At 43.6% G+C, this 144,179-nt stretch overlaps 5 protein-coding genes, 2 long non-coding RNA genes, 2 other non-coding genes and 1 pseudogene across 13 annotated transcripts; 5 read left to right on the top strand and 5 right to left on the bottom strand.

Moving 5' to 3' along the window:
* Nucleotides 1-224: 224 nt before the first annotated feature.
* Nucleotides 225-11,357, bottom strand: LOC121270483 (annotated as a pseudogene).
* An 11,324-nt stretch (nt 11,358-22,681) lies between these two features.
* LOC121270332 (zinc finger protein 271-like) lies at nt 22,682-37,076 on the bottom strand. The gene is made up of 7 exons (XM_041175625.1): nt 36,687-37,076; nt 34,120-35,405; nt 33,437-33,591; nt 32,514-32,688; nt 32,157-32,417; nt 26,891-26,925; nt 22,682-25,744 (listed from the first exon to the last, which is right to left on the bottom strand). The coding sequence occupies exons 2-7, from the start codon at nt 35,065-35,067 to the stop codon at nt 24,946-24,948; spliced, it is 2,373 nt and encodes a 790-aa protein (XP_041031559.1). The 5' UTR covers nt 35,068-35,405; nt 36,687-37,076; the 3' UTR covers nt 22,682-24,945.
* Nucleotides 37,077-41,411: 4,335 nt separating this feature from the next.
* LOC121270484 lies at nt 41,412-45,332 on the bottom strand. 2 transcript variants are annotated; one of them, XR_005941554.1, is made up of 2 exons: nt 44,110-45,332; nt 41,412-44,022 (listed from the first exon to the last, which is right to left on the bottom strand). It is a non-coding gene; the product is annotated as an uncharacterized LOC121270484 (long non-coding RNA). The 2 variants fall into 2 exon arrangements; XR_005941553.1 differs by having other exon boundaries at nt 41,645-44,022; nt 44,922-45,332.
* A 267-nt stretch (nt 45,333-45,599) lies between these two features.
* Nucleotides 45,600-50,513, top strand: LOC121270477 (gastrula zinc finger protein XlCGF7.1-like). The gene is made up of 2 exons (XM_041175800.1): nt 45,600-45,846; nt 46,808-50,513. Exon 2 carries the CDS (start codon nt 47,110-47,112, stop codon nt 47,881-47,883), a length of 774 nt encoding a protein of 257 aa, XP_041031734.1. The 5' UTR covers nt 45,600-45,846; nt 46,808-47,109; the 3' UTR covers nt 47,884-50,513.
* A 3,087-nt stretch (nt 50,514-53,600) lies between these two features.
* Nucleotides 53,601-56,006, top strand: LOC121270478 (zinc finger protein 391-like). Of its 3 annotated transcripts, none has more exons than XM_041175802.1 (2): nt 53,601-53,671; nt 54,841-56,006. In XM_041175802.1, the coding sequence occupies exon 2, from the start codon at nt 55,159-55,161 to the stop codon at nt 55,915-55,917; it is 759 nt and encodes a 252-aa protein (XP_041031736.1). In that variant the 5' UTR covers nt 53,601-53,671; nt 54,841-55,158; the 3' UTR covers nt 55,918-56,006. The 3 variants fall into 3 exon arrangements, with proteins under 3 accessions (XP_041031736.1, XP_041031735.1, XP_041031737.1); XM_041175801.1 differs by having other exon boundaries at nt 53,628-54,284; XM_041175803.1 differs by having other exon boundaries at nt 53,633-53,720.
* A 10,286-nt stretch (nt 56,007-66,292) lies between these two features.
* Nucleotides 66,293-71,422, top strand: LOC121270485. Its single transcript, XR_005941555.1, has 3 exons — nt 66,293-66,354; nt 68,698-68,813; nt 71,202-71,422. It is a non-coding gene; the product is annotated as an uncharacterized LOC121270485 (long non-coding RNA).
* Nucleotides 71,423-76,092: 4,670 nt separating this feature from the next.
* trnav-cac lies at nt 76,093-76,165 on the top strand. The gene has a single exon. It is a non-coding gene; the product is annotated as a tRNA-Val (tRNA).
* A 35,358-nt stretch (nt 76,166-111,523) lies between these two features.
* On the bottom strand, nt 111,524-111,606 carry trnal-uaa. The gene has a single exon. It is a non-coding gene; the product is annotated as a tRNA-Leu (tRNA).
* Nucleotides 111,607-126,915: 15,309 nt separating this feature from the next.
* On the top strand, nt 126,916-129,461 carry LOC121270474 (zinc finger protein 501-like). Of its 2 annotated transcripts, none has more exons than XM_041175793.1 (2): nt 126,916-126,972; nt 128,124-129,461. In XM_041175793.1, the coding sequence occupies exon 2, from the start codon at nt 128,221-128,223 to the stop codon at nt 129,307-129,309; it is 1,089 nt and encodes a 362-aa protein (XP_041031727.1). In that variant the 5' UTR covers nt 126,916-126,972; nt 128,124-128,220; the 3' UTR covers nt 129,310-129,461. The 2 variants fall into 2 exon arrangements, with proteins under 2 accessions (XP_041031727.1, XP_041031728.1); XM_041175794.1 differs by lacking the exon at nt 126,916-126,972 and adding an exon at nt 127,077-127,172.
* Nucleotides 129,462-142,938: 13,477 nt separating this feature from the next.
* On the bottom strand, nt 142,939-144,006 carry LOC121270333 (zinc finger protein 239-like). Its single transcript, XM_041175626.1, has 2 exons — nt 143,754-144,006; nt 142,939-143,609 (listed from the first exon to the last, which is right to left on the bottom strand). The coding sequence occupies exons 1-2, from the start codon at nt 144,004-144,006 to the stop codon at nt 142,939-142,941; spliced, it is 924 nt and encodes a 307-aa protein (XP_041031560.1).
* Nucleotides 144,007-144,179: the final 173 nt, after the last annotated feature.

Here is a 144,179-nt window from a genome sequence, read left to right on the forward strand (position 1 = left end):
AGGAGGATGGAGTTGTCAGTGGTAGTCAATGGTCAGTCTGCTGCCGTTGTCCTTCTAGATGGTAGTGACCATGGGTTTGGAAGGTGCTGCCTAAGGAGCCTCGGTGAGTATGGAAATGGGAAAGGGAGAGCACTTCAAAGGAATTAACTTGTGTTACGTATCTTAAAAAGACTCGGCACACTGTGTGTTCAACACAAAGCTAATTTATTTTTATTATATCCAGAATATCAACAACTATAACTGGCCTGGAGTTTATTAACATCAGTAGAAACAGACCCCAATGAACATGGTTCAATCCTAGATGTGATTAACAGAAAAATCCAATCACTGTCGTAACTTGTAAACTCGCTGGTGACTCAGCAGAGTGGATGACCGAGTGAATCTCTTCCCACACTCGGAACAGGTGAACGGCCTCTCTGCAGTCTGAACTCTCTCGTGTCTCAGCATGTGGGATAACTAAGTGAATCCCTTCCCACACAAGTGGCAGGTGAATGGCCTCACCCAGTGTGAACTCGCAGGTGCACAGTGAGTTGAGATGATCGCTTGAACCCAGTCCCACAGTGAGAGCACCTGAATGGTCTCTCATCAGTGTGAAAACGTTTATGGGACATCAGTCCCCCGGAACTTTTATAGCACTTCCCACAGTCTGAGCATTTAAAAGGTTTCTCCCTGGTGTGAACTCGCTGGTGTCTCAGCAGGTTGGCTGACCAAGTAAATCCCTTCCCGCACTCGGAGCAGGTGAACAGTTTCTCCCCAGTATGAACTCGCCGGTGTACAGTAAGTTGAGATGATGCTTTGAAACCAGTCCCACAGTGAGAGCACCTGAACGGTCTCTCCTCAGTGTGGTAACGTTGATGGGACATCAGTTCTCCAGAACTTTTATAGCACTTCCCACAGACTGGGCATTTAAAAGGTCTCTCCCCAGTGTGAACTCGCTGGTGTCTCAGCAGGTGGGATGACTGAATGAATCCCTTGCCACACTCAGAGCAGGTGAATGGTTTCTCCCCTGTGTGAACTCGCTGGTGTGTAACCAGCTGGGATGATCGAGAGAATCCCTTTCCACACATGGAGCAGGTGACTGGCCTCTCCCCAGTGTGAATTCGCTGGTGTACATTGAGTTGAGATGATCGCTTGAACCCAGTCCCACAGTGAGAGCACCTGAATGGTCTCTCGTCAGTATGAACACGTTGATGGAGCAGCAGTTCCCATGAACTTTTATAGCACTTCCCACAGTCTGCGCATTTAAAAGGTCTCTCCCCAGTGTGAACTCGCTGGTGTCTCAGCAGGTTGGAAGACTGAGTGAATCCCTTCCCACACTCAGAGCAGGTGAATGGTTTCTCCCCGGTGTGAACACGCTGGTGTGTAATCAGCTGAGATAATCGAGAGAATCCCTTCCCACACACGGGACAGGTGAACGGCCTCTCCCCCGTGTGAGTGCGCCGATGAGTTTCCAACTCACATGGGTAACTGAATCTCTCTTCGCAGTCCCCACATTTCCATGGTTTTGCTCCAATTTGAACAGTGCTTTTTCCTTCCATTTTCAAAATGCTATGTTATTCAGATTAGGATGTATTGAGCGACTCCTTCAGAAGCTGTTTTCTGACTGCAAATCCTCTATATCTAGCCCCCTGTGAAATGATTTAAAACAGAAAAAGGGAGTGAGAGCGAACCCACAAAAACACAAAGGCAGGTTGTGAAATTGAGCTAAATGAAGAGAGAGAGAAAAAAACAGAGGGTAGAGAGAGATTTTATACGTTTTATATACCTACAGCTTGACCAGAACTGTGAGGGAATCCCCAAAACCCTCAACCTCCACCACCTAGGCCCAAGGTAGCATGACTTCCAAATTCCCCTCCAAGTCACACAACGTCCTGACTTGTATGAAATCCAGTCCTGGATGAGAAGAAATTTCCTCTATTTAAATATTGGGAAGACTGAAGCCGTTCTTTTCAATCCCCACTACAAACTCCACTGCCAGCCACCGACTCCATCCCTCTCCCTGGTAACTGTCTGAGACTGAACCAGGCTGTTCACAACCATGGAAAAATATTTCACCCAAAGATGAGCTTCCAAACACATATCCACATCATCACCAGGACTGCCAATTTCCACCCCAGTAACGTCACCGACTCCACTCTCATCTCAGCTCAGCCCCTGCTGTAACCATCATCCATTCCTTTGTTACCTCTTGACTTAACTATTCTAACACACTCCCAGCCGGCCTCCCACATTCAATATCCTTGTAATATTGAGGTCATCCAAAACTTGGCTGCTCATATATTTACTCACACTCAGTCTTATTCACCCATCACCCCTGTGCTCACTGACATACAAAGGTTCCTGTTTAAGAAGCACCAAAATTTTAAATTGCTCAACTTTGTTTTCAAGTCCATCCATGGTCTCATCCCTCCCTGTCTCTGTAATCTCCTCCAGCCTCACAACCCTCTAAGGTCTCTGCACTCTGCTCATTCCGGCTTCCTGAGCATTCCCAATTTTAATCGCTCCATCCTTGGTGCCCACACCCTGAGCTCAAAGGCCATAAGCACTGGAATTTCCTCCCTAAACCTCTTCACTCTCTTTCTTCCTTTCCTACTTCAACATTCTCCTTAAAACCTACATCTTCAACCAAACCTTTAGCCATCTGCCTTGTGTCAAATGTTGATTTTTAACACGCCTGTGAAACACCCTGGGAAGGTCCATTACATGAAACATGCTATATAAATACACATCGTTGTTGTTGATTTGGACAAAGATCGCTGTTCCTTCTTAATCGCTGTAACTCTTTATCTAACAGCATTGTGGGAGCACCTTCACCACACGGACTGCAGCGGTTCAAGAAGGTCAAACATCATCTTTTCCACAGGGAACTGGGGATGGGAAATATCTGCTGCTGGTCTTGTTAGTGAAAGGGCAGGGGAGTGGGACCAGCTGATTTGCTCTTGCAGAGAACCAGCACAGGCAGGGCGGGCTGAACAGCCTCCATCTGCATTGTAACCATTCAATGATTCAATGATAAAGAACCGACACGAGACCAGGGACCAGCCTCTGGAACCAATGTCCAGCCTGATACAAACCGGCTCTTCATTGATCTGGGAGCTGCGGTCCCGCTCGGTGCAAACGGGGGAGGGGAACCGGTCAGTTTATTTCCGGGGTTTGCGGTTTACACAACATGTTTCCGGAGCCTCTCCGTCCACCCGCCGGATCTATCGCTCCCTTCGCCCCGCCATCCCGCCCTTTACCCATTGTGCACCCGTCTCTCCATCGCCATTACCCGCGCCGCGCATGCTTCAGTCACAGCCAGGCCCCGCCCCTTCATTCACTCCGATTGGCTGGAGGACCAGCCGATCCCCGCGTTCCTCCAGTCCCGCCCCCTCTGCCGTATTGGTCCGGAGCTGCCGTCAATCACCCGGGCATTGTGACGGTTTCAAACGCTGAGAGCGGCCACAGACTGAGCCTGACTTGCTGATTCTTGGCAGCATTTTCTGTTTGAGAATTAGAGCTAGAGATGGATGGTCAGTTCCCCTCTGTCCAAGGAGGATTCACACTCATTTCCCCAGTGCAGTGATTATCACGTTTACTGTACATGAGAAAGTCCTCGGTTCAATCCCGGCTGGAAACTTTGTGTTTAACATTGTTACTGATGAGGTATTAACAGTGAATTTAGTTTCATGTCAAACAGGGTGTAGTTACTGCTGTCTCATTCCAGAGAAAACTGATCCTCTCTGACCCAAAAACAAAATACTATAATACTCTTGATGAAAATCCGGCCTAGAACGGGGTGGGGGTTGGTGGTAGCGGTGGGGAGGTCACTGTTTAAAAATAAGGGATGGCCAATTTAAGACAGAATTGAAGAGAATATTTTTCTCTCAGAGGGTCATGAGCCTTTGGAATTGTCTTCCTCAAAGGCAGTGGAAGCAGAGTCTTTGAATATTTTTAAGGCAGAGCTCGATAGATTCTTAACAAAAACAAAAATACCTGGAAAAACTCAGCAGGTCTGGCAGCGTCTGTGGAGAGGAACACAGTTAACGTTTCGAGTCCGTATGACTCTTCAACAGAGCTAAGTACAAATAGAAAAGAGGTGAAATATAAGCTGGTTTAAGGAGGGGGGGTTGCTGGTGGGACAAGTAGAGCTGGATAGAGGGCCAGTGATAGGTGAAGATAACAAAAATATGTCATAGACAAAAGGACAAAGAGGTGTTGAAGATGGTGATATTATCTAAGGAATGTGCTAATTAAGCGTAGAAAGCAGGACAAGCAAGGTACAGATAGCCTGAGTGGGGGTGGGGCGGGGTGAAGGAATCAAAAAAGGCTAAAAGGTAGAGATAAAACAATGGATGGAAATACATTTAAAAATTATGGAAATAGGTGGGAAAAGAAAAACCTAAATAAATTATTAGGACAAAAATTGGGGGGGGGGGGGAATTGGAAAGGGGGTGGGGATGGAGGAAAGAGTTCATGATCTAAAATTGTTGAACTCAATATTCAGTCCGGAAGGCTGTAAAGTGCCTAGTCAGAAGATGAGGTGCTGTTCCTCCAGTTTGCATTGAGCTTCACTGGAACAATGCAGCAAGCCAAGGACGGACATGTGGGCAAGAGAGCAGGGTGGCGTGTTGAAATGGCAAGTGACAGGGAGATCTGGGTAATGCTTGCAAACAGACCGAAGGTGTTCTGCAAAGCAGTCACCCAGTCTGCGTTTGGTCTCTCCAATATTTAGAAACACTTGGTCTGTAAGAAACAGTTAATGTGAGATTGATAATAGAACATTTTTATCTCAAAGCTCAGTGACACCTGACACAAACGCAGAGTCAGTTTGTAAAAATATGCAAAGTGGTCAACCAGTCTGCGTTTGGTCTCTCCAATGTAGAGGAAACCACATTGGGAGCAATGAATGCAGTAGACTAAATTGAGGGAAGTGCAAGTGAAATGCTGCTTCACTTGCAAGCAGTGTTTGGGCCCTTGGACGATGAGAGGGGAAGTAAAGGGGCAGGTATTGCACCTTCTGCGGTTGCATCGGGAGGTGCCATGGGAGGGGATTGAGGTGTGATGGAGGAGTGGACCAGGGTGTCCTGGAGGGAACGACCTCTGTGGAATGCCGCCGGGGGGGTGAAGGGAAGATGTGTTTGGTGGTGGCATCATGCTGGAGTTGGCGGAAATGACGGAGGATGATCCTTTGAATGTGGAGGCTGGTGGGGTGATAAGTGAGGACAAGGGGAACCCTATCATGTTTCTGGGAGGGAGAGGAAGGTGTGAGGGTGGATGCGTGGGAGATGGGCAGGACACGGTTGAGGGCCCTGTCAACCACCATGGGTGGAAAACCTCAATTAAGGAAGAATGAAGACATGTCAGAGGAACTGTTTTTGAAAGTGGCATCATCAGAACAGATGCGACGGAGGCGAAAGAACTGAGAGAATGGGATGGAGTCCTTACAGAAAGCGGGGTGTGAGGTGCTGTTGGAGTCGGTAGGCTTGGAATGGATATTGGTGGACAGTCTATCACCAGAAATTGAGACAGAGAGGTCAAGGAAGAGAAGGGAAGTGTCAGAGATGGACCATGTGAAAATGATGGAGGGGTGGAGATTGGAAGCAAAATTAATAAATTTTTCCAGGTCCAGATGAGTGCATGAAGCAGCACCAAAGTAATCATCGATGTACCAGAAAAAGAGTTGTGGGGGGGGGGCGCTGGAGTAGGACTGGAACGAGGAATGTTCCACATACCCCATAAAGAGACAGGCATAGCTGGGGCCCATGCGGGTACTCATAGCCACACCATTTATTTGGAGGAAATGAGAGTTTGAGGAGAAATTGTTCAGTGTGAGAACAAGTTCAGCCAGACGAGGAGAGTACTGGTGGATGGGGATTGTTCGGGCCTCTGTTCGAGGATGAAGCGGAGAGCCATCAGACCATCCTGATGGGGGATGGAGGTGTAGAGGGATTGGACTCAATGGTGAAGAGGAGGCAGTTGGGGCCAGGGGACTGGAAATTGTTGATATGATGTAGGGTGTCAGAGGAATTACGGATGTAGGTGGGAAGGGACTGGACAAGGGGAGAAAGAAGGGAGTCAAGATAGCGAGAAATGAGTTCCGTGGGGCAGGAACAGGCTGACATGATCGGTCTGCCGGGACAGTCCTGTTTGTGGATTTTGGGTAGGAGGTAGAAGCGGGCCGTCCGAGGTTGGGAGACTATCAGGTTGGAAGCCGTGGAAGGAAGATCTCCAGAGGAGATGAGGTCAGTAACAGTCCTGGAAACAATGGCTTGATGTTCAGTGGTGGTGTCATAGTCCAGGGGGAGGTAGGAGGAAATGTCTGCGAGTTGACGCTCAGCCTCTGCGAGGTAGAGGTCAGTGCACCAGATAACAACAGCACCACCCTTGTCAGCGGGTTTGATGACAATGTCAGGGTTGGACCTGAGAGAACGGAGTGCAGCAAGTTCAGAGAGATACAGGTTAGAGTGGGTGAGAGGAGCAGAGAAATTGAGACGACTAATGTCACGCCGACGGTTCTCAATGAAAAGATCAAGAGAAGGTAAGAATCCAGAGGGAGGGATCCAGGTGGAGGGAGAATATTGGAGGTGGGTAAAAGGATCTGTTGAACGGGGAGAGGACTCCTGCCTAAAGAAATGAGCATGGAGACGAAGGCAGCAGAAGAAGAGTTCAGCATTGTGCCGAGCCCGAAATTCATTGAGATGAGGGTGTAAGGGTATGAAACTAGGTCCTTTCCTGAGCACTGAACATTCAGCGATGGAGAGGGGAAGGTCAGGGGTATGGTGAATACACGGGGCCGAGACTGGGATTGGAAGACGGGATGGGGACAGAGGGACAGGCAAGGGTGGAGGGTCCTGGATGGGTGTTGGTGTCGATGAGTGGTTGGAGCTTGCGTTCCTTTGCACCTGAAAGAAAGAGACAAAGTTTCTTGTTGAGGCGTCGGATGAGACGAAGAATAAAATGAAACTGGCTATGGGTACCTACATGGGCCCCAGCTATGCCTGTCTCTTTATGGGGTATGTGGAATATCCCTTCTTCCAGTCCTACTCCGGCCCCCTCCCACAACCCTTTCTCTGGTACAACGATGATTACTTCAGTGCTGCTTCATGCTCTCGTCTGGACCTGGAAAAATTATTAATTTTGCTTCCAATTTCCACCCCTCCATCATTTTCACATGGTCCATCTCTGACACTTTCCTTCCCTTCCTTGACCTCTCTGTCTCAATTTCTGGTGATAGACTGTCCACCAATATCCATTACAAGCCTACCGACTCCCACAGCTACCTTGACTACAGCTCCTCACATCCCGCTTTCTGTGAGGACTCCATCCCATTCTCTCAGTTCCTTCCTCTCTGTCGCATCTGTTCTGATGATGCCACTTTCAAAAACAGTTCCTCTGACATGTCTTTCTTCTTCCTTAATCGAGTTTTCCACCCATGGTTGTTGTCAGGGCCCTCAACTGTGTCCGGCCCATTTCCCACGTATCCACCCTCACACCTTCCTCTCCCTCCCAGAAACATGATAGGATCCCCCTTGTCCTCACTTATCACCCCACCAGCCTCCGCATTCAAAGGATCAACCTCCGCCATTTCCACCACCAAACACATCTTCCCTTCACCCCCTCAGCGGCATTCCACAGGGATCATTCCCTCTGGGACACCCTGGTCCACTCCTCCATCACTCCCTGCACCTCAACTCCCTCCCACGGCACCTTCACATGCAACCGCAGAAGGTGCAATACCTGCCTCTTTACTTCCCCTCTCCTCACCGTCCAAGGGCCCAAACACTCCTTTCAAGTGAAGCAGCATTTCACTTGCACTTCCCTCAATTTAGTCTACTCCATTTGTTGCTCCCAATACAGTTTCCTCTATATTGGAGAGACCAGATGCAGACTGGGTGACCACTCTGCAGAACACCTTCAGTCTGTCTGCAAGTATTACCCAAACCTCCCTGTCACTTGCCATTTCAACACTCCACCCTGCTCTCTTGCCCACATGTCCGTCCTTGGCCTGCTGCAATGTTCCAGTGAAGCTCAACGCAAACTGGAGGAACAGCACCTCATCTTCCGACTAGGCACTTTACAGCCTTCCAGACTGAATATTGAGTTCAACAATTTTAGATCATGAACTCTCTCCTCCATCCCCACCCCCTTTCCGATCCCCCCCCCTTTTTTTCCAATAATTTATATAGATTTTTCTTTTCCCACCTATTTCCATTATTTTTAAATGTATTTCCATGCATTGTTTTATCTCTCCCTTTTAGCCTTTTTTGATTCCTTCACCCCACCCCACCCTCACTAGGGCTATCTGTACCTTGCTTGTCCTGCTTTCCACGCTTAATCAGCACATTCCTTAGATAATATCATCACCTCCAACACCTCTTTGTCCTTTTGTCTGTGACATCTTTTGGTTATCTCCACCAATCACTGGCCCTCTATCCAGCTCTACTTGTCCCCCCCCCCCTTCCCCCTTAAATCAGCTTATATTTCATCTCTCTTCTATTTTTACTTAGTTCTGTTGAAGGGTCATTCGGACTCGAAACGTTAACTGTGTTCCTCTCCACAGATGCTGCCAGACCTGCTGGGTTTTTCCAGGTATTTTTGTTTTTCTTTTGGATTTCCAGCATCCGCAGTTTTTTGCTTTTATCTAGATAGATTCTTGATAAGCAAGGAGGTGACGGGTTATCAGGGGTGGGGAGAAATATGGATTTAAGGTTATAATTAGATCAGCTCAATTAGATGAGGCTCAAGGGGCCGTGTGGTCTACTCCTCCTCCTAAATCGTATATTCGTTTGACCTCAAAACAGAAAATATTGGAAACTCTGAGCAGGTCAAACTGCAGCTATGGAGAGGGGAACAGAGTAAATGCTCAGGTCAGGAACCTTTGATCCAAACTGGAAAATAATTAGAGATCTAACAGTTTATCAGCAAGTACAAAGTCAGAGAAAAGAGATTGGGGGAGGACGAAGGATTTTCTTATGATGAGAGATAACAGTGGATTTAAAGGTGAGAGGAACAGTATGAAAAGAGAGAGAACAGTTAAGGATATTGCTTAAAATGTGGAAGTTGGATGGTCAGCAGTTTAGTGAGAATAGTGTCAAGGAAGCCGAGGGCTGGTCTCAGAGACAAGGAGGGAGATAGCTGAGGGAGATAGAAAATAAGAGAGAAACTGGAGAAAGATGCAGGTGCAGAGCTTGGACAAGAAGGCGCTTCAGATACAACTTTTCCAGGTAGGTTAGTGGAAGGGAGGGAAGCAGCAGAGGCAGCTGATCAGATTGTCTCAATCTTAGAGACAAAGAAGTTCCATGAGCTCCTCACACTTGTTGTTCGAGGTGAGGAAGAGGATACGGGGAAAGGGAGAGCACTTCAAAAGGAACTAACTCCTGTTAGAGATATTAGAAGTTTCGCCACACTGTGCGTTTAGAACAAAACTGATTTATTTGACTTTTATCCAAACTATTAACCATTATAACTGGGCTGGAGTTTATTAACATCAGCAGAAACAGACCCCAATGAACATGGTTCAGTCCTGGGCATGATTAACAGCAAAATCCAATCACTGTAATTATTTGTGAACTCGCTGGTGACTCATCAGGGTGGATGACCGAGTGAATCTCTTCCCACACACGAAACAGCTGAATGGTCTCTCCACACTGTGAACCCGTTGGTGTGTCTGCAGGTGGGATGACTGAGTAAATCCCTTCCCACACTCGGAGCAGCTGAACGGCCTCTCTCCAGTGTGAATTCGCTGGTGTTCAGTGAGCTGAGACGATTGCCTGAACCCAATCTCACAGTGCGAGCATCTGAACGGTCTCTCGTCAGTGTGAACACGTTGATGGGACATCAGATCCCCAGACCTTTTATAGCACTTCCCACAGTCTGGGCATTTAAAAGGTCTCTCATCAGTGTGGACTCGTTGATGGCGCATCAGTTCCCCAGAACTTTTAAAGCATTTCCTGCAGTCTATGCATTTAAAAGGTCTCTCGTCAGTGTGAACTCGCTGGTGTGACAGCAGATTGGCTGATTGAGTGAATCCCATCCCACACTCAGAGCAGAGGAATGGTCTCTCCCCAGTGTGAATTCATTGGTGTACAGTGAGTTCAGATGATCGCCTGAACCCACTTCCGCAGTGAGAGCAGCTGAACAGTCTCTCATCAGTGTGAATATGTTGATGGGACATAAGTTTATCTGAAGTTTTATAGCACTTCTCACAGTCTGGGCATTTAAAAGGTCTCTTGTCAGTGTGAACTCCTTGGTGTCTCATCAAGTTGGATGAACAAGTGAACCCCTTCCCACACTCGAAGCAGGTGAATGGTCTCTCCCCAGTGTGACCTCGCTGGTGTATCAGCAGGGTGGATGACTGAGCGAATCCTTTCCCACACTTGTTGCAGATGAACGGCCTCTCCCCAGTGTGAACTCTTCGGTGTGTCAGCAGGTCGGATGAATTAATGAATCCCTTCCCACACTCGGAGCAGGTGAATGGTCTCTCCTCAGTGTGGACTCGCTGATGTTTCAGCAGGTGGTTTGACTTTGTGAATCCCTTCCCACACTCGGAGCAGGTAAACGGCCTCTCCTCAGTGTGAACTCGCTGGTGTGTTAGCAGGTTGGTTGAATCAACAAATTCTTTCCCACAGTCAGAGTGGGGGAATGTCCTCTCCCCAGTGTGACAGCGCTGATGAATTTCTAGCTCAGATGGGTAATTGAATCCCTTCCCATAGTCCCCACATTTCCCTGGTTTCTCCTCAGTGTGAATGGTGCTTTTTACTTCCATGTTCAAAGGCTGATAATATTCAGGTCCTGATGAATCGAGAGACTCTGTCAGATCCTGATGTGATGTTTGATTTCAATTTCCTGACTGCAATTCCTCTCCTTCTAATATCCTATGAAACTGATTTAAAATAGAAAAGAGGGAGTGAGAGAGAAACCACAAAAAGACAAACATAGGTTGTGAAATTGAGCTGAATGAATCTGGTAATTTGTGGAGCCGAACCCAACTACATCACTAATATCCTTCAGGGAAGGGACTCAGGCTCCAGGTCTGTTTGACTTTCCTGTCTGTAAATCCTCCTCTTCTAACCTCCAGTAAAGGGAGTTTCCAAAATCCATCAGTCAGTCCAGGATAGAAATTCACACCATTCTCTCCTCCTGCTCCAGGATCAGTAAAGTGAGTTAAAGATAATTTCTCATTAACAAACCCATTGCTGCATTTCCTTCATTAACCCACATTTGTCCACTCGGGCCTGGCACCGGGAGAAAGCCTGCAGCTGTCGTTCGGTGCAAAGGCAGGCCCGACACTTTCTTATTTGGGGTGTTGAGGCCTCCACTGGGTGTTTGTGAAGCCTCCCCTCCCACCCACCGCCCCTAACGCTGCCTCCGCTTATCCGCCTCCTTCCCGCCTGAAGATGAGACAAACAAGCGTCGGTCCATGAACATCACCCGCACTGCGCATGCTCCAGATCACAATGCCCGGCGAGTGATTGTCGGCAGATCCGGACCAATAGGAAGACGGAGCGGAGCGAGAGCTGCTGGTCCTCCAACCAATCGGAGTGAATGAGGGGCGGGGCTGAGCCCAGATCTCCCTCATTGGCTGAAACGCTGCATCATTTTGGAAGCTGATTTGTCTCAAACTCCAGGAGAAAACAGGACCTTTCTGTTTGCGGCTTTAAACAGATGAAACTCTGTGGGTGTGGAGCAAACATTTCAACATTTGTTACTGAAATGGATTCATTCAGGACAGACAGCAGGGATTATTTCAGGAAATTACAGTGTAGTGATTGTTTCTCTTTGAACTCATCCCTTGGAGGACAGTGTGAATTAGTGGAAGAATTCACAGACTGTTTAATGCTCCTTCCATGTCTGGGACTATTTAATTCCAGCCGATCTGTTGGTCCAGCTTCAACTGGGAGAGTTTGATGACCTCACTACTCACATAATGGACACCCACACCACCGGACACACCTATCCTGCATGATATCAACCCAGAATGAGCTGGAGAGCTGTCTCCACTCATCAGAACTGTTTGCAGTGCGCTTTCTGACTCAGAGGCAGGAATACGAAGTTATTATTTACTAATAACCTTAAAAGTTACAACCGCCACCAAACTGACAGGTCTTCTCCTCTGTATATCCACTTCATTATCCAAACAGAGTCTTGATTTTACTTATACAGCTTAATGGTGACACTGACATCATCTAACCATCCCTTTCCATGTGAGAGTGCAGAGCTACAGTTGCTGCAGCAACCATATCCTTGTCTATCCTCTACCAATCCTCTCAGAATCAAACCATTCCTATCTTTCTCCAGTATTTTCCATTATCCTTAAATGAATTGTCTCAGTTTATTATTGATTCTGCATTATGATTCTAATCCAGCTGCTCCAATGTTCACTCCACTTCTGTTTATATTGTGGTTGATTGTGAACTATCACATTTGCTTCTGTTTCTGCTTTAGCTTCATGTTCAGTCTGGTTTTGTTCAAGTGAACTTTCTGTGGTCAGAATTCAGTTCAGTGATTTGTCCAGCTGCATGTATTCTCTCAGGGTAATTGGATTTCTGTTCCTGGTGTCTGTTTTAGACATTGAGTCATTGTTTAATACACATTTCACCTGTCCAGTGAAATCAGAAACAACTTGTTCATGTAACGGCACTGTGGGTGTACTTGCACCACATGGACTACAGCAGTTCAGGAAGGCAAGTCATCTCAAAGTTAATTAGGGATCAGTAATAAATGCTGGCCTAGCCAGTGACACCCAAATTGCACGAATGAATTTTAAAAATCTGGAACAATCTCTCCAAAAGGCTGTGGTTGAAATTTTCAAGATGGGAATCAATAGATTCTTAAATAGAGCTATCAAAGGAAATGGATCAAAGGTGGGAAAATGGAGTTGAAGTGCAGGTTAACCATGATCTCACTGAATGGCGGAGCAGGCTTGAGGGGCTGAATGGCCTTCTCCTGTTCCCATGTTCTGGCTGCAGTTGCTCCAGCAATGATTGCCTCAGAAAGGGGACAATTTGTGATGTCACTGTTGGGTGCAGTATAATCAGCGTATGACCCTGATCTGCCCTCACTCATCTGCTTTAGGGGGCAGCACTCATCTCTCAGAAGGGGTTTCAAGGAGGATCTGTCCCATCTGACAGAGACGATACTATAGACCCATCGTGTCTGTGCCACCAATTTCACACAGTAATCCAAACACAAAGTCTAGATACAAACATTACATTTATTTTCAAATTATTTTACAGGGATTCACCACATTCATGGTAGTCACATTACTGGAAGTCATCCTTTTAGAGAATACACCTTCACTCTACTTTATTTGGCATGTATCCAGAATATTAAACTCCATCCCACGTACAGAGGTTATGAACATCAGCAGGAAAAAATCTCCAACTTTCAGAATGAACATGGTTCAGTCCTGAATGTGATTAACAACGGCAATAACAGCAGAATCCAAACCCCAGAAGTCACATGTGAACTAGCTGATGTTTCAGTAGGGTGGCTGAATGATTAAATCCCTTCTCACACATGGAGCAGGTGAATGGCTTCTCCCCGGTGTGAACTCGCTGATGCACCATCAAGCGGTAGGAATGAGTGAAACCCTTCCCACACTCAGTACATTTAACTGGTTTCTCTTGCCTGTGAACTGACTGGTGTTCCACCAGGTTAGTGAACTGACTGAATCCCTTTCCGCATTCGGAGCAGGTGAATGGCTTCTCCCCAGTGTGAATGCATTGGTGTGTTTGTAGGTGGAACAAGTCCCTAAACCTCTGACCACAGTCAGAGCACTGGAATGGTCTCTCGTCAGTGTGAATTATCTCGTATTTCTGCAGACCAGGTGAATTTTGAATCCCTTCGCACACATGGAGCAGAATGGCCTCACTCCAGTGTAAATTCGCTGATGTGTAAGCAGGCTGAATGACCAAGTGAATCCCTTCCCACGCACGGAGCAGGTGAATAGTCTTTCCCCAGTGTGACGGTATTGATGAGTTTCCAGCTGCGATGGAGAATCAAATCCCTCCCCATACTCCACACATTCATGTTTCTGCATGAAATGACTGAGTTTGTGCTTTGAAAAAGCAAATGATTGACTGAAGCCTCGTCCACACAGCGAGCATGTGTACTATCTCTCCACATTGCGATTGGTGTTTTCTTTTTCCATATTTAAAGGCCGATGTTATTCAGATCCTGATGAATCAGATCTTGAGGTGAAATTTGGTTTGAGTTTCCCATCTGTAAACCCACCCTTTCTAATCCTCTGTGAAAGGGGTTTACAAAAATCATCACTGTAAGAACACGATAGAAACTCAGGAAAACATTCTAGTTTCTATGGAGCATTTTGCTCTTTCTTTCCTCTCTTTAGGGTAATAAGGTTATTTAAGACCTCCAGGGGCCATTTTGCGAGTTACTCCAGGCCCAGGTAAGGGTCTCATGCTCAGGGTTACGACCAGTGGCCAATGGAGGATCCAATGAACTTTCAGTGCTGATGGTGAAAGAACTAGAACCTTGAGGGACAAAACTGCTTACAGGAGGAGGGAGGATACTTCAGGAAGGGAACTTGTGTTTCCTCTAAACACATATGAGGAAGGCAATGGGAAGCCACCTCGTGGATTCTTGCCCCTAGCCATGGAGCTGATTGAAGTTGAATTTGGGAGGGTCTTATGAGCAACCGATGAGGAAAGCGCAAGACCGTGAGGCACAGAGAAATGAGCAGAGAACCTGCCCATGTGCAGATCACCACAACTCTCTTTTCTCTTCGCCAAAACTATAAATCCCCATTCCACCCACCCTCTCTTTTCCCTGTGCTCAATTCCAAACTCATTACACCATCTCCGACATATTTCCTTCCAGGCAACTTTTCCCTGGACCCTGGAGTCCATCAAGGTATGGACTCTGACTGGGTTCAGTTTTACACTGGCTGGTTCCCCTCTCTCTCCTCCCTGAAGATGCTGACTCTGTCTGGGTTCAGTTCTACACTGCCTGCTTCTCTCTCTGTCCTCTCCTGAAGATGCTGACTCTGTCTGGGTTCAGTTCTACACTGCCTGCTTCCCTCTCTGTCCTCTCCTGAAGGTGCTGACTCTGTCTGGGTTCAGTTCTACACTGCCTGCTTCCCTCTCTGTCCTCTCCTGAAGGTGCTGACTCTGTCTGGGTTCAGTTCTACACTGCCTGCTTCCCTCTCTGTCCTCTCCTGAAGGTGCTGACTCTGTCTGGGTTCAGTTTTACACTGGCTGGTTCCCTCTCTGTCCTCTCCTGAAGGTGCTGACTCTGTCTGGGTTCAGTTCTACACTGACTGTTTCCCTCTCTGTCCTCTCCTGAAGGTGCTGACTCTGTCTGGGTTCAGTTCTGCGATGACTGGATTCTTTTCCAGAAGGGATGAGGCCAGTGACAGTCTGAAAATTGATGGTGAGGTATTCAGTGCTGGGGTCATTGTCTGGAGGTATTAGGAGGGCCAGTCTAGGGGCTGTTTTGTTCTTTAAGGAAAGGGTTAATCTTACTAGCAACAGTTTTTATAACTGAGTTTAAATGACCTGATGCTGATCCAACAATACTAATGATTTTCTTTACATCATTGTTCATTTAACTTCTAACCTCTCTTAAAGAGGGAAGTGTGATTTTAGAATTATAATATTGTAATATCTGCAAGTAATTCTAACTGATGAGCTCCACAATCAGACCAAGATGGTGATCCTGAATGTTTGAACACAGACTGACGCTCACAGCTCCAGCAACTTCTAACATGACATTACAACCTGGTTAATTGGAAAATTAATTAGAAACTTTTCAGTGAGTGATTATAAAGTAATTATAAAGGGAGGATAATTGTGCAAAACGCTATACTTCCAGTTAGAATTTACAACAAGGGTAGTGAATGTCTTTGACTCTGCAACAGACTCAGGGTTAAATGTTTCACTTGTAGAATAGCAATTAAATGACAATAGAGGAACATGCAATAGGGTAATGAAATAGGAAGTTACAATGATTCCATTAGTCCAAGGGTGATAATAATGTATTTCTGAAGAACTCAGTTTAATTAGCCAAGTTATTCTAAAATTAGAGAGTCTCAGTAGTTTCTCCCTTGTAGGCGAGTTGTTACCTTTTGCTATCACAATATAGTGTGAAAACAAACTGAAGATCACACATCGAGGTAGGAGGAGGGTACGTGGACAGCATCAAGAGTTTGGGTTTGATTGATCTTAACACTGAGCTTGGAACTTTATTGTAGCCAAGTCCCCAGCTACCATTGCCCAGTGTGTGGGTTTAAATAATATATACACTGAATAAATCTGTGACATCTGACCCTAACAGTTCTGGGACATTCCTGAATGAGTAGATGGAACATTGAATCATCAATAAATCATTATATCCTCTAACAATCTCCAAATAAGTTCATCCGCTGTAACTGTTCTCACATCCTCTGAGATTTGTATGTCTTTTATTTCTCTTGATTGTCTCTATTGTAATTATCACTTTTCTCATTGACCCATCTTGTGATCACCACTCAAATCATTTATTTCCTTTTTTTTCTGTATGTTCATTCTCTCTCTCTTTGTCCTATTACTCTATTCCTCCCTGTAAGCTGTCCATCTGCAATGGCTCCCACAACTAACCAAGGGCTTTGTGTGACCACTTCTCCTTCCTGTACAGACATACTCCATCCACTCACCAGTTCTTGTTCAGTCACAGACACTACCTGAAAAGTCACAATTACCATCCCTTTGTCAGCATTCCCTAAACAGTCTTCCTTTCTCAATTTACAGACACTCCCTGACCAGTTTCCATTTACAGATGCTCTCTGCCCAGTTTCAATTCCCTTCCTTCTACAGATGATCCCTGACCAGCATCCATTTCTCCTCCATTTACAGACACTCCCTGACCAGTCTCCATTTACAGACGCTCCCTGGCCAGCCTCCATTTCTCCTCCATTTACAGATAGTCTCTGACCAGTCTCCATTTCTCCTCCATTTACAGACACTCCTGACCAGTCTCTATTTACAGACGCTCCCTGGCCAGCCTCTATTTCTCCTCCATTTACAGATGCTCCCTGACCAATCTCCATTTACAGATGCTCTCTGACCAGTCTCCATTTCTCCTCCATTTACAGATGCTCCCTGACCAGTCTCCATTTCTCCTCCATTTACAGACACTACCTGACCAGTCTCCATTTCTCCTCCATTTACAGACACTCCCTGACCAGTCTCCATTTACAAACGCTCAATGGCCAGCCTCCATTTCTCCTCTATTTACAGATGCTCCCTGACCAGTCTCCATTTCTCTTTCATTTACAGACACTCCCTGACCAGTCTCCATTTCTCCTCCATTTACAGACACTCCCTGACCAGTCTCCATTTCTCCTACATTTATGGACATTCTTTAACCATCAAAATTATCCTAGATGCTTGTGAATGGTAATAGTTTAAAAAGAGTAGAAGATCAGAACAGTAAAGAGGTGGAAGATTCAAGTTAGCACCTTGTCTTAATAATCAGTGGATTTGAAAGTCCAATGTCAGCAACTTCAATACTTTATTAATACAAGCTGAGCAGATTCTCTGTCCTCTGCCGTATCTTATATTGATCCATCAATCAGAGTAAACATCCAAGTCCCATGTGTCCACAGTCACTTACACGAGGTCAGCCTGCTGAATGGAGCCTCGGGCACCCTTAGCTTGATCTCTGGTCTCTCCAGTCCTGACTGCCCTCTTTCATCAGAACCCCATCACTTTTATACCCTGTGGTGACCCAGCTCTGGCCCCTGACTCTTCTTTGTCTTCTCTGCTGGGTTTTGGTAGAAAGTGAGGAAACAACATGTGGAATTTCTCTATTCTGTGATTTACAAGGACACATTCCCTGGATCCCAGCAGTTATTTTTCATCAGTAATTTTCTCATTCTCCCTTAGCTCCCCTGCCTACTCTTAATTCTGTTATTTCTTATAGCTTTACAATTAAAGGTATAAACATCACACCTTATAATGTGATCTATCCTATTCTTCACTTTGGTTTAAGTTTCTATCCTGGTTAATAACAGACAAACTCTGTCCTTTCCCCTGATCAGATTACAGTTTCCAATGAGTTGATTCTGTGGAATGAAATGTCTTCCCAGTGTTTCCATGGTGACCTGTCTGCAGTGAAGAACCTGTTTTTTGAGCTTCTAACTCAGACTAAACTTCCTTATCCCATAATACACATTGTATTACAGCCCTTACCTCAGTATATCATAGCCATGTTACAAGGGGTTTAGATACAGAAATCTTTAAAGCTGGTGGATGTTTTCACGCTGTTTGAAAACATTACCGTACATTTTATAAAATAATCTTCTCAATCATTGACCAATTATCAGTTAGCAAATTGAGCCAAGTTTTGGAGATCTGATACTAGGAAGTATGTCAAGGCCATGGAACGGGTGTAGCAGAGATGCACCGCCACAGATGAAAGGCTACACCACAAAGAAGCCCTTGGTGGCTTTGCCAGCTCTTTGGTCGACCAATCTAATTAGTCCCACTCCTCTGCTGTTTCCCCATGGCCCTGTCAATGTTTTCCTTCAAGCATTTCTCCAATTGTCTTTTGAAAGTTACTATTGAATCTGCTCCCATCAAACTTTCAGGCAGTGTATTCCAGATTAGAAAAAGTCATTGTGAAATGAAATGTTTCCTCACGGTGACCTGTCTGCTGTGAAGCTCCTGTTTGAGATTCTAACTTAGTCCTAACTTCTCTTTCCCGTGAGCAGGAACTAGAGAAACTGGGAATCTTTTCATCAAAATGAAACAGGGTGAGAGGAGACGTGAGCAAAGTGTTCAAAGCTTGATCAAAGACATGATCCAAAATGTTACAGACACACCTTGACTTTCAGGATCCCTTTGACATCTGTCATTGGGAAATGTTAGAATCCATTATTGAGGAGGTAGTATCAGGGCACTTAGAAAATCCGAATACAATCAGGCAGAGTCAACATCGTTTTATAATCGTGTTTGACAAATTTATTAGTGTTCTTTCAGGATGTAACATATAGGGTGGATAAAATGGCACCAGTAGATGTAGCGCATTTGAATTTCCAAACAACATTCGATAAGGTGTGACTTAAAAGGTTGCTTGCTGCACAAGACAAGAGCTCATGGTGTTGAAGGTGATTTATTAGCCTGGTTAGAGCATTAGTTAACTAACAGGGACCAGATAAATGGGTCATTTTCAGTTTGGCAAACTGTAACTTGTGGACTGCCACAGGGATCAGTGCTGGGGTCTCAACTATTTACAATTTATATCAATGACTGGGATGAAGGGACTGACTGTACTGTAGTCACATTTGCTAATGGTACAAAGATAAGCAGGAAAGTAAATTGTGAGGATGATACAAAGTGTATTTTGTAGTGTTCCCTCCCCACTCTCTGTACTATTATTTTACAGAAGCTGGACAGATTCCCCGCCTGCCATGAGGCATTTTAAAATCAGATTCATTCATCCCGCCTTTCTTTGGGTCTTTTTCTCTTCGTTCCAGGCTCTGTGATGGTTCCTGTGTGTTCAGCTCTCAGCTGCAGGCAGTACCTGGTTCAGTTTTGTCCAGCACAGCTATGTCTGTGATGTCGCATTCATCTCACGTTTATAAAGCTACTTTCATGCAGTGAGAAACAGCCCGAGGGACTTCACAGAGTGATGACCCTGAACCACAGAAGGAGATATGAGGATGTTAAACCAAGGGCCCCATCTGCCCTCTTAGGCAGATGTGAAAGATCCCACAGTCAGTATTTTGAAGGGGAGCAGGGAAGTTCTCCCCGGTGAGGCCGATGCTCCACCCTCAACCAATCTCACCAAAAACAGATCACCTCTCTGGTCACGATCACCTTGCTGTTTGTGGAGGCTTACTGTGCACCGAGATGTCCAGAGGCTGTGAAAAGAGCTACAGAAATGCAAATTCTGTCAACTCCAGCCCAGTTATTGAGGTTATCAGCAATAACATCAACATTCCCCAATATCAATATTAATAAGGTTCACTCCTGAATCTGATTAAGAGGAGCAGAATCAGAGTAGTGCAGTCACATGTGAACTCGCTGGTGTTTCACCAGGTTGGATGATCAATGAAATCTCTTCCCACACTCAGAACAGGTGAAGGGTCTCTCCCTGTTGTGAATTTGCTGCTTTTCACCAGGTTGGATGATCAATTAAATCCCTTCCAATACATGGAGCTGGTGAAGGGTCTCTTCCCAGTGTGAACTCCCTGGCGTACCCACAGGAGGGAAGATCGAGTGAATTCTTATCCACACACAGAGCAGATGAACAGTCTCTCCCTATTAGGGCTGCATCAATGAGTTTCCAGTGCAGAGGGGTAATTTAATCCCTTCCTGTAATCCGCACATTTACACAGCCTCTCCCTGTCTTGGTTGCACATGTGGTTCCGCAGGTCAATTGGTTGAATCCACATCCACACATGGAACACGTGTACAGTTTGTCCACGTTGTGAATGCTGCTCTCCCCTTCCACATTGCACACTCTGCTTTCACACAAACCCTGGTCACCTCAGGCGTGGACCTGAGAGAATGGAGAATGACCAGTTCAGAGGGAGATAGGTCAGAATGAGTGAAGGGAACAGAGAAATTTAGCTGGCCAATATCACGCTGGCAGATCTGAATGAAAAGCCAGAGAGATCCAGAAAGTAAAAGGAAATTTGTCTATTCTGAACCTTCCTCCTCCATTTACAGCAATTACTTGTAAAGTTACACAACCCTATCGTCCATCATGAAAGACAGGATGGTGGTGAGGGGGAGTCTGGTCTAATGGGGAACTGCCTGGCAACAATGTTTTAATTGGCTCCTGAACAGGGTTTGTGTGAGAGCAGTGCAGCAGAAAAGCTCCTAGCCTGAAAGGAAAAAGACCTAAAACCTCTTTCTCCCGTGTAAGATTCCAGTAATTCTACAATGATAGCCAGCTGGCTTTTCTCCTCAGATCTCTATAACCTGCTCTCTCTCTGAAAACTCCTGTCAAGAGGCAAAGGGAAAAATCACAGTTAGAGATGTTGAAAGGCAAGTGCTCAATCAGTGAACTAAAGACTGAAAGTGCTGGAAGACCACGTTGTGTCATCAACAAGGAACTGAAAGGAATTTGGAAAACATTGATCAAAATCAACCCAACAAATCCTGTACTCTGGAATTGGAGCTATTGAACCAGCCTATCCCACCCTTAAAATCCATGTTTCTGTCTGTCTTGTGTGTCCTGTAAGTGTGTGTAAAGGGATTTAAGGAGGGGTAGAGTTTAGGTTATAGAGTTAGAAACGGGCAGTTCATATTTCTTTCTTTTGTCACTGGTTAAGACAATTTGTTCAATAAACAGTTATTTACTTATTCAGTTTACAAATCTGATGCTTATATTCTGTTAACCTAATTTACACAATTAGGTGCGTTGATCAAACTTTTTCACATTTGTCACGGCTCAGGGTGTAGTGGGGCTTGATATTGCAGTGCACTATCCCCAGTGAGTCTGTGACAGTGTCACTGTCCCTTAAATGACAAGTAAACAGAAAGGTCAAGTCCCTCTAAATATGCAGATCACCTGCCGGGCATCACGCATGCTCAGTTGCCACAAAACATTCACCCTGACACTGCATCTGAGCGCTGGGATTCTGGGGCAGGCAGCCGCTGAGGGGCCGAATCACCGACAGAAAGTGAGGTTTCCCAAACCGAGTGAGCTTGAAGATGGGGTAGGGGTGGAGAGGCAGGTGGAGAGAGAGAGAGAATCAAATAAAATAAAATACAAAACTGAGAGTCAGATCGGGGCTAACGGGGCAGCAAGTGGAGGGTATGCAGCGTGAGCAGGGAACACCACGTGATCATCACGGGGTGATGACTGATGTTTGCTCAGACCAATAAAGGGAGTGGGGCGGGTGGGGTGGGAGGACCGAGAGGGTGGCAGGTCCTCCAACCAATTGCGGCCCGGTAATGGGGCGGGGCCTAGTGCATGGTGTGCAGCTCAGGTGCACTGATGTGGATTGTGAGGCGCTGTCCCCAGGTGAGAGCAACTGAGGCAGCACAGAGCTTGGACTGGAAGCTAAGGCTGTTCTGGGACAGGGGGCACAGGGGGACCCCACTGGATCATGGCTGATCATCTACCTCAACATCGTTTTCCTGCACTATGCCCACGTGCCTTGGTATCATTAGTATTGAGAAATCTATCGATCTCTGTCTTGAACATATTCAATGATTCAGCCTTCACTGCCCTCTGGGGTAGAGAATTCCAAAGATTCACCACCCTCTGAGTGAAGAAATTCCTCCTCCTCTCAGTACTAAATGACCTATCCCTTATTCTGAGACTGTATCCCCTAGTTCTAGATCCCCAGCCAGGGTAAACATCCTTTCTGCATCTACTTTGTCCAGCCCCTTAAGAATATTGCAAGTTCAATGTGATCACCACTCATTCTCCTAAACTCTAGAGAATACAGGTCCAGTCTCAATCGCTCCTCATCAGACAATCCTGCCACCCCAGGAATCAGTCTGGTGAACCTCCACTGAACCCCCTCTATGGCAAGTATATCCTTCCTTAGGTAAGGAGACCAGAACTGTACACAATACTCCAGGTGTGCTCTAACCAAGGTCCCCTACAGCTGCAGCAAGACCTCTTTACTCCTGTACTCAAATCTCCTTGTGATAAGGGCCATTTGCCTTCCTCACTGCTTCCTGCACTTGCATGTTAGCTTCCAGTGACTTATGAACAAGGACAAGGACACCCAGGGCCCTTTGGCCATCAGCACTTCCCAATCTCTCACCATTTCAGAAATACTCTGCACGTTCCTCCTACCAAAGTGGATAACCTCACACTCCCACATTATATTCTAGCTGCCATGTTCTTACCCACTATGGGAAGGGAGGCTGAGGATTTCCTGGAGCACATGCTCCAGGGGACAGTAGCTACCCCCACCCACAGGGAAGGAGAGATCACTGGAAATAGTAAGCGGGAGGCCAGGGTAAGCGGAGGCAGGGTGGGATCCTCCAGGAGCGGTAGTAGGTAATGAGGCACCACTGTCAGAGCAGCTTTCAGGTGACACTGAGGGTGTGGACACTTGTGGAGGGGGTGGGGGATAGATTCTAGAGTGAATCCACAGCCCTGGGAAAGGGTGCAATGAAGTCTAACAATTGTAGACGGATGGGCTGCGCCTCATCTGAGCTGGGGCCATGGTCCGTGCAGGTAGGTTAGATAGCACAATCGGGGAAGGGTTCAAATTAATTTTACAGGGTGTTGCAAAAATTATTGCTCCTTCCACTGGGGTCACTTAAAGAAACATTTCCCTGATTATTCAGTTTACTTGTTGCTGCATTGAAGTCGGGTTTTAATAACACTGGGAGATGGGAATGATACACAGCATATCACCCTTTGGTCAAGGTCAGCCTGACAGTGCTCCCTCCCCACTCCCTGTATTATTATTTTACAGAAGTTGGACAGATTCCCACATATGCCATTAGGCATTTTACAAGCAGATTAATTCATCCTGGTTTTTGTTTTACCTCTTGCTCTTTGCTCTAGGCTCTGTGGCAGTTCCCATGTATTCATACTCTCAGCAGCAGCTGGGTCAGCTTTACCCTCTCCTCTTCTTATGTAGTCCCTTGGGAACTCCGTTCAATGAGTTCAGAGATGGGTGATAAACCCAAAGTGCAATCGTGAGACTCTGCCAGATGTGGGGTAGGTGGTGCTTGAAATGTTGGATGGGGGGGCGTCTGGCAGTTTGTGCGCTCCCTCCAATGCCTTGACTTCGTCTCCACATGTTCCCAATATGTTCAGTGCCTTCCCCAATGAGTTTCCTCCATTTTGGTCAGTCATAAGCCAGGGTCTCCCATGAGACTGCAAGAATGTTTGATCTCTCCAGGGATGCTTTGAGGACATCTCTAAGTGTTTTCGCCATCCTCCCAAGTGTCTCCTGCTGTGGCAAAGTTCTGAATAGAGCAGTTGCTTTGGGAGTCTGGTATCAGGCATACGAACGACACGTCCTGCACAGCGGAGCTGGTTTAGAGTGATTAGTGCCTTGATGCTGGGCAGGTTGACCTAGGAGAGAACGCTGCTGTTGGACCACCTTCCCCACCACTGGATTTGGAGGATCTTGCACTGGCACTGCTGGTGGTACATCTCCAGAGTCTTGAGGTGCTTGTTCTAGGTTGTCCAAGTCTCTGATGCGTATGGCAGTGCAGGGATCACTGTAAACCATGACCTTAGTCTCAGATTTGTGATCCTGGTCCTCAAATGCTCTTTCCCTCAGTCGGGCGATGGCTGAGTGGGCACATTGTCTTTGCCCATCTTTGCCAAGAGATGGCTCCCAAGAAATGGAAAATGGTCCACACTTTCCACGATTTCTCCGTTGATCCTAATAGCGGGAGGGAGGTACTCTGCTGTGGGAGCCGCTTGTAACAGTTTTCCGAGTGTTAAGTTAAAGGCCCATTTTCTGACCTATTTTGGAGAAGACTAAATGACCTGCAGCTCAGTTTCTGAGTGAGCGCAGACACACACACAAGCATCATCTGCTCCAGTGCATCTATGTCTGTGATGTCACATTCATAAAGCTCCTTTCATGCAGTGAGAAACATCCCAAAAGGACTTCATAGGAGCAATGACCCTGACCCACATAAGGAGATATAAGGATGTTAAACCGAGGGCCCTGTCTGCCCTCTCAGGAAGATGTAAAAGACCCCACGGCCATTAATTTGAAGGAGCGCAGGGGGTTCTACCCAGTAAGGCCAATAGTTCACCCTCAACCAATTTCACTAAAAATAGATCGTCTCTGCTCATTATCACATTGCTGTTTGTGGAGGCTTACTGTGCACAAAGACATCCTGAGATTGTGAGAGGCGTTATAGAAATGCAAAGTCTGTCAACACCAGCCCAGTTACTGTCATTAGGGGCAACATCAATAACACTTCCCCAATATCATAATTAACAAGATTCACTCCTGAATCTGATAAACAGCAGCATAATCAGAGCAGTGCACCCACGTGTGAACTCATTGGTGTCTCACCAGGTTGGATGATCGAGTGATTCCCTTCCCATACATGGGGCAGGTGAATGATCTCTTCCCGTGTGCACTCGCTGGTGTCTCAGCAGGGTTGAGGACTCAGCAAATCCCTTTTCACACAGAGAGCAGATGAACGGCCTCTCCCCAGTGTGAACTCGCTGGTGTCGCAGCAGGTTGGACGCTTGAGTGAATCTTTTCTCACAAATGGAGCAGCTGAAGGGCCTCTCCCTGGTATGAGTTCGCTGGTGTCTCAGTAGGTGAGAGATTTGAGTGAATCTCTCCCCACACGTGGGGCAGGTGAATGGTCTCTCCCCTGTGTGAACTCGCTGGTGTTTCAGCAGGTCAGATGAATCAGAAAATCCCCTCCCACACACAGAGCAAGTGAAGGGTCTCTCCCCAGTGTGAACTTTATGGTGTCTCAGCAGGTGGGAAAATCGAGTGAATCCCTTCCCACACATAGTGCAGATGAACAGTCTCTCTCCACTGTGAACTTGCTGGTGTGACCGCAGATTGCAAGATCGAACGAATCCCTTCCCACACACAGAGCAGGTAAACGGCCTCTCCCCAGTGTGAATGCGTCGATGAGTTTCCAGCTCAGAGGGGTAACTGAACACCTTCCCGCAGTCCCCACATTTACATGGCTTCTCCTTATTTTGGATACATTTGTGCCTCCCCAGGTCATACGCTCGGTTGAATCCACGTCCACACACAGAACATGTGTAAGGTTTGTCTACATGGTATATGCTGCTCTCCCCTTCCATATTGCCAATGCCCTTCACGTCCTGATGAATCACATGACTCGGTCACATTGACTCAATGTTTGATCTGAGCTTCCCATCTGTAAACCCTCTGCCTGTAAAACAAGTTTATATTGGTAATAACTGTATAAAAGAAATGCAGGAAAAATTCAGAATTTCAAATGTTCTTACTTTACTCCTTTCTTATTTTGATTGCTCGAAAATCCACGCTTCCTCCCTCTCCCCTGAAATCAGTCTCTTTCTCACACTATCACTGTCCCTTTTAATCACAAGTGAACACAGGGACAGGGTCCCTTTAATTGTCCCACCCCCACCCCTTAAACCAGCTTATATTTCACCTCTTTTCTATTTTTCCTTAGTTCTGTTGAACAGTCAGACGGACTCGAAACGTTAACTGTGCTCCTCTCCGCAGATGCTGTCAGACCTGCTGAGTTTTTCCAGCTATTTTTGTTTTTGTTTTGGATTTCCAGCATCCGCAGTTTTTCGCTTTTATCTGTTTTTTCTCTTTAATTATGCAGAGCACCAGCCGGGTGCCGCGCATGCTCAGTTGGCTCAAACCAACCCTGGGCGGCACTGCGCCTGCGCGCTGGACTCCTGAGGCAGGCGTCCGTTGAGGCCTAATCACCGATGGAAAGTGAGTTTTACCAAACCAAGTGAGTGAGCAACAGGATGCCATAGGGGTGGGGAGAGAGAGAGAGGGGGTGATCAAATAAAATACAAACCTCAGAGTCCGACTGAGGCTAACGGGGCATCGAATGGAGCGAGTTGGTGCAGCGGTGACGCCTCTGATCGACCATATGATTCCATGGATGGGGGTGGGGCCTGAACGATGACTGACGTGCGTTCCGACCAATAGTGAGCGAGCGAGGCTGGAAGACCAATGGGGCAGCGGGTCGTCCAACCAATGTCGGCACGGCAAGGGGGCGGGGTCTCGTGTTGAGCTCAGGTGCGCTGGAGGCTGATTGTGACGTTGACACGAGGCGGTCCGTCGGCTCGGGAAGCAAACTCCTGCAGATGCTGCAAAAGCTGAGATAAAACCCAAGCATCGAACTTTGTCCTAGATGATCACCCTCCTTTTTTTAACAATCATGTGACATTTGTAATTATCCAGTCTTCTGACACCACTCCACGTGTCTAAGGAGGATTGATAAGATAATGCCAAGTGCCTCTGCAATTTTAGCCCTACCTTCCCTCAGCATCCTTGGATACCTGTTTACTCACCTGAAGAGAGAACAGGAAGAAAACAGAGAATGCTGGAAAAAAATCAGCAGGTCTGACAGCATCTGAGGAGAGAGAAACAGAATCAACATTTCGAGCCCGTATGACCCTCCTTTGAAGAACAAGAAGATCCCATCAAACAAATCATCTTTACCCAGTTTTGTTCTGGCTTTGGGATTCCTTGTGTGGTCGGAGGCTGGGATCGGTCAACACAATCTCAGCCTCTGGGGTTGTATGTTTTACATTGAGGGGGTAAAAGGGGCTGTTTCTGGCAGCCAAAGGCGAGGAAGCAATGCGGTGACTCTTTTTTTAAATTTTAAATTATTTATACAATCTCCCCCCCATTACAGCAAGCCTCCTATTTCAATATAAAAGAGAAAAAAAGAATTGGGATGTCGGCAATGCCATTGGAGGATGAAGAGGAGAGAGGGAGCCCAAGATGGTGGCAGATGCATTGCAGGTAAAGAGGCTCCAACTGCGTATGTGAGAGAGAGGGAATGTGAGAGGGGGGAAAGAAAGAGAGAGAGATTGACGGAGGAGAAGCTGGATTGGCGGTGGGGAAAGGAGGCCTCGCAGGGCGAGAGAGACAGAGTTTGGGAAACAGGCAGCATTGTTCAATTTCACACTTACAGCTTGTTTTCTTCATTAATATGATATCCCAACTTTTAAAAAATAAATATTTACTTTTCCTTCTGAAACCCTCCCTCAGGCCTGGCTTTCACAGTTACAAACTACAACTGGAACAACAATAACCAACAGAAAAGAAAGTTAAATCCTTTTCAAAGACTTTCTTCCTCTTTCATATTTGTCCAGGGTGGGGGGTGGGGGGGAGCAGGGGTAGGGTAGGGGGAGTAGGTGGAGGTAGGGGGTAGGGGTGGTCCAGTTAAAAAGCAGAACTGGGTTTATAACTCAAGTCTTTATAAATTATAGTGTTAAATTCGTAGTGCTGGTTTTTCATTTTCTTTTGCTTGACATACACAGTAAACTTTGTAAAACATAAACAAAAATACCTGGAAAAGCTCAGCAGGTCTGGCAGCATCTGTGGAGAGGAGCACAGTTAATGTTTCGAATCCGAATGACACTTCAACAGAACTAAGTAAAAATAGAAAAGAGGTGAAATATAAGTTTGTTGGGGGGGGTGGTGGGACAAGAAGAGCTGGATAGAGGGTCAGTGATAGGTGGAGATAACCAAAAGATGTCACAGACAAAAGGACAAAGAGTGTTGGAGGTGGTGAAATTATCTAAAGGAATGTGCTAATTAAGGGTAGAAAGCAGGACAAGCAAGGTACAGATAGTGGGGGTGGGGTGGGGGGAAGGGATCGAAATAGGCTAAAAGGTAGAGATAAAACAATGGATGGAAATACAATTAAAAATGGAAGTAGTTGAGAAAAGAAAAATCTATATAAATTATTGGAAAAACAAAAAGGAGGGGGAAAATCGGAAAGGGGGTGGGGATGGAGGAGAGAGTTCATGATCTAAAATTATTGAACTCAATATTCAGTCCGGAAGGCTGTAAAGTGCCTAGTCAGAAGATGAGGTGCTGTTCCCCAGTTTGCATTGAGCTTCACTGGAACAATGCAGCAAGCCAAGGACGGACATGTGGGCATGAGAGCAGGGTGGAGTGTTGAAATGGAAAGCAACAGGGAGGTCTGGGTAATGCTTGCGGACAGACCGAAGGTGTTCTGCAAAACGGTCACCCAGTCTGCGGTTGGTCTCTCCAATGTAGAGGAAACCGCATTGGGAGCAACAAATGCAATAGACTAAGTTGAGGGAAGTGCAAGTGAAATGCTGAAAAGGAGTGTTTGGGCCCTTGGAAGGTGAGGAGAGGGGAAGTAAAGGGGCAGGTGTTGCACATTCTGCGGTTGCATGGGAAGGTGCCGTGGGAGGAGGTTGAGGTGTAATGGAGGAGTGGACCAGGGTGTCCTGGAGGGAACGATCCTTGTGGAATGCTGCCGGGGGGTTGAAGGGAAGATGTGTTTGGTGATGGCATCATGCTGGGGTGGGCGGAAATGGCGGAGGATGATCCTTTGAATGTGGAGGCTGGTGGGGTGATAATTGAGGACAAGGGGGACCCTAACACGTTTCTGGGAGGGAGAAGAAGGTGTGAGGGCAGATACGCAGAAGATGGGCTGGACATGGTTGAGGGCCCTGTCAACCACCGTGGGTGGAAAACCTCGGTTAAGGAAGAAGGAAGACATGTCAGAGGAATTGTTTTTGAAAGTGGCATCATCAGAACATATGCGATGGAGGCGAAGGAACTGAGAGAATGGGATGGAGTCCTTACAGGAAGCGGGGTGTGAGGAGCTGTAGTCGAGGTAGCTGTGGGAGTCGGTGGGCTTGTAATGGATATTGGTGGACAGTCTATCACCAGAAATTGAGACAGAGAGGTCAAGGAAGGGAAGGGAAGTGTCAGAGATGGACCATGTCAAAATGATGGAGGGGTGGAAATCGGAAGCAAAATTAATACATTTTTCCAGGTCCAGATGAAAGCATGAAGCAGCAGCGAAGAAATCATCGATGTACCCGAAAAAGAGTTGTGGGAGGGGGCCGGAGTAGGACTGGAACAAGGAATGTTCCACATACCCCATAAAGATATAGGCATAGCTGGGGCCCATGCGGGTACCCATAGCCACACCTTTTATTTGGAGGAAGTGAGAGGAGTTTAAGGAGAAATTGTTCAGCCAGACGGAGGAGAGTAGTGGTGGATGGGGATTGTTCGGGCGTCTCTTCGAGGAAGAAGTGAAGATCCATCAGACCATCCCGGTGGGGGATGGAGATGTAGAGGGATTGGATGTCTATGGTGAAGAGGAGGCGGTTGGGGCTAGGGAACTGGAAATTGTTGATATGATGTAGGGTGTCAGAGGAATCACGGATGTAGGTGGGAAGGGACTGGACAAGGGGAGAGAGAATGGAGTCAAGATGGCAAGAAATGAGTTCCGTGGAGCAGGAAAGGCTGACACGATCAGTCTGCTGGGACAGTCCTGTTTGTGGATTTTGGGTAGGAGGTAGAAGCAGGCCGTCCGAGGTTGGGAGACTGTCAGGTTGGAAGCTGTGGAAGGAAGATCTCTAGAGCAGATGAGGTCAGTAACAGTCCTGGAAACAATGGTTTGATGTTCAGTGGTGGGGTCATGGTCCAGGGAGAGGTAGGAGGAAGTGTCTGCAAGTTGACGCTCAGCCTCTGCGAGGTAGAGGTCAGTGCGCCAGACAACAACAGTACGACTCTTGTCAGCGGGTTTGATGACAATGTCAGGGTTGGACCTGAGAGAACGGAGTGCAAGTTCACAGAGTCAGGTTAGAGTGGGTGAGAGGAGCAGAGAAATTGAGACAACTAATGTCATGCCGACAGTTGTCAATGAAAAGATCAAGAGAAGGTAAGAATCCAGAGGGAGGGGTCCAGGTGGAGGGAGAATATCGGAGGTGGGTAAAAGGATCCGTTGAAAGGGGTGAGGACTCCTGCCCAAAGAAGTGAGCAAGGAGACAAAGGCAGCGGAAGAAGAGTTCAGCATCGTGCCGAGCCCGAAATTCATTGAGATCAGAGTGTAAGGGTATGAAACTAAGTCCTTTGCTGAGCACTGAACGTTCAGCGTCGGAGAGAGGAAGGTCAGGGGTATGGTGAATACACGGCTGGGCTGGGATTGGAAGACGGGATGGGGACAGAGGGACAGGCAGGGGTGGAGCGTTCTGGATGGGTGTTGGTGTCGAAGAGTTGTTGGAGCTTGCGTTTCTTTGCACCTGAAAGAAAGAGACAAAGTTTCTTGTTGAGGCGTCGGATGAGATGAAGAATAAAATTAAACTGGGGGCACGCGCTGCTTTGAAAAAGGGTGCGGTGGTGCTGCTGGAGGGAGAGGTCAAGTGTATTCATATGACGGCACATGGCACTGAGTGTGGATCTCAGAATGCGACGAGAACAGCAGTCCAAAGAGTGTTGTATGTCCCAGAGATACCTGTAATCCTGGGTGGGTTCGAAAAATTAGGGATGGAACTTCAGTTGAAATCCACATGGGGTAAGTCAGAGATGGAGACAGTCACTGAGGCAGGAAATATGGCTGTGAAAGCGGGTTTTAGTAAACACCTTGTCAAACACCAGGAGAGAAATGGAAAGCAATGAAGGTGAACAAGGCAAAAGAGAGATACGAAAATCCTGACGGAGAGAAGAGCAAAACTTCTTCAAGGTAGGCCTTCCTTGAAGAGAGTGGCAGTCAATTAAACACTAAGAGAAAAGCAAAAAAACTGCGGATGCTGGAAATGCAAAACAAAAACAAAAATACCTGGAAAAACTCAGCAGGTCTGGCAGCATCTGTGGAGAGGAACACAGTTAACATTTCAAGTCCGAATGACCCTTCAACAGAACTAAGTAAAAATAGAAAAGAGATGAAATATAAGCTGGTTTAAGGGAGGGTGGGACAAGAAGAGCTGGATAGAAGGCCAGCGATAGGTGGAGATAACCAAAAGATGTCACAGACAAAAGGACAAAGAGGTGTTGAAGGTGGTGATATTATCCAAAGGAATGTGCTAATTAAGGGGAGAAAGCAGGACGAGGAAGGTACAGATAGCCCTAGTGGGGGTGGAGTAGGGGGAAGGGATCAAAATAGGCTAAAAGGTAGAGATAAAACAATGGATGGAAATACACTGAAAAATAATGGAAGTAGGTGGGAAAAGAAAAATCTATATAAATTATTGGAAAAAACAAAAAGGAGGGGGAAAATCGGAAAGGAGGTGGGGATGGAGGAGAGAGTTCATGATCTAAAATTGTTGAACTCAATATTCAGTCCAGAAGGCTGTAAAGTGCCTAGTCAGAAGATGAGGTGCTGTTCCCCAGTTTGCGTTGAGCAAAGTTTGTATTTATTTAAAAACGTGGAATCATGTGGTGTAATTCTTTCAGTTAATCACTAGGTGTTCGAATTTCTTTTTAAACATTAACAGTCCCGACTGAGATCGTAACAATAACCACAAACAATATTTCAAAACAAATCAGAGGAAAAAATATGATTTTCCTTATTTTGTACAAAGCATTACAATATAAGACACCCCTCTTCTAGGATCCCCAATAATTTCTTAGCTTGAGCACTTCTTTTCGTGAAACAATCCAATAATTGATGACTAAAAATTGAACTAATTGTAGTCCCTTCTAAAGTAGGAGGGCTATCACCCAGCACAGAGGGTAACTAGGAAATTCTCCCATATACCAATTGATAGGGACAATATCCTCCAACCATCTGAAGTGAATTATTTACATGAATCGTCCGTGCCAGTGCAGTTGTAAACTTGCAGTTTGGCTGATTAGCTAAAATTTTGTGCAGCATTTCATCGATCACCACCTGATTCCTTCCACAGAGTCCATTGCTGAAAGGACTTTCAGCTGTGATGTTCATGACCATAATGTTCATGTTTTCACACACATTTCTAAACTTGTCATTCACAAATTCCCCTCCATTATTAGTTGGTGCCCCAGGTCCAGTCCCCATCCATTTCCCATGACTTGGTCTATAATCACCCTTTTGTCCAAATCATGTATTATTGGAGAAAGGCTAAATCGGGTTACCATGTCTATAAAGTGGTAGAATGAAAATATTTCTGTGTTTGTCCCATACTTTTAGATCCATGGCAACTACCTCATTAAAGTCACGTGCCAAGGGAAGGATAACAATAGGATGTGATGGTGTCCTCCGATACTTTTTACAGATTTCACACTTTGCACTGATCTCTTCAATGAACCTCGTATACTCTTCATCAACCACCCCTGCATCTTTTAGCTGGATTTTTAATCTTTGACAAGAAGAGTGATCTAATTGCCTGCATAGCTTTAAGGCCATTTGATTTTCTTGCTCTGATTCTTAACACCTGATGCCATTAATCCTTCTCAAACACTGATTAGAAACATCAGGTATTGTTAAGGGGATACGATAATGTCCTGATTCAGGAAACTGCAGATTCACTGACTTTCCAAAAACAATTGTCTTATCTTGCTCTGTGTCTAGTTGCATTTGTGCCTTTTTCATGGAAGGTTTACTCAACAGTTAGGGTATCTCACCAGAGACTACACCAGTCCTGATAAAGTGGCTGACTCCAGCTATTTTGTATGGAATCACCACTCTTTTTAGTGACTTCAATGTCTGACATCACCCAAACCTAAACAAGTCAAACTGTCATACTCCTTAGCCTTGCATCTATCTTTACCATGAGGTTAATCTGGGTAACATCTTCACCAATCTGATCTACATACCTTCGAGGTACAGAAACTATCTAACACAGCACAGTTGAAAGAGTCTGTGACTAACACTCTCATCATTGGATCAAAGCTCCTTGTGATGAGCACAGTTCCTTCAGAGTGATCATCACCATCATCTTCAGCCTCAGAATTCTCTGTGTCATGTGTCACTCTGAAGACCCTGATTTTCCACTTTGGGCAGTTCATCATATCATGACTTTTTGAGTTAGACCTGAAACACCCGTTAATTGTTCCCCGGTCATTCCTGGAGTTCATTCACCTATTAGTGCTGTTCCAATCCTTTACTTTGTTGTGATATCTAGATGTGCTAACGATGCTTTCACCCCCATTTGAGACCTGTCAAATTCTGACCATGTTTCATAGGCATCCAAGAGATCGTCTTTCTTGTAAATCTCACCAATGACCCCGAACAGAAGATCTAAACCTTCATCAGTATCCAACTGACAAGAACACAGCTCACAAAATACTTTGCTTCTGATTTTAATTTTGTCAGGAAGTGACAATGCCAAGGTCAGACCTTGTTTCCTCTTTGGTTGGGATGTAACCCGTGTTCACATATCTACTTCATTCTTCCACTGGTTGTATGATTCAGACTCCGAGAACATCGGTGGGTAATTGGTGACAAGCCCCACTTGCTTTTAGCCATTTCTCACAAAAGCCACTAGAATTGTTAGTCTCTGTCTGAAATTTTATTTTCCTTGAGTTTCAAACCTTCACCATTAGGCAAGCATTCTGTGTTACCATGTTATAATCCTGACAGGCGTAGGGTGGAGTCAATATTTATTTGGTATAAATTTATTCACAGAGTGAAACATTACAGGTTTTTTCCCTTGGATGCCATGGTATATCAGGAAGTGTCTCTTTATATGTGATCATTATAACCATTGAATCAATGCCTTTAACCTGTGTATACTTAACCTCAATTGATACAGTTAACACCCACAGTCAGAGCATCTAAAAGGTCTCTAATTGGTGTGACTGCCATGGTGTCTCAGCAGCTTGGATGAACAAGTGAATCCCTTCCCACAAACTGAGCAGGTGAATGGTCTCTCTCCACTGTGAACTCGCTCGTGTGTCTGCAGGTGGGATGACTGAGTAAATCCTTTCCCACACTCAGAGCAGGTGAATGGCTTCTCCCCAGTGTGAACTCGCTGATGTCTCAATAAGTCGGATGATGTTCTAAACCTCTTTGCACAGCGAGAGCAGCTGAATGGTCTCTCCTCAGTGTGAATGCGCTGGTGGACCATCAGGTAGGCTGAGTTTTTAAAGCAGCTCCCACAGTCAGAGCATTGAACAGGTTTCTTATTGCTGTGAGTGCCCTGGTGTCCCAGGAGACTGGATGACTGACTGAATCCCTTCCCACACACAATGCAGGTAAATGGCCTCTCCCCGGTATGAATGCGTCGGTGTCTCACCAGGCTGGATAACTGACTGAATCCCTTCCCACACTCAGAGCAGGTGAATGGCCTCTCCTCAGTGTGAGTATGTTGGTGTGTCAGCAGGAGGGATGAGTGAGTGAATCCCTTCCCACATTCAGAGCAGGTGAACAACCCCTCACCAGTGTGAAATCGCTGGTGATTCCGCAGGGCGGATAACCGTGTGAATCCCTTTCCACACATGGAACAGGTGAACGGTCTCTCCCCAGTGTGAACCCTCTGGTGTACCAGCAGCGCAGGTGAATCACTGAATCCTTTCCCACATTCAGAGCAGGAGAATGGCCTCTCCCTGGTGTGAACTCGCTGGTGATTCCGTAGGGTGGATGAATCACTGAATCCCTTCCCACATTCAGAGCAGGTGAATGGCCTCTCCCCGGTGTGACTGCGTCGATGAGTTTCCAGCTTCGATGGGCAAGTGAAGGCCTTTGCACAGTCCTCACATTTCCATGGTTTCTCCATGGTGCGAGCGTCCTTGTGCATCTCTAGGTTCGCCAATCAGTTGAAGCGTCATCCTCACAAAGAACACATGTACAGACTCTGCCCACTGTGAAACTTTCAATCTTTTTCAGGCTGTGTAACTAGTTAAAGCTCTTTCCACAGTCAGTGCACTGGGATGCTCTCACTCTGGTGTGTGTGTTTTGGTACTTTCCAGTCGCTCTGGTGTTTAAACTATTTGAAGGAGACAGAACAGACAAACATTTCTCCTTCAAGTTTCAAATGCCGATGACATTCAGGTCCCGAATAATCACGTGACTCTGTCAGATCTTGATGTGATGTTTGTCGAGATTTGTGTCTGTAAATCCTCCTCTTCTAATATCCTGTAAAAGGAGTTTATGAAGTCATCATGGTCAGTAAAGGATAGAAATTCAGAACAGACAATTCTAGTTTCTATGGAACATTCTTTCCTCTCTCATTCCCCAAAAGCTGTAAATCTCCATCCCACGCACTCTGTCCATTCTCACTCTGCTGTATCTAAATATATACCCTCCCAATTCTGAAGGAGTGATTCATGCTGATTGACAGATCCACGCTCATTGCTTCCTGTCCTGGACACAGAGACCTGAAAATCTTCATCCAGACTGCTGACATAAATATACATATATTTTTATATTTAGTGTACGAAAAATTGTATGCAATATATAGAGCTCTATTATCTGATTCGAGCTACAAGGGTGGGAGATGAAGAACTTTACTTAGGCAGCGAGCGGTCATGAACTGGAACTCACTGCCTACAAGGGTCATGGAAGCGGAGACGACCAATGATTTCGGAATGAAATTGGGTGGCACTTGAAGGAATTAAACTTACTCGGGATCAGGGACATAGAGAGGGGATGGGACTGACTGAATTGCTGTATGGAGTTGGAATGGACTCGAGTTGCCGAATGGACTCCTGTGCCCTGATGACGGTTTGAGTGGAAATATATAACAAAGCTACAGGACTATATTATATGCCTGGAAATAATAATAAATGAACTTTATAGCAGAACCATAAGTAATATACCAAATATGTGCCACATAACAACACTAGACATTCCTCTGCTGTTACAATCCCCATGAAGATTGATAACCTTAAAATAAACAAATTCCCAGACAACCCCAATGGAATAAACCAAAGGACAAGGTTTCACTTTTTAAAAACTATTCCTGTAACAATCAAACTAAAATCAAGTACAAAGATAAAAACAAAAAACTGCGGATGCTGGAAATCAGAAACAAAAATAGAATTACCTGGAAAAACTCAGCAGGTCTGGCAGCATTGGCGGAGAAGAAGAGTTGATGTTTCGAGTCCTCATGAGGACTCATGACTCATGGGTCATGAGGACTTGAAACGTCAACCCTTTTCTTCTCCGCCGATGATGCCAGACCTGCTGAGTTTTTCCAGGTAATTCTGTTTTTGTTGTGTAAAATCAAGTACAGATTAACAGACAAACAGGATTTGAATGGACTGGATAATTTTTACTTTAAACAGTTTATACAATAAAAACAGGTTCCACAAAATCACCAGCATTTCCCCCCTCAGCATAGTTGGCACTAATTCCAGTTACAGATTCCCACAGTTCTCTGCATTTCCCAGGGGGGAAAGTAAGTCTTTTACTCACAGATGTTGAACACAGGAGCAGGTTTTAGAATTTGTGTGAAGCTAAAAACAAATGTTGTGCTGTTTAAAATCAAACTACATGTCCTGGAAAAAAAAAATGAGGGGAAGACATTTTGTACAGTCACCTCCCCAATTCCCCCCAACTAGCAGCCGAGCGCGCAGGCGCAGAAAGCGCTGCTGACCCCGAGCTGTCTGGAGCAGGCGCAGTGCGGCTGCCGCCAGCGGTCGCTCTCCATCTACTTTTGGACCAGCCAGCCGCCGTAGACAGGGGGGTGGGGAGAAGGGACCTTTGGCCGAGCGGCCTCTCGCTCTGGTCGGAGCCGTCAACCGGTTGTCTGGAAACCTTGGCTCGATGAGGTGCAGGAGAATAATGGGTGTCCGCGCGCCTGGCCGGCAGCTTGGAACTCGAGGACGTCACCGTGGAACCGAGTGATTCCTATTGGCTGATTCAGGCAGGGTTCCATTGTGGACGTCACAATGCGGGTGTTAGACAATGAGCTTCAGACTAAAACTTCCTCCTCTGGGCAACATCTGTAAGGAAATCAATGTTTCCCCCTTTACATTTCTTGTCTCATTCTGGAGGCAAACTGTTGACTTGCAGGAACTGAAGGGAGAGGAAGTGAATCCAGGGAGGGTACAGACTCTGGAAAGGTTGGCCCAGGTCTCTTTCTCTCTCAAAGGACATTGATGTCCTTTGGTCCTTTGCTCCCTCAGCTTGACACATTTATTTGTCTGGCTAAAAGGATGGTCTCTTTCCTAATGTTTCCAACTAAAGGGTTGGTTGGCATTTAAGGTGGCTGGGGCAAGGCACAATGAATGGTGGGACCCTGGAAAGTACTGAAGATCAGAGGGACCTTAGTGTGCCTATCCATAGATCCCTGAAGGTAGCAGCGCAGGTAGATAAGGTGGTTAAGAAGGCTTATGGGATACTTGCCTTTATTAGCCGACGCATAGAATACAAGAGCAGGGAGGTTATGCTGGAACTGTATTAAACACTAGTTAGGTCATAGCTGGAGTACTGTGTGCATTTCTGGTCACCACATTATAGGAAGGATGTGATTGCACTGGAGAGGGTGCAGAGGAGATTTACCAGGATGCTTCATGGGCTGGAGGGTCTGAGTTATGAGGAAAGATTGGATCTGCTGGGGTTGTTTTCCTTGGAGCAACAAGGGTTGAGAGGGGACCTGGTAGGGGTGTATAAGATTATGAGGGGCATAGATTGGGTGGATAGAAAGACACTTTTTCCATTAGTAGAGGGTTCAAAAACCATAGACTTAAAGTAAGAGGTAGAAGGCTACAAGGGGAGTTGAAAAATCTTTTTCACCCAGATGGTGGTGGGAATCTGGAACTCACTGCCTGAAAGGGTGGTTGAGCCTGAAACTCTCGTACATTTAAGAAGTATTTGGATATTCACTTGCATTGCCATAGCCTCCAGGGCTATGGGCCAAGCACTGGAAAATGGGATTAGTGTAGTCAGATCTTTGTTGACTGGCACGGACAGGATGAGCCAAATAGCCTCCTTCTGTGCTATGGATCTCTATGACTCTTAAGGGGACAGTAAATTAATATAGGGCATGGATATGTCTAGTGTTATATGGTGCATATTATTTATGGTTTTCTCATTAAGGATATTTATTTAACTTGCAATCTGCTAATATTGTACTGCTTATGTTTCCAAACATAGAGGTGTTAAGACACAGAAGGAGTCTATTTGGCAACTTGAGTCCATGCTGACTTCCTGTAGAGCAATCCAGTCAGTCCTATTCTTCTTCTAACTCCCCGTAGCCGTGGAAGTTTGCTTCCTTCCAGTGCCCATCCAATTTTATTTTTAAATTATTGATCATTTCTGCTTTGACCATCATTATAGGCAGCAAGTTCCAGGACATGATCACATTCTGCTGAAATAAAGTTCTTCCTCACATCCCCTATGAATCACATAATACAATACTGTATATTACATAATGTTTTATTCATAAATAAAGTGTCCTTTTATCTCTCCAAGTTCGGCAATCAATTTAAGCCTCTCCCGTGCACAGAACATGTGTAGTATTTCTCCCCGCTGAGAATGGGGCATTTATTTTTTCAGGCTGTGTAACTGGTTAAAGTTCTTTTCACAGATTTAATGTATAAAGAGAGCAAAGCGCTGGAAATGAAGTTGTTAATCCGCAGGACTGAGCATCTTTAGGATAATTTGGAGGGTGTACATTTGGTACAGCAGAGTGAGAGTGGAGGGAGAGTGTGTGGGACAGAGATTTATAACTTCAGGGGAACAAGAGAGGAAAGAATAATTCATAGTGATTAGAATCGTCTGTTCTGAATTTCTATCCTGTACTGACAGTGATGACTTTTGTAAACTCCTTTTACAGAATAACGGAAGGTGAAGGATTTGCAGGCAGAAACCTCAAAGCAAACATCACATCAAGATCTGACAGAGTCACTTGCTTCATGGGAGTTGAATATCGGCCTTTGAATCTAGAAGGAGAAATGTTTTTCTGTTCTGTCAGCTTCAAAAGATTTTAAACATCAGTGTGACTGGAAAAGCACCAAGACACACACACACACCTGAGTGAGAGTGTTCCAGTGCACTGACTGTGGAAATAACTTTAACCAGTTACACAGACTAAAAAAATAAATGCACCATTCTCAGCGGGGAGAAATACTACACGTGTTGTGTACATGGGAGAGGCTTAAATTGATCGCCGAACTGGAGAGATAAAAGGACACTTGCACCATGGAGAGACCATGGATGTGTGAGGACTGTGGGAAGGGATACCGGTCCCCATCTGAGCTGCTAACACATCGACAGATTCACACCAGGGAGAGGCTGTTCACCTGCTTCATGTATCGAAAGGGATTCACTCAGTCATGCTGTCTGCAGAGACACCAGCGAGTTCACAATGGGGAGAGGCCATTCACCTGCTCTGAGTGCGGGAAGGGATTCACTCGATCAAGCAACCTGCTGAGACACCAGCGTGTTCATGAGTGATTACAGGAGTTGGATTCTCCTGTTATTGCTGTTGTTAATCACAATTAGGACTGAACCAATCTTGCCGGAAACTTGAAATCTGTGACCTTGAGTCCTTGTACCATCAGCTAATGTGAACAGCCTTACTTTGTCCACCTTATCTGAACCTGTCATAATCTTGTACACCTCTATCAAATCTTCCTTCAACCTGTTTTTCTCCAAGGTGAACAAGCCCAACCTGACATTGAAAAGAAAGAACAAACATGTTAAGACCTGAAATCAAATGGAAATGTTTGATTTCTGATTTGAAGATATTATGACAATATTATATTGGGCAGTAAATAAATTGGAATAATGCACCTTGGGTGTAGTTCAATGGAATATATCAATATGGTCTCCACCTACATTTTAGAACATACGAGCGTGGAACATGCCCAATTGGCCCTTCAAGCCTGTTCCGCCATTCTGTAAGATCATGGCTGAACCGATTGTAATCTCCCGCCTACCCCCAATAACCTTTCACCCCCTTGTTAATCAAGAATCTGTCTTCAGCTGCCTTAAAAATATTCAAGGACTCTGCTTCCACCAACTTTTGAAGAAGAGAATCCCAAAGAATCCCGACCCTCTGAGAGAAAATATTTCTCCTCATCTCTGTCTTAAATAAGCGACCCCTTATTTTTAAACTGTGACCCCTAGTTCTACATTCTCTCACAAGAGGAAATATCCTCTCCACATTCACTCTGTCAAGACCCCTTAGGATCTTAAAGGTTTTGATCAAGTCACCTCTTATTCTTCTAAACTCCAGTGGATACAAGCCTAACCTGTCCTACCTTTCCTCATAAAACAACCCACCCACTCCTGATATTAGTCTAATAAACCTTCTCTGAACTGTTCTTAACACATTTACATCCTTCCTTAAACAAGGAGACCAATACTGTACACAATACTCCAGATGTGGTCTCATCAGCGTCCTGTACAATTGAAGCATAACCTCCCTACTTTGTACTCAATTCACCTCACAATAAATGATAACATTCTATTAGCTTTCCTAATTACCTGCTGTACCTGCATACTAACCTTTTTGTGATCCTTCTGAATCTTAGAGCCCTGCCATCTCTTACCATTTAGTTAATATGCTTTCCTTTTATTCTTCCTGCCAAAATGGACAATTTCACACTTGGCCACAGTATACACCATTTGCCAGATCTTTGCCCACTCACTTCACCTATCAATGTCACATTGTATCCTCCTTATCTCTTCTCAAATTACTCTCCTCCCTATCTTTATGTCATCATCAAATTTAGCAACCATATCATCTGTCCCTTCATCCAAGTCTTTTTTTTATAAATTGTTAAAGGTTGAGGCCCCAGAACTGATCCCTGTAGCAGACCACTAGTTACATCCTGCCAACCAGAAAAAGACCTATTTATGGCTACCCTCTCTTTCCTGTTAGCTAGTCAATCTTCTATCCATGCCAATATGCAACCTTCTACACCATGAACTTTTAGTAAAGTCTGACATGTGTAGTGGAAATGATAAGGTGCCAAATCAAAGATTATTATGGAATTATCACCCTTGTTGGTGAGCCCTTATTCCGAATCCCTAATTCCTACAGTTTCAAATTTTGAGGTTGACCAGAGCTTGAAGGTCTCTCTTCCCAGTACGTTTATCTTCATTGCACATTCTTCACATTCACAGCAATTAAGGTTTTACACCTTTACAGCAAATAAAACTCAGTCTTTTACGATAACGACTGATCAGTTAATTTTAACTCAATTAAGGCTCACGACTTTATTTAATCCTCTGTTACTGACTGGTCGTTAATGAATACAGCAATCTTTAATTAATACATTTGATTAATACAAGATAGACTGGTTCAAAGAGACAGTTTGTGAAAGACAATAGCTTTCTTTCTCACTGATCTTGATCAGATTGAACAATGAGCCTTATTCTTGAGCTGGACTTTGACAGAATATGATGTCCTGAAGCTTATCAAAATTAGAAAAGAGTTTATTTGTTTAAACAATTTCTGCTAGCACTGCATTTTTGAGAAATGTACAGCACTCATTTTTAAAATACAGATCCAGCTTTTACAATAATACTTTGATTCACTAATGATAAATTATTCAAGGTTCACTACTGAATAATCATCTATTTCATGACTGGCTTCTAATACAAAATCAATATATAATTAATAAAGAAAAGTTACAGAATGCAAAAAGGCTGCAAGAAGCCACATGCTAATGGTTTCTTGACTTTGTTACTTATAACAGTGAATACAGTATGAAAGTTTGATTTTTAAAACAAAATTTTAACTACCCAGGCCTACCTACAGTTTCCCACATTACAACAGCGATGACACTTCAAAAGTATTTCATTGGCTGTAAACTGCTTTAGGAAATCCTGTGGTTGAGAGGTGCTATAGAAATGCAATTTTTTCTAATTGTCCATAAACTTTGATATATTACACACAATCCCTTCATCAAAATCATCGATAAAGATTAGTCTGAACATTGTGTAATAACCATGTCTTTGATACCATCTTGAATATTATGTAAAACTTCAAACACACTATATCCTGGATTATTTGTTTTAAAACACAGCGAGTTGTTGTGATTTGGAATGCACTGCCTGAAAACAGTGTGAGAAGCAGAATTGATTCCAACTTTAAAAAGGGTCCTGGACAAATTCTTGAAAGGAAAATAAAACTGCAGGGCGACTGGATTAATTGGGTAGTTCTGTAAAGAGCCAGCATGAACATGATGGGCCTAATGGCCTCCTTTGGTCGATGAGCCTCATGGGCATTTAAAGTGAGTGGGAATGGCCTGGAATCTGCTTCTAATGAGGTTGATGGAAGTGGAGATGATGGATTGATTTCAAAAGGAAATTGAGTGGACAAATAAACCTACAGGGATGTGGGGATGGAATAGGGCAATGGGACTAATTGGTTTGCTCCAGAGAGCTGGTTTGCAATTGATTGGCCGAAATGCCCCATTCCTTACCCTAATGACTCTATGGTCTAGACAGAGGAATTTCAGCTGCTTCAGTCTCTCCAACTAACTGAAGACCCTCATCTCTGGTGCCATTCCTCTTAATCCTGTTTCCAGCCTCTCAAAGAATTTCAAATCTTTCCTTAAATGTGGGGCCCATATAGAGGGTTCTATTCTAGAGGGATATAATTGAAAAGCAGGGAGGGTATGTTCAACTTGTTTAGAACCATGGTTAGACTACACTGAGAGTACTGTCAACATTAATGATCTCCCTTTAGAAAAAGGAAATAGAAGCACTGGAGAGGGGGCAACAAAAAGTCAGGATAATAATACCAGAACTGAGAGCATTTTCTTCAGGGCTGGTTTTCTCCAGAAAAGAGAAGACTGAAGGGTGACCTGATGGAAGTCTTTAAGATTATGAAGAGGTTCAATAATCCAATAGAGCTTTATTGAGAAACCTCTTCATCCAGCGAGTAGTGAGAATGGAATTCACTACCACAGCAAGTGGTTGAGGTGAATAACATGAATACATTTAAGGGGAAACTAGATACATAAATGAGGGAGAAACAAATAGAAGGATATGCTGATGAGGGAGTGAAGAGGGGTGGGTGGAAGCTCATGTGGAGCATAAATACTGATGTAGACCATTCTACCTAAACTCTTTCCCCTGCCTTATCCCCGTAACCTTGCAAATTCTCTCTTTTCAAATAACAATCCAATTTCCTTTTAAATACCTTGATCGAACCTACCCCCGCCACTCTTTCAGAAAGTTCATTCCAGACTCCAATCACCCTCTGGGTGAAAAAGTTTTCCTCACATTACTTCCTCTTTTGTCCATTAATTTGAATCTATGGCGTCTAGCTCTTGATGTTCTCTTGAGTTGGAACAGTTTCTCACAAATTACTCTCTGGTGTGTCAGCAAGTGGGATAACTGAGTGAATCCCTTCCCACACACAGAGCCGGTGAATGGCCTCTCCTGTGTGGCTGTGTCAATTAATTTCCAGCTCATATGGGGCTTTGAAGCTCTTCCCACAGTCCCAAAACTTCCACAATTTCTCCCTGATGCAAGTGGCCTTTTGTCCTTCCAGTTTTGATGATCAGTTGAAGTCTCATCCTGTACACAGAACATGTGTACAGTCTCTCGTCACTGCGAATGGTGTGATATTTTCCCAGGCTGCGTAACCTGAATGCTCTCACTTGGATGTGTGTGTTTCAGTGTTTTCCAGTTGATGTTTAAATCTTTTGAAGCAGACAGAAGAGGCAAACATTTTTCCATCTAGATTCAAAAAAATTCACATTGTGATTACTTGAGTGACTCTGTCAGATCTTAACGTGATGTTTGTTTTGAGATTTCTGTCTTCAGATCCTCTCCTTCCAATTTCCTGTAAAAGGAGTTTACATGAGTCAACACTGTCATTAGAGGATAGAATTTCAGAACAGGCACTTTGAGTTTCTATGAATATTTTTACTTCTCTCATTCCTGAAAAGTTGTAAGTCTCCATTCCACAAACTATCTCTCTAATCTCACTTTACTGTCCCTATATACACTCTCCAAGTTCTCCTGAAGGTGCCAGTCCATGCTGATTGACAGAAACATGCTCACTGCTTCCTGTCCAGGACATAGGGCCATGAAAATGGATTGGAACTCAGTTCATATGTGGATGGTGGAATTGGAGATAATCAATGATTTCAAAATTAAATTGGATGGACACTTGAAGGAAATAAACTTGCAGGGTTACCAGGACTTGGAGGGGGAATGGGACTGACTGGATCGCTCTACAGGGAGTTGGCAGGGAATTGAGTAAAACAATAGTCTCTGTCTGTGCTAGAATGACTCTATGACTGGAAATATATAACAAACCTACAGTACTATGTTACAAGACTAGAAATAATAAAGAATGAACTTTACTACAGAACCATAAATGACATATCTGATATGTTCCATATAACAACACTAGACACATCTCTGTTGTTACAATCCCCATGGAGAACGATAACCTTAAAATAAAGAAACAAATTCCCAGGCAACCTCAACGGAATAAACTGAAGGGCAAGGCTTCACTTTTTAAAACTTTTACTGTAACAATCAAACTAAAATCAACATAAATTTGGCATGCATTAAAAAAGAAAGTTGTTTTTAAAAATAGAGCTAAATTTCACTTTAAATAGCTCATACAATAAAAACAGCTTCCACAAAAATCACAAGCATTTCCCCCCTCAGCACATATGACACTGATTCCAGTTACAGAGTCCCACAACTCTCTGTATTTCCAATGTTTACATTCTGTTCCTTTCCTCTCCTGGACGTTGGACTGAAGTCCCTTCAGAGGGCGGTCTTCCCACAGCCCATTTCCATAGGCAGCCCCAAGAGTAACAGCCTCTGGATCTCTCACTGTTGGATTCCCCAATCAGTCTTTTTGCTCTTCTTTTCCCAGCTGCTCAGACCTCCTCCCTCTCCATCTACCACTCACAGCTTCACTGTTCTGTTACTGAATTGTTCCCTTTTCTCTTGAAAACCTCAACCTCTCAAACCCTGCCTGTTCCTCTTCTCTTTCTTTTCAACGCAAACAAACTCTCAAATCCTGATCTCTGGAGGAAATTTAAGTCTGTGTGAAGCGCCATCGTCATTGATACAAAACTCGTCCTCTGATTGGCTGGTGGACAAAAGTCCTTCCGGTTCTCCAGCACTTTCTATTGGCCGCAGCCTTCAGTCGGTTGCCTGGAGATCTCGAGGAGGTGTAGGGGCTCCCGTGGTCTGCAGACGTCACCGCGGAGCAGAGTGATTCCTATTGGCTGATTCAGGCAGTGTTCCAACGTGGACGTCACAATGACTCAGTGGTTCGTCCCCAGTACACGGTGTCCCATTGGGAGCAATAGCTCTGGTTACAGAAGCAAAATACTGCGGATTGGACAATAGCTTAGCGCGTCTAGAGGTCAAAGTCTCGCCCGCCCCCACGTGGGCACGGGTTACGCTCCCTCATTGTGGTCGGACCTGAATTGACCAATGGGAAGAGCTGGTGGACCTGAATTGGGCTTTGTGCCAATGGCTGCACGGAGCTTCCCCCATTGTCTGAATGTGGGTGTTGGACAATGAGTTTGTGAACATGTTCATTACTGCCCAGCAAAACTGTAATGAGCAGATTAACAAGCTCTGAATGAAGATTTTGCTTCATACACACCAACACTTCTTCCTCTGTCCCACTTCTGTGAGTAAAACACTTTCTTTTATCCCCCTTTCCATTTATTTTCTAATTATGGTTTAAATTGTTGACTTGCAGGAGCTGAAGAGAAAATATGTGAATCCAGGGAGGGTACAGACTCTGGAAAGGTTGGCCCAGGTCTCTCTCTCTCTATTGAAAACATTGAAATCCTTTGCTGCTTCAGCTCGACACATTTATTTGTCTGGCTAAAAGGAAGGCCTCTTTCCTAATGTTTCTAATTAAAGAAGTGGTTTCCCCAGGAGATGGATGGCATTTTAGAGGACAGCAAAGTAATATAAGACTGAGATATGTTTAGTGTTGTCATATGCTATATATTACATATATTTTAATGTTTCTGTAATAAAATACATTTATCATTATTTCTAGTCTTGTAATATAGTACTGTAGCTACTTTGTATATCTCCAGTCATAGTGTCATTACAGCACAGAAGGAATCCATTTTGGCAACTTGAGTCCATGACAATTGCCTGTCGAGCAATTCAGTCAGTCAGTCCCATTCCCCCACTATATCCCCAGTCCCCTGCAAGTTTATTTCCTTCAAGTGCCCATCCCATTTCATTTTAAACTCATTGATTGTCTCTTCTTCCACCACCCTCGTAAGTGGAGAGTTCCAGGTCATGGCCACTCATTTCCTAAATAAAGTTCTTCATCACATTACCCATGTATCATGTAATACAACACTCTATATTACATGAATTTTTGTCCAATAGATATATAGAACTGGTAAGCATGGACCTGACGATCAGCATGAATTTGCACCTTCAGGAGAATCGGAAAGGTGTATATTAGGTATAGTGGAGTGAGAATGGAGGGAGAGTGAGTGCGATGGAGATTTACAGCTTTTAGGAAACAAGAGAGGAAAGAATGATCCAAAGAAAATAGAATTGCCTATTTCGAATTTCTATCCTGTACTGATAGTGATGAAGTTTGTAAACTCTTTTTGCAGGACATTAGAAGAAGTGGATTTGCAGACAGATTATCAAAACAAACGTCATGTAAGAATCTGACAGTCACCTGATTCATTGGGACCTGAATATTATTGGCCTTTGAATATAAAAGAATAATTTTTTGTCTGCTTTGCCTGCTTCAAAAGATTTTAAACATCAGTGTGCCTGGAAAACCACTGAGACGCAGAGACCCTAGTGAATGTGTTCCAGTGCATCACACCATTCATAGCGGGGAGAGGCAGTACACGTGTTCTGTGTGTGTGGACAAGGCTTCAACTGATCGTCAAACCTGGAAAGACAGATGGAAACCAGTACCATGGAGAAACAGTGGAAATGTTGGGATTGTGGAAAGGGATTCCGGGCCCTGCCTGCATTGGAAACCCATCGACGCATTCACACTGGGGAGAGGCCATTCATGTGCTCTGTGTGTGGGAAAGGATTCAGATCCCCATCTGCACTGAAAGTTCATCGGCGTGGTCACACGGGGGAGAGGCCATTCACCTGCTCTGAGTGCGGGAAGGGTTTTCTCCAGTCATCTGATCTGCGGACACACCAGCGAGTTCACACCAGGGAGAGGCCGTTCACCTGCTCTGAATGTGGGAAGGGATTCACTCAGTCATCCAACTTGCTGACACACCAGCGAGTTCACACCAGGGAGAGGCCATTCACCTGCTCTGAGTGTGGGAAGGGTTTTCTCCAGTCATCCGACCTGTGGAATCACCAACTAGTTCACTCCGGGGAAAGGCCATTCACCTGCTCTGAATGTGGGAAGGGATTCACGCAATCATCCAGCCTGCGGACACACCAGCGAGTTCACACCAAGGAGATGCCATTCACCTGCTCTGATTGTGGGAAGGGATTCACTCAGTCATCCAACCTACTGACACATCAACGAGTTCACACTGGAGAAAGGCCATTCACCTGCTCCGAGTGTGGGAAGGGATTCACTCAGTCATCCAACCTGCTGACACACCAACGAGTTCACACTGGAGAAAGGCCATTCACCTGCTCTGAGTGTGGGAAGGGATTCACTCAGTCATCCAACCTGCTGACACACCAACGAGTTCACAACTGATTTCAAGTCTTGGATCCTGCTATTATTGCTGCTGATCAAATTCAGGACTTAGCCATGTTCATTCTGACACTTGGTGAAGTGGGAGAGTCAGAGGGTTTAATCCTGCTAGACTGCCTTTGCTTCCAGTGGGCTGCTGGGGCTCTTTGAGCCTGGAAGTGCACATTTCCACTGAAATGGTCTGCAAAAACTGAAGAAGTAGATTTATTTTATTATCCTGGATAGTAAATAGTGTTTTTCCTACCATTACAGGTAGATCTAAAATAAATACATTTGTCTCTGTTCCACAGCACAGGGCCAGATCAGTGGGCTCAATTGGTCTGTGTCAGTATTTATGTTCCTCATGAGTGTCTACCCACCCCTCTTCATCTGCCCCCATCAGCATATCATTCTACTCCTTTCCCCCTCATGTATGTTTGTAACCTGGCTTAGATTTTATATTTTATTTGAGTTGAATACATGTGACCTGCAAAGGACTAACATGGTCAAGACACCATTTTATTCTGACATGTGAACAGAAAATAAGCCATTTTGATGTTGCTAACCTGTTAACAAACTAATCCAATCTAGTACTGGGAGGTAGTCACCGACGAGCAACAGATGATTTTATTAGAAGAAAGTACCTGAATTACTGTCTGCCGATCTGACAGAGTCACTCAATTCATCAGGACCCATATATCATCAGCCTTTAAAAGTGGAAGAAGAAATGTTTGTCTGTTCTGTCTGTAGGAAAAGATTTCAAACATCATTGTAACTAGAAAAGCACTGGGACATACACACCCAAGTGAGAGAGTTCCAGTGTACTGACTGTGGAAAGAGCTTTAACCCATTACACAGCCTGAAAAAACATCAGTGTTCACAGCGGGAAGAAACTGTACATGCGTTCTGTGTGTGAACGAGGTTTCAACTGATCATCCAGCCTGGAGTGACATATGGACACCTGCGCTGTGGAGAAACCGTTGAAATATGGGGACAGTGGGAAGTTATTCAGATCCATGTCTGTGCTGGAAATTCATCTGCACAGTCACCATAGGGAGAAACCACTCACCCGCTCTGTGTGTGGGAGAAGATTCATTCGACTAGTCAACTTCATTTCACACCAATGTGTCCACTCTGTCATGAGACCCTTTAAATGTTCCGACTGTCAGAAGAGCTTTAAAAGAAAACAAAATCTGCTGATGCACCAGCGAGTTCACACAGGGGAGAGACCGTACACCTGTCCTGTGTGTAGGATGGCATTCACTCAGTAATGCAGTCTGTTAGATCACTAGTGAGTTTACAATGGGGAGAGACCATTCACCTGCTGTGTGTGTGAGAAGTGATTTACTCAGCCTTTCCTCCAGCTGACACACCAGTGCACTCACACTGGAGCGAGGCTGTTCATTTGCTCCATGTGTGGGAAGGGATTCTCTTGTTTGTTCACCCTGCACACACACCAGTGCATTCAAAAGTGACTGCAGGCATTGGATTCTGCTGTTCTTGCTGTGTTAATCACCTCCAGGACTGAACCATTTTCATTCTGACAGTTGGAGTTTGTTTCAGTTAATGTTAATAATCCCTGTAACTGGGCTGAGGCTTAATATTCTGGATTTAGGTTAAATAAATCAGCTTTGTGTCTAACACACAGTGTGCAAGTCCTTGATTTCTCTCAGATAAGAGGAGACTGATTGATCTCCTGTTACTGATAAAACTCATGGTGTGGGGATAACATAGCGTAGATAGAAGATTGGCTGACTAGCAGAAAACAGAGAGTATGCATAAATGGGCCTTTGTCTGATTGAAATGATGTGACTAGTGAGGTCCTGCAGGGTGTCTCAACATTTTACAATTTACATGAATGACTTAGATGAGGGAGCAAAGGTACGATAACTAAATTTGCAGGTGACATAAAGATGGGTAGGAAAGTATGTTGTGAAGAAGAGAAAAGGAGTTTGCTGACGAATGTAGATAAATTGAGTGAGTAGGCAAAAGTCTGGCAGATGGAATATAATGTGGGAAATTGTGAAGTTGTTCACCTTGGCATGAAGAATAAAAAAGCAGAGTATTACTTAAACAGAGAATAGCTGCAGGATTCCGAGCTGCAGAGGGATCTAGGTGTTCTGGTGCATGAATCACAAAAAGCTAGTATGCAAGTACAGCAAGTATTCAAGATGGCTAATGCAATGCTAACATTATTACGAGAAGAATTGAAGTTAAAAATAGGGATGTTATGCTTCAGTTATACAGGCCATTGGTGAGACCGCCTTTCGAATATTGTCTGCAGTTTTGGTCTCCTTATTTAAATGTAAATGCATTGGAGGTGGTTCAGAGCAGGTTTACATGATTGGTACCTGGAATGAGTGGGTTGTCTTATGAGGAAACATTGGACAAACTGGGCTTGTTTCCACTGGAGTTTAGAAGAGTGAGGGGCGACTTGATTGAAGTATATAATACCCTGAATCATCTTGACAAGGTGCATGTGCAAAGGATATTTCCTCTTGTGGGTGAGTCCAGAACTAGGTGACACTGCTTTAAAATTAGTAATCACCCTTATAGGGCAAAGGTGAGGAGAAATTTTTATTCTGAGAGTTGTGCAACTTTGGAACTCTACCTCAGAGGAGGTGGAGGTGGGGTCACTGAATATTTTTAAAGTGGCGGTGGTTAGATTCTTGTTACACAAGGGAATCAAAGATTATTGGGGGTAGATAGGAATGTAGAACTCAAAACACAAACAGATCAGCCATGATCTTACTGATGGTGCAGGCTTGAGGGGGTGAATGGCCTACTTCTGCTCCTATTTCATATGTTTGTATGTTCCATTTTCGGGTCTTTTATACTTTGTTAATGGAAGACTTGTATTTATATAGCGCCTTTCAAAACTTCAGTATGACCCAAAGTGCTATGCAGCCAATTAAGTTCCTTTGAAGTGTTGTCACTGCTGTAATTTACAAAATGCAGTCGTGAAATTGTGCACAGCAAGATCCCATCAGTAGAACTGTGACTTTGACCAGGTAATCTGTTCAGTGATATTTGTTGAGGGATAAATATGAAGCAGTACACCAGGGGGAACTCCCCTGCTCTTTCGAATAACATCATGGGAGCTTTTACACCAACTGAGAGGGCAGATGGGGCCGTAGTTGAAGGTCTCATCTGGAATATGGGACGCCTGAGAATGCAGTGCTCCCTCAGTACTGCATCAAAATATCAACCTGGAATTTATGCTCATATTTCTGGATATGGATTTGAACTCAGCCTCCTGACTCAGAGATAAAAATGCAACAACTGAGCCACAACTAACACCTCATCATTACTCTAGATTATTTCAGTTCTCATACCTTCAGCTACTCTCATGGACAAGTGTAAGATTTTAGTTCAGGATTCACAAATTATCTGAAAAGGGGGTCGAAGGCATAGGTGATTTAATGCATTTTATTAAGAAGCAACAGTTTAGATATGATACATCAGTTAAATCATTAGAAAACACATGATCCATAACAGGTGAGAATAGTTTACTGGTCCCTGAATGGACAAATGGATGGCGAAAAGCAGGGGATCCTGATCTCCGTGGCTGGACGTGGCAGTCTCCTCGGAATGGTTTACTGGTCCTGGATCAGGGGGATGCTGATCTCCATGGCTGGAGGTGGAAGTCTCCTCGGAATGGTTTACTGGTCCCGGATTGGGGGATGCTGATCTCTGTGGCTGGAGATGCCAATCTTTTCGGAATTACTACTCGGAATGGACAAACAGATGCACGAAGCTGATCTCTGTGGCTAGAGATGGCAGTTTATCCATTTCTCAGTCTCAGTCTCCTTGAGCCAATGTGTTCTGCCAAAGCCTACATGGACCTGGATCTTTGAGAAGCTCTTTCTTGGATGAAATGATTTTCAAAAGCCCAAGTCCAGGCCATTCATATACCTTATTTTGGGGATCTTAATGACAATCGTTTATTGAATTTTCCACTCACAAGGGACAGATATTCAAGGAAATCCCTTGTTTCCTTTGGAAGTTCATGAATTCATTTTTTTTCTATCCGCTGACGTGGACGTTGCTGGCTCGGTCACCATTTATTGCACATCCCTAAATGCCCTTGTTCAGAAGGCATTTAAGACTCAACCACATTGCTGTGGGTCTGGAGTCACATGTAGGCTAAACCAGATAAGGACAGCAGATTTCCTTCCCTAAAGGGCATTAATGATGGGTTTTTATGACAATAATTCCATGGTCATCATTAGACTTTTAATTCCAGAATTTTATTGAATTTAAATTCCACCATCTGCCACAGTGGAATACGAACCCTTTTCCCCAGAGCATTATCCTGGGTTTCTGAATTACCAGTCCAGTGGCAATACCACCATCTTCCCATTTTGTGGCTCATCACGTGCTAGGACATTCTGTTTAACCTTTACTCAGTCAGTTAGTTTTTCTGTGGGGCATGAGAAATTCCCAACCTATCAAGTTTGTCTTGTTTCAGGGTCTGTGCTAGAGGCATGTCTTTGGCAGAGATAATGGCCTACACTGTCCTGTGTTTGTCAACCCAGGAAGCTTTCTTCATAAGAGAGAGAGAGATCTATTCCTATAATATTCAATAAATTTCTGAAGACTTCTTACAGATCTCCCCACCTTGAAAAGGTACTCATGTACTGATCTAGTTTCCATTTGAAACCATATAAGATATTCACCTCAACAGCTTCCTGTGGTAGTGAATTTCACTAAACACTAACCTGAGTAACCACTCTCTAAGTAAAGAAATTTCTCCTTATTTCCCTATTGGATTTATTAAGGACCATTTTGTTCTTACAGACCTAGATTTTAATTCATCCATAAGTGGAAACATTAGTTCCACTTCTACCCTCATAATTTAAAGAAACTTGTGTTAGATCACCTCTCGTCACTTTTCAGAGGATCAAAAACCTAACCTGATAACGTTTTCAATAACTGTAATCTCTTAGTTCAGATATCAGTCTTAATAATCCTTTTTTCTGCAAGCTCCAATGCTTCATTGACTCTTTAATTGTATAGGACAATAACTGTGTGCAGCATCCTAAACAAATTGAACATAATTTCATTATTTATGAATTTTGTAACCCTAGAAATAAATCTCAGTCCGTTGTGAGCATTTTTACTTGATTTGTTGACTTGCAGTGATGTTCTTCATTATTTATTCACCTGTATCCAGAGATTGCTTTGCTCCTCTATTACATTCACTTTCTTATTCTCTAAGGTCCAGGTATTCTTTGTATTTTTTCTCTCAAAGCATATCGTTGCATCTTATAGTTGTTCAATTTAATTTGCCATCTAACTTTTCAAATGCTTTCTTGTATGATGTTGCATTCTTCCTCAGTGTTAGAAACATTGTTTGGTATCAGCTGCAAATTTTGACATTATTCCCAAGTCCAGGTCATTGGTGTAAAATATGAATAACAATGGCCTTAGCATTGATCCTTGTGGATCACCACCTTTTTCCAATCTGAAATTGTGGGGGGGGGGGGGGGGGGGTGAATTGAACAGATTGCATCAAGGAGGAGGGTACAGGCATTCGGTTTCTAAATAATGTAAGTGCCAATTTTATGTATTGCCCCCTGGCATCGATCTCAACTGGGATGCCAGAACATTACGTTTTTCGCCGGCAATTCAAGCCATCAATGGCGTCTGCTTTACCCATAACACTCCGAAGGTCCCCTATCAATGACTATTGGAGTCCAGTGCGCAGGTGCAGTGTGGGTGTGCGCTCTGAGCATGCTCAGTGTCAGTCATGGTGACGGAGAGAGGAGGAGCGGACGGTTCGGGAGGCGGGAGGAGATTGTGAGCACAGGTTAGGAATGGAAACCGCGGCTGGACTGGGAACTGGATCAACTTCTGGGGTAGGCCCCAGGCCCCGTGTTTACCCCGCGGTGACAGGCCCGGGGGGAGGGAGCGATGGAGCCGGCGGCTGGACGGGGAGGATTTGGAAACACTTTGTGGATCTGCAAACCCTGAGGAATAATTGTCAGCTCCTGGTTTGCAGCTGCGGGGCTTCTCCCTCCCGGGAACAGGCCCAGGTTAACGGCCGCCATCCTGGGTCAGCGAGTGGAGGATGGTTCACATCAGAGGATGGGGGAGGGGAGACAATAAATAAGAGGTTACACTTTGGGCTCAAATCTGATCTGTGGGAAGGAAGGAAACCCTGGGAGGTGGGCGGGTAGGATTCAGAAACACTCGCTGGAGGCCCCAAACCCCCAATAAGAACCTGCAGGTCCCGCGTTTGCAGCTCGGGGTCTTTTTCCTTTATGTGCGGCCATCTTGATTGAAGCAACAGAGAGTGGGCAGGGCTTCAGGGTCCCAGTGACCAGGAGAGAAAATGATTGATTTTATTCACCTGCACAGTGTGGCTGGAGAACTGAATGCAGCCAGATTGCAGGGAGAGAAAAAAAAAACTGGGAGTTGAGGTAAGAAATGGTGGAGATGGTGTGATGGGTTCAGATTTTAGTCCATGGAGATGCAAGTGTGTGTGGGACGTGGATTTACAGTTTGGCGGAACAAGAGGAAAATATGTTCCATCAAGGGGAAGCGAAGGTGCAGTGGTAATGTCACTGGACTAGTAATCCAAAGGCCCAGGGTAATGCTCTGGGGATGTAGGTTCAAATCCCCTCATGTCAGCTGGTGGAATTTGTATTCAATTAATAAACCTGGAATTATAAGCTCGTCTCAGTGATGATGACCATGAACCTGTCTTTGAGAGTTGTAAAAACCCATTTGGTTCAGTAATGTCCTTTAGGAAATCTGCCTGCTCTGATCTACATGTGATTGACTCTTAAATGCCCTCCAAAATGGCCTAGTAAGCTACTCAGTTCAAGGGTAATCAGGGATGGGCAGCAAATTCTGGCCTTCCCAGTGATGCCAACATCACGAGAAAGAATATTTTAAAATACTGGGATTGTCTACTCTGAATTTCCACACCCTGCTTACACTTACAACGATTAATTTTGTAAACTCTTTTTGCAGGTATTAGAAGGGAAGGATTTATAAATCTAAACAAGCATTTTGGTTTGAGTCACTTGATTATTTTGGACCTGAATATCATGAACCTTTGAATGAGGAAGGAGTAATGTTTGTCTCTTCAGTCTGTGGAAAAGATTTCAAATATCAGTGTGACTGGAAAAGCACAGAGACACACACACCCGAGTGAGAGTGTTCCAGTGAACTGACTGTGGAAAGAGCTATCACACCATTCACATCGGGGAGAAACCATACATGTGTTCTGTGTGTGGGTGAGTCTTCAACTTATTGTCCAACCTGGAGAGACACAAGGACAGCCACACCATGGAGAAACCGTGGAAATGTGCGGACTGTGGAAAAAGATTCACTTCATCATCCCGGCTGGAAATCCATCGACGCATTCACACTGGGGAGAAGCCATTCAGCTGTTCCGTGTGTGGGAAGGGATTTACTAAGACAACCTACCTGATGTTACACCAGAGAATTCACACTGAGGAGAGGCCCTTCAGCTGCACTTACTGTGGGAAGAGGTTCAACAGTTCATCCACCCTCGCAACACACCAGCGAATTCACACTGGGGAGAAGCCATTCACCTGCTCTGTGTGTGGAGAGGGATTCACTCGGTCGTCCGGCCTTTGGACACACCAGCGAGTTCACACTGAGGAGAAGCCATTCAGCTGCACTCACTGCGGAAAGAGTTTCGGGCAGTCGTCCACCCTCACTGCACACCAACGCACTCACACTGGGGAGAGACCGTTCACCTGCTCCGTGTGTGGGAAGAAGTTTTCTCAGTCATTTGATCTGGTGAGACACCAGCGACTTCACACTGGGGAGAGACCTTTCACCTGCTCCCTGTGTGGGAAGGGATTCGCTCGGTTATTCACCCTCCAGTCACACCACCGAATTCACACTGAGGAGAGTCCGTTCAGCTGCACTACCTGTGGAAAGAGTTTCAGGCAGTCATCCAACCTTCTGACTCACCAACGCACTCACACTGGAGAGAGACCTTTCACCTGCTCCTTATGTGGGAAAGCTTTCACAAGGTCCTCCAGCCTGCTGAGACACCAGCAAATTCATCAGTGACTGCAGGGGTTGGATTCTGTTGTTATTGCTGCTGTTAATCACATCCAGGATTGATACTATTGTGGAATATTGTGTGCAGTTTTGGTCTCCTTACCTAAGAAAGGATATACTTACCATAGAGGGAGTGCAGTGAAAGTTCACCAGACTGATTCTTGGGATTGCAGGATTGTCGTATGAGGAGACATTGGGCTGACTAGTCCTGTATTCACTGGAGTTTAAAAGAATGCAAGTGGATCTATTTGAAACATAAAATTCTGACAGGGCTGGGCAGACTGGATGCAGGGATGATGTTTCCTCTTACTGGGGGTGGGAGGAGCGGCATTGGGGGTGTCAATAACAAGGGATCCGTCTCAGGATACTGGGTAGAACATTTAGGACTGAGATGAGGAGAAACTCCTTCACTCAGTGCGTGGGCGAACCTGTGGAATTCTCCACCACAGAAGGTTGTGGAGGCCGAGTCATAGAATATATTAAAGAAGGAAATAGATAGATTCCTGGACTAAAGGTATCAAGGGGAATGCCGAGATATTGGAAGGATGGCGTTGAGATAGAGGATCAGCCATGATCATATTGAATGGCAGAGCAGGTTCGAGGGCCGAATGACCTACTCGTGCTCCTATTTTCTATGTTTCTGTATCAGGTTTGTTCCTGCTTATGTTAACAACCCCTATAATTGGCTGGAGTTTAACATTCTCGAGATGTCACTGATTTTCGTGGCTGTCCCTTTTTAAAAGCCCCATCTGTGATCTTTCCTCTCTCAACCGGAACTCGTTTACAATAAAATAATGAACTTTCATTTCAATCCTAAATTGGTCTTTGGTGAAAAATCTACAATTCAGTGTCTGAAAGGTTTGACTGATTAACATCTCCAATTAGAAACTGTTGATTAGTCTTTGCTGACAATTCTTACTGACTTCCACATTCTTCACAGTGATACCTCCGTTATGAAATTAAATTATCAAAGAAGAATCAAAATAGTAAAATATTTTACAGGGCACATCAATAAAAGCTTAATCGATCAATATTGATATTGATGAAGTTTGGAAGTCGCTGATTTCAATCATTTCTGACACAGCAGCAGCAACATTTGGTAAAGGTGGAACCCACAACAAAGACTGGTTTGAGAACTAATCAGCAGACATGATAACTGTCATTGAAGTAAAAAGCAAAGCCTACCTGATGCACAACATAGTCCCAACAGCTAAAACCCTCTGTAACTTGAATGTAGCCAAGACAGTTGTGTAAAAGACAGAAGATACTGTTCAATGTCATGAGGCTATTAGTGTCTATAATATTTTGGAAAATATTTTTCTTTTAAAATAGAGGTTTAGTCTGTGGATATGTCTTAATTGGATAAAAGCTAGTCTGGGTGCTTTGAAATGTACTAGTTTTGTTACGCAAGAGAGAGAGCATGCATTTGCATTTTTTGAATAGAGCATTCAAGAAGTGGTGTGAAAATTGACACTTTTTTAGCAGCTACCAAACAATATGTTCATATTACTCATAAAATTGGTATAATGAAAGGGGTGAAGTTCAAAGAGGTTGTTGATACAATGAGAATTAACATTCAATGGGGCTGGTAGGTATAACTTGAGTAGTTTTTGGGTGTGCAGGCAGAGGCAATGTAAGGTCAAAAGGCAGCTGCAAGCCTCCAACTGGCTCCAAAGTGAAAACCTCATTTTGAATTTGTGAGGTGAAAATACTTTACCTGTGGTGTTTGGTTAAGTCTATGGGTTGCTGTTGTCTTAATGGAGATTAGTTTGGGAATTTGTTAAAAACTATAACAGTAGTAATTTGTAGCCATGTGTATATGTTTTAACCTGTGTAAATTAATAAATGTTTCAATTAGTTTAATGTAAAACCTCGAGAACTGATGGTCTGATTCCTGAATTTAAGGCCCCACCTCAAACATAACACTTAAAATTATAGGTTATGACAGTTGTTTAAAGTTTTCCTCTGGGATTTTTAAATAACTCTGCTTTACCAACTGGATTGGTCATAACAGCAAATAAACACTGGATTGACCTGTGTCAAGAAATTCAACCAGCCTGCGATGTCGTCAATCTATGTGCTATGTGTGATTGAATAAACAGGGCACTTGGTCCGACATCACCAAAGTTGTCCCCCTCTGAAATCACATGGTGAAGTGCTCACCAACAGAAGTAATCAGATATCCCACTGGGTTGTACATTACTGTGATCTGTACACCCATGAGATGGACATCTCCCAGTCTCTGTTTGACTCTCCAGTAACTTCCTGTTATGGTTAGTTGGACAAGGAACCCTCATGACTTGAGCTTGAAAAGGCCATTGATTGTTCAGCAAACAGAAAGTTACCCGGCTTAATGGAATTCCAGCTGAACTGCTCAAGCACGGAAAGTCCCATCTATTGTTAGCATCCACTTTTCTGTTGGGAGTAGGAACCATTCCACATGCGTGACACAAAAATCATCACAATAACCAAAAACAAAAGGTGACAGAAGAGATTGTGACTACAGGGCCATCTCACTCCTTAGCATCACTAGAAAGACCTTCACTAGGGTCATGTTTTAAAGACTTAACCTTTTTGCAGACCGAGTCTATGGAGAAGCTCAATGATGTTTCTGTGCTGGTAGATCTACAGTAGACATGATCTTCTCCATATACCAGCTACAAGAGAAGTTGGAGGAAGAAGGAAGGAGGAGCATAGTGATAGGGGATTCATTAGTTAAGGGAGCAGGGAGGTGTTCCTGCAGCCATAGACATGACTCCAGGATGGTATGTTACCTTCCTGGTGTCTGGGTCAAGGATGTCACCGAGTGGGTGCAGGATATTCTTTTGGGGGAGGGTGAACAAACAGAGGTCATGCTCCATGTTGGTACCAATGACTTAAGTAGGAAGAGGGATGTTGTCCTGCAGACAGAATTTAGAATAGGTAGAAAATTAGCAAGCAGGACCTCAAATGTATTATTCTCCATATTACTTCCAGTGCAATGTGTAAGTGAGTATAAAAATAGGAGGTTAAGACAGATTAATGCGTGGCTGGAAAGATGTTGCAGGAGAGAGGGCTTCAGATACCTGGGACTGGCTCTGAGGGAAGATGGCACCTGAACAAGCCGGAAGGGTTGCACCTGAACAGAGCCAGGACTTAGCTCCTTGATGTGTGTTTGCTAGTCTTGTTGTGAGGGATGGGGGAGGCTTCCAACTAATTCAGCAGGGGTGTGGGAACCAGGAGAGAATATTAGAGAGTAATAATAAGGTGTAAAAAATACTGGGAGAGACAGATAACGTGAGAATAGCAAATAGTAAGGAAACAGGCGGAATCGGAGTGAGGAAGAAAGTAATGCACTCAAAATCAGGGTTACACTACATGTATGTGAATGTACGGAGTATAGTAGATAAGATTGCTGAGTTACAGGTGCAGATTGCCATGTGGAAATATTACGCTGTGGTGATGACAGAGACCTGGCTCAGGGAAGGGGAGGACTGGGTGTTAAATATTCTTGGGTACAACATGTTCAGGAAAGATAGGGCAGGAAGAAAAGGAGGAGGGGTGGCTGTATTGATTAATGATAGCATTGCATTACTGGAGAAAGACGATGTCCAGAGAGTTCAAGGACAGAATCAATTTGACTAATGTTAAGGAACAAAAAGGGTGCAATTACATTGCTTAGTGTAATCTATAAACCGCCAACTAGTAGGAAGGATGTAGAGGAACAAATCTGCAAGAAAATAGCAGAGAGTTGCAAACATTAGCTATAATGGCGAACTTTAATTTCCTGAATATAGACTAGGATAGTGGCAGTGTAAAGGGTAGAGAGGGGCATGAGTTCCTAGGGTGTGTTCAGGCGAATTTTCTACAGCAGCATGTGTCCAGTCCAAAAGAAAGGAGGCACTGCCAGACCTGGTTCTTGGAAACAATGTGAGCTAAGTACATCAAGTATCAGTGGGGGAACATTTAACAGACAGTGATCATTCTATGATAAGGTTTAGGATGATGCTAGAAAAGGACAATGTGCAATCCAGAGTAAGAATAATTAACTGGGGGAGGGCTGACTTCAATGGAGCAAGAACAGAACTGGGCCGGATAGACTGGAACCAAAGGTTGGTGGGAAGATGTAGCTGAACAATGGGCTACCTTCAAAGAAGAAATGGTTCGAGGTATATTGCCTCAAAAGGGAAAGGTAGGGCAATCCAGAGCTTCCTGGATGAAAAATGAGATAGAAATTAAGATAAAGAAGAAAAAGTGTGCTGATGACAGGTGTCAGGTAGAAAATACAATTGGGAACTAGTCAGACTACAGAAGGTTCAGAGGGGAGGTGAAAATGCAGATAAGAGAAGCAAAGAGGGATCATGAGAAAAAAGCTGGTAGCCAACATAAAGGGGAATGCCAAAGTCTTCTATAGGCACATAAAAGGATGGTAAAAGGAGGAGTAATGTCGATTAGGGACCAAAAGAAAGGATTACACATGGAGGCGGGGGCATAGCTGTGGTGTTAAATGAATATTTTGCATCTGTCTTTACCAAGGAAGCAGATGCTACCCAGACAGAACCTCTGTCGCTGGAAGGGTACAAAATTGACAAGGGTGAAGTGTTGGTTGAACTGTTGGTACTTAGAGTTGACAAGGCGCTGGGACTGGATGAGATGCATCCAAGGATATTGAAGGAAATAAGAGTAGAAATTGCAGGGGCACCGGCCATAATCGTTCAGTCTTCCCTTGACTCGGAAGGTGCCAGAGGATTGGAGAATTGCAAACATCACGCCCTTGTTCAAAAGAAGTTGTAAGGATAAGCCCAACATTTACAGACCAGTCAGTTTAACTTCTTTGGTGGGGAAGCTTCTATTGATTAGGAAGAGCCAGCAAGGATTTCTAATGGGGAACAAAACCAAGAATTGCTGGAAAAACTCAGCAGGTCTGACAGCATCTGTGCAGAGGAAGATAGAGTTAATGTTTCAAGTCCATATGACTCTTCATCAGAACTAAAGAAAAATAAAAATATGGTGTTTAATGGGGGGTTGGACAGGTGGAGCTGGATCGAGGGCCAGTGATAGGTGGAGGCAAAGGAGAGATTGCCAAAGATGTCATAAACAAAAGGTCAAAGGGGTGTTGATGGTGGTGATATTAGCTAAAGGATGTGCTAATGGTGACATTAAGGATAAAAAGCAGGATGAGCAAGTGACGGATGGCCCTAGTGGGGGTGGAGTGGGGGGAGGGAATCGAAATAGGCTAAAAGGTGGGGATAAAGCAATGAATGGAAATAATTTTTTGAAATAATAATAGAAATAGGTGGGAAAAGAAAAAAATATATATAAAAAATATATAATAATTCTTAGAAAAAAGGGGTGAGGATGGAGGAGGCAGTTCATGATCTGAAGTTGTTGAACTCAATGTTAAGTCTGGGAGGCTGTAACGGACTCGAACATTAACTCTGTCTTCCTCTCCACTGATGCTGTCAGACCTGCTGAGTTTTTCCAGCAATTTTTGTTTTTGTTTCAGAATTCCAGCGTCTGCAGTATTTTGCTTTTTTCCAAAGGGGAAATCCATAAGACCATAAAACATAAGAGCAGAAATTAGGCTATTCGGCCCATCGAGTCTGCTCCTCCATTCAATCATGGCTGATAAGTTTCTCAACCCCATTCTCCCGCCTTCTCCCTATAACCTTTGATCCCCTTACCAATCAAGAACCTATCTATCTTGGTTTTAAATAAATTCAATGACCTGGCCTCCACAGCCTTCTGTGGCAATCTATTCCATAGATTCACCACTCTCTGGCTAAAGAAGTTTCTCCTCATCTCTGTTCTAAAAGGTCTTCCCTTTACTCTGCGGCTGTGCCCTCGGGTCCTAGTCTCTCCTACTAATGGAAACATCTTCCCCACGTCCACTCTATCCAGGCCTTTCAGTATTCTGTAAGTTTCAATCAGATCCCCCCTCACCCTTCTAAACTCCATCGAGTATAGACCCAGAGTCCTCAAACGTTCCTCAAATCGTGTTTAACTAACTTGCTGAAGTTCTTTGAAGAGATATCAGAGAGGGTTGATGAGGGTAATACTTTTGATGTGTTTATGGACTTTCAAAAGGCATTCAATACAGTGCTGCATAACAGACATGAAAAATGTTATAGCTGATGGAATAAAAGGGACAATAGCAACGTGAATACAGAATTGGCTGAGTAATAGGAAACAGAGAGTAATGGTCAATGGATATTTTTCTGGCTGGAGGAAGGTTTCTAGTGGAGTTCCCCAGAGGTTGGTATTGAGACCCTTGCTATTAATGATCTAGATCTTAGTGCGCAGGGGAAAATTTCAAAGCTTGTGGATGATACTAAACTTGGAAGTGCTGTAAACTGTGAGTATAGATCTTCAAAAGGACATGGACAAGGTGGTGGAGTAGGCAAACAGATGGCAGATGAAATTCAATGTGAAGAAGTGTGAGATGATGCATTTTGATAGGAAGAACATGGAGAGACAATGTGAAATAAGGGGTACAATTCTTAAGGGGGTGCAGGAGCAGAGGGGCTTGGATGCATATGTGCATAGATCATTAAAGTAATTTGGGAGACACAGCAAAAATTCATACCTAGGAAGAAGAAGCATACTAAACGGAGGACAAGGCAACCATGGCTGACAAGGCAAGTCAGGGACAGCATAAAAGCTAAAGAGAAAGCATACAATGCGGCAAAGAGCAGTGGGAAGCCAGGGGATTGGGAAGCCTACAAAAACCAACAGAGGACAACGAGAAAAGAAATAAGGAGGGAGAAGATTAAATATGAGGGTAAACTAGCCAGTAATATTAAAGAAGATTGCAAGAGTTTTTTTCAGATGTGTAAAGGGTAAGAGAGTGGCAAAAGTGGACATTGGGCTGCTGGAAAATGATGCTGCAGAAGTAATAATGGGGAACAAAGAAACGGTGGAGGAACTGAATAGGTACTTTGCATCAGTCTTCATGGAGGAAGACACGAGTAACATCCCCAAAATTCAAGAGAGTCAGGGGGCAGAAGTGAGTATGGTGGCCATTATCAAGGAGAAGATGCTAGGAAAACTGAAAGGTCTGAAGGTGGATAAATCAGCTGGACCAAATGGATTACACCCCAGAGTTCTGAAGGAGATGGCTGAAGAGATGGTGGAGGCATTTTTGATGATCTTTCAGGAATCACTGGAGTCAGGGAGGGTCCCAGAGGACTGGAAAATTGCTAATGTAAGCCCCCCTGTTTAAGAAGGGAGTGAGGCAAAAGCTGGGAAATTACAGGCCAATTAGCCTGACCTCAGTCGTTGATAAGATTTTAGAGTCCATTATTAAGGTTGAGATTTCAGAATACTTGGAAGTGCATGGTAAAATAGGGCAAAGTCAGCATGGTTTCATCAAGGGGAGGTCATGCCTGACAAATCTGTTAGAATTCTTTGAGGAGGTAACGAGTGGGTTAGACAAAGGAGAGCCAATGGATGTTATCTACTTGGATTTCCAGAAGGCCTTTGACAAGGCGCCACACAGGAGGCTGCTCAGTAAGATAAGAGCCCATGGTGTTAGAGGCAAGGTACTAGCATGGATAGAAGATTCGCTGTCTGGCAAGAGGCAGAGAGTGGGGATAAGGAGGTCCTTCTCAGGATGGCGGCTGGTGACTAGTGGAATTCCGCAAGAGTCAGTGTTAGGACCACAACTTTTCACTTTATACATAAATGATCTAAATGAAGGAACTGAGGGCATTCTGGCTAAGTTTGCAGATGATACAAAGATAGGTGGAGGGACAGGTAGTATTGAGGAGGCGGGGAGGCTGCAGAAGGATTTAGACAGATTAGAAGAATGGGCAAAGAAGTGGCAGATGGAATAAAATGTGGGAAGTGTGAGGTCATGCACTTTGGTAGGAAGAATAGAGGCGTAGACTATTTTCTAAATGGGGAGAGAATTCGGAAATCTGGAGTGCAAGGGGACTTGGGAGTCCTAGTCCAGAATTCTCTTAAGGTTAACTTGCAGGTTCAGTCGGTAGTTAGGAAGGCAAATGCAATGTTGGCATTTATTTTGAGAGGACTAGAATATAAAAACAGGGATGTGCTGCTAAGGCTTTATAAGGCTCTGGTCAGATCACATTTAGAATATTGTGTTCAATTTCAGGTCCCACATCTCAGGAAGGATGTGCTGGCCCTGGAGACGGTCAAGAGGAGTTTTACGAGAATGATCCCAGGAATGAAAGGCTTAACATATGAAGAATGTTTGAGGACTCTGGGTCTACACTCGATGGGATTTAGAAGCATGAGGGGGAATCTGATTGAAACTTACAGAATACTGAAAAGCTTGGATAGAGTGGACGTGGGGAAGATGTTTCCATTAATAGGAGAGACTAGGACCCGAGGGCACAGCCGCAGAGTAAAGGGAAGACCTTTTAGAACAGAGATGAGGAGAAACTTCTTTAGCCAGAGAGTGGTGAATCTTTGGAATTCATTGCCACAGAAGGCTGTGGAGGCCAGGTCATTGAGTGTATTTAAGACCGAGATAGATAGGTTCTTGATTGGTAAGGGGATCAAAGATTATGGGGAGAAGGTGGGAGAATGGGGTTGAGAAACTTATCAGCCATGATTGAATGGCGGAGCAGACTCAATGGGCCGAATAGCCTAATTTCTGCTCCTATGTCTTATGATCTTATGGTCTAAAGGTGGCAGGACTGGTGAAGATAGCCATTAATAAAGCATACAGTATGCTGGGTTTTTTAAATAGGGGCATAGAGTACAAGAGCAAGGAGATTATGCTGAATTTATATAAGACATTAGTTAGACCTCATCTGGAATATTGTGTACAGTTCCAAGTGCCACAGTTTAGGAAGGATGTGAATGCATTTGAGAGAGAGTGAAGAAGAGGTTTACAAGAATGGTTCCAGGGATGAGAAACTTCAGTTATGAATATAGATTGGAGAGGTTGGGATTGTTCTCCTTGGAGAGGAGAAGGCTAAAAGGAGATTTGATAGAGATGTTCAAAATCATGAGGGGGGCTGGATAAACTAGATAGGGATAAACTGTTCCTGCTCATAAAAGGATAGGGAACAAGAGGGCATTGATTTAAGGTGGTTTACAAAAGAAGCAAATGCGATGTGAGAAAAAGCTTTTTCACTCAGCGAGTAGTTCGAGTCTGGAATGTAATGCCTGGAAGTGTGGTGGAGGCAGGCTCAATTGAGGCATTCAAGCGGGTAATGGGCGATTATCTGAATAGAAACATTGTGCAAGGCGACAGGGAAAAGGCATAGAGCGGCACTGAGTCATAATGCTCATTTGGAGAGCCAGTACAGGCAGGTTGGGCCTTCCTCTGTGCCATAACAATTCTGTGTTTCTGTGGTTATCAAAAGGATTTGAGATCCCAGTTTGAACTGGAAACTCATGGGTAAAATCATCAAAAGTCATTCACCAGCTCAATGTGGAAAAGACTCATATAAAAACCACATACTGCATATGCTGGAAATTTGAAATAATAACATAAAATGCTAGAAAAACTCAGCAGGTCTGGCAGCACTTTTGGAGAGAGAAACCGAGTTAATGTTTCAAGTCCATATAACTCTTCTCCAGAAGAAGTGATTCTCTCGGTCACCCCCATTTGCTGACACAGCAACAGTTACACCTGAGAGAGGCCATTCAGATACTGCATTTGTGCAAAGGGATTTACACATTTTGCCCACCTGTTAACACTTCAGTTTTAAACTTTCAGAGGCTTTGATCCAAAATTGCTACATTTCGACTGACAACACAGAGTTTGAATGTTCTGTGTATGGGAAGAAAAGTCACTTGTTCAAACTGCCGTCTGGGAGTCCAGTGAGTTCACAACTAACCATAGATGTATGTTATGTTGTTAATTATACCGGGACAGAACTATGGTGGAGAGCAAGAGCACTTTGGTTGCTGTATCAATTGACTTAATAATTTTGTATAACACAAACACAGAAGTGCTGGAAAAACTCAGCAAGTCTGACAGCATCTGTGGAGAGAGAAACAGACTTGACGCTTCAAGTTCGTATGATTCTTCTTCAGCTCTGAAGAAGAGTCATACGGACTCAAAACATCAAGTATGTTTCTCTATCCACAGATGCTGTCAGAACTGCTGAGTTTTTCCAGCATTTTCTATTTTTGTTTCAGGTTTTCGGCATCGGCAGAATTTTTCTTTTATGATAATTTTATACCTTGGCCCTGTGGCTCCAATCAGCATTGGATCACAAAACATAATTTTCTGTTGAACACAATCACGGTTCAATGGCAGCATTTTACCCAGCATTCGCCGCGGGGCGGAATGGACCCTATTCTTTTTATTCATTTACGGGATGTGGGCGTCGCCGGCTCGGCCAGGATTTAGAGGAGCTCCTTGCGCAGGCGCAGTACCGGGCAGCGACAGGAACATGCGCAGTGTGAGCTCAAACCAGAGCATGCGCAGTCCAGAGCTGAGCGAAGGACTGAGAAATATCGAGAACAGGCGAGTGGAGGGAGCCGGTGAGTGGGGAGGAATAGAAGCGGCGGAGATGGCGGGGATATTCATAAACAGCCGGTAGAGGTCTGAAACTGTGAATAAGAAGCGACCGGTCCTGCGGTTGCATCGAACGAGGCGGCGGCAGGTGGGGCCCGCTTTACCTTCGGAGAGAGGCCCAAGTAAACAGCCGCCATTTGTATAGGGGACAATGTGCAGCAGGGCGCATGCGCCGCCGCCATCTTTCCAGTGGGAAACGTGCAGCTGGAGTCAGAATCACACAGAGCAGAAGAGGCCCTTCGGCCCATCGAGTCTTTACCGACACGTGAGAAACACCTGACCTACCTACCTAATCCCATTTACCAGCACTCGGCCCATAGCCTTGAATGTTATGACGTGCCAAGCGCTCACCCAGGTACTTTTTAAAGGATAAAAGCAAAATACTGCGGATGCTGGAAATCTAGTACAAAAACAAAAATACCTGGAAAAACTCAGCAGGTCTGACAGCATCTGCGGAGAGGGATACGGTTGACATTTTGAGTCAGTCTGACCCTTCATCAGAACTAAGATTTATAGAAATGAGGTGAAATATAAGCTGGTAGAAGGGGGTGGGACAGGAGAGCTCGATAGGGGGCCAGTGATAGATGGAGGCCAAGAAGAGATTTCCAGCTTTTAAATGATGTGAGGCAACCTGCCTCCACCACCCTCCCAGGCAGCACATTCTAGACTATCACCACCCTCTGGGTAAAAAAGTTTTTCCTCACATCCCCACTAAACCTCCTGCCCCTCACCTTGAACTTATGCCCCCTTGTGACTGACCATTCAATTAAGGGGAACAGCTGCTCCCTATCCACCCTGTCCATGCCCCTCATAATCTTGTACACCTCGATCAGGGTCGCCCCTCAGTCTTCTCTGCTTCAATGAAAACAAACCAAGTCTATCCAACTCTCTTCATAACTTAAATGTTTTATCCCAGGCAACATCCTGGTGAATCTCCTCTGCACCCCCTCCAGTGCAATCACATCCTTCCTATAATGTGGCGACCAGAACTGCACACAGTACTCCAGCTGTGGCCTCACCAAGGTTCTATACAATTCCAACATGACCTCCCTACTTTTGTAATCTATGCCTCGATTGAAAAAGGCAAATGCCCCATTTGCCTTTTTTACCACCCTACTAACATGCCTCTCTGCCTTCAGAGATCTATGGACACACATGCCAAGGTCCCTTTGTTCCTCAGAACTTCCTAGTGTCATGCCGTTCATTGAATACTTCCTTGTCAAATTACTCCTTCCAAAGTGTATCACCTCACACTTTTCAGGGTTAATTTACATCTGCCACTTATCTGCCCATTTGATCATCCTGTCTATATCTTCCTGTAGCCCAAGATACTCCCAAAGCAATTAAGAGAGCAAACAGGGGGTATGAGAAAGCTCTGGCTAGAAAAGCAGGGAAAATCCCAAGATATTCCAGAAGTATATCAATAAGAAGAGGATAACCAGGAAAAGAGTAGGACCCATTAGGGACCAAGGGGTAAATCTATGGGTGGAGACGGAGTGACGGTCTGGAATGCACTGCCTGGGAGGGTGGTGGAGGCGTGTTGCCTCACATCCTTTAAAAAGTACCTGGATGAGCACTTGGCACATCATAACATTCAAGGCTATGGGCCAAGTGCTGGTAAATGGGATTAGGTAGGTAGGTCAGGTGTTTCTCATGTGTCGGTTCAGACTCGATGGGCCGAGGCCTCTTCTACACTCTGTGATTAAGCTCCACCCTGCACTTTCTGTATTCCACTAATGCCTCCACTGATTTGCTCTCCTTGTACCCGCTAAAAGCCTCTCTTTTCCTTCTCATCGTATCCTGAATATCTCTGGTTATCCATGGTTCTCTCGGCTTGGTACCCCTTCCTATCACCCTAGAGGGAACATGTTGAGCCTGTACCCTTCCCATTTCCTTTTTGAATGCCCCCTACTGCTCTTCTGTAGATTTCCCCACAAGTAGCTGTTCCTAGTCTACCTTGGCCAGATCCTGCCTTATTTTACGAAAATCTGCTCTCCCCCAATCCAAAGCATTTTTTTTTGCAACTTGTCTATTTCTTTGTCCAAAACAAGCTTAAACTGTACCATGTTGTGGTCACTATCACTAAAATGCCCCCCACATGTGTGTTCATCCCTTTCCTTGTCAGCAGGAGGAGAGAATATTGTGAATGTCTATCCTGGACTGACAGGGATGGATTTTGGAAATCCTTTTTACAGGGGGTTAAAAGGGGAGGATTTACACACACCAAACGCAAACCAAGAGAAATGTATTTTTCCTCTGAATGTCTATCCTGGACTGACAGTTATGGATTTTGGAAATTTCTTTTCCAGGGTATTAGAGGCAGAGGATTGACGGACGGGAATCTCAAACCAAACATCACATCAAGATCTGACAGAGCCATTTAATTCGTCAGGACCTGAATATCATCAAACTTTTAATGCGGAAGGTAAACAACTTATCTGTTCTACCTGTGTGCAAAGATTTCAAGTAAAGGTAAGAATAATTAACTGGGGGAAAGCCAACTTTAATGGGGTAAGAATGGATCTGACTCAGCTAAGTTGGAATTTCAAAGGGAATGGAGTTTAAAAATAGGGAAGCCTTGCTAAAACTATACAAGGCACTAGTTGGACCACACCTAGAATACTGTGAACAGTTTTGGTCCCCTTCTCTCAGCAAAGATATGCTGGCATTGGAGGCAGTCCAGAGAAGGTTCTCGAGATTGATCCCGGGTATGGAGGGATTTTCTTATAAGGAGAGGTTGAGTAGGCTGGGCCTGTACTCATTGGAGTTTAAAAGTGTGAGAGGCGACCTTACTGAAACATGTAAGATTCTTAGGGGGTCTTGACAGGGTAGATGCTGAATGGGAGAGTCTGGGGCCAGGGGGCATAATCTCAGAGTAAAGGGTCGCCCATTTAAGACAGGGATGAGGAAGAATTTCTTCTCTCAGAGGGTAGTGAATCTGTGGAATTCGTTACTGCAGAGGGTTGTAGAGGTTTGGTAGTTAAGTATATTCAAGGCTGAGATAGACAGATTTTTAACCTGTAAGGGAATCAAAGGTTATGCAGGAAAGTGAAGTTGAGGATTAACAGATCAGCCATGACCTCATTGAATGGCCTACTTCTGCTCCTACCTCTTCTGCTCCAACCAATCAAAGGTTGGCAGGTGAAACTGTAACTGAGCAATGGACTGCCTTTAAAGAAGAGAGAGTTCTGACACAGTAAAGATATATTCCCATGAAGGGGAAAGGTAGGGTAAATAAATCCACAGCCCCCTCAATGAGAAAAGAGATAGAGATTGAGATAAAGGAGAAAAAGTGTGCTTATGACACATGTCAGCTGGATAATAAAATCAAGAACCAGGCTGAATAGAGAAGGTTCGGAGGGATTTGGAAAACCAAATAAGAAAAGCAAAGAGAGCATGAAAAGAGACAGAGCAAACATGGAAATAAATCAAGAAGTTTTCCATGGGCATGTAAATAGTAAAAGAGTGGTAAAAGGAGGAGTGGAGGCAATTAGAGACCAAAGAGGTGATTTAGGCATGGAGGCAGGGGGCTTGGATGAGGTATTAAATGAATATTTTGCATCTGCCTTTACCAAGGGAAAATATGCTGCACAGGTGATTGTGAAAGAGGAGATAGTTCAGACCCTTGTGGGGTTTAAATCTGATAAGGAGGAGATATTGGATAGTCTGTCTGATAAAGTTGACAAAGCCCCAGGACTGGATGAGATGCATCCAGGGATACTGAGGGGAAATGAGAGTGGAAATTGTGGAAGCACTAGCCATAATTTTCCAGTCTTCCTGAGATTCAGAGTTGCTGACACAGGGACTGGAGAATTGCAAATGTTACACCTTTGTTCAAAAAAAGGTGTAAAGAGAAGCCCAGCAACTACAGACCAGTCAGTTTAATCTCGGTGCTGGGGAAGCTTCTAGAGATAGTAATTCAGGACAAATTTAATAGTCACTTGAGAAAATGTGGGTTAATTAAGGAAAGCCAGCATTTATTTGTTAAGGGAAAATCATGTTTAATTAAGTTGCTTAAGATTTTTGATGAGGTAACAGAAAGTGTTCAGGGTAATGCTGTTAATGTTGTGTTACATGAACTTCCAAATGGCATTAGATAAAGTACCATGCAACAAACTTGTGAGCAAAGATTATAGCTCATGGGATAAAAGGAAAGCAGCAACATGGATACGAAATTGGCTGAGTGACAGGAAACAGAGAGTCATGGTTAATGGATGTTTTTCAGACTGGAGGAAGGTTAAGAGCGGAGTTCCCCAGGAGTCAGTGTTCGGGCCCGCGCTGTTCCTGATGCATATAAATAACCCAGACCTCAGTGTTCAGGCACAATTTTGAAATTTGTGGACAGTCTTGAGTGGGCATAGACCACGTAGCAGGTTCCCTTCCCTGAGATGAGGAAAAATTTCTTCACTCGGAGGCGGTCAACATGTGGAATTCTCTACCACAGAAGCCTGTGGAGGCCGAGTCACTGAGTATAGCCAAGGCAGAAATTGATTATTTTTTTGGATATTTGGGGCATCAGGGGGTATAGAGAGAAAGCAGGAATATGGCATTGAGATAGAGGAACAGCCATCATCATATTGAATGGTGGAGCAGGCTCCAAGGGCTGAATGGCCTACTCCTGTTTCTATGTTTCTGAAGGACATTAGTGAACCAGTTGGGTTTTTAACCACAATCCAGCAGTTTTCATGGTCACTTTTTCCTGCTGCCAGCCCCATAAATTACCACATTCATTCAGCTCAGTTTCGCAACCTGCCTTTGTATTTTTGTGGGTTCTCTCTCACTCCCTTTTTTCTGTTTTAAATCAATTTCACAGGGTATTAGAAGGAGGGGATTTGCAGTCGGGAAATTCAAACCAAGCATCACATCAGAATCTGACGGAGTCGCCCAATTTATCGTAACCTAAATATCATTGAATTTTGAACATGGAAGGAAAAAGCACCGTTCACAGTGAGGAGAAACCGTACACGTGTTCTGTGTGTGGACGAGGCTTCAGCCAATCATCTGACGTGTCAGAACATAAATGCCGTCACAACAGGATGAAACCATGGAAATGTGGGGATTGTGGGATTCAAATCCCCGTCTGACCTGGAAGGTCATTGGCGCACTCACACTGTGGAAAATAGTTCACCTGCTCTGAGTGTGGGAAGGGATTCACTCGTTCATCCTATCTGCTGATACACCAGCGAGTTCATTCTAGGAAGAGACTTTTTAAATGTCCGGACTGTGGGAAGTGCTATAAAGATTCCATGGAACTGATGCGCCATCAACGTGTTCACACTGACGAGAGACCATTCAGGTGCTCTCACTGCGGGACTGGATTCAGGTGGTTGTCTCAACTCACTGCACACAAGCACAATCACACTGGGGAGAGGCCAGTCACCTGCTCTTTGTGTGGGACGTGATTCACTCAGTCATCCAAACTGCTGAGACACCAGCATGGGCACAGTGATGAGAGGCCATTCACCTGCTACATGTGTGGGAAGGGATTCACTCAGCAATCCCATCTGCTGACACACCAGCGAGTTCACACAAACGAGAGACCTTTTAAATGCCCAGACTGTGGGAAGTGTTTTAAAAGCCCCCAGGACCTGATGTCTCATCAAAGTGTTCACACTGGGGAGAGGCCGTTCAGGTGCTCTCACTGCGGGACTGGGTTCAAGCGATCATCTCAACTCATTGTTTACCAGCGAGTTCACACTGGGAAGTGGCTGTTCACCTGCCCTGAGTGTGGGAAAGGATTCACTCATTTATCTATCTTGCTAACACACCACCGGGTTCCCACTAGGGGGGGCCTTGAATGTGGAAAGGGATTCACCCACCCATCCAACTTTCTGAGACACCAGTGAGTTGATACTGGGGAGAGGCCGTTCACCTGCTCTGAACGTGAGAAGGGTTTAACCCAGTTATCCAACCTGCTGACACACCAGCGAGTTCACACTGGGGAGAGACCATTTACATGCTCTGAATGTGGGAAGGGGTTTGCTTATTTATCTACACTGCTGAGACACCAGCGAGTTCACAAGTAATGACAATGGTTGGATTTTGCTGTTAATCACATCCAGGACCGAATTATGTGTATTGGGGTCCGTTTCTGATGATGTTAATAAACTCCAGCCCAGTTATTCGGGCTGATATTGTAAATAAAGGTCAATTAGATTAGCTTTATGTTAAACACACACTGTCTTGAGTCTTTTCAATATATCTAACCCAAGTTAGTTCCTTTTGACCATGCTCTCTCTCTCACCCCTGTCCCCTCCATCCTCACCTCCAACAAGTGTGAGGAGCTCATGGAGCTTCTTTGTCACTAAGATTGAGACAATCCGATCAGCTGCCTCTGCTGCTTCCCTCCCTCATCGGCAGCGGCTGTGATTATTTGAATTAGATTTTTACATAATCACTTGGTAAGTGATCGGGTGTCACTGAACATTTGTCAGAAAATTGTTCCATTATCATCCTCACAGTGACTGTATCTTGCAGACCAAGTAATTCTATCTACACCAGCTTTTCTGGAGAAGATCACCAGAGAAGAGTGAAGACATTACAGTCCACAGCCCAGCTCATAGTGGTGCACACATCTGATAAATCCAATTAAAATGCAGAGTATATAGGTCTGCCAGAGGTTTATCGATATACATTGATTATCAATTATAAGAAATAGGAACTATAGTTCCTGGCTGGGTCCCTGGTTTGAAACCAGGCAGAAACATTATCAAAACAAATTTTAAGTGTGAGCAATAATTCATCTTTATTGTTAAATATTAACTGTATATAATACCTTACAGCCGTGTGACATTAGCTCTTCCCCTCCACAGTCTGTACACACTGAAACTAGACAGAATCTTCCACTTGTTCCCATTTCCAGTCCTGATGGTTCAGAAAGCTTCCCTCAAGCCTGCACTTGCCAGCTGATTTGTGCAAGATTATTAAAGGCTCCTGCAGCATGATCTCCATCACGAACAGTCGATCAAAGCTACATTTCAGACAGGGCAACAAACCCATCAACGATTCTGTCTTCCCTGCTCTGCAGTAAGTGAGACAGGGAAAAGCAGAAGGATTTTGCCCCACCCTCTCCAATCACCCACTGCGAACAGAAAGCAGTGACAGCAACTTCAATCAGCAGGTTACTGCCCATCCCTGGGATGCAAGATACTCCAATATGGGCCAAACCTCCTAAGACACGAAGCACAGATTCAGATTATTAACTTTAAACATTGCTGCTGTTTTCCAGAGTGAACCCCAGCTCTCCATTCTTCCAGTAGTGTCACCGCATTTAAACGGAGTCTATCTCCATCCCGCTTTGTTAACATCACAGTTGTTGGGTTAGGAGTGAAATCTCTTTTCTTCACTGAAAGAGTTGGAGAGCAGTTTGTAGGCGCGGGTCTGATATGCAATGAATGATGATTGAATATTTTTAAGGCAGAGGCAGATAGATTCTTGTTAGGCAAGGGAATCAAAGGCTATCAGGTTAGATGGGAATGTGGAAATCGAAACACAAGAAGATCAGCCATGATCTTATTGAATGGCGGAGCAGGCTCGAGGGGCTGAATGGTCTAGTCCTGTTCCTATTTCTTATGTTCTTATGACAGTTTAAAAGTGGCAAGTTCCACTCAAGCCCCTGCACATACAGAACTGCTCAGAGTCACAGAATTAGAATAGTCACTTCCTGGAGGGCTGATAGCATCGGGTCCACATCCGATGGGATCCAGTTGAGAATCGTCTAATTCATAAAATTACAGGAGGGAAATTAAGGAACTGCACCTGAAATTATCCAAGTCACAGTGAAGATTTCTTTTCCTGTGTTACTTGTGTGGCTTGTTCAATGAAATTTTTGTCCCAGGTAATGGAGGGGAAGGATTGAGAGTTTTCAGTGTGGGAGAGAACTGATTGATACAGAATGGCATCATCATCCATTTTGTGCTTTTTTCATTCATTCATGGGATGTAGGCAGTACTGGCTGGGCCAACATTATATTGGCCATTCCTAATTTCTCTTGAGAACCGAGTGGCTTGCTCAGCCATTTCAGAGTCAACCACATTATTGTGCATCTAGATTCACATGTAGGCCAGACCAGGTAAGGACAGCAGATTTCCTAAAGGACATTCGCAAATCAATGGGTTTTTAATGACAATTGATGGTTTCATCATTTAGACTTTTAATTCAAATTTCACCACCTGCCATGGTGGGATTCAAACACTACCCTGGGCCTTTGGAGTACTAGTCCAGTGACAATACCAGTCCGCTGCCCCCTCCATCTCCCCTGCCCCTCCCAACCTATCACGGACCTTCCCTTTTGTTCTTTCCTCCTCTCCTCTATATTTGTTTCAAACCTGTTACATCTCTAGCATTTACCAGTTTTGTTGTAGCATAGTGGTATTTTCACTGGACTGGTATTCCAGAGACCTAGGGTAATGCTCTGGTGGTCCAACCATAGCAGATGGTGAAATTTGAATTCAACAGAAATCTGGAATTAAAAGTCTACAAAACCCCATCTGGTTCACTAATGTCCTTTAGGGAAGGAAATCCGCTGTCCTTACCTGGACTAGCCTACATGTGGCTGACTCTTAACTGCCCCCTGAAAAAAATGGGCAATTTAAGGATGGGCAATAAATGCTGGCTTAGCCAGAAGCGCCCACATCCCATGAACGAATGAGGAAAAAAAACATCAACCCTGTTTCTCTCTCCGCCTGCTTTTTCCAGCTTTTCCTGATTGAAAAGTCAGGAGTCACTCCGTAAAAAGAACAAAAGGGAAGGTCTGTGATAGAGAGCGAGGCAGGATGGATTAACTGATACAAGAATGATGGACAGGGCAGCACAGAGCTGGTGATGGTGGACCCTGGGTGGTTCAGAGTCAATGCTTTCTCCATCACGGCCTGGGCTCGACGGCCGGTGACCAAATGTTAACCAAACAAACATTTTTGTGTGAGAAACCTGTCGGCAGTGTCAGTGAACTGAAGGGCAGTAACGGGTAAAGAAATGATCAACAGTGATTTTGAAGGCTTGCTTGTCAGCTTCCCTGGTCAGTCCAACCATTGGAAACCTCCAAACATTCTGGTAGCTCAGCACTGCCCTGTTTCCGAAACAGATATTTATCCACTGTTAGATTCCGATCCAGGAACAAAATTATTTCAAGCCAAATGAAGTAAACGAACAATTGAAGCATGCGATCTTGGCAGGGCCCTGTTAAACCTCGGAACAAACATTTTCCTCTGTAATATCGCACCCTCGATTGAAGGGCTGTAGAGCAAAATAAGATTGTAAAAGTAGTAAGGTTGAAAAAATAACACTTTCGCAAATTCGATATGAGATCAATTGCATAATTACATCATGTTCATCTGGTAAAGGATGTTAGGAACCCTGAATTAAGGCAGCGCAAGCATGGATTCTGCAAAAATGACTTTATCAAAAGAGAATTGAGTAATTTAATGAAAGGGAGAAGAAATAGATCATTAAGAGAGAGAAGCAAATTGTGATGAATTCGTTTTCTCGTTTAAAAAGGGGCCAGAGATCGGAAATTGGAAGGGCCTCTTTTGCCATTGTTTGGATACATGGTGCGAGGCTATTTTATGATTACATTGTTACATCAGTCTCGCTGCAGCGTTCCTGAGAACAGCAGCTGTATTCCATTTCTCCGCAATAGAGACACAGACTGCTGCTGAGTTACAGCGCAGTTTAGCATTCCGGACAGGATTAATGAGCTCGCGGCAGTTTCTGTAGTGTAGTGGTTATCACGTTCGCCTCACACGCGAAAGGTCCCCGGTTCGAAACCGGGCAGAAACATTATGAAAACTTACTCATTAAATAGTGAGGATAATTTGCGTCCTTGAAGCCTACCTGAATCTCCGATGTTGCAGGCAATATTGCATTTGCTCTCACCGAGATCACAAAATGAATGCAGCAAAATCAGCATCTGCTGAGATTCCATGACACACTTGAGTGGATAGATGTTCGTATTTCACTGCGCTTACATATTAGCAGCTCGTTTAGTCAACAAGTTAAATCAATCGGTCTTTCGATGCAGCTTGAGAAAGTTACTCACCGTGTCAAAGGTGTCTCGGTGTGATGTGTGCTCATAAAGACAGACAAGAGGGATCAGATCTAATTAACGCATCATTCCCAAGCCTGTTCCCTGTAAATTTCTTTGATTTTGTTGAAATGCTGACTGTTGTGCTACATCTCAAATCAGACCCATAGCAAATTTCCTCGTGACTTACATTCTTTTGTTTGCCAGTCAAGTTTGCAATTCGATGTTGTCTATTTCAGAAAGCCTCAAGTCAACCAAGGGCATCAATATCAAATACATTAATACTGAATGGTGAATAAGATAAAAAAGATTGCTGAGAAAAGTTTATTGAATTTCTTCTGCTGAGGAGGACAAGTGTGTTCATAATGATTGAGCAGAAAGCATTGCTGCCTAAGACATTTGCTGAACTGAGCCTTCTGCATTTTGAAATTCAAACAAACAGAGGCACCATGTGGAAACCAAAAGTTGTCTTTCTATAACAAGTGACATGAATTCTCAGTCTAACCATTGGAATCCTCCAAACATTCTGGTAGATCAGCACTATCCTGTTTCCTAAAGAAATATATATTCTGTAAAATTACGTTCCCAGAACAAAATTATATTTAAACAACTGAACAAAACGACCTATTACAGCATGTGATCCTGGCAGGGCTCCGTTTAACTGTAGCAATCATTTTCCTCTGTGAAATAACACCCTTGATTAACGAGTCATGGAACAAATGTAATCAGATTGTGTAAATAACTCAGAAATAATGAGATGTTTGATCAGAGAAGTAAGCACTTTCATCAATTCAATATGAGAACAAGAGATAAGTAAATAATGTTCATATGCATAGCTATGTAAGGAGCACAAGTCTAAACCTTCATGGCATTGGGTGAGGGAAACGTTGTTAATTCAGGCAAACTAGGCATGGAATCTGCAGAAACTCCTTTTTCAAAAGGGAATGATGCAATTAATTGATATGCAGAAAAATAACAAGTTCACTAATAGAGAGAAGGAAACTGGGATTAATTCATTGGCTCTTTTAAAAAACTGACAGAGACAAGATGATGGAAGGGCCATTGTATGGATACATGGTGTTAAGCCATTTTATGATGACATTGTTATCTGAGTCTGTCTGCAGCATTCCCAATTATAGCAGCTGAATTCCATTTCTCCCATCCAAAGAGCCAAAGAGCTGTTGCATGACAGCACAGTTTACCATTCCAGATAGGCTAACTGCAGTCATGTCTGGCCAATGTTTCTGTAGTGTAGTGGTTGTCACATTTGCCTCACACACGAAAAATCAGCGGTTTGAAACTGGGCAGAAACATTATCCAAGCTTGCCAATTTTGAGAGAGGAAAATTTGTGTATGTCAGGTTTGTTGTTGAATGTTACTTGAATCTCACATGCTACAGCCATGGTGCTTTTGCTCTTACCTGGGCGTTGAAATGAATGCAGCAAAATCAGAAACACTGAAATTTCATGACACACTGAGTAGAAATAGATGTATGTTTTTTAACTCAGCATGCATTTTAGCACTTCTGGCCAGCAACAGAATTTAGTGGGTTTTCGATGCAGATTTACATCGTTACTCACCATCTCAAAGATGTCTCATGCTAAAGTGGGCGCATAAGGACAGGCGCAAGTGATGCTTCAATTGAACCAGAGGAAATGACAGTGCTGATACAGAATCACTCGTTTAAATAATCGGTTTTCAAAATAGACTATCAGGAAAAATGACCGAGGGAGTCATGGAAACTGAGGCACAGTGCAGATCTGCTGGCTTCCCCCCTGTCTTCTACATGGTTGCGATTAAGGCACCAGAAGGCTTCTCACCTGGAACAAAGAGGGATCAAATATAATGAACGCATAATTCTCAAAACTGGTCCCAGTAAAATTCCTGTATTTTGTTTAAAAGCTAATTGTACTCAACTTCAAAAAAGCACCACATTGTTTGCATTACCCGTTGATTGGCATTCTTTTGTCTATCAGTCATGTTTGCAATTTGAGTTTTGGTGTATCTTTCAGAGAGTCTCAATTCAAATGAAGGCAGCAATAACAGATACAATATTAATATTAAATATAGAATAATGGAACAAATGCGGAGTGAAGTTTGTTTAATTTTGTCTTCCAAGGATGAGAAGGATGTTCCTGATGATTGAGCAGAAAGCCTTGCACCCGGAGACATTTGCTGGACGGACACGTCTACATTTTGAAATTCAAAACAAGCTGAGGCACCAGGGTGAAACTAACATTTGCTTCTCTGCAACAAGTGACATGGACCCTCAGTCCAACCATTGGAAACCTTCAAACACCCTGGTAGCTCAGCACTGCCCAGTTTGTTCCAAATATATTTATCCTCTGTTAGATTCTGATCCAGGAACAAAATTATTTCAAACCAAACGAAGTAAACAAACAATTGAAGCACGTGATCTTGGCGGGTCCCTGTTAAACTCCGGAACAAACATTTTCCTCTGTAATATCGCACCCTCGATTGAAGGGCTGTGGAGCAAAAGTAATAAGATTGTAAAAATAGTAAGGTTGAAAAATTCGCAAATTCGATATGAGATCAATTGCATAATTACATCATGTTGAAGCTTACCTGAATCTCCAATGTTGCAGGCATAATGCATTTGCTCTCACCGAGATCATAATACACGTGCAGCAAAATCAGAGTACCTGCAAAAACTCAGCAGGTCTGGCAGCATCTGTGGATAGGAACACAGTTAATAAAGAGAAAATTAAAATCTTTTATATTTCACCTATTTTCTATTTTTACTTAGTTCTGCTGAAGAGTCATATCGACTCGAAACATTAACTGTGTGCCTCTCCACAGATGCTGCCAGGCCTGCTGGTTTTTTTGCCAGTGTTCTGATTTTGCTGCATGTGTTTTATGACCTCAGTGAGAGTAAATGCATTCTGCCTGCAACATAGGAGATTCAGGTAAGCTTCAACGATGCAAATTATCCCCACTATTTAATGAGTAAGTTTTCATAATGCTTCTGCCCAGGGCCTTTTCACATGTTAGGCAAAGCTGATAACCACAACACTACAGAAACAACCTTTTTACTTAGTTCTGTTGAAGAGTCATACGGACTCGAAACGTGAACTGTGTTCCTCTCCACAGGTGCTGCCAGACCTGCTGAGTTTTTCCAGGTATTTTTATTATTGTTTTGGTTTTCCAGCATCCGCAGGTTTTTGCTTTTATCTGCAGCAAAATCAGCACGTCTTTTGATGCAGCTTAATACAGTTACTCACCATGTCAAATGTATCTCATTGTAACGTGTGCTCACAAAGACAGATAAAGAGTGATCAGATCTAATTAACGCATCATTCTCAAGCCTGTCCCCAATAAAATTCTTGGATTTTGTTTAAAAGCTAATTGCGCTCAATTTCAAATGAGCACCACATGGTTTGCATTACCTGTTGACTGACATTCTTTCATCTATCAGTCATGCTTGAAATTAGAAGTTGGTGTATATTTCAGAGAGTCTCAATTCAAACGAAGGCATCAATAACATATAAATTATTAATATTAAATATAGAATAACAGAACAAATACTGAGTTTCTTTAATTTCGTCTTCCAAGGATGAGAAGGATGTTCCTAATGATTGAGCAGAAAGCATTGCACCCGGAAACATTTGCTGGATGGACACATCGACGTTTTGAAATTCAAAACAAGCTGAGGCACCAAGGTGAAATCAACAGCTGTCTTCCTGCAACAAGTGACATGGATCCTCAGTCCGACCATTGGAAACCTCCAAACACCATGGTAGCTCAGCACTGCCCTGTTTGTTACACAAATATTTATACTCTGTTAGATTCCGGTCCAGGAACAAAATTATTTCAAAACAAATGAAATAAACAAACAATTGAAGCACCTGATCTTGGCAGTGCCCTGTTAAACTCCGGAACAAACATTTTCCTCTGTAATATGGCACCCTCGGTTGAAGCGGTATGGAGCAAAATTACGAAGATTGTAAAAATAGTAAGGTTGAAAAAATAACACTTTTGCAAATTCGATATAAGATCAATTGCATAATTACATCATGTTCATCTGGTGAAGTAGATTAGGATCCGAAGTCCAAATCGTCATGTGAACCTTGTGAATTAAGACAAACCAGGCATGTATTCTGCCGAAACAAAAGGCAATTAAGCAATTTAATGAAAGGGAGAAAAAACCTGGTTCATTAAGAGAGAGAAGCAAATTGTGATTAATTAGGGTGCTCGATTAAAAAGGGGCCTCGGATCGGATGATGGAAGGGCCTCTTATGCCTTTGCATGGATACATGGTGCTAGGCCATTTTATGATTACAATGTTACATCAGTCTCGCTGCAGCGTTCCTGAGAATAGCAGCTGTACTTCATTTCTCCGCAACAGAGACCCAGATTGCTGCAGCGTTACAGCGCAGTTTAGCATTCCAGAGAGGCTCAACAAAACCACAGCCATTTCTGTAGTGTAGTGGTTGTCACGTTCACCTAACACGAGGAAGGGCTGCGGTTCTAAACTGGGCAGAGACATTATGAAAACTTACTCATTAAAAAGTGAGGATCATTTGCATCATTGAAGCTTGCCTGAATCTCCTATGTTGCAGGCATAATGCATTTGCTGTCACCAAGATCATAATACACGTGCAGCAAAATCAGAACAATGGCAAAAACCCAGCAGGTCTGGCAGCATCTGTGGAGAGGAACACAGTTAATAAATAGAAAAGAGATGAAATATAGAAGATTTTATATTTGACCTCTTTTCTATTTTTACTTAGTTCTGTTGAAGGGTCATGTGGACTCGAAACATTAACTGTGTTCCTCTCCACAGGTTCTGCCAGACCTGCTGAGTTTTCCCAGGCATTTTTATTTTTGTTTTGGATTTCCAGCATCTGCAGTTTTTTGCTTTTATCTGCAGCAAAATCAGCATGTCTTTCGATGCAGCTTAACACCATGTCAAAGGTATCTCATTGTAACGTGTGCTCACAAAGACAGATAAAGAGTGATCAGATCTAATTAACGCATCATTCTCAAGCCTGTTCCCAGTAAAATTCTTGGATTTTGTTTAAAAGCTAACTGCACTCAATTTCAAATGAGCACCACATGGTTTGCTTACCTGTTGACTGACATTCTTTCGTCTATCAGTCATGCTTGAAATTAAAAGTTGGTGTGTATTTCAGAGAGTCTCAATTCAAACGAAGGCATCAATAACATATAAAATATGAATATTAAATATTGAATAATGGAACAAGTACTGAGTTTCTTTATTTTCATCACACAAGCATGATAAAGATGTTCCTAATGATTGAGCATAAAGCATTGCACCTGGAGACATTTGCTGGATGGACACGTCTACATTTTGAAATTCAAAAAAAGCTGAGGCACCAGGTGAAATCAACAGTTGTCTCCCTGCAACAAGTAACTTGGACCCTCTGTCCAACCATTGGAAACCTCCAAACACCATGGTAGATCAGCACTGCCCTGTTTGTTACACAAATATTTATCCTCTGTTAGATTCCGGACCAGGAACAAAATTATTTCAAAACAAAAAAAGTAAACGAACAATTGAAGCACCTGATCTTGGCAGGGCCCTGTTAAACTCCGGAACAAACATTTTCCTCTGTGATATCGCACCCTCAGTTGAAGGAGTATGGAGCAAAAGTAAGAAGATTGTAAAAATAGTAAGGTTGAAAAAATAACACTTTTGCAAATTCGATATGAGATCAATTGCATAATTACATCATGTTCATCTGGTAAAGTATATTAGGTTCCCAAGTCCAAATCGTGAACCTGACGAATTAAGGCAAACCAGGCATGGATTCTGCAGAATCAATTCTCATAAGAGAATTGAGTAATTTAATGAAAGGGAGGAGAAATGGATCATTAAGAGAGAGAAGCAAATGATGATGAATTAGTTTTCTGGTTTAAAAAGGGCCTGAGATCGGATGTTGGAAGGGACACTTTTGCCATTGTTTGGATACATGGTGCTAGGCCATTTTATGATGACATTGTTACATCAATCTCGCTGCAGTGTTCCTGAGAACAGCAGCTGTATTTAATTTCTCCGCAATAGAGACACAGATTGCTGCAGCATTACAGCACAGTTTAGCATTCCACACAGGCTCAACACAACCACAGCAGTTGCTGTAGTGTAGTGGTTATCACGTTCGCCTAACATGTGTAAGCGCCCCAGACCGAAACATTATGAAAACTTACTCATTAAATAGTGAGGATCATTTGCATCGTTGGAGCTTACCTGAATCTTCTATATTGCAGGCATAATGCATTTGCTCTCACCGAGGTCATAATACACGTGCAGCAAAACCAGAACACTGGCAAAAACCCAGCAGGTCTGGCAGCTTCCGCGGAGAGGAACACAGTTATAAATAGAAAAGAGGTGAAATATTTAAGATTTTATATTTCACCTCTTTTCTATTTTTACTTAGTTCTGTTGAAGAGTCATGCAGACTCGAAACATTAACTGTGTTCCTCTCCGCAGGTGCTGCCAGACCTGCTGAGTTATCCCAGGCATTTTTATTTTTGTTTTGGTTTTCCAGCACCTGCAGTTTTTTGCATTTATCTGCAGCAAAATCAACACATCTTTCAATGCAGCTTAACATAGTTACTTACCATGTCAAATTTCTCTCATTGTAATGTGTGCTCACAAAGACAGACAAAGAGTGATCAAATCTAATTATCGCATCATTCTCAAGCCTGTTCCCAGTAAAATTCTTGGATTTTGTTTGAAACCTAACTGCGCTCAATTTCAAATGTGCACCACATGGTTTGCATTACCTGTTGACTGACATTCTTTCGTCTATCAGTCATGCTTGAAATTAGAAGTTGGTGTATATTTCAGAGAGTCTCAATTCAAACGAAGGCATCAATAACATATAAATTATTAATATTAAATATAGAATAACAGAACAAATACTGAGTTTCTTTATTTTCGTCTTCCAAGGATGAGAAGGATGTTCTTAATGATTGAGCAGAAAGCATTGCACCTGGACACATTTGCTGGACGGACATGTCTACATTTTGTAATTCAAAACAAGCTGAGGCACCAGGGTGAAATCAACATTTGTCTCCCTGCAACAAGTGACATGGACCCTCAGTCCAACCATTGGAAACCTTCAAACACAGTGGTAGCTCAGCACTGCCCTGTTTGTTTAACAAATATTTATCCTCTGTTAGATTCCGGTCCAGGGACAAAATTATTTCAAAACAAATGAAGTAAACGAACAATTGAAGCACGTGACCTTGGCAGGGCCCTGTTAACCTCCAGAACAAACATTTTCCTCTGAGATATCGCACCCTAGGTTGAAGGGGTATGGAGCAAAAATAAGAAGATTGTAAAAATAGTAAGGTTGAAAAAATAACACTTTTGCAAATTCAGATCAATTGCATAATTACATCATGTTCATCTGGTAAAGTATATTAGGATCCCAAGTCCAAATCGTGAACCTGATGAATTAAGCCAAACCAGGCATGGATTCTGCAGAATCAATTCTCAAAAGTGAATTGAGTAATTTAATGAAAGGGAGGAGAAACTGATCATTAAGAGAGAGAAGCAAATGGTGATGAGTAAGTTTTCTCGTTTAAAAAGGTGCCTGAGATCGGATGTGAGAAGGGATACTTTTGCCATTGTTTGGATACATGGTGCTAGGCCATTTTATGATTACATTGTTACATCATTCTGGCTGCAGCGTTCCTGAGAATAGCAGCTGTATTTCATTTCTCCGCAACAGGGACACAGATTGCTGCAGCGTTACAGCGCAGTTTAGTATTCCAGACAGGCTCAACAAAACCACAGCTGTTTCTGTAATGTAGTGGTTATCATGTTTGTCTAACATGCGACTGGGGCCCTGGTTCAAAACCGGGTGTAAGTGTTATGAAAACTTACTCTTTAAATTGTGAGGATTATTTGCATCGTTGGAGCTTACCTGAATCTCCTATGTTGCAGGCATAATGCATTTGCTCTCATCAAGATCATAATGCACGTGGAGCAAAATCAGAACAATGGCAAAAACCCAGCAGGTCTGGCAGCTTCTGCAGAGAGAAACACAGTTAATAAATAGAAAAGAGATGAAATATAGAAGATTTTATATTTGACCTCTTTTCCATTTTTACTTAGTTCTGTTGAAGAGTCATGTGGACTCGAAATGTTAACTCTGTTCCTCTCCACAGGTGCTGCTAGACCTGCTGATTTTCCCAGGTATTTTTATTTTTGTTTTGGATTACCAGCATCTGCAGTTTTTTGCTTTTATCTGCAGCAAAATCAGCACGTCTTTTGATGCAGCTTAGCATAGTTACTCACCATGTCAATGGTGTCCCATAGTGACGTGTGCCCACAAAGACAGATAAAGAGTGATCAGATCTAATTAAAGCATCATTCTCAAGCCTGTTACCAGTAAAATTCTTGGATTTTGTTTAAAAGCTAACTGCACTCAATTTCAAATGAGCACCACATGATTTGTGTTACCTGTTGACTGACATTCTTTCGTCTATCAGTCAGGCTGGAAATTAGAAGTTGGTGTGTATTTCAGAGAGTCTCAGTTCAAATCAAGGCATCAACAACATATAAGATATGAACAGCAAATATTGAATAATGGAACAAATACTGAGTTTCTTTAATTTCGTCTTCCAAGGATGAGAAAGATGTTCCTAATGATTGAGCAGAAAGCATTGCACCCGGAGACATTTGCTGAACGGACACGTCTACATTTTGAAATTCAAAACAAGCTGAGGCACAGGGTGAAATCAACAGTTGTCTTCCTGCAACAAGTGACATGGACTCTCAGTCCAACCATTGGAAACCTCCAAACACAGTGGTAGCTCAGCACTGCCCTGTTTGTTACACAAATATTTATCCTCTGTTAGATTCCTGTCATGGGACAAAATTATTTCAAAACAAATAAAGTAAACGAACAATTGAAGCATGTGATCTTGGCAGGGCCCTGTTAAACTCCGGAACAAACATTTTCCTCTGAAATATCGCAACCTCAGTTGAAGGGGTATGGAGCAAAAATAAGAAGATTGTAAAAATAGTAAGGTTGAAAAAATAACGCTTTTGCAAATTCGTTCTGAGATCAATTGCATAATTACATCATGTTCATCTGGTAAAGTATATGAGGAACCCAAGTCCAAATCGTGAACCTGATGAATTAAGGCAAACCAGGCATGGATTCTGCAGAATCAACTCTCAAAAGAGATTTGAGTAATTTAATGAAATGGAGGAGAAATGGATCATTAAGAGAGAGAAGCAAATGATGATGAATTAGTTTTCTGGTTTAAAAAGGGGCCTGAGATCGGATGTTGGAAGGGACACTTTTGCCATTGTTTAGATACATGGTGCTAGGCCATTTTATGATTGCATTGTTACATCAGTCTCGCTGCAGCGTTCCTGAGAATAGCAGCTGTATTTCAGTTCTCCACAACAGACAACCAGATTGCTGCAGCGTTACAGCGCAGTTTAGCATTCCAGACAGGCTCAACACAACCACAGCAGTTTCTGTAGTGTAGTGGTTGTCATGATGGCCTGATACATGAAAGGGCCCTGGTTCAAAACCAGACAGAAGCATTATGAAAACTTACTCATTAAATAGTGAGGATAATGTGCATCGTTGGAGCTTACCTGAATCTCCTATGTTGCAGGCATAATGCATTTGCTCTCACCAAGATCATAATAAACGTGCAGCAAAACCAGAACACTGGCAAAAACCCAGGTCTAGCAGCTTCTGCAGAGAGGAACACAGTTAATAAATAGAAAAGAGATGAAATATAGAAGATTTTATATTTGACCTCTTTTCTATTTTTACTTAGTTCAGTTGAAGAGTCATATGGACTCGAAACGTTTACTGTGTTCCTCTCCACAGATGCTGCCAGACCTGCTGAGTTTTCCCAGGCATTTTTATTTTTGTTTTGGATTTCCAGCATCTGCAGTTTTTTGCTGTTATCTGCAGCAAAATCAGCACGTCTTTCGATGCAGCTTAACATAGTTACTCACCATGTCAAAGTTGTCTCATTGTAACGTGTGCTCACAAAGACAGACAAAGAGTGATCAGATCTAATTAAAGCATCATTCTCAAGCCTGTTCCAACTACATTTTTTGGATTTTGTTTAAAAGCTAACTGCTCTTAATTTCAAATGATAACCACATGGTTTGCATTACCTGTAGACAGACATTCTTTCGTCTATCAGTCATGCTTGAAATTAGCAGTTGGTGTATATTTCAGAGGGTCTCAATTCAAACGAAGGCATCAATAACATATAAAATATGAGTATTAAATATTGAATAACAGAACAAATACTGAGTTTCTTTAATTTCGTCTTCCAAGCATGAGAAACATGCTCCTAATGATTGAGCAGAAAGCATTGCACCCGGAGACATTTGCTGGATGGACACGTCTACGTTTTGAAATTCAAAACAATCTGAGGCACCAGGGTGAAATCAACAGTTGTCTTCCTGCAACAAGTGACATGGACCCTCTGCCCAACCATTGGAAACCTCCAAACACCATGGTAGCTCAGCACTGTCCTGTTTGTTACACAAATATTTGTCCTCTGTTAGATTCCAGTCCAGGAACAAAATTAATTCAAACCAATTGAAGTACACGAACAACTGAAGCACGTGATCTTGGCAGGTCCCTGTTAAACTCCAGAACAAATATTTTCCTCTGTGATATCGCACCCTCAGTTGAAGGGGTCTGGAGCAAAAGTAAGAAGATTGTAAAAATAGTAAGGTTGAAAAAATAACATTTTTGCAAATTCAATATGGGCTCAATTGCATAATTACATCGTGTTCATCTGGCGAAGTATATTAGGATTCCAAGTCCAAATCGTCATGTGAATCTTGTGAATTAAGACAAACCAGGCATGGATTCTGCTGAAACAAAAGGGAATTGCGCAATTTAATGAAAGGGAGGAAAAAACTGATACCTTAGAAGAGAGAAGCAAATTGTGATTAATTATTGTGCTTGTTTAAAAAGGGACCCTGGATCGGATGTTGGAAGGGCCTCTTATGCCTTTGCATGTATACATGGTGCTAGGCCATTTTATGATGACATTGTTACAGTAGTCTCGCTGCAACGTTCCTGAGAATAGCAGCTGTATTTCATTTCTCCGCAACAGAGAACCAGATTGCTGAAGCATTACAGCGCAGTTTAGCATTCCAGACAGGGTCAACAAAATCACAGCCATTTCTGTAGTGTAGTGTCTATCACGTTCAGCTAACACGCGAAAGGGCCCGGGTTTGAAAACGGGAAAAAGCGTTATGAAAATTAACTCTTTAAATAGTGAGGATAATTTGAATCGTTGGAGCTTGCCTGAATCTTCTATGTTGCAGGCATAATGCATTTGCTCTCACCGAGATCATAATACATGTGCAGCAAAATCAGAACACTGGCAAAAACCCAGCAGGTCTGGCAGCTCCTGTGGAGAGGAACACAGTTAATAAGCAGAAAAGAGGTGAAATATTTAATACAAAAACAGAATTACCTGGAAAAACTCAGCAGGTCTGGCAGCATCGGCGGAGAAGAAAAGAGTTGACGTTTCGAGTCCTCATGACCCTTCGACAGAACTTGAGTTCGAGTCCAAGAAAGAGTTGAAATATAAGCTGGTTTAAGGTGTGTGTGTGGGGGGCGGAGAGATAGAGAGACAGAGAGGTGGAGGGGGGGGCGTGGTTGTAGGGACAAACAAGCAGTGATAGAAGCAGATCATCAAAAGATGTCAACGACAATAGTACAATAGAACACATAGGTGTTAAAGTTAAAGTTGGTGATATTATCTAAACAAATGTGCTAATTAAGAATGGATGGTAGGGCACTCAAGGTATAGCTCTAGTGGGGTTTTTTTTTAAATAATGGAAATAGGTTGGAAAAGGAAAATCTTTATAATTTATTGGAAAAAAAAGGAAGGGGGAAACAGAAAGGGGGTGGGGATGGGGGAGGGAGCTCACGGCCTAAAGTTGTTGAATTCAATATTCAGTCCGGAAGGCTGTAAAGTCCTTAGTCGGAAGATGAGGTGTTGTTCCTCCAGTTTGCGTTGGGCTTCACTGGAACAATGCAGCAAGCCAAGGACAGACATGTGGGCAAGAGAGCAGAGTGGAGTGTTAAAATGGCAAGTGACAGGGAGGTTTGGGTCATTCTTGCGGACAGACCGCAGGTGTTCTGCAAAGCGGTCGCCCAGCTTACGTTTGGTCTCTCCAATGTAGAGGAGACCACATTGGGAGCAACGAATGCAGTAGACTAAGTTGGGGGAAATGCAAGTGAAATGCTGCTTCACTTGAAAGGAGTGTTTGGGTCCTTGGACGGTGAGGAGAGAGGAAGTGAAGGGGCAGGTGTTGCATCTTTTGCGTGGGCATGGGGTGGTGCTATAGGAGGGGGTTGAGGAGTAGGGGTGATGGAGGAGTGGACCAGGGTGTCCCGGAGGGAGTGATCCCTACGGAATGCCGATAAGGAGGGTGAAGGGAAGATGTGTTTGGTGGTGGCATCATGCTGGAGTTGGCGGAAATGGCGGAGGATGATCCTTTGAATGCGGAGGCTGGTGGGGTGATAAGTGAGGACAAGGGGGACCCTATCATGTTTCTGGGAGGGAGGAGAAGGCGTGAGGGCGGATGCGCGGGAGATGGGCCGGACACGGTTGAGGGCCCTGTCAACGACCGTGGGTGGAAAACCTCGGTTAAGGAAGAAGGAGGACATGTCAGAGGAACTGTTTTTGAACGTAGCATCATCGGAACAGATGCGACGGAGGCGAAGGAACTGAGAGAATGGGATGGAGTCCTTACAGGAAGTGGGGTGTGAGGAGCTGTAGTCGAGATAGCTGTGGGAGTCGGTGGGTTTGTAATGGATATTGGTGGACAGTCTATCACCAGAGATTGAGACAGAGAGGTCAAGGAAGGGAAGGGAAGTGTCAGAGATGGACCACGTGAAAATGATGGAGGGGTGGAGATTGGAAGCAAAATTAATAAATTTTTCCAAGTCCCGATGAGAGCATGAAGCGGCACCGAAGTAATCATCAATGTACCGGAGAAAGAGTTGTGGAAGGGGGCCGGAGTAGGACTGCAACAAGGAATGTTCCACATACCCCATAAAGAGACAGGCATAGCTGGGGCCCATGCGGGTACCCATAGCAACACCTTTTATTTGGAGGAAGTGAGAGGAGTTGAAGGAGAAATTGTTCAGTGTGAGAACAAGTTCAGCCAGACGGAGGAGAGTAGTGGTGGATGGGGATTGTTCGGGCCTCTGTTCGAGGAAGAAGCTAAGGGCCCTCATACCATACTGGTGGGGATGGAGGTGTAGAGGGATTGGACGTCCATGGTGAAGAGGAAGCTGTTGGGGCCAGGGAACTGGAAATTGTTGATGTGACGTAAGGTGTCAGAGGAATCACGGATGTAGGTGGGAAGGGACTGGACAAGGGGAGAGAGAAGGGAGTCAAGATAACGAGAAATGAGTTCTGTGGGGCAGGAGCAAGCTGAGACGATCGGTCTACCGGGGCAGTTCTGTTTGTGGATTTTGGGTAGGAGATAGAAGCGGGCCATCCGAGGTTGGGCGACTATCAGGTTGGAAGCTGTGGGAGGGAGATCTCCAGAGGAGATGAGGTCAGTGACAGTCCTGGAAACAATGGCTTGATGTTCAGTGGTGGGGTCATGGTCCAGGGAGAGGTAGGAGGAAGTGTCTGCGAGTTGACGCTCAGCCTCCGCGAGGTAGAGGTCAGTGCGCCAGACAACAACAGCACCACCCTTGTCAGCGGGTTTGATGACAATGTCAGGGTTGGACCTGAGAGAATGGAGTGCAGTAAGTTCAGAGAGAGACAGGTTAGATTGGGTGAGAGGAGCAGAGAAATTGAGACGACTAATGTCGCGCCGACAGTTCTCAATGAAAAGATCAAGAGAAGGTAAGAATCCAGAGGGAGGGGTCCAGGTGGAGGAAGAACATTGGAGATGGGTAAAAGGATCCGTTGAACTGGGAGAGGACTCCTGCCCAAAGAAGTGAGCCCGGAGACGAAGACGGCGGAAGAAGGGTTCAGTATCATGCCGAGCCCGAAATTCATTGAGGTGAGGGTGTAAGGGTATGAAACTAAGTCCTTTGCTGAGCACTGAACATTCAGCATCGGAGAGGGGAAGGTCAGGGGGTATAGTGAATACACGGCTGGCGTTGGGATTGGAAGAAAGGGTGGGGACGGAGGGACAGGCAGGGGTGGAGGGTCCTAGATGGGTGCTGGTGTCGATGAGTTGTTGGAGCTTGCGTTCCTTAGCACTTGAGAGAAAGAGAAAAAGTTTCTTGTTGAGGCGTCGGATGAGCCAAAGGATAAAATGAAACTGGGGGCACGCGCAGCTTTGAAAAAGGGTATGGCGGTGCTGCTGGAGGGAGAGGTCGAGTGTGTTCATATGGCAGCGCATGGCACTGAGTGTGGATTTCAGAATGTGATGGGAACAGCAGTCCGAGAAACGTTTTATTTCCCGGAGATACCTGTAATCCTGGGTGGGTTCGAAATATGACGGGTGGAATTTCAGTTGAAATCCACGTGGGGTAAGTCGGAGACGGAGACAGTCACTGAGAAAGGAGATATGGCTGTGAAAGCGGGTTTTAGTAAACACCTTGTCAAACACTAGGAGGGAAATGGAAAGCAAGGAAGGTGAGCAAGACAACAGAGAGATACGGAAATCTTGTCGCAGAGAGGAACAGAACTTCTTCAAGGAGGTAGGCATTTCTTGAAGAGCAGTGGCAGTCAATTAAACACAGAGATAAAAACAAAAAAACTGCGGATGCTGGAAATCCAAAACAAAAACAGAATTACCTGGAAAAACTCAGCAGGTCTGGCAGCATCGGCGGAGAAGAAAAGAGTTGACGTTTCGAGTCCTCATGACCCTTCGACAGAACTTGAGTTCGAGTCCAAGAAAGAGTTGAAATATAAGCTGGTTTAAGGTGTGTGTGTGGGGGGCGGAGAGATAGAGAGACAGAGAGGTGGAGGGGGATGGTGTGGTTGTAGGGACAAACAAGCAGTGATAGAAGCAGATCATCAAAAGATGTCAACGACAATAGTACAATAGAACACATAGGTGTTAAAGTTAAAGTTGGTGATATTATCTAAACGAATGTGCTAATTAAGAATGGATGGTAGGGCACTCAAGGTGTAGCTCTAGTGGGTTTTTTTTTAAATATTTAATATTTTATAGTTCACCTCTTTTCTATTTTTACTTAGTTCTGTTGAAGAGTCATGTGGACTCGAAACGTTAACTGTGTTCCTCTCCGCAGGTGCAGCCAGACCTGCTGAGTTTTCCCAGGCATTTTTATTTTTGTTTTGGATTTCCAGCACCTGCAGTTTTTTGCTTATATCTACAACAAAATCGGCACGTTTTTCGATGCAGCTTAACATAGTTAATCACCACGTCAAAGAGTGATCAGATCTAATTAACGCATCATTCTCAAGCCTGTTCCCAGTAAAATTCTTGGATTTTGTTTAAAAGCTAACTGTGCTCAATTTCAAATGAGCACCACATGGTTTGCATTACCTGTTGACTGACATTCTTTCGTCAATCAGTCATGATTGAAATTAGAATTTGGTGTGTATTACAGAGAGTCTCAATTCAAATGAAGGCATCAATAATATATAAAATATGAATATTCAATATTGAATAACGGAACAAATACTGAGTATTTTTAATTACGTCTTCCAAAGATGTTAACGATGTTCCTAATGATTGAGCAGAAAGCGTTGCACCCGGAAACATTTGCTGGATGGACACGTCTACGTTTTGAAATTCAAAACAATCTGAGGCACCAGGGTGAAATCAACAGTTGTCTTCCTGCAACAAGTAACATGGACTCTCAGTCCAACCATTGGAAACCTCCAAACACCGTGGTAGCTCAGCACTGTCCTGTTTGTTACACAAATATTTATCCTCTGCTAGATTCCAGTCCAGGAACAAAATTATTTCAAAACAAATGAAGTAAACAAACAATTGAAGCACCTGATCTTGGCAGGGCCCTGTTAAACTCCGGAACAAACATTTTCCTCTGTGATATCGCACCCTCAGTTGAAGGGGTATGGAGCAAAAATAAGAAGATTGTAAAAATAGTAAGGTTGAAAAAATAACACTTTTGCAAATTTGATGTGAGATCAATTGCATAATTACATCATGTTCATCTGGTAAAGTATATTAAGAACCCAAGTCCAAATTGTGAACCTGATGAATTAAGGCAAACCAGGCATGGATTCTGCAGAATCAATTCTCAAAAGAGAATTGAGTAATTTCATGTAAGGGAGGAGAAATGGATCATTAAGAGAGAGAAGCAAATGGTGATGAATTAGTTTTCTCGTTTAAAAAGGTGCCTGAGATCGGATGTTGGAAGGGATACTTTTGCCATTGTTTGGATACATGGTGCTAGGCCATTTGATGATTGCATTGTTACATTAGTCTCGCTGCAGCGTTCCTGAGGATAGCAGCTGTATTTCATTTCTCCGCAACAGAGACCCAGATTGCTGCAGAGTTACAGAGCTGCTTAACATTCCAGAAAGAGTCAACAAAACCACAGCAGTTTCTGTAGTGTAGTGGTTATCACGTTCGCCTAACACACGAGAGGGCCCCAGACCGAAACATTATGAAAACTTACTCATTAAATAGTGAGGACAATTTGCATCGTTGAAGCTTACCTGAATCTCCAATGTTGCAGGCATAATGCATTTGCTCTCACCGAGATCATAATACATGGGCAGCAAATCCAGAACACTGACAAAAACCCTGCAGGTCTGGCAGCATCTGCGGAGAGGAACACAGTTAATAAATAGGAAAGAGATGAAACATAGAAGATTTTATATTTCACCTCTTTTCTATTTTTACTGAGATCTGTTGAAGAGTCATGTGGACTCGAAACGTTAACTGTGTTCCTCTCCGCAAGTGCTGCCAGACCTGCTGAGTTTTCCCAGGTAATTTTATTTTTGTTTTGGATTTCCAGCGTCTGCTGTTTTTTGCTTTTAACTGCAGCAAAATCGGCATGTCCTTCGATGCAGCTTAACACAGTTACTCACCATGTCAAAGGTGTCTCATTGTAACGTGTGCTCACAAAGACAGACAAAGAAGGATCAGATCTAATAAACGCATCATTCTCAAGCCTGTTCCCAGTAAAATTCTTGGATTTTGTTTAAAGCTAACTGCGCTCATTTTCAAATGAGCACCACTTGGTTTGCATTACCCGTTGACTGACATTCTTTCGTCTATCAGTCATGCTTGAAATTAGAAGTTGGTGTATATTTCACAGTGTCTCAATTCAAACGAAGGAATCAATAACATATAAAATATTAACATTACAATTAGAATAATGGAACAAATACTGAGTTTCTTTAATTTCGTCTTCCAAAGATGAGAAAGATTTTCCTAATGAGTGAGCAAAAAGCATTGCACCCGGAGACATTTGCTGGATGGACACGCCTACGTTTTGACATTCAAAACAAGCTGAGGCACCAGGGTGAAATCAACAGTTGTCTCCCTGCAACAAGTGACATTGACCCTCAGTCCAACCATTGGAAACCTCCAAACACCCTGGTAGCTCAGCACTGCCCTGTTTGTTACACAAATATTTATCCTGTGTTAGATTCCGGTCCAGGAACTAAATTATTTCAAAACAAATGAAGTAAACAAACAATTGAAGTACACTAACTTGGCAGCGCCCTGTTAAACTCCGGAACAAACATTTTCCTCTGTGATATCGCACCCTCAGTTGAAGGGGTATGGAGCAAAAGTAATAAGATTGTAAAAATAGTAAGGTTGAAAAAATAACACTTTTGCAAATTCAATATGAGATCAATTGCATAATTACATCATGTTCAACTGGTAAAGTATATAAATGTACCCAAGTCCAAATCATGAACCTGATGAATTAATCAATTCTCAAAAGAGAATTCAGTAATTTCATGTAAGGGAGGAGAAATGAATCATTAAGAGAGAGAAGCAAATGGTGATGAATTAGTTTTCTCATTTAAAAAGGTGCCTGAGATCGGATGTGAGAAGGGATACTTTTGCCATTGTTTGGATACATGGTGCTAGGCCGTTTGATGATTACATTGTTACATCAGTCTCGCTGCAGCGTTCCTGAGAATAGCAGCTGTATTTCATTTCTCCGCAACAGAGACCCAGATTGCTGCAGAGTTACAGAGCTGTTTAGCATTCCAGAAAGGGTCAACAAAACCACAGCAGTTTCTGTAGTGTAGTGGTTATCACGTTCGCCTAATACACGAGAGGGCCCCAGACCGAAACATTATGAAAACTTACTCATTAAATAGTGAGGATAATTTGCATCGTTGAAGCTTACCTGAATCTCCAATGTTGCAGGCATAACGCATTTGCTCTCACCGAGATCATAATACATGGGCAGCAAATCCAGAACACTGACAAAAACCCTGCAGGTCTGGCAGCATCTGCGGAGAGGAACACAGTTAATAAATAGAAAAGAGATGAAACATAGAAGATTTTATATTTCACCTCTTTTCTATTTTTACTGAGATCTGTTGAAGAGTCATGTGGACTCGAAACGTTAACTGTGTTCCTCTCCGCAAGTGCTGCCAGACCTGCTGAGTTTTCCCAGGTAATTTTATTTTTGTTTTGGATTTCCAGCGTCTGCTGTTTTTTGCTTTTAACTGCAGCAAAATCGGCATGTCTTTCGATGCAGCTTAACACAGTTACTCACCATGTCAAAGGTGTCTCATTGTAACATGTGCTCACAAAGACAGACAAAGAAGGATCAGATCTAATAAACGCATCATTCTCAAGCCTGTTCCCAGTAAAATTCTTGGATTTTGTTTAAAGCTAACTGCGCTCATTTTCAAATGAGCACCACTTGGTTTGCATTACCTGTTGACTGACATTCTTTCGTCTATCAGTCATGCTTGAAATTAGAAGTTGGTGTATATTTCACAGTGTCTCAGTTCAAACGAAGGAATCAATAACATATAAAATATTAACATTACAATTAGAATAATGGAACAAATACTGAGTTTCTTTAATTTCGTCTTCCAAAGATGAGAAAGATTTTCCTAATGAGTGAGCAAAAAGCATTGCACCCGGAGACATTTGCTGGATGGACACGCCTACGTTTTGACATTCAAAACAAGCTGAGGCACCAGGGTGAAATCAACAGTTGTCTCCCTGCAACAAGTGACATTGACCCTCAGTCCAACCATTGGAAACCTCCAAACACCCTGGTAGCTCAGCACTGCCCTGTTTGTTACACAAATATTTATCCTGTGTTAGATTCCGGTCCAGGAACTAAATTATTTCAAAACAAATGAAGTAAACAAACAATTGAAGTACACTAACTTGGCAGCGCCCTGTTAAACTCCGGAACAAACATTTTCCTCTGTGATATCGCACCCTCAGTTGAAGGGGTATGGAGCAAAAGTAATAAGATTGTAAAAATAGTAAGGTTGAAAAAATAACACTTTTGCAAATTCAATATGAGATCAATTGCATAATTACATCATGTTCAACTGGTAAAGTATATAAATGTACCCAAGTCCAAATCATGAACCTGATGAATTAATCAATTCTCAAAAGAGAATTCAGTAATTTCATGTAAGGGAGGAGAAATGAATCATTAAGAGAGAGAAGCAAATGGTGATGAATTAGTTTTCTCATTTAAAAAGGTGCCTGAGATCGGATGTGAGAAGGGATACTTTTGCCATTGTTTGGATACATGGTGCTAGGCCGTTTGATGATTACATTGTTACATCAGTCTCGCTGCAGCGTTCCTGAGAATAGCAGCTGTATTTCATTTCTCCGCAACAGAGACCCAGATTGCTGCAGAGTTACAGAGCTGTTTAGCATTCCAGAAAGGGTCAACAAAACCACAGCAGTTTCTGTAGTGTAGTGGTTATCACGTTCGCCTAACACGCGAGAGGGCCCGAGACCGAAACATTATGAAAACTTACTCATTAAATAGTGAGGATAATTTGCATCGTTGAAGCTTACCTGAATCTCCAATGTTGCAGGCATAACGCATTTGCTCTCACCGAGATCATAATACACGTGCAGCAAATCCAGAACACTGACAAAAACCCAGCAGGTCTGGCAGCATCTGCGGAGAGGAACACAGTTAATAAATAGAAAAGAGGTGAAACATAGAAGATTTTGTATTTCACCTCTTTTCTATTTTTACTGAGATCTGTTGAAGAGTCATACGGACTCGACACGTTACCTATGTTCCTCTCCACAGATGCTGCCAGACCTGAGTTTTTGCCAGTGTTCTGATTTTGCTGCACGCGTTTTATGACCTCGGTGAGAGCAAATGCATTATGCCTGCAACATTGGAGATTCAGGTAAGCTTCAATTATGCAAATGATCCTCACTATTTAATGAGTAAGTTTTCATAATGTTTCTGCCCGGCTTCAAACCGGGAACTTTTCGCATGTTCGGCGAACATGATACTACACTACAGAAACTGACGTTTTATTTAGTTCTGTTGAAGAGTCAGGTGGACTCAAAGCGTTAACTGTGTTCCTCTCCGCAGGTGCTGCCAGACCTGCTGAGTTTTCCCAGGCATTTTTATTTTTGTTTTGGATTTCCAGCGTCTGCTGTTTTTTGCTTTTCTCTGCAGCAAAATCGGCACGTCTTTCGATGCAGCTTAACACAGTTACTCACCATGTCAAAGGTGTCTCATTGTAACGTGTGCTCACAAAGACAGACAAAGAAGGATCAGATCTAATAAACGCATCATTCTCAAGCCTGTTCCCAGTAAAATTCTTGGATTTTGTTTAAAGCTAACTGCACTCATTTTCAAATGAGCACCTCTTGGTTTGCATTACCTGTTGACTGCCATTCTTTCGTCTATCAGTCATGCTTGAAATTACAAGTTGGTGTATATTTCACAGTGTCTCAATTCAAACGAAGGAATCAATAACATATAAAATATTAACATTACAATTAGAATAATGGAACAAATACTGAGTTTCTTTAATTTCGTCTTCCAAAGATGAGAAAGATTTTCCTAATGAGTGAGCAAAAAGCATTGCACCCGGAGACATTTGCTGGATGGACACGCCTACGTTTTGACATTCAAAACAAGCTGAGGCACCAGGGTGAAATCAACAGTTGTCTCCCTGCAACAAGTGACATTGACCCTCAGTCCAACCATTGGAAACCTCCAAACACCCTGGTAGCTCAGCACTGCCCTGTTTGTTACACAAATATTTATCCTGTGTTAGATTCCGGTCCAGGAACTAAATTATTTCAAAACAAATGAAGTAAACAAACAATTGAAGTACACTAACTTGGCAGCGCCCTGTTAAACTCCGGAACAAACATTTTCCTCTGTGATATCGCACCCTCAGTTGAAGGGGTATGGAGCAAAAGTAATAAGATTGTAAAAATAGTAAGGTTGAAAAAATAACACTTTTGCAAATTCAATATGAGATCAATTGCATAATTACATCATGTTCAACTGGTAAAGTACCCAAGTCCAAATCATGAACCTGATGAATTAATCAATTCTCAAAAGAGAATTGAGTAATTTCATGTAAGGGAGGAGAAATAGATCATTAAGAGAGAGAAGCAGATGGTGATGAATTAGTTTTCTCGTTTAAAAAGGTGCCTGAGATCGGATGTTGGAAGGGACACTTTTGCCATTGTTTGGATACATGGTGCTAGGCCATTTTATGATTGCATTGTTTCATCAGTCTCGCTGCAGCGTTCCTGAGAATAGCAGCTGTATTTCATTTCTCCGTAACAGGGACACAGATTCCTGCAGCGTTACAGCGCAGTTTAGCATTCCGGACAGGCTCAACAAAACCACAGCAGTTTCTGTAGTGCAGTGGTTATCACGTTTGCCTAACACGTGAAAGGGCCCCAGGCCAAAACATTATGAAAATTTACTCATTAAATAGTGAGGATAATTTGCATCGTTGAAGCTTACCTAAAATCTACAATGTTGCAGGCATAACGCATTTGCTCTCACCGAGATCATAATACACATGCAGCAAAATCAGAACACTGACAAAAACCCAGCAGGTCTGGCAGCATCTGCGGAGAGGAACACAGTTAATAAATAGAAAAGAGGTGAAACATAGAACATTTCATATTTCACCTCTTTTCCATTTTTACTGAGATCTGTTGAAGAGTCATACGGACTCGATACGTTAACTATGTTCCTCTCTGCAGATGCTGCCAGACCTGAGATTTTGCCTGTGTTCTGATTTTGCTGCACGCGTTTTATGACCTCGGTGAGAGCAAATGCATTATGCCTGCAACATTGGAGATTCAGGTAAGTTTCAACGATGCAAATGATCCTCACTATTTAATGAGTAAGTTTCCATAATGTTTCTGCCCAGCTTCAAACCGGGAACTTTTCGCATGTTCAGTGAGCATGATACTACACTACAGAAACTGACTTTTTACTTAGCTTTGTTGAAGAGTCATGTGGACTCAAAGCGTTAACTGTGTTCCTCTCCGCAGGTGCTGCCAGACCTGCTGAGTTTTCCCAGGCATTTTTATTTTTGTTTTGGATTTCCAGCATCTGCAGTTTTTTGCTTTTATCTGCAGCAAAATCAGCACGTCTTTCGATGCAGCTTAACACAGTTACTCACCATGTCAAAGGTGTCTCATTGTAACGTGTGCTCACAAAGACAAAGAGTGATCAGATCTAATTAACATATCATCCTCAAGCCTGTTCCCAGTAAAATACTTGGGATTTTGTTTAAAAGCTAACTGCGCTCAATTTCAAATGAGCACCACATGGTTTGCATTACCTGTTGACAGACATTCTTTCATCTATCAGTCATGCTTGAAATTAGAAGTTGGTGTATTTTTCACAGAGTCTCAATTCAAACGAAAGTATCAATAACATATAAAATATTAATTACAATTAGAATAAAAGAACAAATACTGAGTTTCTTTAATTTCGTCTTCCAAGGATGAGAAAGGTGTTCATCGTGATTGAGCAGAAAGCATTGCACCCGGAGACATTTGCTGGATGGACACATCTACGTTTTGAAATTCAAAACAAGCTGAGGCACCAGGGTGAAATCAACAGTTGTCTTCCTGCAACAAGTGACATGGACCCTCAGTCCAACTTTTGGAAACCTCCAAACAACATGGTAGCTGAGCACTGCCCTCTTTGTTACACAAATATTTATCCTCTGTTAGATTCCGGTGAAGGAAAATAATTATTTCAAACCAAATGAAGTAAACAAACAATTGAAGCACCTGATCCTGGCAGGGCCCTGTTAAAATCTGCAACAAACATTTTCCTCAGTAATATAGCACCCTCGATTGAAGGGCTGTGGAGCAAAAGTAATAAGATTGTAAAAATAGTAAGGTTGAAAAAATAACACTTTTGCAAATTCGATGTGAGATCAATTGCATAATTACATCATGTTCATCTGGTAAAGTATATTAGGAAGCCAAGTCCAAATCATGAACCTGATGAATTAAGGCAAACCAGGCATGGATTCTGCAGAATCAATTCTCAACAGAGAATTGAGTAATTTAATGAAAGGGAGGAGAAATGGATCATTAAGAGAGAGAAGCAAATGGTGATGAATTAGTTTTCTGGTTTAAAAAGGGGCCTGAGATCGGATGTTGGAAGGGACACTATTGCCATTGTTTGGATACATGGTGCTAGGCCATTTTATGATTGCATTGTTACATCAGTCTTGCTGCAGCGTTCCAGAGAATAGCAGCTGTATTTCATTTCTCCACAACAGAGACCCAGATTGCTGCAGGGTTACAGCGCAGTTTAGCATTCCAGACAGGCTCAACAAAGCCATTGCAGGTTCTGTAGTGTACTGGTTGTTACGTTTGCCTAACACGTGAAAGGGCCCTGGCTCGAAGACGGGCAGAAGCATTATGAAAACGTACTCATTAAATAGTTAGGGTAATTTGCATCGTTGAAGCTTACCGGAATCTCCTTTGTTGCAAGCATAGTGCATTTGCTCTCACCATGATCATAATACACGTGCAGCAAAATCAGAACAATGGTTAAAACCCAACAGGTTTCACAGCATCTGCAGAGAGGAACACAGTTAATAAATAGAAAAGAGGTGAAAAATATAGAAGATTTTATATTTGACCTCTTTTCTATTTTTACTTAGTTCTGTTGAAGAGTCATGTGGACTCGAAACGTTAACTGTGTTCCTCTCCGTGGTAGCTCAGCACTGTCCTGTTTGTTACACAATTATTTATCCTCTGCTAGATTCCAGTCCAGGAACAAAATTATTTCAAAACAAATGAAGTAAACAAACAATTGAAGCACCTGATCTGCCAGACCTGATGAGTTTTCCCAGGCATTTTTATTTTTGTTTTGGATTTCCAGCTTCTACAGTTTTTTGCTTTTATCTGCAGCAAAATCAACATGTCTTTCGATGCAGCTTAACACAGTTACTCACCATGACTAAGGTATCTCATTGTAATGTGTGCTCACAAAGACAGATAAAGAGTGATCAGATCTAATTAACACATCATTCTCAAGCCTGTTCCCAGTAAAATTCTTGGATTTTGTTTAAAAGCTAACTGCGCTCAATTTCAAATGATCACCACATGGTTTGCATTACCTGTTGACTGACATTCTTTCATCTATCAGTCATGCTTGAAATTAGAAGTTGGTGTATATTTCAGAGTCTCAGTTCAGACGAAGGCATCAATAACATATAAAATATTAATGTTAAATATTGAATAACGGAACAAATACTGAGTTTCTTTAATTTCGTCTTACAAAGATGATAAAGATGTTCCTAATGATTGAGCAGAAAGCATTGCACCCGGAGACATTTGCTGGATGGACACGTCTACATTTTGAAATTCAAAACAATCTGAGGCACCAGGGTGAAATCAACAGTTGTCTTCCTGCAACAAGTGACATGGACCCTCTGTCCAACCATTGGAAACCTCCAAACACCGTGGTAGCTCAGCACTGTCCTGTTTGTTACACAAATATTTATCCTCTGCTAGATTCCAGTCCAGGAACAAAATTATTTCAAAACAAATGAAGTAAACAAACAATTGAAGCACCTGATCTTGGCAGGGCCCTGTTAAACTCCGGAACAAACATTTTCCTCTGTGATATCGCACCCTCAGTTGAAGGAGTATGGAGCAAAAGTAAGAAGATTGTAAAAATAGTAAGGTTGAAAAAATAACACTTTTGCAAATTCAGTATGGGCTCAATTGCATAATTACATCATGTTCATCTGGCGAAGTATATTAGGATTCCAAGTCCAAATTGTCATGTGAATCTTGTTAATTAAGACAAACCAGGCATGGATTCTGCTGAAACAAAAGGGAATTGCGCAATTTAATGAAAGGGAGGAAAAAACTGATACCTTAGAAGAGAGAAGCAAATTGTGATTAATTAGGGTGCTCTTTTAAAAAGGGGCCCTGGATCGGATGTTGGAAGGGCCTCTTATGCCTTTGCATGGATACATGGTGCTAGGCCATTTTATGATGACATTGTTACAGTAGTCTCGCTGCAACGTTCCTGAGAATAGCAGCTGTATTTCATTTCTCCGCAACAGAGGACCAGATTGCTGAAGCATTACAGCGCAGTTTAGCATTCCAGACAGGATCAACAAAATCACAGCTGTTTCTGTAGTGTAGCGGCTATCACGTTCAGCTAACACGTGAAAGGGCCCGGGTTTGAAACCAGGAAAAAGTGTTATGAAAATTAACTTTTTAAATAGTGAGGATAATTTGCATCGTTGGAGCTTGCCTGAATCTCCAATGTTGCAGGCATAATGCATTTGCTCTCACCGAGATCATAATACATGTGCAGCAAAATCAGAACACTGGCAAAAACCCAGCAGTTCTGGCAGCTCCTGTGGAGAGGAACACAGTTAATAAGCAGAAAAGAGGTGAGATATTTAATATTTTATAATTCACCTCTTTTCTATTTTTACTTAGTGCTGTTGAAGAGTCATGTGGACTCGAAACGTTAACTGTGTTCCTCTCCGCAGGTGCTGCCAGACCTGCTGAGTTTTCCCAGGCATTTTTATTTTTGTTTTGGATTTCCAGAACCTGCAGTTTTTTGCTTATATCTACAACAAAATCGGCACGTCTTTCGATGCAGCTTAACATAGTTAATCACCACGTCAAAGGTGTCTCATTGTAACGTGTGCTCACAAAGACAGACAAAGAGTGATCAGATCTAATTAACACATCATTCTCAAGCCTGTTCCTAGTAAAATTCTTGGATTTTGTTTAAAAGCTAACTGCGCTCAATTTCAAATGAGCACCACATGGTTTGCATTACCTGTTGACTGACATTCTTTCGTCAATCAGTCATGATTGAAATTAGAATTTGGTGTGTATTACAGAGAGTCTCAATTCAAACGTAGGCATCAATAACATAAAATATGAATATTCAATATTGAATAATGGAACAAATACTGAGTTTCTTTAATTTCGTCTTCCAAGGATGTTAAAGATGTTCCTAATGATTGAGCAGAAAGCATTGCACCCGGAGACATTTGCTGGATGGACACGTCTACGTTTTGAAATTCAAAACAATCTGAGGCACCAGGGTGAAATCAACAGTTGTCTTCCTGCAACAAGTAACATGGACTCTCAATCCAACAATTGGAAACCTCCAAACACCGTGGTAGCTCAGCACTGCCCTGTTTGTTACACAAATATTTATCCTCTGCTAGATTCCAGTCCAGGAACAAAATTATTTCAAAACAAATGAAGTAAACAAACAATCGAAGCACCTGATCTTGGCAGGGCCCTGTTAAACTCCGGAACAAACATTTTCCTCTGTGATATCACACCCTCAGTTGTAGGGGTATGGAGCAAAAATAAGAAGATTGTAAAAATAGTAAGGTTGAAAAAATAACACTTTTGCGAATTCGATGTGAGATCAATTGCATAATTACATCATGTTCATCTGGTAAAGTATATTAAGAACCCAAGTCCAAATTGTGAACCTGATGAATTAAGGCAAACCAGGCATAGATTCTGCAGAATCAATTCTCAAAAGAGAATTGAGTAATTTCATGTAAGGGAGGAGAAATGGATCATTAAAAGAGAGAAGCAAATGGTGATGAATTAGTTTTCTCGTTTAAAAAGGTGCCTGAGATCGGATGTTGGAAGGGACACTTTTGCCATTGTTTGGATACACGGTGCTTGGCCATTTTATGATTGCATTGTTACATCAGTCTCGCTGCAGCGTTCCTGAGAATAGCAGCTGTATTTCATTTCTCCGCAACAGGGACACAGATTCCTGCAGCGTTACAGCGCAGTTTAGCATTCCGGACAGGCTCAACAAAACCACAGCAGTTTCTGTAGTGTAGTGGTTATCACGTTCGCCTAACACGCGAGAGGGCCCGAGACCGAAACATTATGAAAACTTACTCATTAAATAGTGAGGATAATTTGCATCGTTGAAGCTTACCTGAATCACCAATGTTGCAAGCATAATGCAGTTGCTCTCACCGAGATCATAATACATGTGCAGCAAAACCAGAACGCTGACAAAAACCCAGCAGGTCTGGCAGCATCTGCGAGAGGAACACAGTTAATAAATAGAAAAGAGGTGAAATAGAAGATTTTATATTTCACCTCTTTTCTATTTTTACTGAGATCTGTTGAAGTGTCATACGGACTCGACACGTTAACTATGTTCCTCTCTGCAGACGCTGCCAGACCTGAGTTTTTGCCACTGTTCTGATTTTGCTGCACGCGTTTTATGACCTCGGTGAGAGCAAATGCATTATGCCTGCAACATTGGAGATTCAGGAAAGCTTCAATTATGCAAATTATCCTCACTATTTACTGAGTAAGTGTTCATAAGGCTTCAAACCGGGAACTTTTCGCATGTTCGGCGAACATGATAACTACACTACAGAAACTGACGTTTTACTTAGTTCTGTTGAAGAGTCATGTGGACTCGAAACGTTAACTGTGTTCCTCTCCGCAGGTGCTGCCAGACCTGCTGAGTTTTCCCAGGTAATTTTATTTTTGTTTTGGATTTCCAGCGTCTGCTGTTTTTTGCTTTCATCTGCAGCAAAATCAGCACGTCTTTCGATGCAGCTTAACACAGTTACTCACCATGTCAAAGGTGTCTCATTGTAACGTGTGCTCACAAAGACAGACAAAGAAGGATCAGATCTAATAAACGCATCATTCTCAAGCCTGTTCCCAGTAAAATTCTTGGATTTTGTTTAAAGCTAACAGCGCTCATTTTCAAATGAGCACCACATGGTTTGCATTACCTGTTGACTGATATTCTTTTGTCTATCAGTCATGCTTGAAATTAGAAGTTGGTGTATATTTCACAGTGTCTCAATTCAAACGAAGGAATCAATAACATATAAAATATTAACATTACAATTAGAATAATGGAGCAAATACTGAGTTTCTTTAATTTCGTCTTCCAAAGATGAGAAAGATTTTCCTAATGAGTGAGCAGAAAGCATTGCACCCGGAGACATTTGCTGGATGGACACGCCTACGTTTTGAAATTCAAAACAAGCTGAGGCACCAGGGTGAAATCAACAGTTGTCTTCCTGCAACAAGTGACATGGACCCTCTGTCCAACCATTGGAAACCTCCAAACACCGTGGTAGCTCAGCATTGCCCTGTTTGTTACACAAATATTTATCCTCTGTTAGATTCCGGTCCAGGAACAAAATTATTTCAAAACAAATGTATTAAACGAACAATTGAAGCACGTGACCTTGGCAGGGCCCTGTTAAACTCCGGAACAAACATTTTCCTCTGTAATATCGCACTCTCGGTTGAAGGGGTATGGAGCAACAGAAAGAAGATTGTGAAAATAGTAAGGTTGAAAAAATAACGCTTTTGCAAATTCGATATGAGATCAATTGCATAATTACATCATTTTCATCTGGTAAAGTATATTAGGAACCCAAGTCCAAATCGTGAACCTGATGAATTAAGGCAAACCAGGCATGGATTCTGCAGAATCAATTCTCAAAAGAGAATTGAGTAATTTAACGAAAGGGAGGAGAAATGGATCGTTAAGAGAGAGAAGCAAATGGTGATTAATTAGTTTTCTGGTTTAAAAAGGGGCCTGAGATCGGATGTTGGAAGGGACACTTTTGCCATTGTTTGGATACACGGTGCTAGGCCATTTTATGATGACATTGTTACATCAGTCTCGCTGCAGCGTTCCTGAGAATAGCAGCTATATTTCATTTCTCCGCAACAGGGACCCAGATTGCTGCAGCATTACAGCACAGTTTAGCATTCCAGACAGTGTCAACAAAACCACAGCAGTTTCTGTAGTGCAGTGGTTATCACGTTCGCCTAACACGTGACAGGTCTCTGGTTTGAAACCGGGCAGAAATGTTATGAAAACTTACTAATTTAAATGGTGAGGATAATTTGCATCGTTGAAGTTTACCTAAATCCCAATATTGCATTTGCTTTCACCGAGGGCAGAAAATGAATGCAGCAACATCAGCACGTGCTGAAATTCCATGACCCACTTTTGAGTGGACAGATGTTCGTATTTCACTGCGCTGACGTACTGGCAGTTCGTTTGGTCAACAAGAGAAATCAATGGGTCTTTAGATGCAGCTTACGAAAGTTACTGACCATGTCAAAGGTGTCTCAGTGTAATGTGTGCTCATAAAGACCGACAAAGAGGGATCAGATCTAATTAACGCATCATTCTCAAGCCTGTTCCCTGTAAAATTCTTTGATTTTGTTGAAATACTGACTGTTATGCTACATCTCAAATCAGACCCATATCAAATGCATTACCTGGTGACTTACATTCTTTTGTTTACCAGTCAAGTTTGCAATTCAATGTTGTCTATTTCAGAGAGCCTCAAGTCAACCAAGGGCATCAATATCAAATACATTAATACTGAATTTTAAATAAGGTAAAAAATTGCTGAGAAAAGTTTGTTGAATTTCTTCTGCTGAGGAGGAGAAGGGTGTTCCTAATGATTGAGCAGAAAGCATTGCTGCCTGAGACATTTGCTGGACCGAGCCTTCTGCATTTTGAAATTCAAACAAACTGTGGCACCAGGTGGAAACCAAGAGTTGTCTTCCTGTAACAAGTGACATGACCTCTCAGCCTAACCATTGGAATCCTCCAAACATTCTGGTAGATCAACACTTTTACCTAAACAAATATGCATTATGTAAGATTACCTTCCCAGAACAAATGCATTTTAAACCAAATGAACGAAATAAACTATGCCAGCCTTTGATCTCGGCAGTGCTCTGTTGAACTGTAACAATGATTTCCCACTGTGATATAACACCCTTGATTAGCGGCTTGTGGAGCAAATGTAATTAGATTGTGTAAATAACTCAGAAATAATGAGATGTTTGATCAGAAAAATAAGCACTTTTGTCAATTCGATATGAAATCAATAGAAAAAGTAAATAATGTTCATATGCATAGCTATGTAAGAAGCACTAGTCTAAATCTTCATGACATTGGGTGAGGGAAACAGTATTAATTAAGGTAAACTAGGCATTGAATCTGCAGAATCTCATTTTTCAAAAGGGAATTGTGCAATTAATTGATATTCAGGTTTACTAAAAGAGGGAAAGAAACTGAGATTAATTCGTTTGCTCTTAAAAAAGCTGATCGAGGACAGGATTATGGAAGATAAAAACAAAAAACTGCGGATGCTGGAAATCCAAAACAAAAACAGAATTACCTGGAAAAACTCAGCAGGTCTGACAGCATCGGCGGAGAAGAGTTGACGTTTCGAGTCCTCATGACCTTTCCACAGAACGGATTACGGAAGGGCCCCTTATGCCATTGAATAGATACATGGCTCTTTGTTTTTTGATTACATTGTTATATGAATCTCTGTGAAGCATTTCTGATAATATCAGCTGAATTCCATTTCACCGAAACAGAGACCCAGAGTGCTGCATGACAGCATGGCTTAACATTCCGGATAGGCCCTGGTCAGTCGGACAGCTCACCCTTCACTCTCCCCTGATTCCGTTTCCTAAAGAGTTTGTAAATATTCACAGAACTGGAGACTGGGTTTCCTGTTTGGTTCCTCCTCCATTTTTCCACCTGCCAACTAACAACATTTTCCAAAATCTCGTCACAATGTTCCGCCTTGCACCATGTTAAGGGGTAAACACATTTAGTTTTGTGGATAGACTGGGATCGTTTTCTTTAGAGCAAAGCAGGTCAAACTGAGTTTTCATGGTGTTTAAAATTATTGGACTGAGGAAGGGATCGGCGGCGGGCGGTTTGATAGAGCAATTAGGGAGAAACTGTTTCCACTCTCGATGGTCAGTCACCAGAGGACTGGGGTTTATAATTAAATAAAGACAAGCTTGCATTTATATAGCACCCTACCCGACCAGCGGACGTCTCAAATCGCTTTCCAGTCAATGAAGGACATTGTGAAGTGTTGTCATTGTTGTGATGTAGGAAACACTGTAGCCAATCACTGCTCAGCAAACTTTCACAAACAGGAACGTCATAATGAGCGTAGAATGTGTCTTTGTGACGTTGATTAATGGTTAAACATTGACCAGGAAGCGGGGAGAACTCCCCTGAGATAAAAACAAAAAAACTGCGGATGCTGGAAATCCAAAACAAAAACAGAATTACCTGGAAAAACTCAGCAGGTCTGGCAGCATCGGCGGAGAAGAAAAGAGTTGACGTTTCGAGTCCTCATGACCCGAGTTCTGTCGAAGAGTCATGAGGACTCGAAACGTCAACTCTTTTCTTCTCCGCCGATGCTGTCAGACCTGCTGAGTTTTTCCAGGTAATTCTGTTTTTGTTTTGAACTCCCCTGCTCTTCTTTCAAACAGGCTCATGGCACCTTTTACATTAGGCGCCTAAATCCCGTTCATGTCTCTTCTTTCCAGACTGAATAAAAAAGGAGGGATTTCACCATGCCCGCACTGAGCCTCGGTTTCCTCGGACATTTTATCGCACTCTGGCAGTTTTTCTTCTTCCTCTGCTGAAGACCGGTATGATGATGTAGAGTGTCTGCTATTTCTTCTGTTTCAATTATAGTATCGCTTTCGTCTGTCTTTAGGAGCACACATTACTGTTATTCACCTTTGAGACGACGAGTAAGCATGTTAACCTACAGCAATAAACAGATTCATTTATTTTGCGAACTGAACGAACTGTTAACATGTCTTTCGAGTGACAGTGGAACGTGTTTTACAACATTTACTGCATCGGGTGCGATAAAATGTCACTTTTGTTTTATTTGTGGGACGTTCTTTAGTATTTCGAGAAGACCAATTGTCACGTGGCCGTAATACGCAAGTGTACTTTAACGAGCATCAGAAATGAAAATGTCAAGCGTGCAACAGGTCGAGAACAAATGTAGGTGTCGGGCTGGAAATTAAAAGAATAAAAGAGAAAGGCTGTGATCGGTTGCAAAGCGCTGGCTACAACGATGTTGGTACAAGGCAGAATATGGATGGGAATGGGGCTGCTTTTACTGGAGCATTGTGTATAGTTCAGAGAATGGCACCTGATAAAGGATCAGTATTGATCTTGGAAACAGGGCAGCGCTGATCCACCAGGATGTGAGTTCTGGAATGTGAGTGGACATTCTACCCTCTGTAAACTTGAGGTCATTCAAAACTCTGCTGCCCGTTTCTCAACTCGCAGCAAGTCCCATTCCCCTATCACCCCTGTGCTTTCTGACTTACATTGGCTCCTGGACAAGTACTATCTTTAGTTTAAAATTCCCCTGGTTATTTTCAAATCCCTCCATGTCCTTGCCCTTCTCTTTCTCTTTAGTCTCCCAGAACTCCAAAACCTTCTGAGATGTCCACACTCCTTGAGATGTGGCAGATGAACGGAAATAGGAAAATGCGGGAGAGTTTATTTTCCACAATTTACCAATAATTTATTCTGGTTGAAATCGGGAATAATAAGGAAACGTAGTCAGCAGGACTCAAACCTACGTGAGCAAATCCCAATAGATTTCGAATGCATCTCCTAAACCACTCGGCCACGACTGCGGGCATACTCACATCATTCATATAAAATAATAGGTGGCTACAGCAGAGCAGGAAGACATTCGCCTGGGCATGTTCATGCCAGGTCTCTGGAAGAGCCAGTCAGTTGGTTCCACACAGGCTCCTTTTCCCCCACAGAAATTCATATTTGTATTGTCTCTCCCTGTTCTTCCCATCAAAATAAAACACCGCACACTCCACTTCAAATGAAGCTTCCCCGTCTAAAGATTTCGTGACACGGCATGAATACGATTTGAACCCATGCCCCCAAAGAAAAGGTGGTTTTTAACACATTTTAGACCGCTCGGCCACGATAACATAATGGACGCCTTTTACCTTACCTGGTATTTCCATTGAAATATAGACGGTAAGGAAAAGAGCAGGAAGTGGCTTTCAGGCGCCTCGAACCTGCTCCACCACTATGTTTAAATCCCCAGCCGCAACACCAATTTTCTACCGCATCGCTCTATCCCTTTTTTTTCCTTAGCGCCCAAAAATCTATCCATCTTAACCTTCAATGTACTCGCCAGCTGAGGATCTGCAGATGTCTGGGGTACAGTACTCCAAAAATTCGCAACCCTTTGAGTGAAGAAATGTCTCCTCATCTAGTCCTAAATGGCTGACACATTATCCGCAGAATGTGAGCCCAGTTCTAGACGCTCCAGCCAGGGGAAAAACAGCCTCTCACCATCAACACTCTCAAACTGTCACAGAGTTTCACACTTGGCAAAGCGGTAAAGGAGACAGAGACAGAGAGACTGTGAGGGAGAAAGCAGATATATGGCGACAAAGAGAGACAGAGAGTTGGCTCGATACTGAAAGGAACATATACGTTTCACCATTCCATATGATTCATAGCTTAGATTAAAAGATGAATAAAAGACTTACGTTTAAACAGAGCCTCTCACGAACTCAGGGCAACAGAAAGTGCTGTAGAGCCGATGGAGTGCTTTTGAAGTGTAGTCAGTGTTGTAATTTAATGACACAGAGAGACAGTTCGACAAAAATGCTGATCGAGCAAATGACAAAATGTGATTTTAAGAACTACACCTCAATGTAAACATTGCATTCTATGATTCTAAACTTTCCATTATTTGTTTGATCAGATTTAGCAGGTGTAATCCTTGACAAAACAGGGACAAAACATTCAATTTCTATAAGGTCAGCGCTCAGCCTTCCCCTTTCTAGAGTAAAGAGCTTCAGACTGTTCAGCCTTTCCAGGTGAATATAACATTTGGGACCGAACTTTAATTGTCCTATTCCTTCAGAGGTATGACCGCAGTAGAAACAGTTCCTAAGGTCTGAGGGATTTCAGTTTGGACTATTTGTATTTACAAATTCATTCTCTCGGTGTGTCCATTGCCTTAACTCCTCGACCACTAGGACTCGGTTTCTGTCTGTTTTAATGTTGCTCAATGTAAATGTCAATCATCCACCCACCCCCCCCCCCCCCAACTTGGTAACATACGGGCACTTAGACGCTGAGCAGCCTCCACTTAAAAACAAATAGAGCTGGAATTCCCCACTTGCGTGTTTTAAAGCTGCTCTTTTTTGTTTGTCCGATTTTAATATGAAGCTACTCAACTAATATAAATAAAGTTTTGATTGGTAAAAGTGGGGAACTGAAGCGCATTGACACAATACAGGAAAACACATACAAATAAGACCAAGAGTGACAGAGACCCAAGGACAGGCAAACACTCAGAAAACAAAGATGTCACAAATTGGTTAAGTTTTGTTCTCACAAATCCGACAGCAAATTCCGTAAATGCTTGTAGATGAACGGCAGTAGGAAAAAAACAAAGTGTTTGGCTGTGTTTTTTATTCCATTGAACAGATAATTAGTTCTGTATCTGTAGACGCCTGGTTAAAATAAGGAATGAGAAGTGTAGTCGGCAGGATGGGACCCTGGGTGGGGACAACCCATCACCTTAGCCACTCCGCTTTCGCCTACAGACCCTGTGCGCTCACCAATAGGAGTCATATAAAATCACAGAATGATTACAGAAGAAAAGGAGGTCATTCGGCCCGTCATATTGGCTCTTGGAAGAGCAACTCAACTGGTCTCACAATGCCGGCCTTTTCCCAGTCGCCCTGTAATTTATATTCACATTTCCTCTCCTCGGGATTGCGACCAATCGGAAACACGGCTCACTTTCCCGCTATAAATTTTAGCAGCCTCCAATCCGCCGGAAGCGATTTGCGCGAAGTCCCCAAAATGAGCATCTGGCAGTGGTGGGATTCGAACCCACGTCTCGTATAGAGACTGGAACTTAAGTTCAGCGCCTTAGACCGCTCGGCCACACTACCGGGGCTTACAGCCAGTTATCGTCATGACTGGCACTGAATGAGAATTGAAGAAATCAGACCAGGAGTCTGCCAAAAGGCCCCTCGAGCTTGCTCAGCTACTTCATAAGATCGCGGAGGATCCTGGGCCTCAACATCAATTTCCCAGCCGATCCCTATAGCACTTGATTCCTTTGCTGTACCTCGTCTTTGTGACATAAGTGGTGAGCGTGTTCCGATATTAACTGAAAACTTGGTGGTTTGACATCATCCTGCAATGACAAAAGTCTCTTCCTCACCCTTCTCCCTTCCTACTTCGATTGCCGTCACAGTTCCGGATTGTGCGCTTTGATCTGATTAAAATATTCCCCAAACTTTGTCAGCCATCTATTGTCCAGTATGTTCTCACACAAACAGACGGTTAAACATTAATTTCAAACACAATGAGAATAAGAATAGTTCAACTGCGTACATACATCCAATTCATGAGAAATATAGGATTCAAAGCTGCGAATAGAAATTCATTCTCTGAATATATTAAGAGAACTGGAGCACAGCATTGCACCGTGTGAAGTTCCATTTAATTTGTGGATGTTATACAACTGGTATCACGATAACTGGTATTAAAATAATCTCAGAATCAATATAAAGAAACGGTACAAAAAGGGAAACAGTTACAATAATAATGCAATCAACACAATAAAAACATATTAATCTGTCGTAATGACAACCAGAGATATTCGCGAATATTTTCATTTAGAGTCGACATTTCAGAGACAGAATTCCACCTGGAGTCGCTCAAGGACTTCATCTTTGGCCAAGCTTACAGAGCAGACAGTTCAGCAGTGTCACTGGTCAGAGCTGTGCCATGAACCTAACAGATATTTTCATTATGTTATTGCGGTCTATTGTAAAGTAGGTTTATGGTAGTGAGTGTATGGTTCTGTCTGTGTGATTTAATTGGCCAGATAGACTGCAAGCTTCAAATTATCAAAATTAATTAGGGGCAAAAGGTATTTTAAATGCTATTGAGTAAACATGGATGAGGTCTTAGCACATATAGTGTGAAGGAAATTCGCATTTTTAGATAAGTGAAGGAAGGTAAGAAAGGCCAAGTAGTATGTTTATTTTCCCAAAGGTACTGACCATGTTAACAACATGAAAAATTTTTGTATCATGGGATAAATAAATTTCCAAAGACATAAAGTACAATGGAATTTACAAATTAAAGAGAGAGAAACGTATGTGAAGAGGAATGGAAGGCTATGTTGGGGGGCCATGTAAGGACCATGCAAAACAACCTTGGGGAAGCCTCCAGCCACTTTAGCAGACTCCTGCTGTGTCCAGTAACCAAAGGTGAAGGATAGCCTTTGGAATTCCACTGTTGAGTAGGCGCTGTGGCAAAGTTGCTTGCTTGCTATTTAAATTTTAAAGCTATTTTGGACTGCTGTCCTAAAGAGGGTGTACAGTTGGGAGTGAGGTTAGTTAGGGATTTTGGGATTTGTTATATTATTAAGTAACTGTAATCTTATGCATATGCTTGAAATCATTCCTTTTGTCAATAAATGTTTTAATTTAGTTTTAAAATTTCTAAAGGTGTTAGTGAACTCATTACTTCTGAATTCAGTGCACAAATCTTCTCGTAATGAATACAAGTTGTAAAACCGTTGTGATAGCGTGGCCACGTTTCCTTTGTGGATTTGGTCCGCCTGGCCTACATCATCTGCTAGGACAGCTCAGCTGGGGATTAAAGGAAACTTGACTCTGTCATGACACTGCATCGCACATGATGCTACATTTATAACCAGCGTCATAAACTGACGCTGTTATGGAACGGAAGATTAAATAGTGGACTCTCGGAATCATTGCATTTCATGGTCCAATGAGCGATCAGGTTGAGCGATTGTTCTGAAAAGAATTGACGTTATTTTTCTTTTCAATTAACCGCAGATTTGAGCAAGGTGCGACGTCACACAAACATGGCTGACGCCAATTGGCCCGGCAGTGGATGACGCCACAATGCTTTCCGCACGCCATTGAACCGTGATTGGCTATTACCCGCATTGATTCAGATGCGGGAGGTCATGGGCTCCAGTCTCTGCTGAGCTGTGAAGTTTGAGCCGCCTGTGATCCTGACTCAGGACTGTGACCCCTTGGCATATTAAAGGTGCCGTGCGCCCACTGAGACTGTCCGATACTGGGGAAAGGACCGAGAAACTGGGAAGTGCAGCGGTGGAGGTTAACTATAAATGCAGCATAGAGGGGAGAGATGTCCTGAACAGTCAAGTGGTAGAGAGTGGGAGAGAGACTGGGACTGAGAAACAGATTAAACACTAACATTATCCTTTCTTAAATATCATTCCAAGCCCTTCAGGTGGGCCAGCAATTTTCCCCTCCCTTAATCTTACAATGTTCATCACAAGCGCCTGAACGCCAGGATTTTAAAGGAAAAACGGCCCTGCATCGGAAGGATAATGTTGGAAGATATCGGGGTCTGACCAGAAATCTCTGTTGATATTCCCATGACAAGGGGGGGAGGTATGAAGAGGTCTCTAAGGAGATGCAGCGAAATCCCTGGGGTGATGATCAGTGAGCACAGGAGGATGGTCACAGAGGGAATGGAGCAGGGAGAGAGGATCCCTGGGGTGATGTTCAGTGAGTTCAGGAGGATGGTCACAGAGGGAATGGAGCAGGGAGAGAGGATCCCTGGGGTGATGTTCAGTGAGTTCAGGAGGATGGTCACAGAGGGAATGGAGCAGGGAGAGAGGATTCCTGGGGTGATGTTCGGTGAGTTCAGGAGGATGGTCACAGAGGGAATGGAGCAGGGAGAGAGGATCCCTGGGGTGATGTTCTGTGAGTTCAGTTGTTTGTTGCATCAGGCTGGCCGCAGGACCTGGGAATTTCTTGGTGTTCCTATTAAACCCCAAACTGTGGTAACAACTTGCAGGATTACTGCTTGAAAAGGTGTCTGTGTCAGATCGGCCCCAGCCTCTCGGAATCATCCCTGGGTTTGTACCAAATGTTCTGTGTGCGGTATATATGTATTTCTTGTTATTCATTTATGCGATGTGAGAGTGGCTGTCTGGGTCAGCATTTATTGCCCTTCTCTAATTGCTTGAGAAGGTGGACTGTGATGTCTCTGCCTTGCGAGTGTTTAATTGGACAAGGTACAGAGAGTTCAGGCGAATTCTTTGGGGGCTTGGGTTCAAATCCCAACAAAGCAGCTGCTGGCCTGTGAATTCAATTAATAAAATCTGGAATTGAAAACTGGACTCAGTAATGATGACCATGGCAACTATCACCGATTGTCGTAAAATCCCAACTGCTTCACTACTGTCCTTTAGTGAAGGAAATCTGCCACTTTTACCCAGCCTGGCCGACATGTGATTCCAGGTCCACAGCAATGTGACTTCACTGCCCTCTGAAATGGCCTCGGAAGCCGAGCTGTTCGGGGCGGCCTTACCAGTGACATCCACATTTCATTAAAGGATAAAGAGGAAAAAACTTTTATTCTCCATCTAACTCCTGCTGCACAGACCCTGGGAGTGCCTGATGGGACAGTGTAAAGGAAGCTTTCTTTCTCCACATCCTGCCCTGCATCGGCCTCTGATGAAGCAGAGTCCTGCTGTTTACAATTAGCTGACAGACCAGGATATGACTGAGGCTCCCCACGCTCTGAGGGAAAGGTGTATTAACACCAATGGGTCGCTCGGTGGCGCAGTGACTCTTTCACTGATGGGTGTTCGATTCAAACACATAGATAAAAACAAAACAAAAACTGCGGATGCTGGAAATCCAAAACAAAAACAGAATTACCTGGAAAAACTCAGCAGGTCTGGCAGCATCGGCGGAGAAGAAAAGAGTTGACGTTTCGAGTCCTCATGACTCTTCAACAGAACTGAGTGAATATTAGGAGAGGGGTGAAATATAAGCTGATTTAAGGTGGGGGAAGGGATGGGGGGAGAGAAGTGGGAGGTGGTGTGCTTGTAGGGACAAGCAAGCAGTGATAGCAGCAGATAATCAAAAGATGTCACAGACAAAAGAACAAAAGAACAAAGAGGCGTTGAAGGTGGTGATATTATCTAAACGAATGTGCTAATTAAGCATGGATGGCAGGGCACTCAAGGTACAGCTCTAGTGGGGGTGGGGTGGAAAGACTAGCAGGGCATAAAAGATTTAAAAAATAATGGAAATAGGTGGGAAAAGAAAAATCTATATAAATTATTGGCAAAAACAAAAGGAAGGGGGAAGAAATAGAAAGGGGGTGGGATGGAGGAGGGAGTTCAAGATCTAAAGTTGTTGAATTCAATATTCAGTCCGGAAGTCTGTAAAGTGCCTAGTCGGAAGATGAGGTGCTGTTCCTCCAGTTTGTTTTGGGTTCACTCAAACACATCCCCACATCCCAGACAGGACTGGTGAAAATTACCTGTCTGGAAATGGGGGCGGTGGTGGTGGTGGGGTGGGCGGGGAGAAGGGGAGAGGGGGAAACCGTGTTATAGGGAAAGTGGAGTGGTGTTGATGGGCCTTGGAGAAAGGATTTCGTCAGAACCATAGTCCGTTTCACATTAATGATTTATTAACAATTTCAGAGAACATTTTACAGAACAGTTTATTTTAAAGTTAACTGAAGTGAATATGAGCGTCACATTCAGAACAGAACACATTCCCTCTGAGCTGCCAACTGTATGTACAATAGTAACAGACACCAGAAAGAGAAAACAGGAGCTCAACATAAAGGGAAGGGGATAATTGCGAATGAGGAATGAGAAAAGTTATTTATTTACGTGGGGAATTCAAACTACAGGGGAATTATAAGCTACAATTAGAGTACAGCCATAGTTATCTCAAAAATTTCAAACAGGAAACCAGAAATACCATCCACGATTGTCTCAGTTACAAATTCGGAAACAACCTGAAGGTATTTCATTTTTAGAGTCACCAAGAGGACACATTTTAAATCTGGAACACAGAGATTTCAGTAAAGAGCTGATGAAAATCTACAATCACTTGGTCTGTAAAATAAGATAAAATAATGAAACAGATGTTTAAGATCTGGGACATTTTTTTTGAGTTTTAATCAATGAAACATTGAGAGGTTTTTCAAACCGCTTCTGTCAGTTTGAAGTGTGATTGTTTAAACTGTGCTGTCACTCAGCAGCTCTGGCTCTTTGTTTGGAATTCAGCAGCTATAATTTGGACTGCTGCAGACAGACTCACATAACAATGTCATCATAAAATGGCATAATACCATGCGTCCATACCATGGCCCTTCCATCATCCTGTCTCTGTCAGCTTTTTAAAAGTGCAGACAAATTAGTCTCAGTTTCCTTCTCTCTTTTAGTAAATCTGTTATTTTTCTGAATATCAATTAATTGCACAATTCCCTTCGGAAGAAGCTGTTTCTGCAGATTCCATGCCCAGTTTGCCTTAATTAACATTGTTCCCCTTACCCAATGCCATGAAGATTTAGACTTGTGTTCCTTACATAGCTATGCATATGAACATTATTTACATATCTCTTGATTTCATGTCGAATTGGCGAAAGTGCTAATTTTTCTGATCAAACACATCATTATTTCTGAGTTATTTACACAATTACATTTGCTCCACAACACGTTAATTGAGGGAAATCATTGATACAGTTAGACAGAGCCCTGCCAAGGTTACATGTTGAAATAGTTCATTCTGTTCATTTGGTTTGAAATGATTTTGTCCCGGGAATGAAATCTTTACAGAATACATATTTGTTTAGGAAAAAGGGCAATGTTGATCTACCAGAATGCTTGGAAGATTCCAATGGTTAGGCTGAGAGGTCATGACTCTTGTCACAGGAAGACAACAGTTGGTTTCCATCCGGTGCCTCAGTTTGTTTTGAGTGTCACAATGCAGAAGGCTCGGTCAAGCAAACGTCTCAGGCAGCAATGCTTTCTGCTCAATCATTAGGAACAGGCTTCTCCTCCACAGAAGACGAAATTCAACAAAGTTTACTCAGCAGCATTTTTTACATTATTCAAAACTCAGTATTAATATTTTTTTGGTATTGATGCCCTCGGTTGACTTGAAGCTCTCTGGAATATACAACAACATCAAATTGCAAATGTGAGTGGCAAACAAAAGAATGCCAGACACCAGGTAATGCACTTGATATGTGTCTGATTTGAGATTTAGCACAACAGTCAGCATTTCAACTAAATCAAAGAATTTTACAGTAAACAGATTTGAGAGTTATATCTGATCCCTCTTTATCTGTCGTTCTGAACACACAGTACTATGAGACATCTTTGACATGGTGAGTAACTGTGTTAATCTGTATCAAAAGATGCATTCATTCCTGTTGTTGACTGAACGAACTGCTAATATGTGTGCGCAGTGAAATATGAACATTTATTTCTACTTAAGTGTGTCATGAAATCGCAGCACGTCTGATTTTGCTGCATTCATTTTATGACCTCGGTCAGAGCAAATGCAACATGCCTGCAACATAGGAGATTCAAGTAAGCTTACAAATCACTCACTACTGACTGAACCTGGGCCCTTTCGTGTGTTAGGCGACCGTGATAACCATTATACTACAGAAACTGTCATGTTTCCATTGAGCCTGTCTGGAATGTTAAACTGCGCTGCAACACAGTAGCACTCTGGATGTCTGTTGCAGAGAAATGGAATTCAGCTGCTAATGGAATTAGCAGGAATGCTGCAGCAAGACTGACATAACAATGTAATCATAAAGTGGCCGAGCACCATGTATTCATACAATCGCATAAGAGGCCTTTCCACTATACGACCTCTGTCTCCTTTTTAAACGAGCAAACTAATTAATCACAATTTGCTTCTCTATTTTAATAAACCTATTTTTTCCTCCCTTTCATTAAATTGCTCAATTCCCTTTTGAAGAAGCAATTTCTGCAGAATCCATGCCTAGTTTGCCTTAATTCACAAGGTTCGCATGACAATTTGGACTTGGGCTCCTAATATACTTTACCATGTGAACATGATGTAATTATGAAATTGATCCTCACATCAAATTTACGAAAGTGTCATTTTGTCAATCTTACTATTTTTACAACCTTATTACTTTTGCTCCACAGCCCTTCAATCGAGGGCATGATATTACAGAGGAAAATCTTTGTTAAGGAGTTTAACAGGGCCCTGCCAAGAGCATGTGCTTCACTAGTTTAATTACTTCGTTTGGTTTGAAATAAATTTTGTTCCTGGACTGGAATCTTACAGAGGATAAATATTTGTGTAACAAACAGGGCAGTGCTGAACTACCAGGGTGTTTGGAGGTTTCCAATGGTTGGGCTGAGGGTCCATGTCACTTGTTGCAGGAAGACAGCTCTTCTTTTCCACCCGGTGCCTCAGTTTGTTTTGAGTGTCATGCTGCAGAAGGCTCGGTCCAGCAAACGTCTCAGGCAGCAATGCTTTCTGCTCAATCATTAGGAACAGCCTAACTGGAAACAGTTCTGAGGATGATTGTTCATGATATTTGATCCCTCTTTGTACCAGCTGAGAAGGTTTCTGGTGCATAAATCGTGTCCATGTGGAAGACAGGAGGGAAGCCAGCAGGTCTGCACTGCGCCTCGGTTTCCTGGGTCTCACTGGGTCATTTTTCCTGACTTCCCTGTTGCTTGCCATTTCAACACTCCAACCTGTTCTCATGCCCACATGTCCGTCCTTGGCCTGCTGCAATGTTCCAGTGAAGGTCAACGCAAACCGGAGGAACAGCACCTCATCTTCTGACTAGGCACTTTACAGCCTTCCAGACTGAATATTGAGTTCAACAATTTTAGATAATGAACTCACTCCTCCAACCCCATCCCCTTTCCAATACACATTTTTCCAATAATTTATATAGATTTTTCTTTTCCCACCTATTTCCATTATTTCTAAACGTATTTCCATCCATTGTTTTATCTCTACCTTTTAGCCTTTTAAGATCCCTCCCCATTCCACCCCCACTAGGGCTATCTGTACCTTGCTCGTCCTGCTTTCTACCCTTAATGTCCCCATCAGCACATTTCTTTGCTAATATCAACACCGTCGACACCTCTTTGTCCTTTTGTCTATGACATCTTTTGGTTATCTCCACCAATTACTGGCCCTCTATCCAGTACTACCTGTCACACCACCCCACCCCACCACCCCCCAAGCCAGTTTATACTTCACCTCTTTTCTATTTTTCCTTAGGTCTGAGGAGGAGGCATACAGACTCGAAACATTAACTGTATCCCTCTCTGCAGATGCTGAAAGACCTGCTGAATTTTTCCAGGTATTTTTGGGTTTTTTTCTAGATTTCCAGTATCCGCAGTATTTTGCTTTTATCTTAGTATGAGACATCTTTGAGACGGTGAGTAATGATGTAAATCTGCATCGAAACCCATTAAATCCTGTTGCTGCTCGGACGAACTGCGAAAATGTGTGCCGAGTCAAAAATGAACATCTATCTCTAGTCAGCGTGTCATGAAATTTCAGCGTTTCTGATTTTGCTGTATTCATTTAAAGGACCAGGTAAGAGCGAAAGCACCATACCTGTAGCATGCAATATTCAGGTAACATTAATCAACAGACCTGAATTGTGCAAATTTCCCCCCTCACAAAATTAGCTTGGATAATGTTTCTGCCCGGTTTCAAACCAGGGCCCTTTCGCGTGTGAGGCAAATGCGATAAGTACTACACTACAAAAACATTGAATGGCTTTGGCGGCAGTCAGCCTATCTGGAATGTTAAAGTTTGCTGTCCCGCAGCAGCTCTCTGGCTCTTTGTTTGGGGGAAATGGAATTCAGCGGCTCTTATCAGGGATGTTGCAGCAAGACTGATCTAACAATGTGATAATAAAATGGCAGAGCACCATGTATCAACGTACCATGTATCATACAATGGCATAAGAGGCCCTACCATCATCTGACCTATTTCCCAGTTTTAAACGAGCAAACTAATTAATCACAATTTGCTTCTCTCTTTTAATAAACCTGTTTCTTTTCCCCCTTTCATTAAATTGCTCAATTGCCTTTTGAAAACATAGTCTACAGAACCCATACCTGGTTTGCCTTAATTCACAAGTTTGCCCTGACCCAATGACATGACGATTTGGGATTGGTTTCCTAATATACTTTGCCATATGAGCATTGCGTAATTATGCAATGGATCTCATATCGAATTTACAAACGTGTTATTTTTTCTGATCATTATATCCGAGTTGCTTTATACAATCTTATTACTTTTGCTCCACAACTCTTCAATCGAGTGCATTATAATACAGAGGAAAATGTCTGTTAGAGTTTAACAGCCCTGGATTCCAATGGTTATGCTGAGAGCTCATGACTCTTGTTACAGGAAGACAACTGTTGGTTTCCACCTGGTGAAACAGTTTTTAGAATGATGCGTTCATTATATTTGATCCCTCTTTGTTCCAGCTGAGAAGCTTTCTGCACATAAATCGCGTCCATGTCAAAGACAGGAAGGAAGCCAGCAGATCTGCACTGCACCTCGGTTTCCACATCTCCCTGGGTCATTTTTCCTGATACTCTATGCTGAAGACCGATTATTTAAAGGAGTGATTCTGTATCAGCTCTGTCATTTCCTCTGGTTCAATTACAGCATCACTTGTGTCTGTCTTTATGAGCGCACTTTAGTATGAGACATCTTAGAGGTGGTGGGTAATGATGTTTATCTGCATCAAAAACCCACTAAATCCTGTTACTGCTCGGACAAACTGCTAAAATGTGTGCCGAGTCAAAAAATGAACATCTCAGTGTGTCATGAAATTTCAGCCTTTCTGATTTTGCTGCATTCATTTTAAGGACCAAGTAAGAGCAAAAGCACCATGCCTGTAGCATGCGAGATTCAGGTAACATTAATCAACAAACCTGAATTGAGCAAATTTCCGCCCTCACAAAATTAGCGAGATTGGATAATGTTTCTGCCCGGTTTCGAACCGGGGCCCTTTTGCGTGTGAGGCAAATGTGATAAGAACACTACAGAAACATTGAATGGCTTTGGCAGCAGTCAGCCTATCCAGAATGTTAAAGTTTGCTGTCCCGCAGCAGCTCTCTAGCTCTTTGTTTGGGGGAAATGGAATTCAGCAGCTAAAATTTGGAATGCTGCAGACAGACTCATATAACAATGTCATTATAAAATGACAAAACACCATGTATCCATACCATGGCCCTTCCAACATCCTGTCTCTGTCAGCTTTTTTAAAGAGCAAACCAATTAATCGCAGTATCCTTCTCTCTTTTAGGAAACCTGTTATTTTTCTGAATATCAATTAATTGCACAATTCCCTTTAGAAAAAGGTGTTTCTGCAGATTCCATGCTTAGTTTTCCTTAAATAACATTGTTTTCCTCACCCAATGCCATCAAGATTTAGACCTGGGTCCCCTACATAGCAATGCGTATGAACATTATTTACCTTTTCTCTTGATTCAATGTCGAATTGACGAAAGTGCTCATTTTTCTGATCAAACGTCTCATTATTTCTGAGGTATTTACACAATCTAATTACATTTGCTCCACAACTCGTTAATCAAGGGTGTTATATCACAGAAGAAAATGATTGTTACAGTTAAACAGAGCCCTGCCAGGATCACATGCTGAAATTGTTTGTTTCGTTCATTTGGTTTGAAATAATTTTGTCCTGAGATTGAAACCTTACAGAATACATATTTGTTTAGGGAACAGGGCAGTGTTGATCTGCCAGAATGCTTGGAGGATTCCAATGGTTAGGCTGAGAGGTCATGACTCTTGTTACAGGCAGACAACTGTTGGTTTCCACCTGATGCCTCAATTTGTTTGAATTTCATAATGCAGAAGGTTCAGTGCAGCAAATGTCTCAGGCAGCAATGCTTTCTGCTCAATCATTAGGAACACCCTTCTCCTCCTCAGAAGATGAAACTCAACACACTTGACTCAGCATTTTTTTCCATTATTCAACATTCAGTTTCAATATTTTTTTGATATTGATTACTTGAGACTCTGAAATATACAACAACATTGAATTGCAAACGTGACTGGCAAACAAATGAATGCCAGACACCAGGTAATGGACTTGATATGGGTCTGATTTGAGATTTAGCACAACAGTTAGCATTTCAACAAAATCAAAGAATTTTACAGGGAACAGCTTTGAGAATGATGCGTTAATTATAATTGATCCCTCTTTGCCTGTCTTTATGAGCACACATTGCTTTGAGACATCTTTGATAGGGTGAGTCTCTGTGTTTATCTGCATCGAAAGACCCATTCATTTCTGTTGTTGACTGAATGAACTGCTCACATGTGGGATGATGGATATATGAACTTGTACTTCCACTCAAGTGTGTCATGAAAATCTCAGCACGTCTGATGCTGCTGCATTCATTTTATGACCTCGGTGAAAGCAAATGCAACACGGCAGATGTTCATGGCAGTAATCTTCAACGATGCAAATCATCGTCCTCACTATGTAATGAATAAGCTTGAATAATGCTTCTGCCTGGTTTTGGGCTGGAAACCTCTCGCATGTTAGGTGAACATGACAACCACTACACTACAGAAACTGCCATGGTAGCAGTAAGCCTGACTGCAATGTTGAATTGCACTGTAACGCAGCAGCACTCTGGGTCTCCATTGCGGAGAAGTGGAATTCAGCAGCTCTTATCAGGGATGTTGCAGCAAGACTGATCTAACAACGTGATAATAAAATGGCAGAGCACCATGTATCAACGTACCATGTATCATACAATGGCATAAGAGGCCCTACCATCATCCGACCTATTTCCCAGTTTTAAATGAGCAAACTAATTAATCACAATTTGCTTCTCTCTTTTAATAAACCTGTATCTTTTCCCCCTTTCATTAAATTGCTCAATTGCCTTTGGAAAAAGTAGTCTACAGAACCCATACCTGGTTTCTTTTAATTCATAAGTTTGCCCTGACCCAATGACATGACGATTTGGGCTTGGTTTCCTAATGTACTTAACCATATGCTCATGGTGTAATTATACAATGGATCTCATATCGAATTTACAAACGTGTTAGTTTTTTTGATCATTATATCTGAGTTGCTTTATACAATCTTATTACTTTTGCTCCACAGCTCTTCAATCAAGGGTATTATATTACAGAGGAACATGTTTGTTAGAGTTTAACAGTCCTGGATTCCAATGGTTATGCTGAGAGCTCATGACTCTTGTTACAGGAAGACAACTGTTGGTTTCCACCTGGTGAAACAGTTTTGAGAATGATGCGTTCATTATATTTGATCCCTCTTTGTTCCAGCTGAGAAGCTTTCTGGCGCATAAATCGCGTCCATGTTGAAGACAAGAAGGAAGCCAGCAGATCTGCACTGCGCCTCAGTTTCCTCATCTACCTGGGTCGTTTTTCCTGATACTCAATGCTGAAGACCAATTATTTAAAGGAGTGATTCTGTACCAGCTCTGTCATTTCCTCTGGTTCAATTACAGCATCGCTTGTGCCTGTCTTTATGAGCTCCCTTTACTATAAGATATCTTAGAGGTGGTGGGTAATGATGTTTATCTGCATCGAAAACCCACTTAATCCTGTTGCTGCTTGGACAAACTGCTAAAATGTGTGCCAAGTCAATAAACAAACATCGATTTCGACTCAAAAATAAAAATAGCTGGAAAAACTCAGCAGGCCTGACAGCTTCTGCGGAGAGGAATGCAGTTATCATTTCGAGTCCGTATGACTCTTCATCAGAACTAATTTGACTGAGAGTGCAATGAAATTTCAGCACTTCTGATTTTGCTATATTAATTTTAAGGCCCAGGTAAGAGCAAAGGCCACATGCCTGTAGCATGTGACATTCAGGTAACATTCAACACCAACCCTGACATATGCAAATTTTCTTCTCTCAAAATTAGCGAGCTTGGATAATGTTTCCACGCAATTTCGAACCAGGGACTGTTCGCATGTGTAATAGCCACAACGTAATAGCCACAACACTACAGAAACATTGTCCAGCTATGACTGCAGTCAGCCTATCCGGAATATTAAACTGTGCTGTCAGGCAGCAGCTCTCTCGCTCTTTTGTTGGGTGAAATGGAACTCTGCTGCTTTAATTTGGAATGCTGCAGACAGACTCAGATAACAATGTCATCATAAGATGGCACAACACCATGTATCCATACCATGGCCCTTCCATCATCCTGTCTCTGTCAGCTTTTTAAAACAGCAAACAAATTAATATCAATTTCCTTCTCTCTGTTAGTGAACTTGTTATTTTTCTGCATATCAATTAATTGCATCATTCCCTTTTGAAAAAGGAGTTTCTGCAGATTCCATGCCTGGTTTGCCTTAATTAACACTGTTCCCCTCACCCAATGCCATGAAGATTTAGACTTGTGTTCCTAACATAGCTGTGCATATGAACGTTATTTACTTATCTCTTGATTTCATATCGAATTGATGAAAGTCCTTATTTTTCTGATCAAGCATCTCATTATTTCTCAGTTATTTACACAATCTGATTACATTTGCTCCACAACTTGTTAATCGAGGGTGTTATATCACAGAGGAAAATGATTGTTACAGTTAAACAGAGCCCTGCCAGGATCACATGCTGAAATAGGCCGTTTCATTCAGTTGGTTTAATATAATTTTGTTCTGTGAATGTAATTTTACAGAATATATATTTCTTTAGGAAACAGGTCAGTGCTGATCTACCAGAATGTTTGGAGGATTCCAATGATTAGACTGAGAGGTCATGTCACTTGTTACAGGAAGAGAACTGTTGGTTTCCATCTGGTGCCTCAGTTTGTTTTGAATTTCAAAATGCAGAAGGCTCGGTCCAGCAAATGTCTCAGGCAGCAATGCTTTCTGCTCAATCATTAGGATCACCCTTCCCCTCCTCAGAACACGAAATTCAACAAACTTTTGTCAGCAATTATTTATGTTATTCATCATTCAGTATTAATATATTTCTATTTGTTATTGATGCCCTCGCTTGACTTGACACTCTCTGAAATATACAACATCAAATTGCAAACGTGACTGGCAAACAAAAGAATGCCAGACACCAGGTAATGCGCTTGATATGGGTCTGATTTGAGATTTAGCACAACAGTCAACATTTCAACAGAATAATCAAAGAATTTTACAGGGAACCGGTTTGAGAATGACACATTAATTATATTTGTTCCCCCTGTGAGCACACATTACTATGAGACATCTTTGACATGGTCAGTAACTGTGTTAATCTGCATTGAAAGACCCATTAATTTCTGTTGTTGACTGAATGAACTGCTAATATGTGAGCGCAGTGAAATACGAACATCTAATTCCACTTAAGTGTGTCATGAAATCTCATAAAAGACCTCCATGAGAGCAAATGCAATATGCCTGCAACATCGGAGATTCAGGTAAGGTTCAATGAGCAAATTATCCTCATTCTTTAATGAGTAAGTTTCAATAATGTTGCTATTCGGTTTTGAACCAGGGACCTTTCGCGTGTTAGGCGAATGTGACGACCACTACACTTCAGAAACATCAAATGTGTCATGAAATCTCAGCATGTCTGATTTTGCTGGATTTGTTTTATGACCTCAGTGAGAACGAATGCAAGATGCCTGCAAATGGAAGATTCAAGTAAGTGTCAATGGTGCAAATCACCCTCACTATTGAATTAGTAAGTTTTAATCAAGTTTTTATTTCTTTAAAGGTGCTGTATAAATGCAAGCTATTGTTGTCTACTTTAAGGAGCGATTTCATTACCTGTCTCAGTTGAAAAACCATGGGCGCTGTGGCACCAGGGAGAGGATTTGTACTGGCTGAGAGTGAAAAGGGATTCACTCGGTCATCCCATTTACTGACACAGCAGCACAGTCACTCTGGAGAGAGACCATCCAGGTAATTCATGGGTACGGGAGGGTTTACTCAGTTTTCCAGCCAACTTTGAAAGTTCAAAGCATTTGATGCATGTTCAGCACATTCACACAGTAGTGAGGTTGTTTAAATGTTGTGCGCGTGGGCAGTGATTCACCTGTTCTTCCCAACCGCTGTGATGCCAGTGAGTTCACATGTGACTGTAGGGGTTGGAATTCTGTTTTTCTGCTGTTTTGGGGATTCTCGATTCGCCATTAATTCCTATTCTCCTTTTTTCTGGTAGGTAATGGAGGGTCCGTGCAGTTGGCTTTCGGTATAATTTGTTTCTTAGCTTTAGTATTGGACCCTCCGACCCAGCTTCCACTCCGCAACAGGAAAACAAATCAGGATATCCTAATTTGGACTTTCAATGGGGGATGGGGTTACCCAGCATTCCCCGCGGTAGAGAATGTCCCCGCTCCACACAACAGGAAGGTCAGTGCGCAGGCGCATTGTCGAACAGTGTTTGAGCATGCGCGGAGTGAGCAATGGCGATGGCGAGGAGCTTCTTTTTCTGATCCGCAATCGGTAAGGGAGGGATTAGGGTCTGAGGGAGCGAATGATCTGGTGGGTGGACGGGAGATCTTCGTAAATATGTTGTGTAAGCTGCAGTCTCCCGAATGAGAAGCTACCGGTCCCCGTTTACAAGAGCAGGGCGACAGCTGAGGTGCTCCTGCTGCTGCAGAGCGGGGTGAACGGAAGAGGAATTTCCAAAGCTTGTGGCCTTGGTAACGGAAAGAGCGGCACCAATGGTGGGGTGATTAATATGGGGAATGTTCAAGAGGCCGGCGGGAGATGAACACATGTTTGAGAGTGTCGTGTGGGTGGAAGAGATTCCAGAGATAGGGATGATCGCAGCCAGAGAGGAAATCCAGTGAGTGGAGGGTCTGTGGGTGGAGGAGATTCCAGAGAAAGGGATGATCGCAGCCAGAGAGGAAAGCAAGGATGAGAATTTTAAAATTTTTGATGCTTCTTAACCGGGAGCCTTTGTAGGTCAGTGAGCACAGGGATGAAGGATAAACAAGAATTGGCCTGAGTAAGCAGAGTTTTGGATGACCTCAAGACTACAGGGAGGTTGAATGTGGGAGCCTGGCAGGGAGTGTGTTAAAATAGTTACATCTAGAGGTAACAAAGGAATGGATGATGGGTTACAACAGGGGCTGAGCTGTGACGAGGGTGGAGTTGGGCGATGTCACTGAGGTGGAAATCGGCCGTCTTGGTGACGTTGTGGATATGTGTTCGGAAGCTCATCTTCGGGTGAAATATTTTTCCATTGTTGTGAGCAGCCTGGTTTAGCCTCAGACAGTTACCAGGGAGAGGGATGGAGTTGGGGGCTGGCAGTGGAGTTTGTGGTGGGGACTGAAGAGAACGGCTTCAGTTTTCCCAATATTTAAATAGAGGAAATTTCTGCTCATCCAGTACTGGATGACAGACCAGTCAGGATGGTGTGTGACTTGGAGAGGAACTTGGAGGTGAAGCTACCCTGGCCCTTCCAGATGGTGGAGGTTGAGTGTTTTGAAGATTCCCTCACAGTTCTGGTCAAGCTGTAGATATACAAAATATGAAATCTCTCTCTACCTGTTTATTTTTCTTTCTCTGTCTCTTCATTCAGCTCAATTTCACAACCTGCCTTTGTGTTTTTGTGCGTTCTCTCACTCCCTTTTTCTGTTTTAAATCAGCTTCACAGGGTATTAGAAGGGGAGGATTTGCAGTCAGAAAACAGCATCTGAAGGAGTCACCCAATACATCCTAACCCGAATAGCAAGCATTTTTAACATGGAAGGAAAAAGCACTGTAGAAAAACCATGGAAATGTGGGGACTGCGAGGAGAAATTCAGTTATCCATGTGAGCTGGAAACTCATCGGCGCAGTCACACTGGGGAGAGGCCATTCACCTGCTCCGTGTGTGGGAAGGGATTCACTCGGTCATCCCAGCTGATTACACACAAACGAGTTCACACTGGGGAGAAACCATTCACCTGCTCCGAGTGTGGGAAGGGATTCACTCAGTCATCCAACCTGCTCAGACACCAGCGAGTTCACACTGGGGAGAGACCTTTTAAATGCTCAGACTGTGGGAAGTGCTATAAAAGTTCATGGGAACTGCTGCTCCATCAACGTGTTCACACTGACGAGAGACCGTTCAGGTGCTCTCACTGTGAAACTGGATTCAAGCGATCATCTCAACTCACTGTGCATCAGCGAATTCACACTGGGGAGATGCCATTCACCTGCCCCATGTGTGGGAAGGGATTCTCTCGATCATCCCAGCTGATTACACACCAACGAGTTCACAGTGGGGAGAAACCATTCACCTGCTCCGAGTGTGGGAAGGGATTCACTCAGTCATCCCATCTGCTGAGACACCAGCGTATTCACACTGGGGAGAGACCTTTTAAATGCCCAGACTGTGGAAAGTGCTATAAAAGTTCTGGGGAACTGATGTCCCATCAACCTGTTCACACTGAGGAGAGACCGTTCAGGTGCTCTCACTGTGGAACTGGTTTCAAGGCATCATCTCAACTCATTGTACACCAGCGAGTTCACACTGGGGAGAAACTGTTCACGTGCTCCGAGTGTGGGAAGAGATTTACTTGGTCAGCCAACCTGTTGAGACACCAACGAGTTCACACGAGGGAGAAACCGTTTAAATGCTCAGACTGTGGGAAGTGCTATAAAAGTTCTGGGGGACTGATGTCCCATAAACGTTTTCACACTGATGAAACACCATTCAGGTGCTCTCACTGTGGGACTGGGTTCAAGCGATCATCTCAACTCACTGTACACCAGCGAGTTCACACTGGGAGAGGCCATTCACCTGCTCCGAGTGTGGGAAGAGATTCACTCGGTCATTCACTCTGCTGAGTCACCAGCAAGTTTACAAGTCATGACAATGATTGTATTTTTCTGCTAATCACATCCAGGACAAAACCATGTTCATTGGAGTCTGTTTCTGCTGATGTTAATAAATTCCAGTCCAGTTATAGGTATTAATATTTTGGATATAATAAAAATAAATCAGCTTTGTGCTAAAGACACAGTGTGCCGAGTCTTTTTAATACCTATAACACAAGTTCATTCTTTTGAAGCGCACTCCCTCTCCCCTCTCCTCTGCACTCACCTCCAACTCACCAAGGCTCTTTCGACAGCACCTTCCAAACCCATGACCACTACCATCCCTGTCGCTTGCCATTTCAACACCCCACCCTGCTCTCATGCCCACATGTCCTTCCTTGGCCTGCTGCAATGTTCCAGTGAAGCTCAACGCAAACTGGAGGAACAGCACCTCATCTTCCAACTAGGCACTTTACAGCCTTCCGGACTGAATATTGAGTTCAACAATTTCAGATCATGAACTCTCATGAGTTCTCCTCCATCCCCACTCCCTTTCTGATCCCACTTTTTCCAATAATTTATTTTTTTTACAAATATATTTTTCTTATCCCTCCTATTTTTAAATTTATTTCGTGCTATTGTTTCGTCTCCACCTTTTTAGCCCATTTCGATCCCTTCCCCCCACCCCACCCCCACTAGGGCCATCTGCCACTAGCTTGTCCTGCTTGCTACCCTTAATGTCCCCATTAGTACATCTTTTAGATAATATCACCACCATCAACACCCCTTTGTCCTTTTGTCTATGACATCTTTGGCAGTCTTTTCTTGGCCTCCACCCATCACTGGCCCCCTATCGAGTTCTACCTGTCCCACCCCCCTCTACCAGCTTATATTTCATCTCATTTCTATATGTCTTGGTTCTGATGAAGGGTCCTATGTACTCGAAACATAAACTGTATCCATCTCCGCAGATGCTGTTAGACCTGCAGAATTTTTCCAGGTATTTTTGTTTTTTGTACCATCTAGAAGGACATGGGCAGCAGACACCATTGACCAAACAATCCTCCACCAATGCCTCTACCCTGTTGTCTAGCTGGGTGGGACTGCACACTCCCGATTCCTTTCTTATTGACTTGTAGCCAGAGAATCACCTGCAGTAGCTCTGATCATTTCAGTTGCATTATTACAAACTCACTCACCATCACAATGCCGGGGTGATTGACGGCACCCCCGGACCAATAGGAAAAGGGGGCTGGGCTCCGAGCGAAGCGGGGTTGGTCTTCCAATCAATCAGAGTGAATGAAAGGGCGGGGCCAGGCAGTGACTGAAGCATGCACACTGCGGGTAATGGCAATGGAGAGACGGGTCCACAATGGGTAAAGGGCGGGATGGTGGGTCAGAGGGAGCGATGGATCCAGCGGGTGGATGGAGAGGCTCCGGAAACATGTTGTATAAACCGCAAACCCTGGAAATAAACTGACCGGTCCCCCTCCCCCGTTTACACCAGCAGGGCCGCAGCTCCCAGATCAACGAAGAGCCAGTTTGTATCAAATTGGGCATCGGTTCCAGAGGTTGGTCCCTGGTCTCCAGTGTCGGTTCTTTATCATTGAATCTTTACAATGCAGATGGAGGCTGTTCAGCCCGCCCTGCCTGTGCTGGTTCTCTGCAAGAGCAAATCAGCTTGTCCCACACCCCTGCCCTTTCACTAACAAGACCAGCAACAGATATTACCCATCCCCATTTACCTGTGGAGAAGATGATGTTTGACCTTCTTGAACCTTAGTAAAAGTGCTCCCAAAATGCTGTTAGACAGAGTTACAGCGATGATGAAGGAACAGTGATATATGTCCAACAACAACAATGTGTATTTATATTGCACATTTCATGTAATAGACCTTGCCAGGTTTAACAGGCGTGCTAAAAAGCAACATTTGGCACAGAATCATGTAAAGATATAAGAGGGCAGATGGCCAAAGGTTTGGTCAAAGATGTAGGTTTTAAGGAGGATCTTGAAGTAGGAAAGGAAGAAAGAGAACGGAGAGGTTTAGGGAGGAAATTCCAGTGCTTCTGGTCTTTGAGCTCAGGGTGTGGACACGAAGGATGAAGCGATTAAAGTCGGGAATGCTCAGGAAGCCGGAATGAACAGAGTGCAGAGACCTTGGAGGGTTGTGAGGCTGGAGAAGACTATAAGGGTAGGGAGGGGTGAGACCATGGAGGGACTTGAAAACAAGGATGAGAAATGTAAAATTTTGGTGCTTCTTAAACAGGAACCTTTGTAGGTTAGTGAGCACAGGGAGGATGGATGAATAAGACTGGGTGCGAGTAAATGTACGGGCAGCAGAGTTTTAGATGACCTAAAGATTACAGGGAGGTTGAATGTGGGAGGACGGCCAGAAGTGCGTTAGGGAGGAACATAAGAAATACGAGCAGCAATAGGCCATCCAGCCCTTCGAGCCCTTCTACCATTCAATGAGATCACGGCTGATTTTCTACTTCAACACCATTTTCTGGCACTATCCCCTTAACCCCAATGTTTTTTATATGTAGAAATCTATCTTGAACATACTCAACGACTGAGCCTCCATAGCCCTGTGGGGTAGAGAATCCCAAAGATTCACCATCCTCTGAATGAAGAACTTCCTCTTCATCTCAGTTCCAAATTGCCTGCCCCTTATTCTGAGACTGTGTCCCCTGGATCTCGAACCTCCAGCTAGAGTTAAGCCTAGAAATAACAAAGGGATGGATGATGGTTTCAGACGAGCTGAGACTAGGGTAGAGTCGGGTGATGTTACTTAGATGGAAACAGGCGGTCTTGGTGATGATGTGGATATATGGTTGGAAGCTCACCTTGGGGTGAAATGTTTCATCATGGTTTTGAACAGTCTGGTTCATCCTCACAGAGTTGTCAGGGAGAGGGGTGGAGCCGTTGGCTAGGGAGTGGAGTTTGTATTGGGGACTGAAGACAATGGCTTTCATCTTCCCAATATTTAAATGAACGAAATTTCTGCTCACCCAGCACTGGATATCAGACAAGTCAGCACAGTGTGAGTTGGAGGTGATGGTGTTCACATATACCTGCTACCTGGTCCTTCTAGATGGTGGGGGTTGAGGGTTTAGGAGATTCTGTCAAATTGTGGTTCAGTTGTCAGTCTCTAAAATGTCTTTCCATTGCCCCTGTCGCTGCCACCCTCTTCTGTCTCTCCCATGCCCTTCTATTTCCCTCATTCTTTCTCTATCCCATTTCTCTCATTCTTTCTTCTCTGTGTCTCCCCCACTTCTCTCTCTCTTTTTCTCTTGTCATGTAGAATTCTCTAACCAGGGGGCTCTGGATGCTCCATCTTTAAATATATTTAAAGCAAAAATGAAGAAATTTTTCGTCTCTGAGGCATTCGAGGGAAATGGGGATCAGGCGGGAAAGTGGGATTAAAGACCAAGATCAGCCATGATCATGTTGAATGGCGAAGCAGGCTCATTGGAGCTGATGGTCTACTCGTGCTCCTATTTCTTTTTCTTTATTCATTGGATGTGGGTGTCATTGGCTAGCCTAGCATTTATTGCCCATCCCTTGTTCAGAGGGCATTTAGGAGTCAACCGCATTGTGAGTCTGGAGTCACGTGTAGGCCAGACCAGGCAAGGGTAGCAGATTTCATTCCCTGAAGGACATTAGTGAACCAGATGGGTTTTTATGACAAACAACAATGGTTTCATGGTCATCAGTAGACTTCTAATTCCAGATTTTTATTGAATTCAAATTTCACCATCTGCCATGCTAACATTCAATCCTGGGTCCCCAGACCATTACCCTGGATCGCTGGATTATTAGTCCAGTGACAAAGCCATTACGCCACCGCCTTTCCCTGGCGTTCTTTTAGAGGCCAGAGTCTTATGTAGCCCAGACTGGAGGCAGGTTCACTTCCCTGAAGGACATTAATGAACAAGTTGGGTTTTTACAAAAAATCCAACAGCATTCATGGTCATTTTTTCCTAGTTCTAACCCAAAAATGACCAGATTCATTCAGTTCAATTTCACAACCTGCCTTTGTGTTTTTGTGGGTTCTCTCTCACTCCCTTTTTTTCTGTTTTAAATCAATTTCACAGGATATTAGAAGGGGAGGACTTTTCAGTCAGGAAACTCAAACCAAACATCACATCAGAATCTGAGTCACTCAATTTATTGTAACCTGAATATCGTCGGATTTTGAACATGGAAGGAAAAAGCACCATTCACTGTGGAGAGAAACTGTTGAAATGTGGAGACTGTGAAGAAGGATTCAGATTCCCATCTGACCTGGAAACTCATCGACGCAGTCACACTGGAGAGAGGCCATTCATCTTCTCCATATGTGAGAAGGGATTCACTCAGTCATCCAGTCTACTGAGACACCAGCGAGATCACAGAGGTGAGAGACCATTCACCTGCTCCAAGTGTGGGAAAGGATTCGCTGGGTCATCTGACTTGCTGAGACACCAGCGAATTCACACTGACGAGTGAACTTTTAAAAACCCAGACTGTGGGAAGTGCTTTAAAAGTTCCCAGGACCTGATGCTCCATCAATGTGTTCACACAGACGAGAGACCATTCAGGTGCTTTCACAGTGGGAAGGGATTCACTCAGTTATCCACCCTGCTGAATCACCAGAGTGTTCACGCTGACAAGAGGCCTTTTGAATGCCCAGCCTGCGGAAACTGTTTTAAAAGTTCTGGGGAACTGATGCGCCATCAACGTATTCACACTGACGAGAGACCATTCAGGTGCTCTCAGTGTGGGACTGGGTTTAAGACATCATCTGATCTCACTGTACACCAGCGAGTTCACATCGGGGAGAGGTCGTTCACCTGTCCCAACTGAGGGAAAGGATTCACTCAGTCATCCACTCTACTGACACATCAGCAAGTTCACACTGGGGAGAGACCATTCATCTGCCCCAAGTGTGGAAAGAAATTCAGTCATCCAACCTGATGAGACACCAGCGAATTCACAAGTGACTAAAGTGATTGGAGTTTGCTGCTGTGATTGGATTTTGCTGTTATTCACATAGAGGGCGGAACCATATTCACTAGGGTCTGTTTCTGCTGATGTTAATAATTTCCAATGCAGTTACATGGGCTAATATTCTGGATAAAAGTCAAATAAATCAGCTTTGTGTTGAATACATTGTGTTGAATCTTTCTAATATCTCTAACACAAGTTAATTACTTTTGAAGGTTTTCCCTCTCCCATCTCCTCCATCCTCATCTCCAACAAGTATGAGGAGCTCATGGAATTTCCTTGAAACAATCTGATCAGCTGCTTCCCTCCCTTACGCTAGCACACTGGGCCAAACTGTCTCCAAAGTTCCTCCTTGCCTGAGCCGTGAACTCTCTTCTTTCTCCAGTTTCTCTCCTCCCTCCAATCATACCCTGTAGGGTATTCTCGAGCTTCTCGGCATGACCGCCAATGGTGCAGCAATTGAATTGGGAGATACACAGGGGGCCAGGATTAGAGGAGGGGTTTGAGGGGATGGAGGAACTGTCTGTGAGTTAAGACATAGGGCAGCAGAATTTTGGATGACCCAAGGTAACGGGGGGCAGAATGTGAGAGACCAGCCAGAATGTGTTGGAATAGTCGAGTCTGGAGGTGACGATGGCGTGGACGAGATATTCAGCAGCAGATGAGCTGAGACAGGGGTGGAGTCAAGTGATGTTACGGAGGTGGGAATAAAGGTGATGAAAGTTTGATGTGAAGAGTCCTTGCCCTGAAAAATTAACCCTGTTTACCTCTCCGATGGATTTTGCTGCCCGGAATTTTCCAGCCTTTATTTCGAGTTTTTATTTCAGATTTCCAGCATCCGCATAAGTTTCCCCTTGAATGTTGGAGCCTCTGAACTGCGCGGGTTGTTTTACACGCAGTGGAGGCGCGGGAGTTGTTGTTGAGTGAGATGGGGATCAAACGTCACAATGGCGGGGGGGAGCTTCCCCAGTCCAGTTGATTTGGACTCAGAGAAGGTCCCGCCCCCTTGCTGCGCTGCTTTTGGCTGGGTTACCGACTTCCAAACCCGTCCTCTCAGCCTCAGCCTCACGTTTCCCATTGGCTGGAGCTCCTGTCAGTCACGGTCGCACCTCGCCGGCCACGTGCACCCGCCCTTTCCCCCGCCCCCTCCCTAAGTTTCGACGCAAATACGATCGGCGGCCTGACTGATTCCGGGGATGTCCGTTCGGACACGCGGGTCTGAAATGCTGATTCATGGCGGGAGGGGGCGGAGTCACAGAGTCACACGGTGCAGAAGAGGCCCTTCGGCCCAGCAAGTCTGCACGACAGGTGAGAAACACCTGACCTACCTAATCCCATTTACCAGCACTTGGCCCATAGCCTTGAATGTTATGACATGCCAAGTGCTCATCCAGGTACTTTTTAAAGCATGTGAGGCAACCTGCCTCCACCACCCTCCCAGGCAGCGCATTCCAGACCATCACCACCCTCTGGGTAAAAAGGTTTTCCTCACATCCTCCCTAAACCTTCTGCCCCTCACCTTGAACTTATGTCCCCTCGTGACTGACCCTCCAACTAAGGGGAACAGCTGCTCCCTATCCACCCTGTCCATGCCCCTCATAATCTTGTACACCTCGATCAGGTCGCCCCTCGGTCTTCTCTGCCCCAATGAAAACAACCCAAGTCTATCCAACCTCTCTTGATAGCTTGAATGTTTCATCCCAGGCAACATCCTGGTGAATCTCCTCTGCACCCCCTCCAGTGCAATCACATTCTTCCTATAATGTGGCGACCAGAACTGCACACAGCACTTCAGCTGTGGCCTCACCAAGGTTCTATACAACTCCAACATGACCTCCCTACTTTTGTAATCTAGGCCTCGCTTGATAAAGGCAAATGTCCCAAATGCCTTTTACACTGCCCACTAACATGCCCCTCTGCCTTTAGAGATCTATGGACATACACACCAAATTCCCTTTGTTCCTCAGAACTTCCTAGTGTCATGCCGTTCATTGAATACTTCCTGTCAAATTACTCCTTCCAAAGTGTATCACCTCACATGATTCGGGGTTAAATTCCATCTGCCACTTAACTGCCCATTTGACCATCCTGTCTATATCTTCCTGTAGCCCAAGACACTCAACCTCACTGTTAACCACCCGGCCAATCAGTCAGGTTGGAGGGGGGATGGAGTCAGGCTCTGGTGACGTTGCTGACTGCAGTCTGGACCAGGAGAGGGGAGGCTCTGAATGTTTTATTGTGGAACAAATTTTTCTGCTACCTTGTGATCCATCACCATATTCTGCTTTTAAACCAAATAACGGAGGTGTGGGGGTAAATTGTAAAGTAAAATTTCTCAACCATATCAATATTTCCTGGTCCTCGAGTTTGTGAGAGGATCAGGAGTGCTGATTATTCAGGAATTACACCATCAAGCCCCACAGAGCTGAACGACAGAGGAGGAAGCTGCGAGCAGTCAAGCCAATGGTAGCAGACAGAACAAGAAGGATGAGGGGGTACATTTGAATTCAATAAAAATCTGGAATTAAAAGTCTAATGATGACATGGAACCATTGTCGATTGTTGTAAAAACCCATCTGGTTTACGAATGATTCACTGTCATCCTTACCTGGTCTGGGCTACATTAGCTCCAGACCCACAGCAATGTGGTTGACTCTTAAATGCCCTCTGAAATAGCCTAGCAAGCTACTCAGTTATAACAAACCACTACAAAGTCACATTAAAGGACAGACTACCCTAGGCACCAGAAATGACAATGGCTCTCAGCCCTGTCAACCCTGAAAAATCCTCCTTGCTAACATCTGGGGACGAGTGCCAATATTGGAAGAGCTGTCTCACAGACTAGTCAAGCAACAGCCTGACATAGTCATCCTCATGGAATCATACCTTACAGATAATGTCCTGGACACCACCATCACCATCCCTGGGTATGTCCAGTCACATCGGCAGCACAGACCCAGCAGAATCTACTCTGTGTAGGGGACTTCAATGTCCAGCACCAAGTGTGGCTCGGTAGCACCACTACTGACCGAGCTGGCCAAGTCCTAAATGATGTAACTGTTAGACTGTATCTGTGGCAGCTGGTGAGGGAACCGACAAGAGAGAAAGACATACTTCACTTCATCCTCACCAACTTGCCACAGGTGTATATGTCCTTGACAGTATTGGTAGGAGTGATCACTGCACAGTCATTGTGGAGACAAAGTCCGACCTTCACATTGAGGATACCCTCCATTGTGTTGTGTGGCACTAACACTGTGCTAAATGGGATAGATTTTGAACAGATATAGCAACTCAAGGCTGGGCACCCATGAGGTGCTGTGAGCCACCACAGCAGCAGCAGAATTGTACTCAAACACAATCTGTAACCTCATGGCCCAGCATATCCCCTACTCTACCATACCATCAAACCACGGGATCAACCCCGGTTCAATGAACAGCGCAGGAGGGCATGCCAGGAGCAGCAGCAAGCATACCTAAAAACGAAGTGTCAACCTGGTGAAGCTGCAACACAGTACTACTAGCATGCCAAACAGCAAAATCAGCAATTGATAGGCAGGACTAAATGATCCCACAGCCAATGGATCAGATCTAAGCCCTGCAGTCCTGCCACATCAAGTCATGAATGGTGGTGGACAATTAAACAACTCACTTGAGGAGGAGGATCCACAAATGTCCCCATCCTCAATGATGGAGGAGCCCAGTACATCAGTGCAAAAGATGAGGCTGAATGATTTGCTACAATCTTCAGCCAGAAGTGTCTGGTGGATGATCCATCTTGGCCTCCTCCGGAGGTACCCAGCATCACAGATGCCAGTCTTCAGCCAATTCGTTTCACACCACGTAATATCAAGAAATGGCTGAAGGCACTGGACACTGTAATGACTCTGGGCCCTGACAATATTCCTGCAATAGTACTGAAGACTTGTTCTCCAGAACTTGCCACGCTTGAGCCAAGCTTTTCTAGTACAGCTACAACAGTGGCATCTACCTGGCTATGTGGAAAATTGCCCAGCTGTACCCTGTACACAAAAAGCAAGACAAATCCAACCTAGCTACTTACCGCCCCATCAGCCTACTCTCGATCATCAGTAAAGTAATGGAAGGGATCATCAGCAGTGCTATCAAGCGGCACTTGCTTAGCAATAACCTGCTCACTGATGCTCAGTTTGGGTTCTGCCAGAGCTACTCAGCTCCTGACCTCATTACAGCCTTGGTTCAAACATGAACAAAAGAGCTGAACTCCCGAGATGAGGTGAGAGTGACTACCCTTGACATCAAGGCAGCATTTGAATGTGGCATCAAGGAGTCCTAGCAAAACTGGAGTCAACGGGAATCAGGGGAAAAATTCTCCACTGGTTGGAGTCATACCTAACACGTAGGCAGATGGTTGTGTTTGTTGGAGGTCAGTCATTTCAGCTCCAGGACATCACTGCAGGAGTTCCTCAGGGTAGCGTCCTCGGCCCAACTATCTTCAGTTGCTCCTTCAATGACCTCTCTTCCATCATATGGTCGGAAGTGGGGATGTTCGCTGATGATTGCACAAATGTTCAGCACCATTCGCGACTCCTCAAATGCTGAAGCAGTCCATGTTCAAATGCAGCAAGACCTGGACAATATCCAGGCTTTGGCTGACAAGTGGCAAGTAACATTTGCACCATGCAAGTGTCAGGCCATGACCATCTCCAACAAAAGAGAATCCAACCATCGCCCCTTGATGTTCAATGGCATTACCATCATGGAATCCCCCACTATCATCATCCTAGGGGTTACCATTGACCAGAAGCTAAACTGGACTAGCCATATAATTACAACAGCAGGTCAGAGGCAAGGAATCTTGTGACGAGTAACTCACCTCCTGACTCCCCAAAGCCTGTCCACAATCTACAAGGCTCAAATCAGGAGAGTGATGGAATACTCCTCAATTGAATTGATGTGTGCAGCTCCCACAATGCTCAAGAAGCTTGACACCATCCAGGACAAAGCGGCCCACTTGATTGGCACCACATCCACAGACATTCACTCCCTCCACCACCGACTCAAAGTAGCAGCAGTGTGTACCATCTACAAAGTGCACTGCAGGAATTCACCAAGTCTCCTTCGACAGCATCTTCTAAATCCACGAACACTGCTACATAGAAGGACAAGGGCAGCAGTTAGATGGGAACACCACCACCTGGAAATTCCCCTCCAAGTCACTCACCATCCTGACTTGGAAATATATTGCCTTTCCTTCACTGCTGCTGAGTCAGAATCCTGGAACTCCCTTCCTAACATCACTGTGGGTGTACCTACACCACATGGATTGCAGCGGTTTAAGAAAACAGCTCATCACCACCTTCTCAAGGGCAAGTAGCGATGGGCAATAAATGCTGGCCCAGGCAGCGACGCCCACATCCTGTGAATGAATTAAGAAAAAGAATGTCCTTGTGTTTCTTTAAGTTGGATGATAAGTTAAAGTATCATCTTCAAACCGAACACCTTTATGGTTTCTCCTCACTGTGAATGATGTGATTTTTTTCAGGCTGTGTAATTGGTTAAAGCTCTTTCCACAGTCAGTGCACTGGAACACTCTCACTCGGGTGTGTGTGTCTCGCTGCTTTTCCAGTCACACTGATGTTTGAAAACTTTTCCCACAGGCAGAACAGACAAACATTTCTCCTTCCAAATTCAAAGGCCAATAACATTCATGTCCTGATGAATCAATTGATTCTGTAAGATCTCCATGTGACCTTTGATTCGAGTTCCCTGTCTGCCAATCCTCTCCTAATATCCTGTGAAGGGAGTTTAGAAAAGTCATCACTGTCAGTCCAGGATATCTCCTGGATCATCGGAGACCAGGGACTCCCCCTCCCAACTCAGTTCATGTGAGGAACCGCAGCAATGAGGTTCAGGAACGCTGCAGCCAGAGTCACTCGACTACCAGATGTGACATTAAGCAAACCATTGCAATGTTGAAGATGTGTTTCAGGTGGCTGGAGGTCTGGAGGTGACCTTCAGAACTCGGCAGCCAGGAACTCCAGAATAATAGTGATGTGCTTCATCCTGTACAACATGGCACAGCAGAGAGGAGGAGGAAGGGGCAGATCCTTCCTATCCCCTAAGTTCATCATTCTCCACCTGTCGGCCCTGCTTTCAGCGGCTGAGGGCCCAAGCTTTGGAGTTCCCTCCCTAAAACCCTATCCTCCTTAAAATCTCCCTCATCGACCAAGCTTTTGATCACCTGTGAAGCACCTTTGGACGTTTTATTGTATTAAAGGAACTACATAAACGCAACTTGTTGTTATTGCCTCACACTGGTAGACTCAGGAATGCCACACAAGCCTTTTTAATCCTTGTACCATAATAATCACAGTCATTTTCAGACTGGAAACTTAAACCTGCCATAAAAACAGAAAATTCTGTAAAAACTCAGCAGGTCTGACAGCATCTGTGGAGAGAGAAACAGAGTTAATGTTTTGAGTCCGTATGATCCTTCTTCAGAGGTAAAGAGAAGTAGAAATGTGATGGGGTTTAAACCGTTTAAGAGGGGGTGGAGCAGGTGAAGCAAAGTAGAATGTCAGGGATAGGTAGGACTAAGGAGAGAATGACAAAGTTATCATGGGCACAATGCAAAGGGGTGTCAATGCTAATGACCAAATAAGGTGCTGGTAGTGGCAGAATGTGTTAATAGCAGAACAAATGTAAATGCTCTGTGAAAGCACAACATAGAAACATGTGAGAGATGGCCCTAAGTGACAGGTGGCTCTGAGGAGTCGCGAACGGTGTTGAACATTGTGCAGTCATCAGTGAACATCCCCACTCCTGACCTTATGATGGAAGGAATGTCATTGATGAAGCAGTTGAAGATGGTTGGGCTGAGGACACTACCCTGAGGAACTCCTGCAGTGATGTCCTGGAGCTGAGATGACTGACCTTCAACAACCACAACCACGCTCCTTTGTGCAAGGTATGACTCCAACCAGTGGAGAGTTTCCCCCGATTCCCATTGACTCCAGTTTTTCTAAGGCTCCTTGATGCCACACTTGGTAAAATGCTGCCTTGATGTCAAGGGCAGTCACTCTTACCTCATCTCTTGACTTCAGCTTTTCTATCAAAGTTTGGACCAAGGCTGTACTAAGGTCAGTAGCTGAATGACTGTGGCAGAACCTAAACTGAGCATCAGTGAGCAGGTTATTGCTGATTAAATGCCATTGAAAGCACTGTCAATGGCCCCCTCCATCAATTTGCTGATGATCGAGAGTCGGCTGATGGGGCGGTAATTTGGCTGGATTGGATTTGTCCTGCTTTTTGTGCACAGCACATACCTGGGCAATTTCCCACATTGCCAGGTAAATGTTAGTATGGTAGCTGTACTGAAACAGCTTGGCCAGGGACACGCCTAGTTCTGCAACACAAGTCGATTACCCGAATTTTGTGATGGCCCACTGCAGTATCCAGTGCCTGCAGCCATTTCTTGATATCATGTGGAATGAATGGAATTGGCTGAATGAATCTGTGATGTTGGGAGCTCAGGAAAAGACCAAGATGGATCGTCCACTCGGCACTTCTGGCTGAAGATTGTAGCACTGATGTGCCAGCCCCCCATCATTGAGGATGGGGATATTTGTGGAGCCTCCTCCTATGAGTTGTTTAAGTGCCACAACTGGATATGGCAGGACTGCAGAGCTTAGATCTGATCTGCTGGTTATGGGATCAATTAGCTCTATATATCATATGCTGCTTTCACTGTTTGGAATGCAAGTAGTCCTGTGTTGTAGCTTCACCAGGTTGACACTTGGCATAACCTTCTGCAGTCTTCATTGAGCCAGGTTTGATCCCTTGGTAATGATAGAGTGGGTGATATGCTGGGCCATGTGCTTGGAACCAATTCTGCTGCTGCTCATGGATGCCCAGTTTTGAGTTGCTAGATCTGTTTGAAATCTATCCCATTAGCACAGTGGTAGTGCCACACGATGGAGGTTATCTTCACTGTGAAGACAGGACTTTGTCTCCACAAGAACCGTGCAGTGGTCAGTCCTACCAATACTGTCATGCACAGATGCATCTGTGCCAGGTAGATTGGTGAGGTTGAGGTCAAGTAAGTTTTTGCCTCTTGTTGGTTCCCTCACCCCTGCTGTAGACCATGCCTAGCAGCTATGTCCTCTAGGACTCAGCCAGCTCGGTCTGCAGTGGTCCTACTGAGCCACTCTTGGTGAGGGACATTGAAGCCCCCCACCCCCAGCCAGGGTACATTCTGTTACTTCAGCGCTTCCTCCAAGTCAGCATTAACACTATTACCAAGGCCAGATTTTAACTCAAGATTGATTAACCAACTTTAAATTCCACAGCTGCTGTGGTGGGATTCAAATCCATGTCCTGAGCCTGGGCCTCTGAACTAATAGTCCAGTGACATTACCACTACTCCACTGCCTCCTCAATGTGTCTCTTGTTGTTGGAGGTGAGGATGGAGGAGACAAGGGAGACAGTGTGGCCTTCAACAGGAACTAACTTGTGACAAAAATATTAAGAAGAAAAATACACTGTGTTGAAACAAAGCTGATTTATTTGACTTCTATCCAGAATGCTATGCCCTATAACTGGGCTGGAGTTTATTAACATCAGCAGGAACAGACCCAAATAAACATTCAGTCCTGGATATGATTAACAGCAAATTTCGATCACTGGAGTTACTCATGAACTCGTTGGTGTCTAAGTAGTGTGAATGAGGTAGTGAATCCCTTCCCACACTCAGTGCAGGTGAATGGCCTCTCCCCAGTGTGAATTCGCTGGTGTAACGTGAGTTGAGATGATCGTATGAACCCAGTCCCACAGTGAGAGCACCTGAAGGGTTTCTCATCAGTGTGAAGACGTTGATGGCGCAACAGTTCACTGGAACTTTTATAACACTTCTTGCAGTCTGGACATGCAAAAGGTCTCTCCCCAGTGTGCACTCGCTGATGTGTCAGCAGGGTGGATGATTGAGTGAATCCTTTACCACACTCAGAGCAGGTGAATGGCCTCTCCCCGGTGTGAACTCGCTGGTGTGTCAGCAGGCTGGATGACTGAGTGAATCCCTTCCCACACTCGGAGCAGGTGAACGGCCTCTCCCCAGTGTGAACTCGCTGGTGTGTCTGCAGGCAGAAAAGGTGAGTGAATCCCTTCCCACACTCGGAGCAGGTGAATGGCCTCTCCCCGGTGTGAATTCGCTGGTGCATCAGCAGGCTGGATGATTGAGTGAATCTCTTACCACACTCAGGACAGGTGAACGGTCTCTCCCCAGTGTGAACTCGCTGGTGTACAGTGAGATCAGATGATGTCTTGAACCCAGTCCCACACTGAGAACACCTGAATGGTCTCTCTCCAGTATGTGTACGCCGATGAGTTTCCAGCTGAACTCGGTAATTGAATCTCTTCCCACAGTCCCCACATGTCCACGGCTTCTCCCCATTGTGACTACACTGCTGTTCTGAGTGGCTAGATGATTGGCTGACGCCTCCTCCACCTACAGAATATATGTATAGTTTCTCCGCAGTGTGAGTTCTCTGGTGTCTATGTAAGTTGGATGACCGTGTAAATCCCTTCCTGCACCTGGAACAGGTAAATGGCCTTTCCCCTGTGTGACTGCGCCGGTGAGTTTCCAGCTCAGATGGGTAACTGAATCCCTTCTCACAGTCTCCACATTTCCATGGTTTCTCCCCATTGTGACTGCATGTGTACAGTTTCTCTCTGCTGTGACTGGTGCTTTGTCCTTCCATGTTCAAAATACGATAGGGTTACAATAAATTGGGTGACTCCGTCAGGTGCTGATGTGATGTTTTGTTTGAATTTTCCGACTGCAAGTCCCCTTCCAATACCCTGTAAAATTGATTTAAAACAGAAAAAAGGGCTGAGAGAACCCACAAAAACACAAAGACAGGTTATGAAATTG

The sequence above is a fragment of the Carcharodon carcharias genome, chromosome 27 (genome assembly GCF_017639515.1).
Source record: "Carcharodon carcharias isolate sCarCar2 chromosome 27, sCarCar2.pri, whole genome shotgun sequence".
NCBI classification, from domain to species: Eukaryota; Metazoa; Chordata; class Chondrichthyes; order Lamniformes; family Lamnidae; genus Carcharodon; species Carcharodon carcharias.

What these genes read in the sequence shown, in the direction of transcription:
- LOC121270332 (XM_041175625.1), bottom strand. Translation starts at nt 35,067, where the DNA reads ATGCACAAGGACGCTCGCACCATGGAGAAACCATGGAAATGTGAGGAC. An exon ending in ACCATGGCAGTCACACCAAT is followed by an intron (nt 33,592 to 34,119) that starts TAGAGACCTTTT and finishes TGTTCTTGTCAG; the next exon opens with TTGGATACTGATGAAGGTTT. An exon ending in TAGTTGCCATGGATCTAAAA is followed by an intron (nt 32,418 to 32,513) that starts GTATGGGACAAA and finishes TTTGGACAAAAG; the next exon opens with GGTGATTATAGACCAAGTCA.
- LOC121270477 (XM_041175800.1), top strand. Translation starts at nt 47,110, where the DNA reads ATGGAAACCAGTACCATGGAGAAACAGTGGAAATGTTGGGATTGTGGA.
- LOC121270478 (XM_041175802.1), top strand. Translation starts at nt 55,159, where the DNA reads ATGGAGAAACCGTGGAAATGTGCGGACTGTGGAAAAAGATTCACTTCA.
- LOC121270474 (XM_041175793.1), top strand. Translation starts at nt 128,221, where the DNA reads ATGGAAGGAAAAAGCACTGTAGAAAAACCATGGAAATGTGGGGACTGC.
- LOC121270333 (XM_041175626.1), bottom strand. Translation starts at nt 144,006, where the DNA reads ATGGAAGGACAAAGCACCAGTCACAGCAGAGAGAAACTGTACACATGC. An exon ending in ACTATACATATATTCTGTAG is followed by an intron (nt 143,610 to 143,753) that starts GTGGAGGAGGCG and finishes CACATACTGGAG; the next exon opens with AGAGACCATTCAGGTGTTCT.